Raw genomic sequence first — 143,292 nt, 5'->3', positions numbered from 1 at the left:
TCTATGCTCCGCCTATACCAGCTCCTTCAAATGTATTCTCCCCTTCCTTCGAATCCCAGTATCAGATACTGGCTTGCCAATATCTTCTGTCTGGCTCACACAGTGCTAGACCTCAAAGGGTTTGCAATTCACATTTTTGCCAATATTTTAAAATTGTGAGAGTTCACATTAGAATTTGGCTTTCTGGTTTTTCTTGAAATGTGGAGGCCTGGCTACCATAGATCTCCCGGATCTCATGGCATCCAGCGTCTAGATAAAATGACGATTGTCAGTCTGGATGCTTCCAGCTCTCTCCATTTCACCAGTTCTCCCTCCCCCACCCCTGTCCCTGACTGTCCTCCGTGGCACAAGGTGAGTGTCGGCCGGCTCTTGTCATCTTCTTTCCTGACCCACTTCATTTGGGGATGTTATGTGCACATGCCCTATGGGAAATTGAGTGTATGACCTCTGCCGCATATCCGAATATAGAGCCCAATGGGTCTGTGCCACTCTTGGGTTAGTTAAGTTCAAAGTCCTTCTTTAATAACGTCCTTTGAAATACATACTGCTCTTAACCCCTTCAAGAGACAAGATAACAAGGCTGAGAAAGGTAAGCAGTTTGCCTCAGGTCCCACAGCCAGTGGAAACAGAGCCACAACTCCAGCTGGGCACCTGCTTCCTGGTGAGCGGCTACTAGGGCCACTGCCCTCACACGTGACACTGCAAAGGAACCCTCTGGAACCACGCAGTGCACAGCCTGACAAGTTTTCAACAGATCTCACTCCCAGCCGGGGGCCCAACTCCAAAGCCAACACTTTCCTTTACTTCATGCCAGCCCCTTCTCTCTCCCAGAGAAACCAGGATTTCCAACTTCATGGGTGCTCTTGCCTTCCCCCCGCAGTGCTCCTATATCCCAGGCAGCCTGGAGAACTACCAAGTGGCCCGGGCTGATGTGGAGAAGGTCAGGGCCACATTCCACGAGAAACAGACTTTCTACTGCTTCTCGACCACTCGGGAGAACGAGACCACTGTGCTGTACCAGCGCCGCTATGGGCCCCGGACCCTGCTCTTCTCTCTCTTCTGGCCTACCTTCCTGCTGACTGGAGGTCTCCTCATTATCGCCATGGTGAAGATCAACCAGTCCCTCTCCATCCTGGCGGCTCAGAAGTAGGCCTATCCATGTCCCAGAGCTGCCTCGGCCGCTAGAGACTGGGTGGGCCCCCAGGCTGCTCCCAACTTGGGTACCCCTGCCCCTCCCCTTGCCTTCTCACTACTTCGCTCCATCCCATAGTGACCTCTGCTATCTGGATGGGCTTTGGGAAGTCCCTTTGTCATGTCATTCCTGATTAAGAATGTACACCACTTCTTGGTGCTTTAGAGAGCTCAAGGTCAGCCGGTAACAGCATCCCATCATTACCTGTTCCCGCTCAGTTGACTGAAACCCACTTCCCGCCGCACCACCCACCAGCCCACAGATGCCAATGACGCTCATCTCCATGCCTGTGTTCTTGTGGTTGGCTCAAAGGCCTATCTTCGTCATTCATGGCAGACCTCACTTTCTCCTTTGAATTCCATCATGAAAACCACAGCAGCTCCCATGTATAGAGAACATTTAGAATTGGCTTATAGGATGCTAGGTGCTATGTATGTTTTTATTCCAATATTATTAACAAATATAGGTACGAACTTCCAGTTGTAAAATAATAAGTCCTGGGTGACTGTAGTTCACCATACTGTACTGTATACTTGAACGTAGCTGAGAGAGTAAATCCTAAAAGTTCTCATCCCAAGAAAAAAAAATTTGTCACTGTGTATGGTGACAGATGTTAACTAGACTTACTGTGATGATCATTTTGCAATATATATATAAACATATCAAATTATTATGCTGTACACCTAAAACTAGTGTGATATCTCAATGAAAAAAAAATATATATATCTCACAAGAGGCTATAAGAAAATACACTAAAATATATCAAAATATTAACAGTGGGATTGGGGATTGGGATGGTGGTTAATTTTAATTTTCTTTCTCATTCTTTTTATCTTTGGTACTTTTCTAAATTTTCAGCAGTAGGAAGGTGTGGTTTCATTGTTATTGTTTTTTTAATAAATGTGTTTCTCTTCATTTTTTTGAAGATTTTTTTATTTATTTGAGAGAGAGAGTGAGCACAAACTGGGGTGGGGGTAGAGGCAGAGGGAGAGGGAGAAGCACACACCCTGCTGAGCAGCGAGGCTGACATGGGGCTTGAACCCAGGACCCTGGAATCATGACCTGAGCCAAGGCAGACGCTTAACTGACTGAGCCACCCAGGCGCCCCTCATTGGGTTTGTTTTTAATCATAAAAGCCACGATCGATATTATTTTGGAAGGATTTGGAAAGGTGAGCCTGGGCTGGGGAGGGGTTGGGCTCCAATCAGAGGCAGGCTTTTGAGAACACACAATTTTAAGAACCCTCTGTGGAAGGAAGGGGACCACACAGACGGGGATTTATAGTTTACAGTGCAGGTAAGTATATGATACTGGCTCTGCGAGGGAAGCCTGTCTCACACTTGAAAAGGGCGTAAGTGGAGCTTGCCATCGTCCCTGCCATTACTACTCTAAGAAGTCTTCCTAGAGCAGTGGTTCTCGAAGTATGGTCCCTAGGGCGGCGACATCATCATTCTCTGGAGCCTTGGGAGAAATGCACATTCTCAGGCCCTGACTCCAGCCTTTCTTAGTCAGAAACCCCTGGGGCGTGTGGTGGGGTGGGGTGGCAGATAGAGGAGGGGAACAGCACTCTATTTTAACAATGGCCTCATGGCTTCTGATGTGCCCTCAAGCATGAGAACCACAGGTGTAGAGAACTAGTGCCCTGTCACTGGGCTTTTCAGAACAGATAAATGACTGCTCCACAGGGCAAGTCCTGAGCTAGATGTGAAGTTAGGCTGGTACCTCTGAAGCTCCTTCTGGAGCTGTGATTCCAGCCGCTGCCCCTGGGTACGAATGCTGTCTCTGCCTCTGCTAGATTCCATCTCACTGATTCTCAGTTGTTTCATCTATTTAAAAAAAGTGACTCCTTCGTTTTGGTAGTAGGCAGGACCGAATAAAGGTTTGGCACATGGTAGGTGGCCAGAATGGAAGTAACTGAATACTCAGAAACTTCCAGAAGCAATGATACCAGTGAATGTTAGCCTGCGTTTATTGGTGTTTATGTATTACACACCGGGCACTGTGCTAAGCAGTCTGCCTTGTGAAAATTCAGGGAGGTACCACTGAGTGTACGTCAGAGAGGAGGAGAAGAAACACAGGATAGTGGTTAAGTATGTGAACTTGAATGAGGACGGCCTGGCTTCACATACCTGACCCTGCCATTCCCTAGCTGGGTGACTTGGGGCAAATAACCTCTCTGTGCCTCAATTTCCTCATTTGCAAAATAAGAACTAACAATATCTCCCTTTTAGGGTTGTCGTATTAAATTGGTTATTTTATAAGCTTCCTAGAAGAGTAACTGACACATGGTAAGTGCCATACGATATTATGAAAAACTGAAGCTCTAAGAGGTTATTGGCCAAGGTCATCCATATAGCAGTGAGGAGCTAGGAATCAAGCCCTGGGTTGTGTGATTCCAGAGCCGACTGTCAACCACCATACTTGAGCAGACTCAGCTAGAGGGCTGAGGGCCCTACTCTCCCCAGAACCCCAGGGGCCAGGTAAGGAAACTTGTTGGGTTCCTGGAACCCTATGGTGCCCTCATACAAGTCAGGGATGTGAGGGGAGGATATCTATAATCTGCCTGAACATCTCTTACTTCCAACCAGGGAGCCCTGGTGTATCCCTCTGCCTTCCAGGTTCTTACTTGGGGACATTCCTTCCAAGGGGAGACAGTACCCCATTCCCCAGAGTTTTTCCCAGGGAAGTCTGAAGAGTCTTCCAAGTCTTTTTTTTTTTTTTTAAATTTTCAAAGATTTTATTTATTTATTTGACAGAGAGAGAGAGATCACAAGTAGGCATAGAGGCAGGCAGAGAGAGAGGGGAAGCAGGCTCCCTGCTGAGCAGAAAGCCCGACACAGGGCTGGATCCCAGGACCCTGAGACCATGACCTGAGCTGAAGGCAGAGGCTTAACCCACCTAGCCACCCAGGTGCCCCGAGTCTTCTGAGTCTAAAGGAAACCTCAGTAGTGACATTGTACTAGGGTAATGGTACTAACCATTAGACATCATTACCTTTGGGGGAAATTAAGCAAAAGGTATAATGGGATCTCTCTATATTATTTCTTACAACTCTATGGGAATCTGCAAGTACCTCAAAAATGTAAGTTAATTTAAATAATAATAAGAAAAAAAAGTCCCTACTATGTCTCACTGAAAGGAACTTCTTGCATATGGTTTCCATATACCTACATTTGGGGCTAAAATACACAGAAACTCAGAATATCCAAATAGCCCCTGCTAGGGGAATGGCCATGTGGCTTTAGAAAAATGCCCAGCCCCACTGGCCTATGCATTATTGATGATGAACTTCATTGGTTTGGGACAAATGTCCTCCTCCTGACAATAAGACTGGCCTCTATCTGCCTGCGGCTCACAGAACTCCACGGACAGGATGAGCATGAAATAATGAGCATTTAAGCATGAGAAGTTAGACACCGAGGAAAAATGTTTTTTTAAATAATGGCCGCCCAGGAGCAGAAAGCCCTCGTTAGTTCCTAATAAATCATTGCTAATGAGCATCTCATGTTTCCACCATTTTTGCTTTTCATCTCATGGTGACTCACACCTGGAGAGATGCACCTGGCTTGCTCTCCGGTGTCCCTCCCCTGGAACTCAGCCCACACTGTGGGGCTCGGAGACAGGGGATGGGGTGGTAGAGATGAATCAGACCCAGTTCCTGCCTTCAAGGACCTTTCTGTTCTTGCCACTCTTCCTATCCCCTCCCACACCATTGTCAAGGGGCCTCCTTCTTCACAATGAAGAGCCTAACTTATACAAATTCAGAATGGTGCCATATGAAATATTAATAAAACCTTTTTGTGACTTCTTGAAATGATTTCAGCCTCACCCCATCAACAATTTATCCAAAATTTCTCCTACTAACTTTAAAACTCCTTTCTCAAGGGAGTGGACTGTAAACTGCATTCATTCTATTGCTAATTGACAAGAGAGGCTGGTGCCTAAAAATATCTCCTCTTTCGAATCAGAATTACATTTAGGGAATTTTGAATTATGTGAAATATTGGGGAATATACTGTTTGAACAAAGGGTACCTACCCTGTACCCCATCAGGGGCTGCCTTTTCACATGGCGGTGGGGGGGTGGGAGGGAAAGATGAAAGCAAGATCAGCAGGACAGGGAGAAATCACCCCAGTCTAGCCAAGAGGTTCTCAGAGAGGAAGTTTGCAAGGTCAAAACTGTTCAGAATAATATCAAGATGCTCAGCTTCTTTCTAGATTTCCATAACTCTCTCTTCCCACTCACATAAAGCAGATGATCCTCCGTCAACTTCCTGAATGGTCTGAGAGATGGGGAAGGGCTGGATATAGCTGCAAAGCCTACAACTTCCAGCGGATTGGGGGACAAAATGGGGGAGGTTCATTCAAAGGCTCGAACCTCCTCCCTCAGTTGCAGCGTCTTTAATCTCTCATAATCTCCATCCTCCCACACTGAACTCCCTCTTTTCTGATATCCATAAATTAAATACAACGGCTTCCTAAGTACAGGTAACTTCAAGATGCGCCTTCTCTCCCCACTCCCAGGGAGACGGTCATGAGGGTCTGAGCCCTCGTGTGTCAGTTCCGGAGCCCCTGCTAGTGGACGTCTCTTTGATTCCTCCTATTCCGGTAGGAACTCCTGTTTTCTGAAGGTCAGTGGTTCTTTAAGGTCCTCTCGTGCTGGGTGCTGGGGTGGGGGGGGCGGCGGGGGCGGCGGCGGCGGGGTCGGGGGAGGCTCCCTCAGGGAAGTGCCTGACTCTGGATTTCAGCTCAGGTTGTGATCTGGGGCCCTGGGATGGAGCCCTGTGTTGGGCTCTGTGCTCAGCAGGGAGTCAGTCTGAGGATTCTCTCTGCCTCTGCCTCTCCCCTGCACTCCTGCTCTCTAGGATAAATAAATCTTTTTTTTTTTTTTTTTAAGATCATCTAATGCTTCCCCACTACCCTCCTTGCAACAGTTGTCTTTAGTGACAATCGACATTAACATCCTTTTGATGAATTACTCATTGTACTGGGAGGCAGCCACTTCCTTCAAGGGTATGTGTAGCAAAGGCCTCCCTGTATGAGAACATGTCATCCCTACTAGTGGGAAGAGCTGATACGTGTTGAGCACTTGTCCGCCGGGCTCTGGGCTGCATTTCTATGTGCACAGCTCATTTCACCCTAACAGTACCCTTTAGGTTAATATTGCTGTCTTCACTGCCTAAATGAGGCAACTGAGGCACAGGGGAGGGACTTAAGTTGCCGCAGATCGGAAGTTAGTCAAATGCAGAGCTGGGATTCAGATCTGGACAGCATGGCTTCCGACCTTTCTCTCAAAGTTCTGTGATTCCTGCTCCACAGTCTCTGCTCTGTATCCAAAATGGAAAATGTGGAGCAAAGAGCACAGTCAGGACTGGGAATCTATTGGATGTTTCCAGATACCTTCCCACAGAGACCCCAGGCTTTCTGCTGGCTCCCCAGAACCACATCTCTGAAGAGTGAACAAAGGGAGGTCAAGGTCCAAACATATGTATCCAAGAAAGCCCTGCCAAGATTCACACGTGGGCACTACTATGACAGACAGGGGCCCAGCAGTCAATACAAAACTTGACTCCATCACTGCCCAGCCCCCAGCCCATCAAACACGGGGCAGGAACCAGGCATGCCCGGGTCACAGCAGTCCCTGAATTGGTCACTCTATTAAGAAGCAGAATGGAAGAGAGGCTGGTCTGACATGACTCCTTCTCAAGGACCCCATCCTTCTCCCAGTTATCCCTGTTTTCTTTTCCACTTGTTCCCAAACCATTGGCCTAATAGTCCACTCGACCACTCTAGAATTTATTCAGGAGGTGACAAGCATGCTTATTTATGCATAACTTTACAGTCTTGTCTTACTATCATTATTACTATCATTATGATCATTCATAAAGATCAGGCCATGTGACTCTTCTTGGTATTTAAGTAATTTCTCTGTGACTCTGTTGGCCACTCAAGTAATCATACTCTTAGAAACATCTTGTAGACACGTGTATTTAAAGACTGTTTGATAATGCCCTCCATTGAAATTCCCTGATCCAAAGTCAGAACTTCTTTGAGTTGGAGCAGCCCTGGTCCTCTGAGCTCCTGACCTCATGTGGTTAGCCTTCCTGGGTCATCACTCCCAGTCCTCAGATCCTACTCCTCGTGGGGGGGGCGGGGGGATGGGAACAAACTCAAACAGAAGAGCATGCTGCTTGGCTCTCCATCAGATTATGTGCCCCGAGCAGACTCAGACCTCAGCTAGTTTCACTCTCAGAACATCTTTTTGGGAAGTAAGTTTTCACTTCATGTGACCTTATTCTCATGACTCTGAGTTACATGTTTTATTTGGTTTTGGAGAGGGAACCTGTAGGGAAGAAAGCTCAGAAAAGTGAGATGCTGGAACCTCACTGGCCTGGGACCTCGGGCAGTTTCTTTAATCTCCCCGAGTCTCAGTTTCCTCAATTGGAAAACAAGCCTGACATCATTCGTTTTACAGATTATTTTTGATGGACACATAAAAGATGTCCCAAGGATGCTCACTCTCTCTTTGAGCAAACATGGCTCTTTCCTCTGATTATACAGATTCTTCTCTGTGTAAGCCCTGAGAACTTTCTACTGTTCCCTTTCCCCACTAGCAACTTCCCACTTCTCTTTCTCACGAGTACCGCCGAGGACCACCTTGCTTCTCTGTCCTTCCCAATCCATTTCTAGGTCTACTCCATCTTAAACATTCCAGCCACCAACAGACTCCCTGTCTCTTGAATATACTTGTATAAACCTAGTTCCTGAGGAAAAGCAATGCCTACATACAGAGGCCACATCCCTGGGCGGCCACATCTCTGCCTGGCAGAACCAAACAGGGGCCATGGACCAGTTTCCATGAAAGTCCTCTTCTTGGGAGAACCATCATCATTGACAACAATAGATCTGGCTGGAATAATCCTCCAAATGTGAGGCAGGCAAATCCCTTGCCCCAGAAATCAGGCTTAATTGGAAATTAAATTGCATTTCCATGCCAGTTACAGGATGCCTATATCCACAGCTAATTTATCAAGGTGATGTCTCATCTCCAGGAAGCCCAGGGGAATAGAGCGGCTGCATCAGCAAAATTACAACTCGTATCAGATGAGAAGGACTTTCTTAAAAGTGCAACCTGAGCCCTTCGAGTTCCTCCTCTGGGGTTTTGTGCACTGATTGGCTGCCTCCTTGATGCAGGACGCTGTGCCAAGACTTGAAGGTACAGATGCCAGAGGGAATTGTACTGTGTTCTGGCAGCTCCGGGCCAGAGGCAGGGAAAGAATCACATAAGCAAAAGATTTCCAAGCCCCAGCAGTTAACCAAGGGCCGAATTACCTTGGGAGGTAGAAGGTATCATGGATAAAATCACTGTTCAGAATCTGATTTCTATATTTAACACTAGTACTAAGAGTTCACTTTGCTCAAGGGTGTGCCGGACTCTTCACCAAGCCCTTTGCACACATTTATTTCATTCTCCAGGCAACTGTAGGACAGAAATACACTATGATTTTCATTATCCTCCTTTTACCAACAAAAAACCCTGAGACCTAGAAAGTAAGCAACTTGCTTCAGGTCACTGCTGCCTTATTAGCAGAACTGGGATTTAAACTCAGGTTATTGGGGCGCCTGGGTGGCTCACTCGTTAATCGTCTGCTTTTGGCTCTGGTCGTGATCCTGGGGTCCTGGGATCTAGCCCTGTGTTGGGCTCTCTGCTGGGGGTGGGGGATGGGAAGTCTGTTTCTCCTGCTTGTGTTCCCTCTCTCCCTGTGTCTTTCTCTGTCAAATAAATTAAAAAAAAAATCTTAGAAAAATAAACTTAGCTTATTTCAAGGCAGAGCCTATATCTTTAACATAACATTATATTGCTCCTTTATTTCCCCCCACTTTTAATTTTAAAAGGGTCCAACTATATAAGTGTTTGTTGCAAAATTAGTACAAGGATCATGAACTTGGTTCACAAACTGTTGTCAATATTTTGCTGTATTTGTATTCCTTCTCTTTTTTTCTGTCTGTCTCTCTGTATGTGTGTGTGTGTGTGTGTGTGTGTTTTTCTGAATCACTGGAGAGGCATCTGGGTGGCTCAGTGGGTTAAGCATCTGCTTTCGGCTCAGGTCATGATCCCAGGGTCTTCGATCCCAGGATCGAGTCCCACATCCGGCTCCTTTCTCAGCAGGGAGCCTGCTTCTCCCTGCCTCTGCTCCTCCCCCTTGCTCCTGCTCTCTCCCAAATAAGAAAGTAAATAAATAATCTCTAAAAAAAAATGAATCATTGGAGAGTTAGGTTCAGGGACATAAAACACAAGTCTGGTTTGGAAACCATGTGGGAGCCCGTCTGGCTGGAGGAGAACGTGGAAGGAGGTGGAGAGCCAAGAGAAGCAGCAAGTGGGCTGAGGCCAGGGCCCTGAGAACCAGGCCGAGAAGTCCAGGGCGTGCCCCAGCATGGATAGGAAGGCTACGTGTCAAGGTAGGGAAAGCACGGCTGTCACTGAAGTTCTCGAGAAGTAAAAACCTGCAGATGTATATATAGTACATGATTTCTTTACAGTCTGATTAAATATACATGCTTGTTGGAGACAATGTAGTTGATAGAGATAAGCATCAAGAAGAACTTTAAAACATAGCCTTTAAGTACAACTGAAACCCATGCTAATACTTCAGTTTATTTCTTTTCTATTTCACTTTTCTGTACACATATCTATTTAAAGATTGGACCCTCATTGTACATACAGTTTTGTATCCTGATTTTTTTTAACCTAACATTATGTTAAGAGTATTTCTGCTTATTTTTAAGTAGTCCTCAAAATAATGTTTCAAAGACTTAGTATTGCTTTATCAGATAGATGAGCAGGAATGTTTTTAATCTACTCTTTGGACTAGAGTCTAGCTGGTCTCCGATGGTTCATTATTACAGTGTAATACCCATGATGAGCACCCCTGCCTACCAGTCTCCGTGCACATCTCTGATCACCTGCTTAGAACAGGTTTAGAGATGTCGACTCCCAGGTGGAAGAACTGCATGGACCCTGTCTCTGTCTGTCCGTGGTGTGGAGGGGCAGGAGAGGGCGAAACAGAGGACGTGCAGGCTGCAGGCCTCAGTAGCAAAGCAGCTGGGATACGGTGACGGTCTGGACTTCAGGGACAGTGCTGAGAATGGGAAGACAGTGCCAGGACGAATGCGGGCCAGAAATGATCAATGGTGAGCGAGATAACTTCAGGATGTGAGACTGGGGACATAGAGAAACAGAAAGAAGGTGAGAGAGAGAGGCCTGCTTTGCTTTTATAAGGATGGAGTAGAGGCAGAGGGAGACATTCATATAGAAGGGTTTATGATCTGTCCTCCCTTCCTTCCTTCCTCCTTTCCTTCCTTTTTGTTTTCTTCTTCCATCCTTTGAGACTCTGCTTTGCACCAGGCCTTGTGCTTGGTGCTGGGCATTCTTAAATAACTAAGATATGGTCCCTGTCCTCCATGAGCTCATGGTTCAGCTGGGGACTCTCCTGCAGGCCTGGAATTTAAGAGACAAGCCAGGGCACAGGAGAGAGACTCAGGAGGCTCAGGAGAAGAAGACACAAGGTCAAGAGAAGAAGGCACAGGGTCACAGCCGGAGAGATGTTCTGTCTCAGCCGAAGTCACTGACTATAGGGACTTGAAGAACAAGAGCCGTCTGTGGGCCAGTCACACCTCTGCAGGGCACTGGCTCTCTCCTCACCCCAGTGCCCCCAGCTCCAGCCCCCAGACTCTGCCTCAAGGTACCTACGTCAAGGGTGTTCCTAGCTCTGGCCTCAGTTTCCCCATCCGGACACGGAAGAGTCTCATGCTGGTCACTTGCCTAGTGGCCTTGACTTCCTTTCTCATGCTGGCCACCATCAGGCTCTCAGCAGCTCGTGAGGAGGGTGTCAAGGTCTAAGTTATGATGTGCGGGTGCTGGTTAGCGCTGGGGACCCCCGTGCCTGCCTTCTATGCCACAGTGCCCAGTGTGACAGGCCAGCAGGCCGTGGCAGTTTCTCTATAGTTTCTGGCCTTCAGATCACCAAATATTGCTAAATGTCCCGCCCGAGCCCATGTGCACTGAGGCTTTGAAACTTGGGGCCTAGCTTCCCCCTTCCAGGGTAGAGGCGTTCTTAGGGGAGTCTGACCCAGGCCACAAGAGATGTTGTAACACTCAGGTTTTAGGCTTATAAAGCTACAGTTTCATTTCCATACTTCCTATTTCTCACCAGGCGGAGACTGTTCACTGTGATGGGCCGGGATTGGTGAATGACTGAACTGAATGGATCCTTCCTTCCTTCCTTCCTTCCTTCCTTCCTTCCTATTTTATTAATTTATTTGAGACAGAGAGCATGAGAGAGAGAGAGAGAGAGCACAAGTTGGGGGTAGGGGCAAGGGAGAGGGAGAAGGGGAGAAGCAGACTCCCGGCTGAGCAGAGATGATGATGACCTGAGCTGAAGGCAGATGCTTAACCGACTGAGTCACCGCCGGTGCCCCACGGACTGAATGGGTTTTGAAGGCTCTAGATGCTAAGCCCATTCTCGAGTGGAATGATAACCCTCCTGTCCCATCTGCCTCGAATAAGGCTCTCTGCCACTGACAGTCTGCTTCTAGGCAGGGAGAGGGAAGGTGAAGAGAGTGCTGGAGGAGTCTGGGGTGCTCTTCTGGCCCACATGATGATTTCAGTCAACCAGCCATTTTCTGAGACCCATGAGGTTTGACTGGTATACAGAGTAGAGGAGACATAACCTGAGTTCTTATAAACAGTGTTATAAACATGTGTTATAAATAACACAAAAAAATAAACATTTGTTGAGCTTTTTATATGACATAGCATTGCACGGAACCCTTAAGTGCATTACTTCAATAAACCTGCAAGACTGATATTCTTGTGTCCACATTCCAGCAGAAAGCAAGACTCAAAGAAGGGATGGGACTTCCAAAGGTCAAACAGCTTCCAGAGGGTAATGGTTGGTTTTGGAGTCTAATGAACTCCCAAAATCATGTTCCCAGAGGGTCCTGGATCCCCAAGGGCTGGAGCACGAGCAGGGGAGCCAGCTGTGTCTGCAGCCCCCAGAAGTCTTTGCCCGGGAATGGTCACTTCACACACTCACAGAGAAGCCTCCCAGCTGAATGGAGCAGAGGGCAGAATGGAAAATAATGCCAGTCCTTTCCCCGTGGCAACACTACCCTCTTTCCATGGGAAGAATGGACGGGAAGGGGCAGCTCTCGGGATGGGGGGCTAAGGAGCCAGACAGATGGCTCAGGTCTTCATGTTCCATCACAGGACCACTGGTGGCTTTGCTTAAAGGTAAGTATGGGTGGACAGACAGACATCTGGAGGTGGAGTAGAGAACCAGGACCTTTAACAAGAAGGTAGAGCAGAGACCTTGGGGAAAGGGAAGAGGTTTCGGAGGCCCAGATTCAAGGCCAGTTTAGCAGCCTGCTTGCTGGGTGGGCTTCCCTGGGCCTCGGGCTTCTCACCTGCCTTGTTGTCCTCTCAGCCTCCACTGAGTCCTGCTATGTCCCAGGCCCTACACCGACTACTGGGAAAGTGGCGATGGCCAGAACAGTCCCTGCCCTCACGGAACTGAGCTCTTTGTGGGCGAGCCAGACCGGAAACAGGTGAATCAGTGGGTAACGTCAATGCATAAACGGAAAGTGTTATGGGGAAAACAAGGCAGCATTAATAGAAAGTGCCTGATGTGTGTGAGGGTGTTGGGGCGGGGGGATGAGGAGGTGGGGGCTGCGCAGGAGGGGAGGTGCCTGACAGATCCAGGTGAGCTCTGACACGGTGTCCAGGGGAGGTCCCCGAAACTGTGAGGCTCCAGAGGTGGAGGGCGCTGTGCCAGCAGGAGGAACATTTGGGCCGGGTGGCTGGGGTGCAGTGCAGGGAGGAGACCGGAGGTGAAGGATGTAAATGCAGAGGGCAGATCTAGCAAAGCCTGGAGGCCCCCAGGAAAAGTCTGCATTTCACCCCGGATTGTGAACGAGGGGGTAATGAGATCCTTTTGGTATTCTCAGAATACACGAATGGATAAATAGCAGTGGATGAATGGGTAGAAGAAATGACAGTCTGTGACACAGGGAATATGATTCAGCCTTCAAAAGGAAGGAAATCCTGACACATACATGGTTAAGACTTGAGTGCAAGAAGCCAGACACAAAAGGACACCTACCTCATGAGTCCATGACACAGGGCACCTAGAGCAGACAGATCCGTACAGCTAGAAAGGAGAGTGGTGGTTGCCAGGGCTGGGGGACACAAGAACGGAGGGCTAGCATTTACTGAGGACACCGCTTCAGTTTGCCATGCTGAGAAGTTCTGGAGAGGGACGGAGGGCATGGTTGAGCAGGAGGGCGAATGCGCTTACTGACCCTGAGCTATGCACTTGAAAATAGTAAAAATGGTAAATAGTATGTTGAGAATATTTACTACAATAAACATCATGGAGAAGGATGCTGGGCGGAGAATTGTCTCTGAGGGTGTGTTACTTCCCGAGGGCGGTCATAGCACGATACCACGGACTGGGTGGCTTCCCAGAAACTTATTATTTTGTGGTTCTGGAGGCTGGAGGTCCAAGATCAAAGTGCTGGCATGTTGAGACCTCTCTCCTCTGCTGGCAGAGGACCCCTGGGACCCCACGTGGCCCTTTCCCTGTGAGTGCCTTTCTTCTTTTAAGGACACCAGTTCTATCTGATCACAGCCCCAACCCCGTGAGCTCATTTCACCTTAATTACCTTTTTTAAGGTGCTGTCTCCAAATATAAGCACGTGGGGTGAGGGCTCCAACAAATGAATTGGGGAGGTGGCACTGTTCTGTCCATACCAGGAGGTGACAGTGCCGAGGGATTCGACCGAGACGGTGTTCCTTTAGGACTGCATGGAGACTTGGATCCCCGTTTGGCTCTGTGACCCTGGGAAGTTATTCGCCTCTCCCATCCTCAGGTGGGAATAGTGAGAGTATGGGACTTTCAGGGGAAAGGCTGGACTGAATGCAGGGATCCTCAGAAAGCCCCAGCAAATAAAGAACACTCAAGGGACCATGGCAAATAATCTTCTTTGCACGTGCCTGTTGAGTTTGGAATCACAGGCTGCTGTCTCTGGGCTTGGGAGGCATGGACAGGGTTAACTGGCACAAGGATGCCAGCTCCTTCCCCGTCCAGTGTGCCTCCCATGTCCCAGGCTCTGAGTGACAGCCGCTTCCTAGCTGATGCTCGCAGATAGTGAGCGGCAAGCCCAGGCTTGGCTCTGCCTGCCAACGTGTAGATGGTTTGAAAAATGCCACCCAGACTGGCCCAGGGTTAATCAAAAGATTATAGAAAGAAAATTAGAGTAGGCTAACCCCAGCCTCGCAGACTACAAGCATCAGAATCATATCTCCCCTCCCTATCGCCCGCCCAGTTCTCTGCCTCTGTGTCCAGCCCACCTCCTTCCAGCAAGAAATGAGTCTGGCCAGGCTGCTGTTATGGAGGGAAGGCTGGCACGGTGCTGTTTCCATTCTTTCCTGTCCTTGCAGGCTGGGCTGTCCAGCCGGTTCTCCCTTATTTTCTGTTGTTTGGCTGGAAAAGATGGCCTGTGGTGATGGTTTGTGGTGTGGATGGGGGCCTTGTGTCTCAGGGGCATTCTCCGAATTGGGATGCTTGAGTCAGAACAGAGGGCTTGACACCGTGATTTCTGAAAGAGCCTGCCTCTCCTCTCGGACCAACTGGGGTGGCATTGGTTTTGTCATCTTTGCTTTCCTATCCAGGATCTGAGTTTTATTAGAAATGGAGGGCTTGAAATGTGGGAGCCAAAGCTGGAACATGGAGACAGATAGCCTGACTTCCACTTCTGGCTCTGTCCCCTGCTGGCTGTGTGACTCAGAGCCAGGCCCTTCCCTCTCAGAAGCTCCCAATTTCTCCTCCACACGCAGGGCAACTGGAGCACCGCCACTTCTGGTGCTCCCGCACACGCACCGAGCTTAGAGTGCTGCCGTGAGGGGTGTTGCAATTATGGGTAGTGGATGTTAAAACTCTAAAACTGGGTGGGACCTTCAACCTCAGCACCTCCCTCATTTTAGAGTTGAAGAAACTGAGGCCCAGAGAAGGAAGCTGCCCGCTCAGTGAGCAACTGTGAAGATTTGGATTCGAACTTGGGTTTGGCGCCAAAGTGGCTTCAACCAGAGAGGACCAGGGTTAGCTTTGTGCTCATGACCCTCCTGCCAGGGCCTCACCCCAATAGGAGAAAGGCTTTCTTCTGCCTCCAGACTGGGAATCTGTGAGGAATATAGGGAAGGTGGTCACTGGTGGGGGTAAACACCTTCCCTCATATCTTTTCCTGGGGTCCTCACCTCCTTTCCTTCCTGTTGGCCCCAGGGAGCTCTGCTATCTCATCTTCTGCTTCCTCTCTCCTCCCTAACCCTCTGCCCTTCCGTGGGATCCTCAGAGCCTGGGTCCTTCCTCTTGCCCTCCTGGTTGGGGTACAGATAGACACCGAGGGGACACTGGTCAGCCATGGTGGACAGGCTCTGCAGGCTTGCTGTTGAGGGGCCAATCTTGCAAAGCACTAGAAAACTGGAATGGAAGAGGGGCCAAGTGGCCCCAAAGAAGGACAGCCGTGGCAGGTGGCAGGAGGCTGCAGTGGGACTATGGGAGACCCCAGAGAGCACCTGGCCAGTGAAATGGGTGGGGGAGTGATGTGTATGGCATAGGGAGTCAAGGATGGGAGATAGGTAGGCTGGGATGAGGGCCAGTGGGTGTGGGGTGAGCCGAGGTGAGCTTGGTCCTCACTCCGGCGGGTGCTGGCTTCGACTGGAGAGGCAAGAGTAGACCAGAACCCCCAGTGATTTAACTTTCTACCTACGACAAGGCCAAGCACTCAGAGCTTCCTGGACGCAACCAGGGAGTAGGGCTGTCCTAACATGACCCAGTGCTGGCCTATGCTGCCAGGACAGTGAGCTTGCTGGGACTTGGGGTGGTGGGCAAGTGCACACAAGCGGAGCTGCTCGTGGAACAGGTGACTCCTCCTTTTGGCAGAGGGCTCTGTCACATCTCATAGGCCCCAAGTTTCCTAGGGTCAAGGCTATTGTTTTCCCAGAGAATTCTAGTAAAAAGTCAGTCTCTCAAGGTGTCTGGTGCCTAAAATGTTGTGTATTTCCACACTGACATCATGACTCCTCACATTTGCCCTGTAAGAAGGGAGAGTGGTAGGGAGGGTCCCTTATGGACTTGAAGCCCACTCAATGTCTGGCAGGTGTCCTGGGCCCAGCGTACCTATCTGAGGGGTGGCAGTGATTTTGGAAGAGCGTGTATGTGGTTGTCTTGCTGACCTTGGCCTGCAGAATGTTCTGTTCCCCATAAAGCTCATTCCTTAACTCAGGCCATGCCGCATTAATGAATTTGTCACAACCCTTTGGAAGACCGGTAGCTCCCCTAAAAAACCCCAGCTGGCATAACCGTTCTTGAGAAACCCACCTACAAAATTATGGGAATCTGTTCCATACATTTCCCATAAATTGCATGGGAAGTGGGGCACTCTTTGCCAGGGACAAGGTGGGGAGCAATCCCCTCAGGGGTGTCTTCTCTAGCCCCATGGAGTAGAAGAGAGACAAGTGCCTCGTCCTGGCCCCAGTAGGACTTGGTTCTGATCCCTACTCTGCCACTTATTGCCAGCTGGACCACCTGGTCAGTTTCCTTACCCGGTAAAATGGTAGTTGCAACCCCTCCTCCCAAGGTCAGGACTGGGCCAAGATAGGAGAGGTGCCGAGGGCACAGCTCAGTAGGGAGGAACTCACCACTAGCCCTACTAGCCACAACCTGTCACTCCTGTCATCCTCACTGAGTTATAATACGATGTTTTCACTGGGTTTATTATTACCTCCAATTAAAGGAATGAGCCTCAGCTTGGGGGTGGTGGTGTGTGTGTGTGTACCTCACCCAAGCTTACACAGCTGTTAGATGACAGAGCTGGGACTCAAGCTGGACCTGCCTGAAAGCAGAGCCAAGTTCAAGGTCAGTTCCTCCAGAAGAGAAAGCAAGAGGAATAGCATGTCTGTGACAGGTCTGATGCACACAGAGAAACCATGGGCCAGGGTGGGAGAGGGGAGTTCGGGCTCCAGGGCATTGTCCTTGAGATAAATCTTACAAGGTCAGCCCTTCCACCCTCTTCCACCTTGCAGCTATGTGGGTGGCCTGGACAACTGGAAGCTCTCTGGGATTGAATTCTTCCCTCCTGCTGGCTTTGGCTTTGCCATCTGTATCTGGGGTGACAGATGGGTTCCCAAAGTGCAGAAGGAGATGGGTTGAAACCTCCCCACCCAGAGTGGGGCCTGCACCACTTGGGTTCCCACTCACGGTCCCAGGGTCTCTGGGAAGCGGCTGGGGAGCTGGCTGTGTAAGAAGAGAACCAGGCAGGTTCCCAGACCCTGGGGTTAACCAACCATCTAAGCCAGGAGCTGGGCTGCTAAGTAAGTTAAAGAGCCAGAGAAGGCCTGGCTCTGGGAGTCATGCTCTTTACTCCTAATAAGGGAACTGGGAATGGGAAAGGGCTCAGAGGTCGATCTCAGCACTAGGTGGGACCTTAGGAAAGCAAGTTCTAGAGAGGGGAATAGAATATTCTAGATCGACCACTCTCAGACTCTGTGCCAGCTGGGAAGAAACCGGGGTTAGTGAGGTGGAGTGCCTGCCCTGAGGTACTCGCAGTGCTGGGGATCAGCTGATAACTGCAATCCCATCAGTGAACACTTCCCGGGAATTTAGTATTTCTGGAGCTTTAGAGCCACACTCTTGTTTAATCCTATAAGGAGGGCATTGTGATCCCATTTTCTAGATTGGGTAACTGAGGCCAGAGAGGTGAGGGACCCTGCAGGAGATTTCCTGGCCTGTGTGCAATGAACCCGAGGATGTCCCAGTCTGGCAACTCACTGTCCTTCCCACTGCATAAGTGGTTGACAATTTTGTTTTGTTTTGTTTTGTTTTAAAGTGAGAGAAACTCGTTCTTTAAGTTTTGGAGAAATTCAGGACGTAGAACAAGTCAGAGTCAAGCTGAAGGAGCAGGGAGGGGCGTGCCAGATCTCCCCCACCCCGCCTCCCTCCTTGGGGGATGATTACATGCCCTTCCCGAGACACCGAGAAGGCTCAGGCATGGTTCTGACCCATCTGTCTGGTGGGAGGCTCACTCTCTGGTCAAAGATCGGGCCTTGCAGTGGATGGAGTTCAGAGAGCGTTTACCAAGCACCTCTGGGACACCTTACACGGTGCGTCCTGGAAATCCACACTCTACACATCCTCTCAGGACCCCTGGCGGACGGATGTCTGTGCCCCAAGGGGCTGCTTCAGTAACTTTATGCTATCGGCAAAGCATCCACTCCAGGTCTGGCACTGGCCAGGTGTCTCTGGCCATAGTGACAAGGAAAAGCCCATGTGATCTCTGCCCTTACAGACCTCAAGTCCTGTGGGGAAGATGCCCTTTAGCAAACATTTTTTTAAAGTTTTTATTTTTTATAAACATATAATATATTTTTATCCCCAGGGGTACAGGTCTGTGAATCGTCAGGTTTACACACTTCACAGCACTCACCATAGCACATACCCTCCCCCAATGTCCATAACCCCACCCCCCTCTCCCAACCCCCCTCCCCCCAGCAACCCTTAGTTTGTTTTGTGAGATTAAGAGTCACTTATGGTTTGTCTCCCTCCCAATCCCATCTTGTTTCATTTATTCTTCTCCTACCCCCTTAACCCCCCCATGTTTCATCTCCAATTCCTCATATCAGGGAGATCGTATGATAGTTGTCTTTCTCTGATTGACTTATTTCGCTAAGCATGATACCCTCTAGTTCCATCCACGTCGTCACAAATGGCAAGATTTCATTTCTTTTGATGGCTGCATAGTATTCCATTGTGTATATATACCACATCTTCTTTATCCATTCATCTGTTGATGGACATCTAGGTTCTTTCCATAGTTTGGCTATTGTGGACATTGCTGCTGTAAACATTCGGGTGCACGTGCCCCTTCGGATCACTACGTTTGTATCTTTAGGGTAAATACCTTTTTAAAAGAAACATAGATCACAGATTGTGATCAGAGCTATAGAGGAAAAGCTCAAGGTCAAGGAGTTGTGTGAGCAGGAGCACTTGGTCAGTTCATCTCTGAAAAGGACATCGGTGAGCAAAGTCTGAGCCACCTGTAGCATAGACCAGTGGGAGAGGGGATGGCTACAATAACGGGGACGTGGCTGTGGTCCGGGCATGGAAGGACAGGGAGGGGTGGACTTGGGCTCTCCCGGTCCTCTGGGTATTCCCAAGCCAGGTAAGAAATAGCGAGTTGCCCCCGTAACCAGCAGGAGGTGCCTGGTCCTGTAGAATCTTTATATTCCTCAATTCGGAAAGCGACAAAGAAAAATCCGTTTAACGGTTGGATTATTGCAATTCGAGGCCCCTGTGCAATGAGTAATGAGTAAGTGAAGTCACAATTAAACCCAGTGATCATTAAACTACTGCATTGTGTCGGTGAAGGATATAATCTAGTCACCAGGGCTGGCCTATGCAAAAGAAAGACCTGCTTTGCTCCCCTGCTCCAGTCCTGGCCCTACTCCCATGGTCATTTATTTAACAAATATTTAACAAACACCTGGGTTGGGCAGAATACCAATTCCCCAGCGCGTGCCTGGCACAGAGCCAGGGCTGTGTAAACACTCGGTGCTCCCTGCAGAGTGGAGAGATGCGATCCTGCCCCGGTGCCCACCGTGGGCCTCCTCCCTGAGCCCTGGCTATAGGAAACACAATACGGATGCAGGTCGGAGAAAGGCCAGGTGGCCACTAGGTTCCCAGTGCTGGTCCCTGTGGAGACTTTTCTGTGTCCCATGGGTCCTAGTCTCTGGGATTCTGAGTGGAGGGAGGGGCCATCCTGACCTGCTGTCTGGCTTCTCCATGGAGACTGACACTCCGATGCTGCACCCCCTGCTTCCCCCTGCCCAGGCCTGCCCTCCTCCTTATCTCAGCTGATGCCACTTTCCGACGAGCCTCTGGCTCTGGCCCCCAGGCCTGCCTCCATCTCTGCACTCGGCCTGGTGTCTGGTTTTCAGCCTGTGCCCCACCAAAGTGTGCATGTCCCGCTGGAGGACTTGTGTCATGTTCTCCACGTGCCCAGTGTCCGGCAATTAGCGTGGCGCAGTGTAGGTGCTCAGTAAACAAACCTTCAGCGCATGGTTGTAGGCAAATATGCAATAGACAATATCTTCCTGTTCATTTATGCAAATAGCCACCTAGCCTCTCTCTCTTACACACGCACGCGCACACACGCGCACACACACACACACACCTCTCTGCACGTTCTCTCTCCCCCCTGACTGACTCATTTTCTCATACTTAACTCTGTTGCTGTGGTGTCTCCCCATCTGGAGCTACCTGGAGAGCACAGATCCACCTGCAGCCAGCTACACTGAAGGCCGTTGACCCTGTTCTTGCAGATGGCATGGCCTAGGCCACCCTCTCCAGACCCATGCCCATCTTAGTCCCTGACAGCACCCTCACATCCAGTCACTGAAATGCAGTCCATAGAGGGATCCTGTGTCTCAGCTTCCCTGGATCCTTGCAACCATGCTGGAAGGTAAACAGGGCGCAAGTAATGGACCCATTTTACAGATGAAGAAACTGAGGCTCAGAGAGGCTGAGTCCTGCACAGGGAGCAAAGCCAGAGTTGAGATCTCGGTTTCCCGAGTATGGGCCAAAGCTCTTTCTGCTAATCCTCTGGGAAGCCAAGGCTGAGATGGGGTGCTACCCCTTATCCCTCATCCCCTGAGATCCTGGAATCCGTGACAAGGGGAGAAAATCCTGTTTGGAGGGATTGAATCGCGGGGAGAACTCTGGGGCATCCTCCAGTCCTGGCTCTCAGCTCCTCACCTCTGTCCATCCCATGTGGGCCCCAGGAAACCTGCCCGCAGCCTGACCCTCAGCCTTGGGCTGTTGGTCTCCCTGGGCGTCCTGGAGGCGCAACACCCTATTTGAGAAATGTAGAGGCAGATCCGGGGTGATGATGGGGCTGAGGAAGGAGCTAGGCAGAACTCAGCACCCTTCCCCCTGACATTTGCAGCTCGGTTTGCTCTAGGCCGGATGCCCAGGGCGGGGAACACCTGAGCCGCGTCATCACAGCTGGCCACGCGCAGCCTTTATCTTCCCTCCTTGTCACTTAAAAAAAATGCTAGTCAAGGTTTTGTGGCCCTCCCTTCTTCCCTGAATACTAGGCCTGCTGCTTCCAATGCATCTCCCCCAAAGACTCTTTCCTCCCGAAAGAGGGCATGAATATTTAAAGACTTTTCTTCAGCCAGTGAAACCACATCATGCTGCTGCTCTCTCTTCAAATTTTATCTCCAAAAACTTTGCCAGAGTCTCTCTGAGGGCCTCGCCCTCCCTGGCACAGTGTAATGGGTGGTGGGGTGGGGGAGGTGCAGGGGGGTTGGTTCTGGAGACAGGAACGGCCCCGAGAAGTCAACCTCCCCTCCGCGTCCTAGGGCTGACTTGTGTGCACGCAGTCCTAGGGCTGGTTCGCAACAACCCTTCCTGCTGCCCGGGAAGTTGAACCTACCAGCCCTCTGCTGCCCCAGTTCTTGGAGGAGCGGAGGAGACAGACATAGACACAGACAGGATCCACAGAGGAGCAGGGGTCCCAGGGAGCAGAATGAGGACGAAAGCCCCAGAAATGCAGGACCCTGGAACCTGGCAAGAGAAAGTCCTTGGTGCATTGGCCCCCAGAGCTGACATGAATCCGGCGTTCACCCGTGCATGGCGGACTCCGGCCCCGCCGCCACCTCCTGCTGGCCTCCTCTAGCGGCTCGGTTCTGCAGAATTACTCACAGCCCACCGCATCAAATCTCTCTTTTATCAACAAGACACAACACTCCCTGGATAACTTCTTAAAACTCTGGTCACGCTAAGCAGCCTCCAGTGCTCCGAGAAGGGTTCTGTCCCTCTGCCCGCCTGTAGCCAATCAGCCGCACACCACCAAATCCATTTCCAAAGTTCCAGGCAATTATGGCCAGCTGAGCTCCCTGGCGTGGTGCCCGCCCACCCAGAGCCAGGACCCAGGTTGTCAGCAACCCCAACTCCCAGCCACCCTGGTCCTCCCCTGCTGTCCTCTGAGACCCCGGCACACCAGAACAGCCACAGACGCCACCCCAAGGCGCTTGCCACCGTGGCTAGCCAGACCACATTAAGACAGAAAACGAGGGTCAAGTCCAAGCTCCCTACCTTTGCTGAGGGTCCCGGTGATAAGCTTAAAGACGGTCTGGGCAAATTTCACGAACCCAAGCTTGCATCTTTTGGAGCAGCCACTCATGATGGTGGAGGGAAGGTAGGCTCTGCTGTCAGCGCCCAGAAGGAAAAGTGCCCACCTTGCGTGGCCCTGGAACTTGGAGCCCGCCTAGGCAAACCCTGAGAGGCGGAGGTCCCCCAGAAGCTCCGGGAACAGCACAGCTGCCTCTGCAGTGAGTCCGGCTTCTGCATCCAGAAAGCCTGCAGGGCACGATGTTTGCTCCCTTCCTCCCTCCCTCCCTCCACCCCCTCCTGCTGTCCACTCAAGTCCTCACCACGGAAGGACCTCAGGACGCTGGGGCTGGGACAGGGACGTCCTGCCAGGGCACAGGGCGCTCCGAGGGAACCAAGGAGGAGTGAGGCTGAGCAGAGCAGGGAGGGAGGAGCTGGCGTTCTCCCCGGCTTTGCTGACTGTCTTTCTTACATGGCAGTGGTAATGTAGCAATTAATACTCGAGTCAGAAGGGAGGGACTGCTACGCAAAAACACTCCGCTCAGCAGCCTCCTGCTCGCTCTCCCGCTCTTTCCTTCCTGGTTAATCTAATAGATCAATTCTCCCTGCCCTGATCGGGATGTGGGAGAACTCCCCACAGAGCCAAAAGCTGCCGCTCAGCACTCAGTGGAAAGTTTGCAGGCAGCAGCCCGGCAGCCTGGTTTGCGTCACGAAATCGGGCTGAGTAGGAGCCCCGGGGGAGCTGGCCTGTGCAGCCCCCCCCCCAACCGGGCACCAGCAGTGGGTGGTGACTGGGAAGGCCGGTGCTTCCGACCACCTCCAACTCCAGGCGCTCCGACTCCAAGTTGGCCAAGAGTCTGCGCACTCTCATCGGGCTAGGAGTGCGATTGTCGCTTTCCTTGATGAAAGTATCCTCAAAAATGCCAGAAGAGAATTCAGTCTGATTACAGTACAATACTCCCGGAAGTAAACCTGCAAGGCGGTATGCAAATATGGAACCCAGTATGCAAATATGAAATGCATATGCAAATACAAAGTCTGCTATGCAAATAGGCTTAATTAAAATATCTGGTTGACATTCAGTACCACCGACTGTGCAGGTTGGAAGGGACCTCTGCAGACATCTCATCCCACCCCCTACACAGGGCATGAACTTTCCCCATGACGTCCACACTGTTCCTTGATGATTCAAAAGTTCCTCCGAGGGCCATCAGCATCACCGTGATGCGCTGTGGCCACACAAACAACAGGTATGGAATCCCCCATCAGCTGAACTAAGCCAAACCCTGGGAAAGTCTTTCTCTTCCTCTCTTGTCTCCCTGGTTGCTGCTTCTCTGGGATGTTTGAGAAGAATAGATTGCTTATGAGCCAGAGAATGGGCTACCCGTTGATAAAATGCCAGATAAATGGAATTCATGCTCCACGTCCGGTGTCTTTCCCACCTTCCATGAGTCAAGTGGAAGTGAATATTGAATCTCAGTGATCTCAGTGAATCCCAGCCCTTCGGGGATGGGGGTGGAGGGGTCACCATCAAATTTCAGCTCTAAGACTAGACTTCAGAGACAGCCCACAAGCACAGAGTAGCCTGACTCACCAGCATGACTCACAATGTATACAGAGAGAGGAGTCCTGATGGAAAGTATCCCATTGTGCTTGAATCGCCCCATTTTTCACTCTCTTTTTTTCTTAAGGGATTGAAAGTTCCAGTTAAAAGGCACATGGTGTCTGGTAATGTTAATGGCATTTGGTCTTTGGTTCGTGTATTCGTGTGAATATTGACCAAGCTCCTAAGATGTAGAAAACCCTGGGCCAGGAAAACTAGACACACAAGGTCAGTGCCTTCTCGACCTTACGGTGGAGTACATTCACCATCAGGCACCAAGCCCTGGTCAAGAATCTGTGTGTCCGTGAATTTTGTTCACCTTGCTCCATCTTCATGGGATGGAGACACAGGGTAGTAAATGTGAAGAAAGGGAAGGAAAGTACTTGACCATGGAACATGCCTGATGGGCAAGGAGCAAGGAGCAGCAACACCAGGAGCCAAGGAGAAGGAGAGAGTTGAGAGAAAGACTGAGGGAGGCGGTGCTGGTCACCTGACCATTTGCCATGGAGAGTGCTGCCCTCTGAACGCCACAGGACAGAACTCTCAGCTGGACCCCGCTGCCTCTCTCTTCCATCCTACACGTGGCACGGACCCGGAAGATCAAGAAGCCAGAAGAAACAATAGCTGTGACTTCAGTGGCATTCTCTGGTCCAGAACTTTGCCTTCTGCCTCAAACCTGGCCAGGAAACGGCAGGAGGAGGGGCTCCCAGAAGGCTATGGGCAGCATCTGTTTCAGGATGACAAGGGAAGTCCAGCGGGGGACGTGCATCTGGGCTCTAGCTCCAGAATCTGGAGTCCTGTCATTTGAAGCAGAGGAGAAGGAGACAGAGTACTGTGGTCTGGGGGAGCTGTCAAATCCCAAGAACGAGTGTCCCGTCCCCGCTTCAGGCAAGTCAGGTAATGTTTAAGAGTATGGCCCTTTGCCCCAGGCATTCAACCACCTGCTTGTTTACTCTGTGCATACAAATGTGGAAGACAGACTATCTGGGCCTCTGCTCCAGGCTCTGAGCAGACAGTGGGGAACAAAACAAAGTACCTGGGCTTACTGGGGTCACATTCCTGTGGTGGAAGGACAGATAGACAATGAGTCTACATACAGGACTGTGCTTTGAAGAAAGAGAGAGCTAAGTGGGTGGACAGGGATGGGAGCTCCTATGGTTACAGAGTCACAGAGAAAAACTTCTCCCCATTAAATGACATTTAAGGGAGACCTGAACCAGCCACACAGCTGTCTGGGGGTAAAACCTGTTCCACCTGATGGAACAGCAAGTGCAAAGGTTGAAGACAGGCTTGAGATGCTAAGGTCTGCAATCTAGCAGCTGCTACAGACCCTCAGCTTTTCCTTCTGCAAAATGGGAAGAAGAATCTTTACCTCATCAGGGGCGGCTTCGATGAAATCAGTATACTAAATATAGTGCCTGGCATAGGTCACTCTGTGAATGCAAAGGTCAATATCACTGTCCAATTGCTGCCACTGTTCAGTGTCACCACTCCTGCCCCTGGATCCTAACACCATCGCATAAAAGTCAAGGCTGTGCTGGTAAACCTTTGTGATTATGATCCTGGGGCCAGGCTTCCATTTTTTAATCTCCCTTCGTCGTAACTCAAATACGAAGCATTTCAGACTCTCCTCCGATCCCAGCAAGGATCAAGAACTTGAACTCTCTGTGTTAGAGAAATGACTCAGGCCCGGAGAGGGACAGAAGCCCTCAAAATATCACACAGCAAAACCTCCAGAAATGTGGGCAAGGTGCGTAGTGTGCCAAGAACATTCCCAGGAAGGGAAGGCCGGTTGTACCAGTGTTAAATTCATACCAGAAGAGTACGGGAGAAAAATCATTCTCTGCTCAAGGAACATGCTATTCCGCAAATAAGGACTGGGAAGGGACACACAGAAATGGAGCATTCAGGTGGCACCAGGGAAATTAGCTCATCCACAGGTCTGTCATTAGTCAGCGTCCCTGTCACAGATGTGCCTTAGCCAAAGGAACTTGGGAAGGCTGCGTTATCACTCCGCCTCATACGGTTCATAAGAATCTTCACATGGCACTTCTGGGGGACAGAAGGAGAAGCAGATGGGGGCTCCAGATGTCGTCTATGCCCACAAGAGTATGCTGACTTCTCTGAGAGCAAGGCGAAGACAGGACAGACATGTTGTCCTTTAGAAGGTTGAAAGGCTGGTGACATTGACAGCAACATTTGCTGAGAGCCTTCTATGCTCAGGCAACTGCTCCAAGGACTTCCCTTCACATACGTAATCCTCACAACCCTACGAGGCAAGTATTATTATGCTACCCCTTCTGTAGGTGAGGAAAGAGGCCCAGAGAGGGAAAGTGACTTGTTGATAGGCACACAGCTGAGGCAGAATTGGAGCCTAAGGCCATTTGACATTTGGCTCTAAATTTCATGGATATTTATTTCGTATCTCACCAGGGCTCCAGATGAAAACAACTGGGAGTTTGAGTGAGACATATTTTGCCTTGATTTGAAAGAAACAAACAGCTATTATAATCATAAACCCCCATCCTTGGACGCACCATGGAGTGAGTTGAGACCAACGTCATTGGAAGGAATTTCTTTCGTGGCCATGGCTGTGGGGGTGGGAGTGGAGATGGGGATGGCTAGGCACAGATGCAGGCTTGCTGTGGCCAGGAGACACAGCCACTCTGGCTCTTTCGACAGTAAGAATTTCATATAAAGACTTGTTATATGCATATGGAGGACCAACGAGGAGCAGGGGATGCTGAGGAATCACAGACGTGGTATCTGTGGGAAGCAGAGGCCAGCTCTAGCTCTGGGCAGGGGGCAGACAAGGAGAGGACTGGGATTCTCAGAACCTAGGAGCGTGGAGGAGGGGCTCCCTGAGTCTGAGACCCGGTCCTCTGAGGACAGGGTGCTGGCTGGCTGGTGCTGGTGTCTCTGAAGGAGAATATTCAGGTTGACTCTGGGAGTTTGAAAACTATGCACCAGAAACTAACCAACCACTGCCACCGGAACCCGATGCCCTTGCTAGTTGCACAGGGGATACACGTGGGAGCAGGAAGCTGCTGGGAAGGAAGATGGGTCCCTCCTCCCTGTCCCCCTACTGGCAGAGCTGATCTTGGGGCTGCTGGCAAAGCAGAAATGTGGCTTGCAGAGTCCCAACCCAGCAGCACCAAGCAAGGGCGGAGAAGGGAGCCCTTGAAGCTGGGGGCTGGTAGTTTAATAACCAGCCAGGCCAGGTGTCTTCCCTTCCAAAGCTGTAGAATCCCACCTTGTGCTGGGTATCGGGGATACACCAGTAAATAAGATAGCATGTCTTCCCTAGTGGAAATTGCATTTTAGAAGTGGAGTGGGGTGTGTTCAGACTATAAATAAGCAGACAAGTGTATAAAGTAAAGATCTTCAGAGCACGCAAATACTTGAAGCAAATAGTGACTGGTCAGTGTTTTCTAATCAGCAGAGCTCACGGATCGGCTCACGATAGAATAACCAGGAAGATGAAGAGGGCAGGTTCCATGGGGGTCATGGTCATTATAAAAATAATCATCATGACTTGTAGGTCTGTTATCAGATGCTGTGCTGGGGGTTGTGCTTGGATTACCTGGATCTTATAACAAACGCCTGAAGTCAGTATTACTTTCTACACCCATTTTACAGATGAGAAAGTGGGGGCTCTGTCAGATTTGGTGATTTGGCCTCAATGGAAAGGGTTGAGTCATTGGGGCTGCTGACTGATTGGGGGAAGTCTGGAGAACAGGAGGGGGTCAAAAGCAGTTCTGGAAACAAAACCAGGAAATGTATCTGGTCTGGGGAGGGAGATGGTTACAGATTTCATATGCCTTGGGGAGAACCTCATCCAGCTGGTAGGCACAAACGAAGATGAGGAGCTCAGAAGTGAGGTGGGGACTCTAGAATTCTCATAAATAAATGACTTTTTGTTACTGCTCAGGAAAAAAAATATTAAATGCAGCCTCCCAACAGGCCAAACATATTAGCATTTAAATACAGGCTTACACAGTTGGGTAAAAAGGCAATTTCCTAAGAATTAAATCAGATTTTATTTTTCCTCTAAGTCTCAGGAAAAAATTCCCTTCTGTAGAAGTGGGTCCTTAGAGAGGGATACGCCTTGCTCTGGGGTCCTGGCAGCTCCATGATCTCAGTGGGACCCTGTGTCTTCTCCCTGCTGCAACTGTGGGAAAATGAGGCCTAAGGGCTGATGGAAATTCATCAGCACTGTTGGCTGGAAGTCTTCAGGCTCATTTGCATGGAGGGCAGGGCAGCTCGCCAGTTGGGGTCCGATGTCCTCTGCACTCAACTGCGTGAGTGGGTTTGCAGGGCCTAGCTGTGGGCTGGAGGGACCACAGTTTGGCGCAGGACTGGCGGGAAGCAGGGGTGAGCTGCTGCAGCTTCTCCCAGGCAAGAGATGGGAAGAGACCAAGTTGGTCTTTGAAGCCTCCCCAAGTTGGTCTTTGAAGCCTCCCCTTCTCCGTGTCCCCAACTGCTAACCCATTGTTGCCCATTGACACGTCCTGCCCATTGTTGTCTTCTCCTGCCCTGATAGCACTCTACACTTACAAATGGACTTGGTCCTGGACCACCACGTGGACCCCTTTATTTTGTAATCATGGAAAGAGCAGAACCAGTTGAAGCTGGACCCCAAAGACCACAGCTGTGGGCTCCAGGTGCCCCCTCTGACCACCAGAGAGCCCTCTAATGTGTCAAGGCTGCCTCCCCGTCTGCCTCCCAGGGTCACTGAAAGCAGGACACAGCCCCCCAAAGTGCAGAGATTGGGGCTGGGGTCCCAATTCCTAGATACAATGGGTTCTGGATGTCTCTGTTCACCTGCTTTCTCATCACCGTACACCTGACCTATGTCCCTAGGTCCTGCTCTTTGCAAATAGCCCAGATGGCTTCTCTGACATTCTGTAGCTCAACAAACCACATCATCAGCCTCTAGGACACCCGGGCTGTAAAACTGGGAGTCATTTCCAACTCTCCCCTGTCCTCTCCGCTTGGCGTCAGTTTCCCATGGCCGCTGTAACAAATCACCTGTACTATGGGGCTTAAGACAGCAGGGATCTCATCTCTGGAGGCCAGGAGTCTGAGATCAAGGGTCGGTAGGGTTGGCTCTAGGGAGAAACTACCCATCTGTGGTAATGAGGTGGGAGGTCAATAATAGTAAAGGGGTAATCCATCATGGGAGCCCAGTCCCTTTTTTTGTGACTCTTCCCCTTCTCCCACAAGTCAGGGTCCTGTCTGGCCCGGTCCCCTGCAGAATAAGGGAGCTGATCTTAATGTTCCCAGCTAGGCCAGAATGACTGGTCACCTCCACCTTTAAGGCCCCATACCAAGAAAGAAGGGAGGACGGTCACATGATCATTCACAAGGCAAAACCTCAGGCAGCTCTGGGTCTAAGAACATTCCTTCTAGAATCCATCCAGACACAGCGATGGAGGGAGTTCGGAGAGGAAGCATTTACAGGTTAAATAAAAGTCCCTTTAAATATTCATCCTCTTATTGGTAATTACATCAGTGCCCAGAGGGGCTGGCAGGATCCTGGGTGGCTAATGGGCAGGCAGGATACAGTGGGGTGTTTGCGAAGTGGGGTGCTGAGTATTTCCACACTCTGGTGTGATGCTCACTGCAGAGCTGAGATAACTTGTCACCGTGCCCAGTGCCTCAGATGGCAAAACCAACTCAACTCCTAGAGGAATTCAAGCCAGTGCCAAGCTGTTGTGTTCCGGGAAGGGCAAGAGGCAATAGGCACGCCAGAGGTGACTCTCAGCCTTTTTGGGTGGTTTGGGTCATTTTTCTCCATCGCATTTTTCTCCAAGTGCGTAAGCTTGCTCGTGGTGGGGAAAGCGTCTGTCACTCCTTTTATAGATACCCCCCCACCAACCCATGCCTGTCCTCAGTGATCTCTCTGCTGTGAAGTCAATACCCCTTCCTTCTGCATCACCCTCACGTTCCTAGAGCAAAGGGAAGGCGGACAGACCCTTGTATGTGTGCAAACCTCGGTTTCTTGTTTGTGTTACATTTTTTGAAGAGCTTCCAGGCTGGGTGTTTCTAGATGGGGAGAAACAAAACAATACATGAGAATTTCATTTCTAAATTGCAAATTGTACACAAGCACTACATGGCCCACTGCTCTAGAGACAGTGCCGCATGGTGGTTAAAAGCCCAGCTCCTACACCTGCAGCCGTGTGACTTTAGACAGAGAAAGATGCTGAAGCCTCAGCTTCCTGATCTGTAAAATGAGGGTCATCACAGTACTAGCATCGCAGGATTATCATATCCAGTGAAAGGTGTGGTGGGATCTGGCACGTAATACGTGCTCAAATAACAGCAGCCGTTACCATTTGCAGTTGTTGGTGCTGCTGTTGTTGTAATAACCACAGAGCCCACTACACACATGAAGAAGCTGAGACCCATCACTGGCCCGTCCAGGTGTTCTGAGCCCACATGGAATTATCTGGAATCTGGAATTACTGCGTGTCTTGCCTCCTTACCACTCATAGCTCTTGTCTCTGTCTCTGGCCAGGAGTCTGAGCACAAGGTATCTGTGGGCTTTGAAGTCTCCTGAGCAAGAGCACAAAGGATTAGACATAATGTGAGTTTCCTGGGCCCCCTTCTTTATGTGGTTTCAGCTTAGGTTAGAAAGGGTATGGGTCCTGCCTCCCCCAAAATGTCAGTGGACCACGCCCTCACAGGACACACCTTTACTATGACCCTGCCATGTAGATGGAACAATGCTTGAGTTGACTCCCTGACTTCTACTTGAGGAGCTAAGACCCTGCAAAAGGAACTGTGAGGCAGAATAAGAGGAGGCCTTGGAGGCTCTCTCTGGGGTCTTTCACATGCCCCACCCCCATGGTGGCATCCCGTCAGCCCTCCTTCTCCCCAGCTCCTGGCCCACAGAGATGGGGAGCCCAGAGATAAATAAAAACGCAGTGGACAGGAAGAAGTTATTATCCCAAGAGCTGGCTCCTACATTTCTCTCGGGGAAGGAATTGTCTTGGGATGTGGGTCCTGAAGTTTGCCTTGATAAACAATGGTTGACAGAAGACACAGAAAGAGATATTTAAACATCTCTGTTGTAGAAACCAGCAGGAACTGGGATGGGAGAGAGCTGATGAGGGCTTAGGAAAGAGGAGAGGGAGGCTGACCTCAAGGTACCAGAAGTAGCCAGTGGATGTTTAGGAAGATGCATGTCTGACATTCAACTTTCAGTTTGTCTGTGTGGCTGTGAGGTAACCTCCTTTTGTCTACTATGAAGCTGGCTACCCACAGGGACTTGTCAGATTTTTTTTTAATGAAAATTAAGAGAAGGGCTACAACAAATTTAGATAGATTTGATGTAGAGTAGGACCAGGGCACATAGGAAACCAAGCAGGTCCCTAAAGTAGCATAATTCAGTGGAAGCAGGTGCTCTGAGGTCCATGTGTCTGGGAAAAACCCCATCTTACTCATACGCCCCCATGTACATAATAGGGGAGAGATTGGGAGAGGAAAGGGACCACTGCTTGTTGGAGGTATATTCAGACAAAACCCATTTGAGTCTTAAAAGATAAGACATCTCAGCTGACCTCTCTGTTTCAAACATAATAGAAATACTAATAACAGCTTGTGCATTATACTTCCCAGAGTGCTTTCCCATATTTTGTCCCCTTTAACCTCAGTAATTTGTTTCAATTTTCAGACAAGGAGACTGCAGCCCTGAGAGGTCATGTGACTCCTTCCAAGTCACACTGGCCAGGGTCTGCTCCTCACCGCTGTTGGGACCTCTGCTGACTCAGCAGAGCCTAGGCATCTGGTTGCAATAGTTTGCTAATCATTAGGATGTTAAGTGGCTCCAAAAATACTGTGGGGTGGTTTCCAGGAGGCAAAGCTGAGACTGGAAATGGGCCTCAGGACCAATCTCTAGCCCGATGGGGTGGTGATAAGCAGGCTGGAGTCAGGGGCAAGCCCTACCCAGCAGGCCCAGCAGAAGAAACAGTGTGTGCTCATTGTGGCAAGGAGGATGGTGAGGAGGCCACCTCCAGTGGGAGGCCTGAGAGGGGGCCACCCAGGAATCTGTATGTACACAGCTGGGGGATGTTCAGGTTGAGAGGCAAGTACCTCAAAAGAGTGAGCATTCCAGACAGCTCCAGCTGGAAGTTGTTGCTGTCCTTGATAGCCGCAGGAGGTGCCATTTTGACCACGACTCACTCAACCCCATCATCTGTCATCTTCTTGATGGGACGGAAGTCCTGCAGAGGTGGCTTTGTGCCCAGGACGCAGGTGTTTCTTGCACTGCTTAGCTGCCTCACTAGAGCGAGCCCAAGTTACCACTCCCCACTGTAGCCCACCTGGCCAGGTGTGGCCGCCCTTCTGTCCCAGAGAAGGTGTGGGTCTGGGGTTGTGGGAGAAGCAGTTCTCCCTCCTTGTATCGGAAAGGTCTCAACAGACTTTGGAAAATGTTTTCAAGAATCACAGGAAGCAAAGTCTAGATTGGACTACAAAATGACTGCTGTTTCTCCTCAGTTTGCGAGATCTTAATGATGCCCACCCTGAACCTGGTGGTCTGTTTCCACCTTTCCCCTGTACCCCCATCCCCAGATCAGGGCTCTTCTCAGCTAGTGCCACTAATACAGCATCCTGGGAGCCCAGACACAGGATGGGGGATGGGAGAGGCTCGGCTGTGTGCTTCACCACGACAATAAGACCCATCACCTATCAAGGAGACAGCTCGATGCTCAGACCTGTGGGCTCTGGAGTTAGACGAAATTGTTTCCAAATTTTCCCCACCTAGATGTGATTGCCGAGAGACCAGGATCATTGTCTGTCCCGTGGACCACAAAATCCCCGGTGCCTTGAATAGAGTCTGGCACAAGGAAAGCCGTCAATATTTTATGAATAAACCAGTGGCTCCAGCCTTACTGCTTCTTTAACCTTGCGCCAGTTACCTCCTGCCTCCGAGCCTCAGTTTCCCCTTCTGTAAAACAGGACAAAACCGTAACTTACCAGATGGGTGGTAGTGAGGACTAAGTGAGTATATGTATAGTCTCTAGTAAGCCTCGAGCAATAAACAGCAGCTGCTAGCAGCTCGTATGTGCTGGGCACTCTGAGAGGTACTGGGGATGTGTTTGTGGGCATTCCTCTGTGGACATGTGCTTCTGTGAGTGTGCGTGCATGCACAATCTCATGCTATCCTCTGGGAGGATGGGTCTCTTACTAACTCACTTTAACAGTTGAGGAGACCGAGGCACGGAGAGGTGCTGCATGTAGCCAAGGTTGTTCTAGTAAGTGGTGCCGGAAGCAGATTTTTAAGCCCCATGAATCTGACTCGAGGCTTGGTTCTTATGCTCGGAAATTGCCTGCGTAGGGCCCTTCTGGATCTGAGATTCTGCAAACGATCATGTGCTCTTTGGGGTCATTTTGCACGGAGCACAAGGCAGGTCTCCAGCCATCCTTTTCTGTGTCTGATACTTCTAGAGCCTATGACCTTAGAAACCCTAGAGTTGTTGAATTGAGTTGCCCAGGGACACGATGATCAGTGGTGGTGTGCAGGTCCAGTGTCTAAGTCAGTGCCCACCCCTAGCTGCCAGGGGCTGATTCTGTACCTAGACTCTGGGGCCTGACTCTGGCAAGCTCCTTGGGTATTTCTCAGCAAGTGTTCTTTTTCTTTTGGAAATCTGAAAAGAAAACAACAACATAAAAGATCTATGCAATGGGTATGTACTCAGGAGGGAAGGGATGAGCAGGCCTGCTTTGACTTTTCAAGAAGGAAGGAAATGCCAAAGAGAAGTAAGTCTATGGGTAATTTCCCCCGCACTCCCCTTCCACTGCTGGCCCCTATCCCCCACCCCCACCCCCAGGACCATCCCCACAACCTGCCCTCCAAGTGCTGAGTCGCCTCCAACGGGAAGGGAACATTAAGCCCAGATAAGGGAAGGGTAAGGAATCTGCACTCTATCCTTCGTCCTGCTCCTCTACCTCCCTTTGCTTTCACTGGAAAAAAGAAAATTGCCAAGTAATTGCTCTGTGACAACCCCCGCTGGTCCGCGGTCTTCCTTCTTGCTGAGATTATAATTAGGGAATCAGTAAATTTAAATAGAAAATCCATGAGCAGCACAGAGTCTTCATTTTTCAAGCGCTGTTTCTTATACCTTGTCAGCGGTCTTGCACTGGCTTGTGGGCAGCGGTGGCGGGGTGAGGCCCCACGTTAGGTTCAGGTGGGGGGGCAGGAAGCCAGAGCGCACAGCCCCCCGGGCTCTGCAAAGGCACAGGAGCGGAAGCAGCCACGGCGGGGAGGATTTGCTGGGTGCCAGAGGCCGGGCTGTGTATCTCCCAAGTCTTGTTGCAGCCACCCTTGGAGGTACCACACCCCAAGCTACAGGGGAGGAATCTACGGCTGGGAAGGCTGGTGACCTGTCTTGGTCATGGGGCTAGCAAGGGACAGATCAGAGACTTGAAGCTCCCTGCGTCTGAGCCCTTAGCCTATTCATCTGTCCTGAAATTTGACTGTTTTTCCAACAGATTGAGGCCCAAATCCCAGATTTGAATGAATTACAGACGTGTGGTTCCTCTTTGTCCCCCTCCAAAGTATGGACGTAGCCAGAACCTAGACTGGGCCTGTCTTATCCCTTGGCCCACGGGGTCCAGGGGTCAAAGCCAGGCTCCTAGATGGGCTGAGGCAAAGGAAGGGAATTGTGCCTGTCTGGTGAGCTGTGGTTGCTCCCTGGACTAGTAATACCACCTCCCTACCCTGGGTCCCCGAAACAGCCTGTCTGGGCAGGAGGACGCATCCCATCGTCTCCATCTCCATTTTAGAGATGAGGAGTCTGAGGCCACAGAGGATGAAATGACTTCATTTCATGAATGACTTCGTCCAAGATGACTTAGCCAGCTTTTGGCCCACAAGTTGAGGACTGGGGCCCTCCCCATCCCTGCCAGGGCCGAGCTGCTTCTCCAGGGATCGGCAGCTGTGCAGGGCTGGGCTCTGTTTGCTGGCAATGGGCCTGTCCAAAGAGAAAACCAGAAAGGCGACAGGCAGGATAAAGAGAAGAAGCTCACATTTTTTGGTCACCGATGACGTGTTGGCTGCTAACAGGGAGGGGTTTCGGAGCCCCCTGGTCAACATAGCTCTTGGCTTTGTCTTTCTGGGTGTCATGTAATGAGTGAAGGTGTTTTGTGATCCTTACCTGGCGATGGTGGGAAGAACACCTGGGATCATGAAGGTAAAGCCCAGACTCAGTGCAGTGCTGAATGCATTGTGGTCATGTGCGGAAACCTTGACCTGTTTCCTTGTGAAAAGGACACTAATATCATGAACAGATCTTATAATCATGCGGTGAGATGTTAATATCTCCATTTTCCGGAGGGGAAAACCAAGTTTCTGAGAGATTAGGTGATTTGGTTTAGACTCACAACTCGTAAGTTAGACCCAGATTTCCAAGTGGGGGCTGTATGGTCCTGGGCCTACAGTCTCCCTTTATGACCTCATCTCCAGCTTGGGGACAGCAGTAGGACAGTAGATCCCCAGCAGGGGACAAGGGGACATGAAACCCCCCAGACAGAACAACTCGTGCCCTGGGCCGCTAGGACAAACTTCTGTGTCTGGTATACTGTATTTCTCAGACACCCTGTACCCCTGGATAATGCCTTATACCTATAAGTCATCCTACAGGACAGGACCAAAGGCCCTGGGGATTGGGTTCACCAGTTACCTGCTGTGGGGTTTTTTTGTTTCGTAGTAAATACCGAAAAATCCTTTTTAAACCCTTTCTTCTCTTTTCATATCTTATTAATGATTTTTAAAAATATTTAACAACTGTCTCACTTTTTTTCTTTTCCTTCACCCTTCTGATTTTTGGTCTTTCTGTCTCTATTGTCTTGCTCTGCCTCTCTCTTTCCCTCTTTTCTTCTCTCCTTGTTTCTTGGCTTGGGGACATTGGGGCAGTTAGTTTCTGAAGTCAGAAGGAGCGTCAGACCCCCTCCTTCTGACACTGCCTTCCTGGAGCCCCACAGTCTCATGAGCCCAGTACCAGCTCCGCACCTTGGTGAGGGCAAATCCTTTTATGTATCGCTGTAATTTTCCCTGGCCTCAGAAACTCATAGCTAAGACTCTTTCCTCACATTCCTAAATGTAAATAAACATCATCCCCAGCTGGGGAGGGCAGAGTCATAAATTGGATATGCTTCTGCAAAGTAGGACATTTTAACCAGGAAAAGGCAGACTCTGGTCTTCCAGCCTGGAGGTGGGCAGAGAGTGAGGCCAGAGGACCCAGAGGATGGGAGGAAAAGAGAAAGCACAAGCGAAGGCGGGGGAGAAAGAGAGAGGGCCATGGAGCGGGGGACAGGCTGCAGAAAGGCCCATGATGGTTACCACTGTCTCTCCCACACTGTAAGTAAAGAGTTTAAAATGAGATTTTCTGGGGCGCCTGGGTGGCTCAGTGGGTTAAAGCCTCTGCCTTCAGCTTAGGTCATGATCCCAGGGTCCTGGGATCAAGCCCCACATCGGGCTCTCTGCTCAGCAGGGAGCCTGCTTCCCCCTCTCTCTCTGCCTGCCTCTCTGCCAACTTGTGATCTCTGTCTGTCAAATAAATAAAATTTGAAAAAAAATCTTTAAAATAAAATAAAATACGATTTTCCATTCCACTGACTTGTAAACTGAGGCCGCAGGAACCTCAACACAATGGAAGGAAGAGGCCGAGTTTTCCCCACCATTGATGACAGTGCAACAAAGTTGGGGAGAAAGTGAGTTTCGGAGCTCCTGAAGCCCCAGGAACTGAAAAGCCACATTCTGCATCCTCTTTCTTCCAGCCAACGGAACTGGCCCTGCTGTTCTGCTGATTTAGTTTTGCATGCCAAATGCATCTGGGGCTTCTGCAGTCTTCCAGAGAAACAGCACATTTCCTTGGGAGGGAGCACGGCCACTGGATTCCTATTCTTTTCAGTTCAGGGGTTCACCTGAACTGAACAGCAAAGCAACGCTGTTTTGCTGAAAGGGTGCATTCCTCTTAGCAGGGGGCAGTGACCAGGCAGGATCTCCATGGGGGCGAGGGTGCTGATGGAGGGTTGGGGAGAGGCTTGCACCCTTCTCGCAGTCTCCCCATATAAGGGACCGGGTGTGGGGGGATCCCCAGATGAGAGGCTTCAGCCTCCTGTACGTTCCTGGGCTTCTCACACAATCCACAGCACTGATGCTCAAAGCAGCAGCTTCGGGTCTTCCTAACACTTAGGCCACCTGCAGGCTTAGGAGCTGTTCTGGCTTGGACTTTGCCACCACTGGAGAAAGGCTGCATCTTGGCTAAAGCATTTCGGGTTGCTATGGACTACGTGGGGGCAGCGGCAGGGAGCTGGGAGAAGGGAGCCATGCTGCTCTGCCCTCTGCTGGGGTCAGCACAACCCAGCCTCAGTTAAGCCAAGGCCTGGGCAGTAGGCTCCAGCATTACTTAGGTTTTGGGTTATCTAAGAGGAAGCCCTTGTGAGCCCTGTGCCTTGGGAGTGGAGGAAACTTTGAGGCAGTGCCTGGCTGGCAGAGCCAAGGCCATCTTGTCGTCTTGGCCTTGGGCTGGGAAATCATGGTGACCAGAACTCAAACTCAGAAACGCCCCTGACGCGTCCCCACCCTGGGTTGTAGGCAAGATGTTTTCTTTTCCGATAAACCCTCACTGACGATATCTGTTTGTCACGTTCCCTTTTTTCCTAAAAGGCATGTGTAGGCGTCTGTCCCATCTCTGGGTTCCATGAAGTGTCTTCTGTTTCCTGAATGACTGTCTGGATTTCTCTTCTCCCTGGGATTTGTCGGGCCAGTGCCATTTTGCCCTGACCTCTCGTCGGGGAGGAATGGCTGGGCACCCACTCACCCTGAACCTCTGTGACTGGGTTTGGGTCACCAGAACAGCCCTGTGGCAGCCTCTGCGTAGCCCCGGATGGGAGGGCTGCAGACAGAGCGTGTCCGCAGGGCAGCGCTCACGATCAGAGCTATGGATGCTTTTAGAGTCTGTTGGACTTGCTTGGTTTGTCTCTCTCCTCTCTGTGCCTTTCAAGGATGACAGAGAGCCTGTAGGTCAGTCACAAGAGCCAGGAAGCATCTTTTCACCAGAGCAAGGAAAACAGCAGAAGATGCCTGATCCAAACCTTCCTGAAGACTCCTCTTCTCCATCCTCAAGGAGCTGTAGAAACACCCCTCATAGGTTCCGGGGGTCCTCTCCCCTCAGACCCCTTTCCCCTCTTATCACTGTGATACTCTTTGGAGAGAAGGCCCCGCCCCACTTCTTTGCTTAGTCTGAGCTGAGTTGGGGGCAGAGAAACTGTGGGAGCAACAGACCTCATCACATTCCCTCATGGACTGAGGGTGCGGGAGAGGAGGAGAAGGGGGAGCAGGCCTGATGGGAGCGTGCCACGCGGTTCTCATTGATTGTCTTCCAGGAGGCAGCAGCTCCTGAAGGAAAGTGTGAAAGCACCAGTAACTAGCTGTGGGGCCAGATATGAGTGGCCTTAGTTTTCCTTCCCGTGCCTTCCCGTAGCACATGAATTTGAGTACACGCGTGCACATACTCCCCTTGACACTCACATTGGAGCTCGCTCAGTTTCTAGCAGCCTCCTTTCCCTTGCTCGGCCCACCATCCACACCTCACACCAGAGGCACCAACCCCACCCCTGAGCCTCGTCCCAGGAGCATGAGCCCTCACCAGCAACAACAGCATCCTTGCCCCTTGAGAGAGATGAGCAAAGGGGCCAAGAGCTTTCCAAGCCACTGTACAGATGTGGGAATTTCCCTCTGGGTCAGAACCACCTCTCCTTCTCAGCAGCCCCTTTGACCCCAAGAGAGAGAGGGCGGTGTGATGCCCCCAAACAAAATGGAATCGCCTCTGACTCATACGCGGTCTTGCTGGTTGAGAAACCTACTTCCTGGGGTTGGGGGGCGGGGCAGTGGTGAGGAACTGGGACTGGGGTGTGCGTGCGTGCCTGTGTGTGTGTGTGTGTGTGTGAGTGTGTGTGTGTGTGTGTGTGTTCTCAGTTGGCCTCCTCGGAACAGGTCTGGTGTGGCCCAAAGTCTGTTTGGACATTCTTGCAAGAAGAAAAAAAAGAACGGAATGAGAGCCACGTGAAGCCAAATGACCTGCTCCCACTCCAGGAAGGCAAGGCGCGTCACAAGGCAGCTTCGGGGGGCCCTGGGAGGCGCCATCGGGTGCCGTTCCTGGAGTCCCAGGTCTCGCCTCCTCCTGGGCTGCTAAAGCCTAGAGAGGCCACCCCGCCTTCCTTCCTCTGCCACTTGTGTCGACATGCAGTTCCACTTTGGGGGCGATGGGATGGCCATGCGGGATCTTGAGGGACAGGAAGTGAAGCTGTTTAGGTTTTTGTTTTGCATTTCTTTTTTTACTCCCACACGTGGGAAATATCAGCTTGGATATAAACAATATGGGGAACTGAGACCCAGCCCAGGATTTTGCCATTTTCTCACTCTGGTAGAATACGGGCGAAGCACAAAGGCAATTAAGGTACAACTTAACTTTTATGCAACAAGGCCATGGTTTATTCAAAGTGAGAAAAGGAAAGCGAGCAAATCGTGTTTTTCAAAACCTATTATTGTACCAAAATGTCTTATTTAATCTTTCCCCCAGACCCAGTGACATAGGTACTTATGTCCCCATGTCATAGTGGGGACACTGAAGCTAAGAGGTAAAGTGGCTTGTCCAAGGTCATACATGTAGAGATGCATGCCAGAGAAAGGATTCAAAATCTGGGCCAACTACTGCTGAACTTCTGTGTTTCCCAAGTTCTCATACGACCCCCAGGTGCTGCATGATCCTGTCCCTGTGGACCTCTCCAACCTCCCCTCCCACCCCTCCACCTGCTTGCTCTGCTCTCTTCTGTTCCTCAAACACACAAAGCTCATTCCCTAATCAGGGCTTTCTCCCACTCTTTGTTTGGCTGCTCCTTTATTACCATTTGGGGCTCATTACAAAAGCCACCTGCTTATGAGGTGACCTGATCATCCATTATAAAGCAACACCCTCTGCGATATTACCTTGGTTGATTTACTTTATAGATCTCGCTCACATATTTTGTTTATTTGCTTCTTTTCTTTCCATATTCTGTGCCCCCCCCCATTAGAGTGTAGGGTTAGTGAGAGTAGGACTTCATCTCTCTTGTTGTCCTTTATATCAATGTAGCCTGGAAAAATGGCTGATACATGGAGGATATTCAGAAATATTTATTATATGGATGAGTGGATGGATGGATGGATGGATGGGTGGATGGGTGGACAGTTAGATTGATGGATGGATAGACGGATGGACAGACAGAGAGGTGGACAGATGGATATATGGATAGACAAATAACTGAATTGACAAACTGATGAATGGTTAGGCAAATGGATGGACGGATGGTATCTACGAGTCCCAGGTTCCACTGGGGGTATAGAGATGAATAAAATGCTGTCTCTCTGGTGTGAAGTAAGGGAGACCTTCTCATAGTCAGGTAGATGTGGCTAGATAGAATAGATGATCTGGGAGAAGAAAAGGGCATACCTGAAATAGAAAGGAGAAGGGATCCATTCTTGCTGGTGGATGATAGGGAGGTGACACTTCCAGCCATGAAGAATAAATAGCAATTAGGTGATCAGTGAATTTAAGAGGTTCTCCTACAGCCCAGGAAAAGGCAAAGAGGTTGAATCCGGTCCTCCATAGCCTATAAACTGTAAGCTCTTTGGTTTTGTGAAGCACGGGATATGTAGGATCTTGTACTGTTCACTACTATGATGTCAGTGTTTAGCATCTGGTTACCCTAGTATCGGCACTTGATAATAGTACTCAAGAATAGGTACTCAAGAGTTATTTCTTGAAGAAAGGAACAGAAAGAAAGCATGGTGGAAGTAAGCCTGGCAAGACTGACCAGACTAGAGAATTTAGACCTTACTGGAGGATGGGGGAAGTCACAGAAAGGTTGATTAGATGTGTGATTCTGATAGCCACCCACCCTGCTCTAGCACAGGAAATGTGCTGGGGAAAGTCCGTGCCAAGGCAGGAAGGAGGTAGATAGACTATGGTAGTGGTCCAAGTGAGCAATGAGAGGTGGTCCTGGGGAGATGAGGACCTGAGCCATGAGAAGATGGTCTATGTAAGGAGGTAGAGAGATACACCAGAGGTGTGAGGAAGAGAGATTTTATAAGATTGTATCCTTGGTTCCTAATGGACAAGGAAGGAAAAAGGGAGGGAATGGAAGGAGAGGAAGGCTCCCAGGTTTCCAACTAGACTGACTATGTGCTGGTCACTGAAATACACAATGTATTAGGGGGTTAGGGGGTGTTCATTATGAAGCTAACGAAACTCACATGTCAGGATCCCTCACTTTCATGGGCCACTTTCAAGACCCTGTACCTGATTTCATATTCACTCTTTTATTTTTCTCAAAGAACTTTCTCTGTCCATTTGTGGAAGCCTTTGGCCTCACCAAGCCAGGATCCTCTTCTGGAAATATAATGGAAACAATTTGGGGGAAAAAATTGTAAGTTCCATTTGGACCATGTTGTTGAGTTTGAGATGGATGAAAAATCTCCAGGTGGAGATGTTCTGAAAGGAGCATAGTGTGGTGGTCAGAGCATAGGTCAGCGTTCAGATCCTGACTTCAAACTGTATGAATTTGGATGTTTGGGAATCTGTTTATACTCAGTAAAATGGGACAAAGATATTAGTGGCACCTTCCTAGGGTTGTTGTAAAGGTCAGAGGAGATAATGTATATAAAATGCTTAAACAGTGCCAAGGGCATAGTTGGTCCTCACAACAAGCTACAATGTTGGCTCTTGGTATTTTGTGGGAAATCGCAGATCTGGGGGTCGTCAGAGCAATGGAGGCATTGGAAGGATCATGCAGGAAGAGTGTGTTAGAGCATGATAAGAAGGCCAAAGACAGAGCTCTGATGTTTATCAGGGTGACCAGAGGAAGAGGAACCAGCAAGAGAGGCTGACAAGGATCAGCCAAACAGATGAGGGGAGGAGAGTGGGTCCTGGGAGCCAGAGGAGAAGACACAGTCCAGTCAGCACTCGGTCGTGAGTGTCACCTGCTGCTGAGAGTCAAGGCTCTGGGGTGGGCTTTGGAGGAAGTCATTGGTGAGCTCATCAAGGGCTTCAGAGTGGAGTTGGACACTGAGAAATGAACATATGTGCAGACGGCCAGTGTAGATGGTCCTCCAGAGGAACCTGGCTATGGGAAAAAGAGAACAGAGGCAGAGAGAGAGAGAACGTTGGGTGCTTGGTTTGTTTTGCTTTTGGAGCACATGACTTGTTCGGAGATGAAGCTCACAGGCTTTGGGGGCTGTGAAGAAGAGGGGCAGTGGATTTGAAATTTGGGAGAGCAATGAAATAATTGATGGGAAATGGAAATGTCCTGGAAGGATTAGGAAGGGGAGGAGCAAAGACAAGGTGAGGGGTCAACCCTGAATGGTTGTGGATCTGAATGTGGAAGGAAGAGGTCAAGTGGGGAGGTTATAAAGAAATGTGTATGTAGGAGAACAGGAAGTGGCCTCAGTTGGCCTCTGTTGGCCTCAGTTTTATTCTGTGAAGTGTAGTGACTGGTTGTCTGAGGAAATAAGTAAATACGTATCATCTCTCCAACTATGGGGCATTTAGGAGAAATTGTGATTAAGAAACTTGAAATCTCGAGGGGGAAACCAGAGCTGTGGGAACCAAAGTTGATGATGAAGCTATTAATATGCTTATAAATTATTTTATATCAAGTAGTACAAAACAGTGAACACAGCACACCAAAAGGACAACCTCAGAGACAATCTGCACATTTTTACTGGTACTATGCAGCTCACTGTAATTCACAAGCCTTTGTTTGCTTGTTAGCTGCTGGATGCTTTTCAGGCCCTTCCTACCCTGCAGTTTAAACCAAATGCTTGAAAAATTCATTTTTTAAAATTACAAATAATTTGAAATACACAACAAAGTTGAAAGAATTTTATAATGCATGCCAATGATTCTACCATTAACATTTTGCTAAGCTTGATTGTTTATTTATTTTATTTTATTTTATTTTTTTAAAGGTTTTATTTATTGACAGAGATCACAAGTAGGCAGAGAGGCAGGCAGAGAGAGAGAGAGAGAGAGGAGGAAGCAGGTTCCCTGCTGAGCAGAGAGCCCGATGTGGGACTCGATCCCAGGACCCTGGAATCATGACCTGAGCCGAAGGCAGAGGCTTTAACCCACTGAGCCACCCAGGCGTCCCTGTTTATTTATTTTATTAAAGATTTATTTATTTATTTGAGATAGAGAGAGAGAGAGAAAGAGAGCATGTGCACAAGCAGGAGGGGCAGGGAGAGGGAGAGAACATCTCAAGCAGACTCACACTTAAGTGTGGAGCCTGACACAGGGCTCTATCTCGGGACTCTGAGATCTTGACCTGAGCTGAAACCAAGAGTCGGATGCTTAACCGACTGCACCACTCAGGTGCCCCTAAGTTTGTTTATTTAAAGATATTTTTAATTTTAGAGTAGTTTTGGATTTTCAGAAAATTTGAAGGTTGTGCAGTGTTCCCATGTCCCATGTGTCACTTTCCTGATCATTAACATCATACAATAATATAGTGTGCATTTATAACAATTAATGAACTAATATCGATGTATTATTAACATTATATTTTAAAAGAGAGAGAAAGGGAGAGAGAATATGCATGTGGGGGATGGGTAGGGATAAAGGGGGCAGAAAGCTCCCCAACTATGGGCTCCATCTCATAATCCTGAGATCATGACCTGAGCTGAATTCAAGAATAGGGTGCTTAACTGACTGAGCCACCCAGGTGCCCCACTGATGTATTATTATTAGTGAAATAAAAAATAGGTCTTTCAGATTTTCCTAGTTTTTCAGACTTCCTTAGTTTTCGCCTAACATCCTTTTACTGTTCCAGGATCCCATCCAAGATTCTGCATTACATTCTGTTGTCCTATTTCCTTAGGCTTCTCTCGGCTGTGACATTTCTTAGCCTTCACTTGTTGATGACCTTGACAGTGTGAGAAAGAACGGTCAGGTATTTTGTAGAATGTCCCTCAACTGGGATTTGCCTGATGAATTTCTTTTCTTGTTAAAATAAACTGATACTTTTTTTTCAGCTTTGTTGTGAGATAATTGACGTGAAACACTGTGTAAGTGTAAGGAGCACAGTGTGTTGAGTTGCTACTATGAGCTGATCGCCACAGCAACTTAGTTAACACCTCCAATGCCTCATGTAGTTAGCATTTTTTTTTAATGGTTAGAACACTTATGATCTACTTCCTTAGCAACTTTCAAGTATATAATACAGTATTTTTAATTATTACCACCAAGCTGTGACCAACATGTCCCTGATTTTCCCCATCCCCCGGCTTCTGGCAACCACCATTCTCTGTTTCTCTGAATTCAGTTTTTCTAGATCCCACATTTGAGTGAGATCATACAATATGTGGCTTTCTCTGCCTGGCTTATCTCACTCAGCAGGATGCCCAACGCGTTATCAGAAACGGTGGGAATTCCTTCTTTCTCAGGGCTCCATTGTGTGCATGTGCGTGTGTGTGTGTGTGTGTACACACCACATTTTCTTTATTCATTTGTCTATCGATGGATAGTTTGTTTTCGTACCTCACCTGATATGATGCTTTTCTCATGATTAATTAGCCTGGGAATGTGGGTTTGGGGAAGAAACACCACAGAGGTGAAATGCCATTCACATCACCTCGTATCACGGGTACACACTATTGACATGCTTTCTCATGGCGGATGTAGGTCTTGATCACCTGGTTGAGTTATGGTTTGGCAGATTTCTCTACTGTAAGCTTAGCACCTTTCCCTCTCTTTTCATGTGTCCCCATTGGAAGGAAGTCACTGTGTGCAGTCCACAGGTGAAGACCTGGGAGTTTGCTCCACCTCACTGAGGGCTTAAAAGTCTCTTTCTCACCCACCAGTTAGCCATCCCTCCATCCCGCCATCCATATTCTTTTTCTAAACATATCTCAAAATAAACTTGTAAACTTATTTTATTTTGTTGCCAGTGATGCACATGTCTTGGGCATTATTTCTGTGTCTTGTCTGTTCCCGCTCCCAAGTTTCGATTGTGTTTCCTTCTGGGTTCTGCCTTCTGGCTTCCCCTGGGATCCCTACATCACAAAATACTGTCAATCATGAAAAGGAAATAAGCACGGTCTGTTTAATCCATTTGTTTGCATACCAAGTAGACATTTCTCAAGGCAACTGCCAGTCTCCAAGATTATGGGTCTTGGCTCTCTCATGGTAACATCTTACACAGGACGCATGGGCAGTCCCCGCACCCTGTCTGTCTCTGGCCCATTCTTTCATCCCTTCTAGGGCTTCAATGCAATCAGTAAAGAGAAAGAAATAAAAAGAATAAATAAACCTCTGCTGACCTTCTGGTTCCATTCTCATGTCCTAGTTCCCTCTATTGCTAATTATCCCCATCGAGAAGGACGCTTAATTCACACGTTGAAATTGAAATTCTCCAATTCCCAGTACAGATGCATACATTAGATTTGCATTTCACATAAAGTGAACTTGGAGTTGAAGACAGATATGTTGTGTTTTATAAGGGATATAAAACATAACACAAAAATATTTTCTGCCAATGTGCAAAAAGCCCTGTGGGCACAGCCTCACGGGAAGGGTCATTGAAAGCTGCTAGATTTGATACGAATTTGGCAAATTCTTGCTTACGTGAAAACTACTTCAGAAACTTTTCTTTCAGCCATCAATGTACTTTTTTGGTCAACATTCATCACACTTCATCATGTTTCCTGTATCTTCCATCATCTCTGTCATATCTTGTATCCCACGAGCCCTGGATGTGTGCTAGTGAGAACAACCTAGAATGATTGGCTGGTTGGATGAATGAATGTGATTTCTAGATGTTTTCTAAGAAATGCCTGATCTTTTGCTTGTACTTTCTGCTTGGGTCTTTCTGCTTCAATTCAGAAGTATTAGTCATATTAGCAGACAACCTCCCAAGTATATGGTTACATCAGGATTTAAGAAATTATATGTTTTTAAATGAACACGCAGTAATAATCACTTTTTATGTGTACAGTTGTATGAACCTTAAGACTGAGGTATGTGACAACGACCACAATCATGATACAGAACAGGTTTTAACATCCCAGAAAGTTCCCTTCTGCTACCCCTTTGTATCCTTACCTCCTACCCCCACATCCCTAGAACCTGGCAATTACTGATAACTTCTCTGTCACTGTTACATTTTTTCGACAATGTCATGCATATGGAATCTCATAGTATGTGATCCTTTGAGACCGACTTCTTTCACTCAGAATACCTCTGAGATGTTGCACATGTCAATAATTCGCTTGTTTTCTTGCAGAGTTGTGGCCTGTGGTGTAGACATACTGCCGTTTGTCTACCCACTCACCATTTTGAAAGACATCTAGGTTGTTTCCATTTCTTCACAGTGATGAACTGCTATAAACATTTATGTACAGATATGTGTGAACACAAGTCTTCATTTCCCTAGGGCAAATACCAAAGAATGGGAATGCTAGTTCCCATGGTAAGGGAAAAATGTAACTATCAGAAACCACCAAACTATTTTCCAGCATGGCTGTGCCATTTCACATTCTCACCAACAATGGGAGAGCTCCAGGGGCTTTGCTATCCAGACCCTAATAACAGAGCAGGCCGTGCAGCTGGGACTTCATTTTGCTCCATGCTCAACCAGCAGTGCAGGTCCCTGGATTGAAGCCAGCCCTAGCAGTGTGCCTCCGGGCCTCTGACAGCTTATGGTGTTCTGGCCCTGGCTTCCTTCCCTTGTGGATGCATGTTCTCTTCCAGCACGCTCCCTCTCGCTTCAGGATTTCTTTTGGACTTCTTCGTGCACTTTGAGTTTTGATTTGTATTTGCATTATTTGTATTATTAGACTGCTACTTTTTGGGACCTTCTCTATGGGACCTTCTAAGACAGTGGTGAGCACTGTCTTATTCGTAATTACCATTGTTAAATATTTCGAACACAATAAATGATATAAATCCCAACATATCCTTCACTTTGTATTTTGCCCATTTTGCTTTGGATTCTTTTGTTTTAAAATTTAAAACTTCATTAATACAATGGAATCTCTTTTCCCCAAACCCATTTCTCCTTTGCTTTCTGAAAACAATTGCTTGCCAAAAAGTGGTAGGCAGCCTTCTCCCATGTTTTTATACACTTACTACAAATGCAAATATTCATAAAGAACATATGGTATTGTTTACTTATGCCCTTTTCCTTTTTTATTGTGATAAAAAGCCTAACATGAAATCTTTCCTCTTAACAAATGTTTATGTGTGTCATACAGTAGTGTTAGCTATATGTACCTGCTGCCTGGAGATTCTCTGGGGCTTTTCCGTCTTGCAGGACTGAAACTCTAGACCCATTGAATAGCAACGCCCCACTTCCCCTTCCAGCCCTGGCAACCACCATTCTACTTTCTTCTTTCACTCATTAGGACTTGATGACTCTAGATGCCTCATGTAAGTGGAGTCAGTCATACAATTCATCCTTCCGGGTCCAGCTTACAGCAGTCAGCACAATGTCCTCAAGGGTGATCCTTGTCATAGCAGGTGACAGGTTTTCCATCTTTTTTAAGGAGGAATAAAGAGCACACACATGTTCACTCTGGCATTATTTGCAATAGCGAAAGATGGAAACAACACGAATGTCCCTCAGTGGATGAAGGGATAAAGACAATGTGGTTTAGGCATACAATGGAATACTACCAAGCCTTTTACCTTTTAATATGTTACCTAATTTAACCTCTCTGTGTGTCATCATTCCCATTTTACAGATGAGGAAACAAAGGTCCAGTTAAATTAAATGATTTAGCAGAAAATAAATAGTAATTAGAGGAGACTTATAAAGAGTTGTTTGGAGCCACCTGGGTGGCTCAGTGGGTTAAGCCTCTGCCTTAGGCTTGGGTCATGGTCTCAGGGTCCTGGGATGGAGCCTAGTATGGGGTTCTCTGCTCGGCAGGGAGCCTGCTTCCCCCTCTCTCTGTCTACCTGCCTGTCTGTCTACTTGTGATCTCTCTGTCAAATAAATAAATAAAATCTTTAAAAATTTTTTAAAAAAGAGCTTTTGACTTTTTTAATAAGTTTTCACTTATGTCACTTATTCAGTAATAAGTTTTCACTGAATGTTGGAAGAAAACAACAGGGGGGAAGGTGGCTCAGATTTGAGCTTCCCCAGTGAGAGGAGAACAAGCCTCATCCACGCCCTTGGGTTAACGCTGGGCAGAACGCTTCATTTTCTGATTCATGGGCTTCCCAGATCTCCCCTTTATATAATCAGTAAAACCTCAACTTGCATCTATCATTTTCTCATTACAACCGGATGGAAAAGCCTATCTCTCCAGCCCAGGCTTGGTTTTGGTGGTACTTCTAGATAAAGGACAGAGGGCCAATAGTGAACAGAACCTTAAAGATCCTGAATCCCAAATAAAGAGGAGACACCTGGATTCCCATCCAGGACCAGAGTCCCGCCTGAGACGCTCCCCAGAGGTTCTTCCCATGCTCCTGGAGTCTCGAATTTCAGAACTTCCCGTCTCATCTATGGTTTTTGTTTTCTCTAAGAAGGACCACCATTACTTCTATTGATTTACTATTTTATATAGTATTTATATCAGTTACTTTTTTTAAACTTTTACAAAATCTTTTCCTTTTTCTGAACAACGCCCATGAAATCATGAGTTAGGTGAGCTCAGGGTATTTTCCTTACACATGGTAGGATGTGTGTGAGCACCGTGTGCAATGCTTACATGTGTCACACGGGTGTGTTCCCCTGTGTCCCACGTCACATGTTTCGTGGGCCACACCAGTAGAACTCTAGACAATACCACACCACCTTTGTGGAAGGGACCTGAATTTGGCTGCCCAGAACACACAACTCAGGAAATAAACCAGGATGCAGGCCTCGGTGAGGAAATCGAACCAGAGTCACACTGGTACCTGGTGCTGCGACCCCCCCCACCCCCCAGGGAGTGGGGCCCAGGGAGCACCGGGTATTGCTTGAGACATGAGCTCTTCAGGAGGGGAGTTTTTGCAAAAGAGCTATAATGCAGAGCTCGATTTCCTTTTCTGTAAACTGGGGTCAAAAAACCCCAGACTCTTAAAAACAGAGAATAAATCGGTGGTTGCCAGAGGGGAAGTAGGTGGGGGGTTGGGGAAGATTAAGGGGATTAAGAGTACACTTATGGTGGTGAGCACCGAGGAACGTATAGAATTGTTGAATCACTGTATTACCCACCCGAAATGAATGTAACATAGTGTGTTAATTATATTTCAATCAAAAATAAAAAAAAATTAAATTAAAAAAAAAAAGAGGAAAAGGATCTCGGGAGATCAGATTAGGGTTTTAGATGTAAGCAGCAGAAACAGATTCTGCCTGGAACTATAAATGGCATGCAAACAGGTTGAGAAGTGGGAAGCCGTCAGGGGATTCCAGAGGGCCAGGCAGCTCCCCCACACCGCAGCCACCCCCCTTGGGAGACAGGTCATGCTCGCACGGCACCCCTGATGTTCCAGCTGAACCCATATTGCTCTTCGCACCCCCAGCTCAGAGCTCAAAATCCTGGCACAAAGAGTCTAATGGCCCCATCAGTAAAGGAAAGGGAAAGGGATAGGGAAAACTGGCCCATAATACACACCCCTGCACTCTGACTGCCCTGATGGGAGCTTTCCCCCGAGGGACATGCAAAGCATGCATTGGAAGCAGGGTGGTGACCCTGGACAGCCAGAAGTGACAACCAGCTGCCACTGGCCAGCTCAAATTGCTTTGAGAATTTGAAATAAGTTGTATAAGGTGACCGACGAGTGCCTAGTACCTCAACAACTAGTTCCGTGGCCTGGGCAGATATACAGAAACCTGTAAGGAGAGGAAAAGATAGGAAAAATAACAAATTAAACGAAATGAAGCAAGGTAAAATAAATAAAATAAAATAGCATTTTTCTTCCTGGGAGGCCTTGAAAGAACCTGTACAGAACTGTACTTAAAAACTCCCTTTTGGGGCACCTGGGTGGCTCAGTGGGTTAAAGCCTCTGCCTTTGGCTCAGGTCATAATCTTGGGGTCCTGGGACGGAGTCCCGTATTGGGCTCTCTGCTCAGCAGGGAGCCTGATTCCTCCTCTCTCTCTGCCTGCCTCTCTGCCTGCTTGTGCTCTCTCTCTCTGTGTCAAATAAATAAATAAAAGCTTAAAAAAAAAAAAACCCAAAAAAACAAAAAAACTCCCTCTTTTCCAGATGAAGCCCCTGGTTACGGACACAGTGGTTTCCAACCACAGGGCTTCTGCAGACAGGCCCAGTAGGAGGCAGAACTTATACTGCGGAAGGACGTTTCAGTGGGAAACAGCACACCTCGGGAATGACTATGTTTTTGGGGATGGAGGTGGAACCCTGGGCTATGCTGCCCAGCCAGCATTCTGAACCAGAAGGCACACTTCCCAGGGTCCCTGAGAGATGGGATCAGATAGAAAGAAAAATATAAGGTCACAAGAGAAGGTTTAAAACTGAGAGCTGACCTTTGTTCAAAGACCGAAGACCATGTTCTCTTCTGGATAGAGTAGAAATGACACTTCGGTAAGTGTTTTTCCCAGAATGAAACAAAACAGCCTCCCTCTTTCTACAAGTCTCCAAATATCCAGTTTATTGTCACCTTCCAGCATTTCCAATGCCAGTTTACAGTCTGGGGCCCAGCTAGGTCTAAGAATTATCTGACAGTTTGCTAATGAGACAGACCTCTGGGACTCACCCAGAGCCCTGAGCTGGGGTGCTCACTGAGACCCCAAGATCTTCATTTTCCCAAGGGCACCAGCCAAGGATTCTTTGACCTGATGTCTAAGCCCCAGTTAGCTTTTCCTTTGCCGTGGAAAAGGCTAGCTAGGACAAGCTTTATGAAAATAGGGTCTGTTAAGCCAAATAAAATTTCACAGGGAATGTCAAGAAACACTGAATTACAAAGCAGAATATAGTAAATATTTAAAGAAATTAACTTGTTAGGGGCATTGCTTCCCATGAGAATAGTTGCTACATTAGTTCGAAATCATCCTTAACAGTTTAACAGATCTCTTAAGGGCCTCAACTGAGCACTTTATTATATTGGCTCAAATTATTGTGTCTATTTAATAGTAGTTCCAGCCACTAATGGGCTGAAGGCTCACTTGGTGCTCTGAGCTGTGGGTTTTAAACACCTGATTACATTTAATTCCCAACTAAACACATCAGGATGTGATATTATGATTCCATTTCATTTTTTAAAAGATTTTATTTTTTTATTTTTGTAGAAAGAGAGAGAAAGAGGAAACAAGCAGGGGTGGGGGTGCCAGAGGGAGAAGCAGGCTCTCCACTGAGCAGGGAGCCTGATGCAGGACTCAGTTGCAGGACCCTGGGATCATGACCTGAGCCGAAGGTGGACGCTCCACTGACTGAGCCACCCAGATGCCCTATGAATCCATTTTACAGCTGAGAAAACTGAGGCTCAGCACTGTCTTGCCCAAGTCCAAGTCAAGATTCAAACCCAAGTTTCTGTGGCCCCAGATTCCATTAATGTCTGTGGTGTGTTTGATAGGGCCATCATGGCATTTTTAAAGATATTTATTTAAGAGAAAGAGAGAGATAGGACGAGTGGAAGGGAGGGGCAGAGAGAAAGAGAGAGACTATTAAGCAGTACCACATCCAGCACCCAGAACCCCCCCTCCCATCATGGCATTTTAAAAGTCATTGTTTTGGGCCACCTGGGTGGCACAGTTGGTCAAGTGTCTGACTCTTGGTTTTGGTTCAGGTCATGATCTCAGGGTTGTGAGATCAGCCTCCGTATTCATCATGGAGCCTGCTTAAGGTTCTATCTCCTTCTCCCTCTGCCCCTCCTCCCCATGAACTTTCTCTCTCTCTCAAAAACAAAAACACCAAAACAATAACAAAAAATATAAAATCATTGTTTCAAGTGTGGTGCTGATATTCTCACCAGTCTTCCTTGACATAAACCAGATTATTGATGTTTTGGTGTGTGGTGGGGTGGGGGGTTCCCAGGCAGGTACTGGGGCCAATTGCATGGCCCGCCATCTACCTTCCCAGTGAAAACAGACTGAACACCAAAGGCAACGCTGGCAGAAGGAAATGGCACAAAGCGACAATGCATACCCTTCCGTCCTGCTGTCAGAAGCCAAATTTGAATCTTTCTCAGTGGAGAGCAGTGCGTGAGGTCTAACAAAATTATGAAAGTTTGTATCTTCCACCTAAGTAAGTCTACACCTAGCAATTTATCCTAAAGAGATAATTATGGGGGTGCCTGTGTGGCTTAGCGGGTTGAGCCTCTGCCTTTGGCTCAGGTCATGATCTCAGGGTCCTGGGATCGAGCCCTGCATTGGGCTCTCTGCTCAGCAGGGAGCCTGCTTCCCCCTCTCTCTGCCTCTGCCTGCCTCTCTGCCTACTTGTGATCTCTGACTGTCAAAGAAATAAATAAAATCTTAAAAAAAAAAAAAAGAAAGAAAGAATCATGGCTGTATGGAGCAGTTTAGCTGAAAGAATGTTCACTTCTGAGGTGATTATAGTAGTGAAATTTGGAACCAACCTAAGTATCCAACCATGGGAAATTAGTGAAATAAATTCCAGTACCTGTGTGTGACAGGACCCGCTGCAGCCATTTAAAAAGGTGCTTTGGGATGATATTCAATCGTATGGAAAATTGCTCACAATATGTTGCATCTATTAAAAAAAAACCAAAGAGGTTATAAAGAATTATATGAAGAGTGTGATCCCATTGTCATAGTATGAAATTAATTTTTAAAAAGGAAATAATAAAATTTTAAGTGTTTAATGTCTATTATTCTTGTTTCTTGCTTGTATTTTGTTATCTCCATAATAACTGTTTTACCTCTGTATATAGAAAATAATCATAACTTTGTTCAAACCAAATAAAATATGAGGGTAACAGACCACTTGAAGGGATTTGGATGGTCCATGTGTATAAAGCCGCTGCTTCCCTATTGGCCCGTCTGGCTGGCTCCCAGACCTCTGCCTTCTGACCGGCTCAGCGCCTTAGACGGTGCCAGGATGGTGCCAGGGATCCACGCCATCCCAACAGGGCTGTCTTGCAGCCTTCCTGCAGATGCAAGAATCCCCATAGGCCCTTCGGTTCCAGCGTAGGAAGTCTGGTTTCCCTGCTTGCCATCACAGGGAGCTCTTGACACATGTGCTTCTGGACCTCCAACCCTGGCTGAGCCCAGAGATCCCTTGTTTTTTTTCACTTTTTAGGAGAAACCGGAGAGGAAGCTGAAGAGTCCCCAAATCTAGAGGGATTCGCACACGTCAGACATGAACGTGAAGGCACGCTCTGGTTTGCTAGGTCCCGACAGTAGGCCTGCAGCAGCCTCATACGTGGTGGGCCAGCTGGACCTCCAAAGGCTCATTCAGGTACGTGTGCTGGGCACCCTTCTCACTCCTAGAGACACCATGTTGACCTGTGTTCTCAGAGACCCCCTTCTAGTAGCAGATGTGAGCCGTCAGATGGCCATTCTTGGCTGGTGCTACAGGAGGGTCGGGGCAGCCCCATGTGGAAGCATTTAGGAGGAACTCCTAACCCACATTTGGAGGCTCAGGGAAGTTTTCCAAAGGGGGTGATATTCAGCATTGATAGGGACGAGAATAAGGAATGGGGCCCTTTACACAGTCTCATAGAGGGGACAGGATGAGGCTCTTAATTTGCATTGAGTCATCTGAAGTGTTCTGTAGGCACCTTCCAGAAAAGTGGCTTAGGGGTTCTGAGTCTGGTCATGGGGCCCTAGAGCCCAGGGGACCAGACAAGAGCTGAGAAGAGCCAGGAGGGGTCCATAAATAGGTTGGGAGTGGGGAGAGCAACCCAATTCAAAGCCAGACATTGGGTTCCACCAAGCTTCCACCTGAAGGGGACTGGGCAGAGAGGGAGAGTGGAGGTGTGTGTGGTGGGGACTGAGCATTGTAAGGACAGCAGAGGCTGAGAGGCATGCATCTTAGAGAAAGGCCCCCAGGGGGAGCTCAAGGGAGTTGTTGCTATCCGCTCTCTCCACCTGGACTGTTGCTTTAAGCTCCCTCAGCCTCTGGTGTCAGGAGGAGAAAAACCTGTTAGGGAACCCCACCAGAGGAAAGAGGGACAAGGAGAGAAGAGATGTTTGACGTTAAACCTGACGGGGAGATGGGATATACTACTTAACAAAGAAGGGCTGGTGACGAAAAGCAAAGACACCCTTACATAGTTGGCGGTTAAGGAGACCTGCACGACCTTGTGATTTCCCCAAGGTCAGCCATGCACCTCCCCACCCTCCTGATAGCCTGCCCCAACCCAAGGCCCCTTCCACACCTGGCCCCCACTTTCCGGGGAAGTGGTTTCTCCCCGCTATGTCTGGCATCCACCAGCTTGAGGTAACCTTCCTCAAACACCCAATCAAGAAGTTCTCTGCACTGAGCTCTCTCACACACGGGCTTGTTTCCGCATGTCCACCGCGATCATCCCTCCTGAAATGGGGCTTCTTGCTGCATTGTTTTCTCTCCCATTGTGCTCTGAGGCAGGACCTGTCTGTCTTGTGCATCACCATAATCTAGTCCCTAAAACAGTGCCTGGTACATAGCATGGCATGATAGATGAATGAATGATACATGAATGAATGGTGACTGTGTCCAGGAGAAAGAAATAAGCTCCAGAATCAGGCACGGACGGACATGCCCAGGACTGAGCCCAAGTCCACCACTTATGCATGGAGTAAACTCTGAGCCTGGGGTTCCAATTTGTCAAACGGACTATGCAAGGATTGTGGATTTACAAAGGGCCTAAAATAGAGAAAGGGCTCTAAAAGGTAGCTATTTAATTGTGTTACCATGATAAAGACTGAGGAAGGAGAATTTCACTGTTATACCAGAGATGGGATGGGGAAGAGTCCAGAAGGGCCAGCAGGCAAGCTGCATGGGTCAGGAAGGACAGGAAGGAAGGGGAAGATGGAGTGACCTGCTCTCAGGCCCCCCAGGCCATCACACAGCGGGAAGGAAAGGCTGAGCTGACAGGTCTCTGAGCTCCCAAGAGCAGGCTGAGTGTGGTTTCTCCAGACAATTCCTGGGCAGAAACCACAGCGAACTCGTGACCCACCATCATTGCTCAGAAGCGCGGGTGTTTCTGGGGACAATGCTTAGCCACCTTAGCTGCCCGGTCACAGTCCCTTCTCATGCCCCAGCCATGGGGCCCTCTCTGTGCTCCTTACTGTGCAGACTGCCCCAGTAGAGAAACCGGGTTGGACATCTTGGTGTCCTGTTAACGTTTCTTTCACGCAATGCAGGTGACTAACTAGTAATTGCTGTTGGGCCGGGCCCACAGGAAAAAGGGAAAGTTCAGCCGAATAGAAGAACACAGTCTGGAAAAAAACGAGGAAGTCTGGAAAGACATAGCTGGGTCGGGGAAAATGACAGCTGCCTTGAGAGGAAAACGCTCCTGAAGAGCTCCAAGAGCAAAGGGAAAGCTGTATGGGGTGATGGGGAGCTGGAGAGAGTCCGGGGCCACGGGCAAGAGGCCTGGGGCTCCAATGCGGGCTCTGTCCTGAACTGCCCTATGGGTTTAGGCCAATGGCTTCCCCTCTCTGGGCTTCAGTTTTCTCAATGACCACGGGTTCTCGTTCCTTCCCAGCATTATTCACTCACTGATTCAAAAATGTTTCTCAAACACCTAGTTTGTGCCAGGGACTGCTCTAAGCCCTGGGGATTCAGCAATGAGCCAAGCTGACAAAACTCCCTTGGGGCACCTGGGTGGCTCAGTGGGTTAAACCTCTGCCTTCGGCTCAGGTCATGATCTCAGGGTCCTGGGATCAAGTCCCGCACCGGGTTCTCTGCTCAGCGGGGAGCCTGCTTCCTCTTTTCTCTCTCTGTCTGCCTCTCTGCCTACTTGGGATCTCTGTCTGTCAAATAAATAAATAAATAAAATCTTTAAAAACAAACAAACAAACAAAAAAAACTCCCTAGCCCCACGTTGACTGCCCACTGTAAACCAAACCGGGAAAATATGCTGTATCTTAGTTTGGGATACGTGCTAAGGAGAAAAAACAGTAGGGAAGGGTGACAGGGAGTCTTTTCCAAAAGGGCTATTTTAGGCAAGACTGAGTTAAGACCTAAAGAAGTAAGGGAGTGAACCTGGGTGTCATCTGGGCAAAGGGGGTTCCAGGCAGAGGGGAAGCCAGTGGGCAAAGCTGCCTTGAATATGAAACTTTCTCACCTCCCCTCCTTTCAGTGCTCCCAGCTAGTTTGCTGCCTGTAGCAGTTTCCAAGGGCCTCCCCGTCCCCTACTCCTGCTGCTACAGTCCTCTCTCTACCCATCACTTGGGGGATCTTTAAAAGTCAATCAGTTCCCATCACTTCTCTGCTCAGAACTGGCCCGGTGCCCCTACCACACTCAGAGCAAATGATGGTCCTTCACTATCAGCTGAGCCGGGCTCTCTCCTCTCTCCCTGATTCACACCTTCCTAGCTACTCTGGCCAGTCTCCTGTTTCTGCAGCCTTAAGGGCTTTGCCCATGTCCTCTGCTTCGACAGCCTTCCCTGGTTACCCAAGTCTGGCTTCCTGACTTTATGCCGATACCACCTCCTTCAGAGAACCACCTTCACCAACCTGTCCACACAAGCAACCATCACCCTCTGTCCCCTCACTGTGCTTTATCTGTTTTCACAGCATTCATCACCCCCCTCATCTTTATATTCATGGGAGTAGCTGTCATGGATCAGATGGTCACTATGTGCTGGTCACTGTTCTAAACACCCAAGAATTTATTTATCTTTGCTCATTCTCTCTGAAGATGGTATTATTATTAACTACATGCTCTAGATCAATAACCTGACATACAGAGAGGTTAAGAGATTTGCTCAAGGCTCCCAGCTGGAGAGCATCAGGGAAGATTCAAATCCTGGAGTTTCCATTATGAACCACAACACTCCAGACCAGCGCTCCCCAGAGCCGCTCTGCGATGACAGCAGCCTTCTGTGTCCATAATGGTAGCCGCTGGCCACAAATGCCTGTTGAGTGCGTGAAATGTGTGTGACCAAAGAATTAAGATTTTTTTATTTCATTTTGATTATTTTTAATTTAAATAGCCACATGTGGCTAGTGGCTACTATATTGGACAGTGGAACCCCAGAGCCTCTTCTTTGTCCTTTTTTAATGTCTGTCTCCCACAGAAGGAGGGAACTTCTCTGTGCCTCTCAGCTTTCTTATTTTCATTGTGATATAAGTACTTTGCAGGACTGTTGTGAACATGAGTGTGTGCGTGTGTGTACACACACACACATATATATAATATTACATAATTTTATTATATTGTGTATTTTTTATAATTTTTTAAAGATTTTATTTATTTATGTGACAGACAGAGATCACAAGTAGGCAGAGAGGCAGGCAGAGAGAGAGAGAAGGAGAAGCAGGCTCCCCGTGGAGCAGAGAGCCCAATGTGGGGCTTGATCCCAGGACCCTGAGATCATGACCTGAGCTGAAGGCAGAGGCTTTAACCCATTGAGCCACCCAGGCGCCCCTACATAATATATTTATACAGATCTATGTATTTATGGATATCTATATTTATATACGGTATATAAAGGACTTAGGACGTAGCTTGGCACAAAGTATATACTTAACGCTTGTTAATGATCATTATCATCATGATCATTGTCATTCCTATTATCATTATGAGGCTCCATAAGTCCAAGGACTTTGTTTGTTCACTGATGAATCCCATTAGCTGGAACATTCTTAGCACACAGTAGGTGCTCAGTAAGTATTTTTTGAATGAATAAGTAAACTGAATTGATGTTGGGGCTTGAACAAAAATCAGTTGCCACGTACTCAAACCCTCTGGGGTCCTTGGCAGGGCATGTAAATGAATGAAGGGGAATGGTCTAAGATAGCCGGAGAGGACTGGCGACTGTGACAAACTGAAGAAGACAGACTCCAGGTCAAGGCTTTCAAGATCATCTTCTGGGGGTGGGGCAACAGGGAGCACTGTGGTCCCAACAGAACTCCTACAGCTAAAAGACACCCATGACCTCCACTTTGGGGGACTTTGCTAGTCCATAATTACAAGAGTCTCGTTCTCTTTCCCAAGGGTTCAACTCTAGACATTCCATAGTCTTGATAGCCGTTCTTTCCATGTAAAGCAATCCCAGACCCAGGGCTCAGAAAACCAATGCTGTACATGGTGTTGAATGAAGACATATTTGTTCAGAAATTACATGTGAAGAAAGAAAGAAAGGAAGGAAGGAAGAAAGGAAGGAAGGAAGGAAGGAAGGCAGGGAGGGAGGGAGGGAGGGAGGGAGGGGAGGGAGGGAGAGAGGGAGGGAGAAAATGTGAATGGCTTGCAAAACAGGAACATCAGTCTGGGAAATGGCAGCGGACTTGAGAGCAATAAAGAAAGGATCCAGCGCAACATGCTGTGTCTACAAATAAGTCTTTTTTTGGGGACAGGATTTGAGTTCTGGAAACAGTACCTGTAGTTGGCCTTCTGGAGCTCACTGGGGTGTTTAGTTTTTGTAGTTGAATAGAACTGTTGGCAAAATGGCCTCCACCATCTGAATCGCCAGTTCCTTTTGTCTCCCAGCTGTGTATAGTTATGTGGACGTCAGGCCTAAGTACGCAGGACGCACTTGGACACTGTTCTAGGAATCCGCATCCCTACTGTGAATCACTACTGTGTGATCTCAGGCACTACTCAGACACTGGTTAGGTCATCAGGGACTTTCAGCATAAAAAGTGATACATCATTCAGTGGTTCAGAAAGAAGTGGCTGATAGGGACTCTACAGCCAACACCTGTGTTTAGTTTGGCCCACGTATTTTTTTTTCTTTCTTTCTTTCTTTCTTTCTTTTATTTTTTTTAAGATTTATTCATTCATTTGACAGAGAAAGATAGAGTACGAGCACAAGCAGGGGGAGTGGCAGGCAGTGGGAGAGCGAGAAGAAGGCTCCCACCAGGCAGGGACCCCAATACATCTGGGCTCGACCCCAGGATTCTGGGATCATGACCTGAGCTGAAGCCAGACTGAGCCACCCAGGCATCCTGTCCACATGTTTTTTTTTTTTTTTAAGTTAATCAATATATTAGTTTTCTACTGTTTCTGTGAGAAATTAATCACATTATAGAAATAGAAACTCATTCTTACATTTCTGGAAGTAAAAACTCTAATGCAGGTCTCACTAATCTGAAAACAGGGCTGCGTTCTTTCCCCAAGGGCCTAGAAGAGAATCTCTTTTCCTGCCTTTCTCAACTACCACTTCCATTCCCTGGCTTGTGGCCTCCTTCCTCCGTTTTCCAAACCAGAACATCACATCTCTCTGTGCCTTTCCTCCATAGTCATATTTCCACGGACTTTCTTCTTCTGCCTCCCTCTGCCACGTTTAAGGACCCTTGGGACGACATTGGGCCCATTCAGATATTCCGGGATTCTGAGAATTTGAAGCCAGCTGACTAGCAACCTGAATTTCTCTTTGCCACGTAACTGGACATAGTCACAGATTCCAGGATTAGGACATGGATTGCATTTCCTTTTTTGACATAAAATCTAGTTTTCTAGTTTCCCTTAAGTAAGTATCCGCTGACTGGTAACACGGGGCCCTGATCTTGCACAAGCCGGCCCTCGTTACAATATGGCAACGATTAGCATGACCCCGAGTGGTTCCATTTGCCCTAGACTTCACCCCTCCTGACCATCTTTCTGACTAATGCCTGGAGTAAGTTGCCATTTGCTATTTCACTGGGCTGCTGTTTTTCCTACCAAGCCTTCTTCACTCACTTGCGTGTCCACTTGGTCTTATCAGCCTGTGAAATCGTAGCACAGGTCTTAATGCTTAAATATTTGGGGAGTTCGACTCTGTTGCTTGTGTTATCTGTCTCCATCAGAAATATTACAGAGTAGGGGCGCCTGGGTGGCTCAGTGGGTTAAAGCCTCTGCCTTCGGCTCAGGTCATGATCCCAGAGTCCTGGGATCGAGCCCCGCATCGGGCTCTCTGCTCAGCGGGGAGCCTGCTTCCTCCTCTCTCTGTCTGCTTCTCTGCCTCCTTGTGATTTCCGTCTGTCACATAAATAAATAAAAAATCTTAAAAAAAAAAAAAAAAGAAATCTTACAGAGTAATGTGTGCAGCTGATCCCCACCCACATGTGATAAGGGGAGCCTGGCGTTACACGAAACCTAGGGAGCTCACCACAAGGGAAAACTAACTGCACCTCTGGGCCGGTGCCTGGGAGGCACGAGGGAGGTTGAGGAGTTCCCAGCAGCACACAACACTAGCAAGGATCACCACGTACGTGTACAGTGTGCCAGAGACCGCACTCTGTCCTGCGATTTTCTTTCACTGAATCCTCCCAACCGCTCACTGAGGTGGACATTATAATAAAGCTTTCCCCATCCCCTTATGAAAACTGTGGCACAGAGAAGTTAAGTAAGTTGCACAATGTCACACAGCTGCAGAGGAAGAGTTGGGATTCAGACGTGTTACCCTCATTCTAGAATCTGGGTCTTGACACCTCTAGCTTCTGTCATTAGAGAGAAAATTATATGTGGTTTCAAGCTTTTGAGGGGCTGGACTGAGGAAGACAAGCTGGAGCCCAGGGATCATTCTAGCAGGTCTCCAGGATGGACTTGAGTCTCTCTGAGTTCCAAGGTTCACACAGGAAACCCCTGAAATGGGAGCAAAAGCCCTCTGTCAGAGGAGGCTGCAGTTTAGGGGAATTTTGGCCTTGAAGTTGTTTTGGCGAGTCTTCCTAAATCATAACCCCTGCGGTCTGACGGTACCAGATGCTTGTGAGAAGGCATGAACTCTGTAAGAGATTAACAGGGAACACTGGTAGGGTGGGGGAGGGAAGAGGGAAGTGTGTGGCACTTCTGTTCGCTTTTCACACATTAAACTGAGAGCTGTGAACTTGGTAGTTTCCTGGATTTAAAGAGAGTGACCAGCCCCTCCAGGTCTAGTAAGGGCCCATTAAGGCAGTGCTCTGAGGAGGCCTATCGAACAGCTGGGCAGTAACAGGTGCTGGGCTCATGGCCATATGCTTGAACCTGACTCCCCCTAATTACATTCTGCCTGTGGGAAATGGGATTCTGACTTCTTGATAGATGCAAACAGAGTCACCATTTGCCAGGACAAGGAAGGCATAGGGACTTCTGTTTGAGAAGGGCAGCTGAGACTCACAGAAGACCGGCCAAACCTGGCCAAGGCACTGGGACAGCTGTGAGATGACTGTGAGTTGGGCACCCATTTGCAGGGAGGGGCCCAAATTATGCCTCCTGGCCTGGAATAGTTTTGATAGCATCTCTTCCACTTTCCCGAAGTCCCAGTTTAGCTGATAATAGAAACGATCATCCTTTGATGGTTCTCTGTGAACGCTTTTCAGAATAAATCCCCTGTATCAGGTTATTAATATCCTTTTTCTTTCTGTTTCCGAAGAGAAATGGACAGAAAATTAATCAGCTATTGAGAAATATCATAGAAAGTGAGAGCTGCAAAGAAGCTCTAGAAATTGTCTGGGGAGAGGAAACAAATGTATGGCATCTCTATTACAGGCCAGACATAGTTCAGGCACGTAACACGAGCAACTTCATTTCTCACAAAAGTGTCAAGAGGAATGTTAAGTATTATTAGCCTTTTTTAAAAGATGAGGAACCTGTAAAAAGGACGCAAGGACAGATACCCAATTGAGGGCACTACTGTGATTAGAATTCAAGCCCGGGACCTCCCCACCTTCTTGCCCACGACTCCCATTCTTACCCCAGGCTGCCCCTTTTTTTCTTCCCCTTGACATTTTTTTGGGCCAAATTAAAGAGGAACGGTTCACGTATCCTGGGAGAGTTACGGATTTTGTATTGGGCTATATGGCCTTAATAGTTGTGTTAAATTCCTCTGTTGAAATCCTAATGCTCACTGGGCAGGTATTAGAAGGCAGGGTCTTTGGGAGGTACTTAGGCCCAGAGGGTGAAGCCCTCCTGAATGGGATGAGGGCCCTGGTAGGAGAGACTCCGCAGAGTCCTTTAACCTGTCCTTCCAGCGACAAGGAGCCGGCTACCACCCAGGAAGAGGGCTCCCACATCCCACCCATGCTGGTACCTTGATCTTGGGCTTCTGGCCTCCGGAACTGTGGGAAATAAATTTATGCTGTTTATAAGCTACCCAGTCTGCAAAGGATATTTTGTTACAGCAGCTGGAACCAGACTAGCCACAGAGCCCAACTCTGTGTAACGAGGTAGCTTATTGGGAGACGGGGTATTCATGTAATTATAAGGATGGTTTTAAGAATATGAAGAAGCCAGACAATTCCTGGGGGCCTCCCCAGCAGGGCAATGCAGGCTTCCTCAGGGTCCCAGCTGGAACAAATGTGGGCCGTCCCTCTCTTTCCTTACTTCACCCCTCTCCTGCAGTCCCGCACCTCCCATCCCCCATTCAGCCTGACCCAGCTGAGCTGTGGCCCCACCTGCATGTCAACCTACTTGTAGGGTATATTTGAGGGGCTCTGTGAGCCTGTGCCACTCACCTGGTGTGAGAATCGCCAAGCTTGTATCTTTTTTATTAGAGAAAAATAGATGCAAACCAAGATCCATTATATAGAATAATCTTTCTTTCGTAGCCTAATAAATACGGTTGGTATGACCTGTTCTGGGTAAATACTAATCATTCATCTAGTAAAACTTCCATGCTTGGAAACTGCATCTTTCAGTGGAAAGAGTCTTAGCGTCAGACTGGTCTAGTTTCAAATCCCAGATTTCATGTCTTTTACCTGGGAGGCTCTGGACTGGCATCTGTTCTCTGCAAGCCTTTCTCTGCAATCTGTACAATGGGTATGTATCCTCTACCTCCCTTTCCCAAAGAGCACTCACAAGGACCACATGCTATAATACATATAAGATTCTAGCTTTCCTTTCCCCCAAACCTTTGCTGTCTCATGGAAAGGTTGGATAGACACAGCATGTGTTTTCAAGACCTTCTTCTCCCCAAGCCCCTAACCCACTCCTCCTAAAGGATCCACCGTCTGTTCCAGGAATGTGCTCACAGGAAGGCTCTGACATTCATGTGCAGTAAGATGGGAAGAACTGATAAGTCTTACTGAGGTGACTCATCTAGGACCGTGTATTGGGAGATGCACTCTGTCTGGATCAAAAACCTGGAAGGTCAGATAGAAACTGGTGGTTAGGGCACTGATATTTTCAAGGCAGGCAATGCAGCCCACATCAGGAGCTCCAGAAATAGTGAGGGGGCCACAAGCACCAAGGCCACAGATGAGACCGGAAAATCCAGACTAACAGTCAACAGCTAAGTGACTTCCCGAGACTGAAGGGACAAGTTGTACAGCAGGACAACAGATGGAAATCCACCCAGGCCTGGGCTTGCATTCCTGGTCTGCGTTTACTAGCTATGAGAATGTAGGCAAGAGAATTTTGGTCTCTCAGCATCTGTAAAAGGGAGCATTGCCATCTAATCAGAGGCCTTTTGTGCAGATCCAAAGGGCCAAGAGCTATAAGGAATTTGATACATGTTGTGCTACTGGGTTTGCTTGTTGCAAATCTTTGCTTCCTCCTAGGGCATGTATGTGTTTCCTGGGCCACCGCTGCTCCTTGGGAAGAAACAGCTGGAGGAGGCCATAACTACCCTTTCTGGGCTGTGGATAAGACTGCTTTTGCTTTTCTCACACTTATCCCACCTCTGCCTCTCTACAGCTTGCCCGAAGAGGGGGGGCAGTGCCTTTTCTCTTTTATGGAGATGAGAAGCCTGCCTTCCTCTCTTCTGCCCTTGCCCACATCCCACCCACCCTTGCGGCCACTTGGGGAGTTTCCCTTGGTGGCAGAGCTATCTGGGGATAGGCTGCCTAAGTCAAAAATAGGGCAGGCGAGGAAGGGAGGCTTGACAGGAAGTCCAAATAAGCACTTCCTCCCACCCACTTTCAAACTTCTGAGGTACCTCAGTGAAAAAAGCAGAGAAACAGAGAAGATGAAAAAGACATTTTTTTTTTTTTTTGAAAAGAATGAACTTGTCAGCTTTGAGGAAGTGGAAAATATTGCTCCTCGTTGTCTCGCATGTAACAGCTGATTCCTGCTCTCCTCATGTGTATCCCAGGATGGGGGAGGTGAGGACTGTGTCCAGTCTGGGGTGTCAGGCACATATTGGGGGCTGTTGGGGCAGACTAGAGCATGGCCTGAGGAATGGCGGCTGTGGGTGGGCACCAGCATCTCCCCACGTTTCCCACCCTGCAGTCTCCAGGAGCTCTGGTGAGCATGGCCCTTGCACCTCCCCGGGGTGATTGCATGGCAAGCCTGTCTCCCCAGCTCACCCATTCTGAGGTAGGGTCACCACGTTGTGTCTTAGTGTATGGCCACTGGGTGTGTGGAAGCACCCTGCTCAGAGAAGTGGTCAGGGCCCCTTCTGGGCTTTCCTGTGCTACCCTCTCGTGTGGGTGTGGGCCTTTGCCATCAAGAAGGATTGCACACAGATGGCGCTTCCACTACCAGCCTCTGAAGATGGAGGGGAAAACTGTCCCTTCCTTGTGATGGTGACATCTGCGGTTCTTGTTCCCTCTATAGGCAAACCCGCCCAGGCCCTAAGGAAAGTTCAAGAGCAATTCACTTCAGCAGTGCCTCACTTCGAGTGGCCCAAGCAGCCATAAGATGTTGGTGGAGGTGAGGCTGGGTTCCACCCGTACGAGGCCATCTGTCTCCACCACCCACAAGGCCCCATGTCGTCACCCTCTCCGTGCCTCACGCCCCCACTTTGGCCTCTCTCCCCAGCCAAGACCCTTGGTACAAGTCAAATCCGAGTAAGTGTGTCCTCTCACCCACCATCTAAGGCCTTAGCAGCCTCTCCTAGGAAGCCAACACTCTCCCCTCCAAAGGCCTGCCTTCCGTTCTCTCCTGGTGGCTGAGGGCCAGTCCCCAGACCCTGCCCCACGCCACGTGCAGAAACTGCAGCTACCAAGTCTTTTCTAATGCATCACTTATCTTTCTCACCCCTCAAATTAGTGGTGAAGAAGACAGTCATCTCCCCCCATGATTCTGCTGTGGGTTAGCATGAAAAGAGAGGGCTTCAAGTCCAGGTGGAGTGGGGTGAGGCAGGGGAAACAGGGGAGGTCCCTGACTCTCGCAGTATGCAATTCCTACATCTGCTTTTAGTCCCTAAGATCTAAAAATCTGACACCTCACTCCCTAGAGGTATCACTCTCTTGTCCACAAGCTCATTGATTGCACTTTTCAAATTCCTGTCCCGTGAGTCCCTGTTCCCTATACTGGCATGGCGTTCTTAGTGTGAGCTGTTTGTCCCTTCCAAATCTGGACAAAATATCCCAAAGTCTGAGAAGGCCTCTGCTAACCTTTCCATTTGCTCCTTCCCGAGTCCTGGCTTTCTCCACCAGCTCAGAGAGAGGGAGAGAAGGGAGAGGGCATTCCCACCCAGGCTACAGCTTTTCATCACTATGCCTTACCTGTCCCTCTCTCTGCTCTGCTTCATGCTTGAAGCCAAGACCGATGCCTGCTAGAGGATTGGTGTGAGCTGGCCCGGCCTTCACTGCTGCAGCGTCCCTTCTGTGCTGGGCTGTACCGAGGGGCTGCCATTAGGACTCTCCTCAGGCAAGGAGTGGGCCAAGCAAGCTGACCTGCACAGAATCACTGTGGTGCTTCTGGCATCCTGAACCTCTCCTGGGGACAAACTGGCCCTGCCCCCAGAGCTTCGGGAGCCCTCAGCCAGAGACAGGAGATGTGAAATTTGTGAGTGTTGGGAAATCACCGAGGTCTGAGGAAGAAGAAAGACTCCAGGCCTGAGGCAACCCACTTCCCCTCAACTCACTTGTTCTTGCCTATTTGGTGGCTCTTCTGAGGAATCGGCCTCCAGCTGTATGGGGAGGGGGCACCAGAGGCCTCATAGAAGGTGCTGGATCCTCTTTATAACTTGTCCAGAATGACAAGCTCCCTTGCTCTTCATGGAAAGGAGGCTGATAGAGTAGGACGGAGCACAGACTCTGGAGACAGAGCTGGGTTTGCATCCCTTCTCCACCAGAGTGATTTATGCAACATCTCAGAGCCTTGAGGTGACAGAAAAGGAAGGACAGAGACTCTGGACCCAGAGAGGGCACCAGAGAGACCTGGCTGCACAACCCACTTGCTGGGTGCAAGGCAGCAAGTACCTTTACCTCTCTGAGCCTCAGCTTTCCCTTCTGTAAAATAGGGGAGGTGATAGCGCGAATAATTAACAAGATTCTAGCCTACTCCCCGCACACGGGAAGAACTCTAGGTGTTTCACTCGTGATGAGTCTTATCTCCATCATCACTGTCGTCCGCATTTCTTACCTGCCATGTCTCTCTTCTAAATGGGCTCCAAGGACTGTCCATCTTGGCCACACTTACTGGAACGTTCTCTTGAGGGAGCCTGATACTTAGCTATACCTTAATTCAAGCTCTATGTTTCTGTAGATATTTATTCTCCTGACGGGGAGTGAACATCATTTAAAAAAATGCTTCTACCTGTAAGAATGATTTTAAATATTCCTTTCCATAGGTTTTTTTTTTTTTTTTTTTTGCTCGCTAAGTACCCACCAACACACAGTCCCCCACAGGTCTAGAATGTTCTCCCTCTGCTCCATCTTCCAAAGCCCTGCTTCAATTCCAGCTAATTCCACAGCTTTTTTTTTTTTCCTTAAGATTTCATTATTTATTTTAGAGAGAGATTGAGCGAGCGATCAGGGGCATGAGCATGGCATCGGGGCAGAGGGAGGGGGAAAAGCAGACTCCGCACTGAGCCCGTTATGACGTGGGGTTCGATCCCAGACAGACACTCAACCCACTCACCCACCCGGGCACCCCCAGAACATCTTCTTAGACTACCCTACGCAGAAGTGATTTCTCTCTTTCCTTCTCTTTTGAAATAGCTTTCTGTCATCGACCACTGTTTGGTGATTTGAAACACCAGATAACCTCTCCCCGCAATGGCGGAGCTTTTGAACAGCAGGGCTGTGCCCTGTCGAGCACAGTGAGTTCCTGAGAGCTCTTAGGTCCCCGACCCTGTGCAGAGCACTTGCCTGGGTGGCCTTGATCAATGACTCGTGCCTCCAGCACTCCTTGGGCTGTGTCCCAGGTGCTGGGCCTGGAATGAAATGCAGTTCTCCTAGTAGCTCAGAAAAACCAGGAGAGGCTAGAGCAGGGACAGTGGGGCTCCTTTGTGCCTAAGATGGGAACTCTGCATGGCCAAAGCTGCCCTCAGAAGGGCTTCAAGAATGGAGGTCCTTGGGGACCAAGGTAGTGTCACTCAGTAAGTGCAACAGAGCCTGATGCTTTCCTCAAGCACCAGAACGGAGAGCTGTGCGTGAATGTGGGGGCCCGGAGCATTAGCTCAAGCGGAGAACCCGTGTTTAGACACTGCGACGTTTCACAAATGTATTTGCTTTTATGCACTGGATTTGCCCTCTGCTGATGAGGGGCACATCCTCTGAGAAGTACGAGGGTCTGAGAGCAGCTCAGAGAGCGGCGGGTGCCTGTGTCCCGCTGTAGTGCCACTCCAGAGAGTGTACTCTTCGGGTAGAGGATATGGGGGAATCGATGGTGCCTAGAATCTATGGGGAAAACCACAGCAGATAGAGCCCGTGGCATCATCAACAGCGGTCGCTATTTGTGTGCTTTTGATTTTATTTTATTTTTTTTAGTTTATCCTGTTAACTGCATCTTAAGTTTATGTATATATGAGACAATTCCTGTTTTCCTATTTTATGGATATGGAAACCGAGACTCCCCGATTTTAAGCCCTTGTGTGGGGTTGCACAGTGTGGAAACAATCCGATCAGAAGTGAAACCTGGGTATGCCCAGTGCAGCCCCTTTCTCAGCCCTGGGTGCCCAGCTCCCTCCCCGAGAATCGTCTCCTAACTCCAGGGAAGCTGAAGGAATGTCATCCTTATCCTTTCGGGAGAGACTGAGGGATGGTTGGAAAGCGTTACAGAGCCATGCTCCCTACCCCTGCAGTTTGCTGATGGGGGAGCTTATGTATATTTGAGGTCAACTGTCAAAATCGGTTTTCATCTGCAAAGACCCAGCCAAGAAGGACGGCGGTATGACTATCTGGGTGCCAGGACTTTTAATGGAAATGCGCTTGGGCTCACACCGGAGTCTAAGATCCCCTCACTGCCCCGCCCATGGGGTGGGGGTGGCCAGGAGGCCAGGACCAGGGCAAGATTACCACCCTGGTGCTCTAGCTACCTCTCCAGCCCCTAGAGCTGGGCTTCCTTGTTTACTTATTTAGAGCCGAGCAGAGGAAGTGGTAAAGGAAACTTGCTGAGTCGTTTTCTGAGAAGAGACCATATTTGTTCGCAGAGGAAGCCGTTGCTTTCTGGGATCTGGTTAGAGCCGAAAAGACGTGTGCTCCAACAAGGGGGTTCCAGAAGGTAACTGGGAGTTGGAAGAGCCAAGGACATCTCCGTGCTCTGGATTCGGGGTGCTCTGTCCATGGGTGCAGCACCTACGCTCCGCCTGTGAGTTCTATCCCAGGAGCGCAGCCATGGCATTGAAGAACGTGCCCTTTCGCTCAGACGTCCTGTCCTGGGACCCCGACAGCCTTGCAGACTATTTCAGGAAGGTGAGCCTTACTCTTTGGTCGGTGTTGAGGCTGGTGGCCCTCGGTGGGCTGGACGGAGGCTTGGAGGAGGAGTCTGGGCAGAACACGGGAGGTGCAAAACAGAGCGGGGACCGTCCAAGCCCACGGCAGCCTTACCAGCTAAGCGAGCCGGGTGTAGATGAACGTACATGCTGAGTGCACCTGGCAATGAGTTCCGGGGAGAAGGGGGGCCTCAGACGGACGTGCACCCATTAAGTGCCAGGCCTCTGGTTTGTGCTCCCTAGGCACTGTCCCGTTTAACGCTCCTTGGGATCGCCGTCCTCTTGGCTCAGCTGCAAAGCAGGCTCAGGGAGGTTACAATGGCCCAAAGCCCCAGGGACTACATGTGACACACCTTTCTGGCTTCAAAGTCCATGCATGCTCAGAGACTCAGAACTGCTGTAACCACTAATGAGATCGAGGCTGCTTACTAGAAAGGGGTGAATGGAGCCCTGGGCGTGGGAGAAAGCAAAGGCAGGGCAGGAGGGCTGGAGAAGGCTAGGACGGACAATGCCAGAATTGGCGTCTGGGCAGTTATTGCTCCTGACCTGAAAGAGGGCTCCTTAAGCCCTTAGGGAGAATGGAGTTTTGCTGGAGCTCTCGGAAGGTGTTATGAAGCAGGCAAGAGAACTGCTACGAGCTCCAGGTTGTGATCAGTTGAGATAGCTGGGGAAACTGAGGTACCTAAGAGGAAGAATTTCGCCAGCAGGGTCAGAGGCCAGGCTTGTGGCCAACCCGAGACGGGAGTAATACTGTTCTGTGTTCTGGCCCTGGAGGGGCTGCTCAAGGACTCCTGTGCTTGGTCATCTGCTGGGGGCACCACAGGCCACACATCTGCTTGGGGGAGATCCCAAGCCACATGACTCAGGGACTCTCCAACTCTGTTCAAGGGATATCCCTCAGAAGGGACATCTGAGCTTCTAACAGCCCTGTCCCTGGAGGCTTCGATGGAAATCAGTTGACACTCCAGATGGTTGTAAAGATGTGATTTTAAGGTCAAGACTTTCAAGGTCATTTGAGTCAACTTTCTGTTTTTCCTGGGAGTGGAATGGGGCTCTCTGGGACACAGAGACACCTGGGGTCTTTATAGTGCCTCTCTGCTCCCCCTCCACCTACAGGAGAGACATGTGCGGATGTAGAAGCGGGTGTGGCATGAAAGAAGCACAGCCCCAGGCCCTGTTATTTGCTGCTTTGTGTACATCTCATTTTTGTTCTTCTTTCCTCCAAAAGGTCACAGTAAGCTTAGGTTTCAGCACTGTGGGTGCAAAGGTGGTTGGGACAACTGACTTTTGAAGTGTTTTTCTTAAATGTAGACCAAATAGGTTAGGACAGGAAGGTAACATTTGTCAAGATGCTATAAAGTTGCATGTTACGTCCATTAAAGAAAAGAGAAAATGCTGAGAGTGGATGAGAGGATCCTGGGATCGGACTGGAAGGCCCAGACAGGCCCCATTGTCAGTGTGAGAAGAACTGTACAACAACGATGCCACAGCAGAATGCATGGGCAAATCTCTCCCCTGTGTGGGGAGACGGATGATAGGTCAGGGGTGACTCAGGACAATGGCCATCTGCCTGGGCTTGGGGAAGAGAGAACCTCCTTCTTGGAGACTCCAGACCCTGGGACACATCTGCAGCACTGGAACAGGTTCCTTCTCCTGACATAGAAAGGAAGAAAGAAGAAAGGAAGGAAAGAAGGAAGGAAGGAAGGAAGGAAGGAAGGAAGGAAGAAATGAAGGGGAAAGGAAGGGAAGGGAAGGAAGAAAAACGACGGTAGGATGAGATTAAAGAGAATCTGTAATCCGGAAGTTCCCATCCCCCAAAGACTCAGAGGATGTCCTTCAAATCCTGGGCACTTAATTCCCCCAGAGAGAACACAGCAAATGAACTGGCCATGAAGTCATTTGGGGATGGATCTTAGTCATCAATGATCCTGTTCAAAGAATCCATGACCAGGTACAATTACTACCGAAGCGGAGAGGTTGGTTTCCCCCTCCGAGACTCCTCCCAGGCAGCTCTAGAGTCAGACACTTTGCTCGGAATCCTGGCTCTACCACCTGCCAGCTGGTGATCTTCCCTTCTTTACTTCACCTCTCTGAGCCTCAGCTTCCTCATCAACAAACTAGAGATGCTCACAGCTACTACCCTCATGGCGTTGTTGAAAGGATGAAAGGAGATATGGTGTGTGCAACACTCAACAGATTACGGGGGGCCAATTTATGTTTGATAGTCCCTTTTCCTGCTGTTCACCGGACCCTAACTGGGGATGCCCAGGCAGATTGGCAGGCCTTTGTGTCTTACCTAGACATGTGGATCTCATCCTCTGTCTGGAATGCAAGTCCCTGAGGACAGAGGTCATGTTTTGGATTTCTTTAACCCCTCCAATTAATTTCTTTCTTTCTTTCTTTCTTTCTACCTTTCTTTTTTTTTTTTTTTTTTTTAAGATTTTCCTTATTATTTGAGAGAGAGAGAGAAAGAGAGAGCAGGGTGAGAGGCAGAGGGAGAAGCCGACTCTCCACTGAGCAGGGAGCCTGATGTGGGGCTCGATCCCAGGGCCTTAGGATCATGACCTGAGCTGAAGGCAGATGCTTAACTGACGGAGCCATCTAGGTGCCCCTAACCCCTCCAATTTCTTTTGACTTGGCAAGAGAGCATCCCCGGGCCATGCGTGGTAAGGCACTGGGTCAGAGCCATTTCTAATCCCAGCTATGCTCCCAAACCACTGTGTGACCTTAGGCCAATCACTTCCCCTCTCTGGGCCTCAGTTGTCCCACCTACAACACCAGGTTCCTGCTCTAGACCACTGCTTTCAAAAGCTGGGTCCTCATAGAATCCTCTATGTGCTTGCTAAAAAACACAGTTTCTAGCCCCCAGGCCCAGGTATTAATGAATCAGAATCAAACTTCTGGGGAAGCCCCAGTCCACAGGGCTATCTGTCTATGTAGAGTCCAAGTCAGCAATCTGCAAAGTCAGAACCTTATCTGACAATGATGACAGTGAATGGTGAATTAAAGGCAGTTGAATATTCCAAGGACTTCTACCCCACTGCATGGAAATAGAAGGGATGCTCATGGTGTCTCAGATGTTGTTCATGTTCCACACTGACCTCAAAATCAGCTTTTCCTGAGCTTTCTAACGTTTATTCCACCCTTTCAAGCCAAGAGACTACAACAATTATTTTCACTTTTTAGATTGATTGACCATTAAAAAAAAAAAGACCATAATTTGCCCCCAAAAGAAGCCTGCCACAAACTGTGAGCCTCACCCTTGTGAGAAGAACCAAAGATTCTCCAGGACAGACTTTTCACCTTAAATACTGCAGCCCAAAGTATCACATTTGGAGATTTTTCAAATGCAAACTCTTAGGCTGTTGAAAAAAGGTGAAACAGAAAACTGATAAGATTATCAACTGCTGTTACTCTTTGGGAAAGCAACCAAGTTCATTCCTGTTGATCTTGTGACCTATTCTGAGAATCCAGCTTAATTTATCTTAAATAGAGCAAAAAAAAAAAAAAAAAAAAAAAGGAAAAGAAAAAGAAAACAAAAAACTGCGTGCAGAAGGATATCCATGATGTTCTTTCTATATTTTGATCTCGATGGTGTATCGGGTACACTTAAGTATGTTTGCTCTACTTACTGTAAGTTATCCTGTTACTAACAAAAAGGAGAACATTCATGGCAGAGACTTTAAAACCTTGTCCTGAGGCCCGATTGTCACCTCTGTAACCTGCTACCCATGGACCTCGTGCAAGTTATTTAACAGTCTGTACCTTTGACCCTGTCTGGAAGAAGTGAGAATTAATGACTTAAGATTGGTTAAAATACACAGAAGAGTGCCTACCAGATAGCAAGCACTCAATAATTATCAGCTGTTTCTATTACCATAATTGGAACAGCAGTTTGGTAAAAACAAAACAAAACAAAACAAAACAAAAAAAAAACCTAAATGATCAGCAAATGAAGGAGTAATTAAAGAAAATAATATTTAGAATAGGTTGGTGATAACATGAGGCAATGCCTCTATCATCATTTTAAGGTAATTTAAGAGAAAAAGTTAGGATAATAAAATTAAATAATTAAGTGATAACCTTTATGTTTAGAGATATGCTCAGAATAAAGCACTATAGGAAATTCACTGAATATTCTTCAAGGTTGTCTTTTGGTGGTGACGCCATGATTGCTATTTATTTTCTTTTTCTCACCTCTTTGTGTGCCTGAGGAGCATGTGGCTAGACTTCATAGGCTTGAAGGTACATTCTTTTGGTAGAAGTTGGCCCCAAAATCTTCAACGGAGGCAATGTCTCCATTTCAGAGAGTCCCAAGGGGCAAGTGAAAGCTGAGCTGAGGTAGGGATGGGCCCATCTGTTAAATAGTGGGGGGAAGGAGGGCAGGGGTCTGGCTAGCCACAAGTACCACAAATTGCTAAGCTTCTGGGGCAGATCAGTAAGGGGAACTAACAGCATGCACCTGCCCACCACTGACACCCCCTTCCTCTCCTCTTTGCAGCTGAACTACAGGGACTGTGAGAAGGCAGTGAAAAAGCATCACATCGATGGGCAGCGGTTTTTGGTAAGTGCTGGTCAGTTTGACACATTGAGACCAAAGCTGTTCCACATGTTAACCAATCGTGGTGGAGCCAACTGGTCTACTCTGTTCTTGGGGATGCTCAGGGTCAAGGCTGGTCTTCAGAATCTCCACACAACCCTTTGCCATCTTCTGAGGTTTCGTATGGCCCTTGCTGACATCATCTCTCAGGATCTGATTATCTAGGATACCTCCCGGGTCTTTCACCGATACCAAGGTGCATTCTAAAGTCAAAGTATAAGGAGGAATCCAAGTACGGTTCACACACACACTCACACAAGCACACACACACCCTTGAAAATCTTTTCAAATGCCATCCATACTTTAAGAAATCTAAGGGGGAGAAAGACCATTTGGGAGAACAGAAGATTCTTTTTTCCCATCTCTCATTCTGGAGTACATACTCACTGAATGGGATAAAGTGTGAAATAACTCTCATCATTCATTACATCCCTCGTTCTCTCTACCAAATTCACATAGTTTTTGCCAATTAAACACACATGTGATAGGACTCTGTCTACTCCCTTATATTGCAAAGAGCTTTAATTCAATACTAAGATACGGTTGTACATGAAGGACTAAGCCCTCGATTGGAAAAAGATGCAACTCTGAGAAGTGGGAAGTGGTTGGAAGATGGTCTGAGCATTTCCCCTGAAATGCTACCTTTGCCTGTGGGAAAGACAAACCCCAGCTGTACCAATCTACCCCCTTCCCATCTCATGCTTCCTTGCCCTTCAAAAAGAAGTCAGAGCAAGACTTCGAAAGTCTCATGGATAGACGCTCCAAATCCTAATTTGGATTAGGAATGAGGAGGGCAAGGTAAATTGTGCTTCCTTGCAAGGCATGGCTAGCAGCAGCGAGGCCTATTGCCATGAGATCTCAGCCTTAGAAGGGCCCAGAGACGTTACAAGCTCTAGCTTTCTGCTCAGCTCTCCAATCCATTTCCTATATTGCATTTCTGCCATTAACGACTGCCTGAATTCTTTTAGGGATGGTGTGCTCACTACCACACATAGTCATCTCCCCTTTCTAGGCAGCTCTTAAGTTTCATGCTGAACTGGACCCTACTGGTCTGAGTTTTGCTTTCATGTGCCATGTAAGACACGTGTATTCTGTTTCACCTACATCATGCTGGAATTGACCCATCCATTCACTTCACAAGCATTTTTCTGGGCTCCCTTTACATACTGGACCATGCCACATCCTGGGAATATAGAAATGACTAAGGTGTGGTTTCCGCCTTCCAGAAGCTTGTTTTATGGCAATAAGGTATCTTTGGGAAGGCTCCAACCACCCTATTTGCAACTGAGGAAAAGTGTAGAGAGGCGTGATGTGAATTTTCTAAGTTCCATACCTAGTTATTGTACTAAAGCACACACTTAATTTACTTTAACACTGTATGAGTTTTTTAACAATGTTATTTCCTCATACTGAGCCTTGAGCCTGGGGAAAACCTGGAGTTTTGTTGTTGTTGATCTTGGCACCTTAGTACTAAATGTAAATATTTCCTTTTGGTGCCTTTACCACTTGGAACTGAGATCCGAGACTCATCAGTGCTGAGAGGACCTCTTTGTGGGTGGTCCTGCTTGTAGCCCTGATGCTCTGGGGTCACCTTAGGCAAACACTTGCCTTCTCTGAGCTTCTGTCTTCTCCTCCTGAGCAGAAGCACATTGGACCAGGTCACAGTGGGTGACAGTCCCTTCCAGTCCCCACAACACTTCCTGTGTGAAGCTTGGGCCTGCTAAGACAGGGCTGTTTCCATGGCTAAGAGATGCTCTCAGAGCAGCTGTCTCGTCTGCTCCCGTATCCAGGACCTGTCAGCCCCTGGACACTGCGGCGTATTCTGCTTACCATGTGACCAGGAGCAAGTGGAAAGCAGGGCACTAGGAACCAGAAGAACGGGGAGCAGAGCCTGGTGTCCAGCCCCACAACTGGGGTATTTGAAGACAGCTTCTGCTGAAACCCCACTCCACCCCAGGTGCTCTGGGTACAGCGTGAGCTCTGAGGGGAGCTCTAATCTCTCATCCATCACTCCTGGTGTTGTAATATCTGGGACCATTCTGCTCCTGAAGACAGCAGAGGAAGTCCACATTCTCTGTTTCTTTTTTTTTTTTTTTAAGATTTTATTTATTTATTTGACACAGAGAGAGAGAGGTTACAAGTAGGCAGAGAGGCAGGCAGAGAGAGAGAGGGGGAAGCAGGCTCCCTGCTGAGCAGAGAGCCCGATGCGGGGCTCGACCCCAGGAGGCAGAGGCTTTAACCCACTGAGCCACCCAGGCGCCCCGCATTCTCTGTTTCTCTTTGTTGCTGGGGCTAGTAGGTCGCTGGCATCGGTGTTGCTGCTGTTTTGGTTTCCTAGTGAGAAGAGAAGAACCTTGCCTGGTGGGAAAGGGGATGCCGTACTTCCAGAAAGTTGAAAGAGAGGAAGAAAAGTGTTTGGAACTGTGTCAGTTAGGAAGGCATGTGGCTGTCTTTAACAGAAACCTGACCACAGTGGCTTAACCAAACAGGGGTTTTTCTTTCTCAAGCGATAAGGAATCTAGAGCAGGCTCTAGGGGCTGGTGAGCGGCTGAACACAGTCACTGGGAATCCGGCCCTGCCACGCCCCCCCAACTAGTCTATGGAAGACACTGTGGCTTCTGCCCAAGGGGCTGCAGGTTGGCTGTGACATGTCAGGACCTCACATCCACATTCCAGGCAGGAAGATGCAGGGCATGGCCAAGAGTAAAAGGCACAAAAATGTGTGGGGAATGCGTCCCCTCCTTTTCAGGAAAGCAGTAACTTTTCCAGACGTTCCATCCCGTAGACCTCAGGTTATAGCTCACGGGCCGCACCTGAGTCCCATGACCTCTACTGTAGCGGGGAGGTGTAGGGAGCTCAGTATTTTGGACATGGCATGTTTACTGCTCTGAATGAAATCTGGGTCCAGGCAGCAAGGGAACACAAGAGAGTGGACAGTGGGCGGGCACACAGCAGCACCCGCAGTCTCCTCCCCAGCCAGGGCCCCGCTTGAGGACACACTCAGCTCCTAGTCGCCCTCCTGCAAAGGCACCAGTGATCACACAGGTAACCCAGAGTGGCCGGAGGTTTTAGGAGGAGGTAGGGGAGCACAACTCTCTAAAAATCCTTTTAAACATCTCTCCTCTTTCCTCCCCATCCCTGTCCCTATTCTAAAGGCCTGTCTCCTCCCTAACTTCCTGTTCCTCCATGTCTCCAGCCACACTCAAGACCACCTTCTCCTTCACAATTTTGCTCAGATTCCCTCAGCCTATGTCCCCAACTCGGCCAAACAGAAGGCAAGGGCCAGGCCCCCCAACCCGTATGCGGCCACAGCCCCCGGCAGCTCCCAGGAAGCCTGCACTCTCCAAGCCACTCTGAATGTGAGTCTTGGCATGTCCCTGAGAGGGGCTGGTGCTGGAGGAAGGAGAAGGTGTTGTTTAAGGATGTTAAAAACAATAAAAGAGAGGGGCACCTGGGTGGCATGGTCTGACTCTTGGTTTTGACTCAGGTCATGATATCAGGGTCTTGAGCCCCATGTCAGGCTCTGCACTCAGCATGGAGTCTACTTAAAACTGTCTGCTGGGGGCCTGGGTGGCTCAGTTCATTAAGTGTCTGACTTTGACTTCGGTCATGATCTCGGGATCCTGGGATCCATCTCCATGCCAGGTTCCTCACTCAGCAGGGAGTCTGCTTCTCCGTCTCCCTCTGCCCCTTCCCTCCTAAAATAAATAAATCTTTTAAAAAATTAAAATGAAAAAAGAGAGAAGTTAAGAAGCTTGATCAAAAGCCTGATTGTCTCATGATTCTGGGCAGACTCCAGCCCAAACCCTGCTGCCAGGGCCTGGGTCAGACACCGCACCAAAGAGGGGGAGCCCCTGAGCCCAATGGACTCATCACTAAGACACCCCAGCTCCTGCACCACTGAGCTGGAAGGGAGCACGCCCAGCTCTTTCCCATAGGCAGCCAACAACTTGCCAGGCAGCTCCCAGCCCAGGAGAGGAGCAGAAAAAACTAACCTCTGAGAGCTAGCCAGACCCCAGTTTATTATTATTTACTATTTATTTTCTTTCTTTCTTTCTTTTTTAAGATTTTATTTATTTATTTGACAGAGAGAGAGATCACAAGTAGGCAGAGGCAGGCAGAGAGAGAGAGGGAAGCAGGGTCCCCATTGAGCAGAGACCCCGATGTGGGGCTCCATCCCAGGACCCTGAGATCATGACCTGGGCCAAAAGCAGAGGCTTAACCCACTGAGCCACCCAGGTGCCCCATTTGTTATTTATTTGCACACAGATTATTCACATAAGGTATATTATTCCCAGAGGAGGGTGTGTCAAGCATGGACCCAAGTTCATGACACACATGATCTCTTCAGGGCTCATAATCCCCGAAAGGTGGCCCTTAGTAGTATTATGACTCCTATTTTATAGATAAGGAAACTGAGGCTCAGAGAGTTTAAAAGTATTCCCCAAATCAGACTGCTATTCAGTGGATGAACCAAGATCCCAACCTAGCCTGTCTGACTACAGAGATAACAGCCCAACCACCCGTTTTCCAGCCTCAGTTAAAACATCAGTGGATCCCTTTCTATGGCTCAACATTAGCTCCATGGAAAGTGTGCTCATGTTTCTGCTATTGGCATCCTTCCCCTCCTGCTCTGGGGCACCTTCTTGTCTTATCCTTCCCACCCTCTTCCCCTCTAGCATGGTCACCATGTCCCTCAAAGGGATCAGACGTGGGAAGAGCAAAGTCTGGAGGAAGAAAATTGACCACGGATGCCACAGAGCAGGGCTCCAGCCCAACTCCATCACCTACAAGCTAAAATTCCCTTAATATCCTAGAGCCTCAGCTTTCTAACCTATAAAATGGGAACACTCATGGTTCCTAAATCACAGGTTTGATGTGAGGGTTAATCAGGGTGCAAGTAAGGCAGAGCCCAAGCATCAGTTCTTCACAAATATGAGTTTCTTTCTCCTTTCCCCTCTCTTTCCCCTCAGGAAAACCTCTCTATTGCATCCCCACATCTAGAGAATGCTACTAATAACCCTGATGGGAGAGATTTGGGGGTGTGTTGGTATAAGGGCCCAGACCTCTTCTTCAGGCTTCTCTATATGGAAACTGAGGGGTAAGAGCCTAGGGGAGAGGTCACAGAGTGACCAAATTCAGTTCACAAAGCAGGTTGTTTGGTTCCACAATTTAACACTCATCATGTTCGTTTGCTCAACTTAAAATTATTGGTCGATATTTCGAACTCAGGAAATTCCACCTAAAATCCAGATTTGGGGATTCCCTTTGAAAAAGTAGATCTGGCCACACCAGGCCCACAGATATTTTATGCAACGTCTGGAAGCTGCCACTTTAGGTAGGTGGGGGGAGGTGGACTCTTGGGTTTGCCGCAGTCCCCACTGCTCCTTTTCACACCTCACCCCACTTACCCAGCCCAGGGCCCTTCCTGTGTGGGTGGTAACCTGCCCGCATGTCTTTGTTTCAGAATCTGACAGAAAATGACATCCAGAAGTTCCCTAAGCTCCGGGTGCCGTAAGTACTCCCCCCGAATTCCTCGTGTGTTGGGAAAGAGGCTGGAACGGGAAGTCTCCAGGGAGTGCCAAGACAGTTAATCTATGACTGTTGGTTTGAACTAGGAGAGAGAGCAGGAAGGGGAGAGGCAAGGGCAGTGTTCAGGAAAGAGAAGTTTCATGACAGGTTGAGAAAAAGCAGCAACAGATTCAGCCCAGCTGGTGTGTTGCCCGCTCTTGCCAAAGAAAAGCCCGACTGGGGACCATGTTTTCATTTCCTCTCTCCCAGTGGGGTGGCTTGGGCGCCAGAGTCACGAGATCAGCTTCATGACAGCGTCACAACAAATCAGTGATTGCTCAAGCTTTCTGGACCTCAGTTTCCAGCTTAGGAAAATAACAGAGCTGGACTAGATGGAGAATGGCCATAGACATCATTCTGGCTGTCAATACTCATTGCTTGAATGGCTTCCAGGGGCACCGTCCTCAGAAGAATCCCAAACAAAGGGGGTGTGACGCATTACCGAGGTCCCACTTGGGTTCTGAAGTGAGATGCCTTGTGCACCTCATGCCCTGTGTTTTCCTCCCTCTAGTAAAGGTCTCACACGCTCAAATGCTTACTGGAGCCAGGTGGGTGATACAAGTGTATAAAATGGGCCAGGTTGAAAAATACAAAGTCCTCTCAACTTCTTTTTCATTTTACCACCTTTGGATAGACTATGGGTATGAAGAAACATTTCTCCACTATAAGAAAAATAATAGGACAAGAAAAATAATGATGAGGAAAGAGGTCATCAATACAAAGCCTCACTGTTGGTGAAAAAGTAGGGAGTGGTGGAGACTGCGGCAAATCAGATAATATTTTCCATCCTGAGAGAGCCGCAACTATTGGCTCCAGTCCATTTGGACCCAATGATGCTTAATCTTCAAAGTTAACAATAATCCCCAGAAATATCGATTTTATGTAATGTATCCTTAATATACATCATCAGAGTGTAATAAAATATATCTGTGTAATATATATGTGCCTGGTCTTGGGTGCACTTGGGTTTGTATCTCCTGACCCCCATACAATACTAATACTTCCTTCATTTAATGGACTGCTCCCAGATGCAGAGATAATGTGTCAGGCCTTTGTTAATTATTCAGGCTACAGATATAAGGGACAGAATCCCCACTCAGGACGCTCACATTCTAGTGGGAGGGTCAGATATACAAAGCACTCCTACCACGATTATAACTGTGTTGTGGTACATGCAGGTACACGTTCTGTGGGGACATAGGAAGGCATGAGTCACTTTCCCTGTGACATTCAGGGAAGACTTTGAGGAGGCAGAGAAGATAAGTTGGATGCTGACATACACCAGGAAGGGTCAGATTAAAAAAAAAAAAGGTTGACATTCTAGGAATGGGCAATGCAAGGGCATGGGCACCAGGGAGTTGAATGGAACAGCCAGTGGTCAGGGCAGGTCAGGGAAGCTGGGGCGCACACCAAGCAAAGAGTCAGTAACTGGTCACACAGGAGAAGGGTCCCGTGAGCTGTCCTGAGGAACCTAAGAGGCTTGGGGAGGTGAGGGCCACAGGGACAACAGGGAGATAAAGCTGGTGTCTTGGCTTTCTCCGGGCAGTGTAAAAGATGTCAGGGGAGGGCCCAGCCTCAGGCAGGGAAGCCAGCAAGGGGGTGAGGGGCATGAACTCACTCATGGCGTAGGAGCCTCGGCAAGGACAGTGGCTCTGAACAATCAGGGCGAGGGGATTGAATCAGAGCAGTGGAAGGAGAAAGATAAGGAAGGCACTTTCAGCTTGGAAGATCCTTCTTTACCTTAAGACTGAGCTCACTTGGTGTCTGGAGCTATGCTGGAGTGTCTGGAGGAGGGGGCGTGTGAGACGTGGTTGCTAGTTATTGTAGAAGGAGGATTGTAAACACTTGTATTGGGGTGCAGGGAGGATGGGGCGTTTCTTTAGCCACTTGAAAATGGAAACAAAATGTCCCTCCAATGTGTGCTTGTGTGCCCCAGACAGCTAGGAAGCTGCCCACGGAGCATGAAGGGGAACGGGGAGTAGTGGAGAAGGCATCTAGGGAAGGTCCGGGCTGCCCTGACTCTCGAAGAGTCACCGACCTTGGTGGATGTGGATAACAAGGGGCAATCCCAGTTCTGCGTACAAGGGCTCTGCTCCAGAGATGAGTCCTCGTCCATTCTCAGTATCCCAGTCTGTAAAACAAAGGAATGTGAGAGGGGAGGCTCGCTCTTCTGAAGGTTATAGTTTTAGGTGTGAACAGGCAGACAAGAGAGCTTAGTGAGGGGAAGGGCAGGCTGCGAGGTCAGAGTGCTTGAGACCCAGGGCTTCCACTCACTAGCTGTGAGTCTGCGAGCAAGTTATCTGGGTTCCTTGAGCCTCAGCTTCCTCATCTGTAAAATGGGGTTAACAGCAGAACCTACCTCAGAGAGTCAGCCGGAAGGTGAGAGGAAATAATGGGGAGATAATAGTACACACCGAACAAGTGTTAACGGTTCCTGTTATTTTATGCAAAATCCCAATGTTCTCAGATCTTAGTTTTTCCTAGTCATGCTATCCTGAAGGGGGAGGATTGAGGACTAGAAAGGCATGGGTTTTGCAGCAAGAGAGAGCCAACTTCTAAAGAGGGCCCTGCCTCCCACCAACTGTGGGACCTTGGGATGTGGGACCCATCAACACTCGGAGCCTGCGTCCTCATCCGTAGAAGGGAAGAGAACTCACTCTGGGGGAATGCTGGATTTTAAAGGAGGTGCTGTCCTTGGTGCAAATAGAGATTCAATACTGATTTGTTTTCTTCCCTTGTACATAGGTTCATTGGCCATAATCATTACCCTAAAGGGCTATGGGAAATAAATTGTGTTTATGTACAAAACAAGATTACACTCCTCTGAATATCAGGATTTTCTTCCCACATGCTTTAAAAAAAAAAAAAACTCTATTAAATAGATTTGTAAGTAGGCAGATACTGGTGGGGAAGTCTTTGTCTGCAGATACAGCTACTCTCTTGGACAGTTCCTCCCAGAAACACCCCAACTACTGTAATGGAGGAGAGTTTTTATTATTTTTTAAAATTTTTATTAATCTGACAGACAGAGATCACAAGTAGGCAGAGAGGCAGGCAGAGAGAGGAGGAAGCAGGCTCCCCGCTGAGCAGAGAGCCCAATGAGGGGCTTAATCCTAGGACCCTGGGATCATGACCTGAGCAGAAGGCAGAGGCTTTAACCCACTGAGCCACCCAGGCACCCCTGAAGGAGAGTTTTTAAATAAAACAACAGAGCCTCCTTTATAGGGACCGGCCTAAAGCCCACGGTACAGCTGAGCCTCATTTGGTTCAATCAGTAGAATACATGTCCAAGTTGTTGATACCTATTTGGGGTTTATTTTTTTTAAAAATGCGATAAGTTTTATATTTAAATCCATCATGTAACTTCAAAAAAATAAGGAGAAGGGAGTGTGGGGTAGTGGTGTAGACGACAGATAGATGTCGGAGGAGTCTATAGTGTGAGTTCCCACTGTACCCATTCCCGATGGTGGCATTAGGCTAGGAAAAGTGAAGATCCCATCAGAGAGGAGGTGCAGGGATATCTGGTTATCTGTCCATCCTCTTGCCGAAGCTGCAGGCCTCCTACTGGCAGAGGCAGCCCACCTGGGAAACAGCAGGGAAGGAAGGAGGGAGTGAGGACCGAGGCAGGGACCCAGAGGTAAGCAGGCTGTTCCTGGGCCCCTTAAAGAATGTGACCCAGCCTCCCCAGAGAAGGGCTACAGTGACAGGTCTGTCTCCCACATGTTCCTCTCCTCTCACAGTCACAGGCTAATCCCTGTCCTGGTAGCCAGTCTTCCCCACAGGAGAACGGGCTCCTCTCAACTGATGGTCACTCCTTCTCTCCCAGAGCAAGTCCGGAAAACCTGACCTCCTCGTCCAGCCCCACGTTACACCTGCTCACGTGGCCCTTGGCAGATCCCTCTCTCAGTGCCTCGCTTCCCTGGTGGTAAACACAAGAGTGATCTGCGTACCACAAAAGATTGTGGAGCACAAGGAAAATACTACATGTAAAATCATAGGGGGTCCAAGGCTGAGAAGCAGGGAACCGCTAGGCCCTCCTACACGTGGTTCTCCCCTGAGGCCTGAGATGACAGTGAGAGGCACATCCGTGATTTCCAGGACCCACACCTGGCTCCTCAGGTGACAAGGACAGAACTTCTGGGGGTCTGGCTCTTGGTTCAAGGAGGCTGAACCTTAGGGGTGGAATCCTGTGTTCTTTTAAAGAAGGATGAAATCCATTCGCAGCAACATGGATGGAACTGGAGGGTATTACGCTAAGTGAAATGAGTCAGTCAGAGAAGGACAATGACCACGTACTTTCACTCACAGGTGGAATTTAAGAAACAAAAGAGTTGAATCTAGGGGAAGGGAAGGAAAAATAAAATAAGGTGAAAAGAGAGGGAGAGACGCCATAAGAGACTCTTAACTCTAGGGAACAAAGTGAGGGCTGCTGGAGGGGAAGGGGCCGGGGCATGGGGTTACGGGGTGACGGGCATTAAGGAGGGCACATGAAGTAATGAGCACTGGGTGTTACATGCAACCAATGTAACACTGAATTCTACCCCTGACACTAGTAATGCAGTAAATGTGGACTAACTTGAATTTCAATAAAATCTAAAAAAAGTAAAAAATAAAAAAATAAGATAAATAAAATAAAATAAAGGAAGAAATGCAGAGCCAGAGCCAGAGCCAGAGTGAGGATGTGTGCTGGGTGCCCGGGGAGTGGCTGGGATGGGGACGGGACAGGCGGGCAGTGAGCCAGGTGGAGAGGCACAGGGCTGAGCAAACAGAATTTACCCCTTCTGGGCCTGGGAGCCTATTGTCCTGGGAGGGAGCAGTGTATCCCCCTGTGCAGGAGTGCCTGGAAGAGGGGGAGAAGGAAAGTTCCCCCAAACCTCTTACCATGAGAGCTATGGGGAGACATGTGTTTACACCGTAAGCCTGGGAACATGACAGGAACACCGGTAACAATGCAGGCAGCAGAGATACAGCTTCTGGGGTAACCTACTCTTCCTGTGCTCTGTGGGTTCTGGGACTTCCTCTCCTCTTCTGTTTCCTTCTGCCCTGGCCTTCTCCCTCCTCCCTCCCTGCCCTCCTTTTTACCTGCCTTTCTTTTTATACTTTCCTTCTTGCTTCTCTGTGACCAGCAAAGTTGATTTCGAAATGCAGGGAGAACCTCCACTTGCCCTTGGTAAATGAAGCACAGGGAACCGCTGAAAAGGAGGCCATCTCCTCCTCCCCCACTTCCTCCCCCACCTCTCCCTCCTCCTCCCCCACCTCCTTCCCCATCTCCTCCCCCTCCTCCCCATCTCCTCCTCCCCTATCTTCTCCCACCCCTTATCATCTCCTCCTCCCTTCCCCATCTCCTCCCCCTCTTCCCCTTCTCCTCTTTGTTTTCCTCCTCCTCCTTGCCTCCTTATCTTTCTCCTTTCTCCTCTGTAAAATTAAAAAAAAAAAAAAAAAGTCCAGGGATACTAAGAACAACAAAATCGATTTCACCACCTTTTCAGACTATAAGAATCACCAGGAAGCTGGTTGGTGTTACTGCCCCATAGGTTCTGATGGGTAAAGTCCACCGTGAGCCTGGTGGTCTGTGTAATTCAGCGGTTAGACTGGTCCGGGATTCCCTCACCAAGGCCAATGCTCTTACCTTGCTGGTGAGGAACTGGGGCCTAGGGAGGGCCGACGCCTTGCTGGAGGTCATACAGTAGGCCGGCTTAGGGGGCAGGATGTCACAGCCAGACTCGGGACAAGGACCCACACTGCATCTTCCAGCAGCACCAGGAAGGGCCTGGGACTGAGCCGTCAGAGACACGTCCCACAGCACATTACGGCTGGGACTGCATGGGACCCACCTTGCTGCATGGCTCGCCTTCCTGTCAGAGGCTTCAGCCCCAGCTTGGGGCCCATTTATCCCTAAAACAAGGCAAAGCACAGTTATGTCTACCTGCTGTCCAGGGCTGGTGTTAAGTGAGGCCTGAGGTTTGTGGGGAGGAGGAGGAATGAGTCACCTCCGGCCACTCACTGTCACTTGGTTCTCTCTGTGGGTGTGAGAGTGGGGGCCGGCTCTGAAGGTTTGCTTCCACCCCCGTGCTCCGTCCACCAGCAGCGCTCCCAGACGGCCTGGCAGGCTTTCTCTGCGGCCTGCCCGAACAGGAGGGTGCCAGCAGCCCCTGTTTTGCCACATGCTGGCCTCGGGGGGCCCTGCTCCGCATTCTGTCACCTCTCTACTCCTTCTCTGTAGGGCCTGCGGTTTGACATTTCCTTCCTTAGCCAGTTCGAGCCCCGGAAGCCTCCAGCCTGGCTGCTAAAGATACTGGTGAGAAGGCCGCCGCAGAGTGGAGGAGGTCTTCCCAGGATCAAAGCAGCTTTGCGAGCTGGTCAGAGCCCACTGAGCTCTTTTGGAAGGGCCTCTGAGGGGCGGCCCCGCCCCCTTCCCCTGGGTCACAGCTGAAATGTCATCTGGGAGCTGAGGCCCCAGGCCCATTGCGCTGCTTTTCCATTGCAACCTTGCCCTACCCACAGGTTCCAGCCCCCCTGCCCGGCCCCCACCTCCATCGCCTGTATATGGGCACAACCCTCAGCTAGAATTTCACTTCCTGCAATGTTCATTGTTTGTCTCTTTCCACTCGCATGAAAGCTCCCTGAGCTCGGGGGCCTCTGCGTGGTTCACAGAGGCACTCGGAGCCCTGGGCAGAGTTCCGGGCACCTTGAAGGCCCTCAGGGCACCCCGTGGAGGGAAGGCCTTTCTGTGTGGGAGGGACTTCTTCAGTCACCAGGGCCTGACCCTGGCTCGGCCAAGCAGTGTTGTGATCAGAAGGCCAATGCCAAGTCCCCTCTCCTGCTTTACAGCCACTGCCCAGTCTGGGCCGTGTGAAATCCCCACGGCCACAGCACAGGGAGGACTAAACCTTCCCCTCTTTCTTTCTCCATCCCCGTAAGTCCCCGGTGTGTCTATAGAACGTACTCTGTCGTTCTAGTGAGGGAGCAGGGCTCCGAGCAGCCATCAGCCACTTCCTGGGACCAGGGAGAAGTGGGGGGCTGGGAGCCTAGGGGAGTGATGAGGGAAGCAGGGACTAGTGGATGCTCAGGACTCCATTTGCTAACTTAGCAAGTTTGTTTTAGGCCAAACTTGTTACCTCGTGATGGTCACTTCCCTGAAGGAAGGTAGGTCTTGATTCATTCTCAGACGGGCCATAGGCTCACTGGCCTCAGCTCGTGGGGAGCTCGTAGCAGAGAGGAAACTGACACGAGGCCGCGGTGTGTTGAAAATAGGCTACCCTGGTAATGAGGGAGCCTGGCTTCGGCGGAGGGGGGCTTTATCACTAGCCCACCCTGTGAGTCTCTGTGGCCTCATCTATAAAATGATATTGGTTTCGATCACCTTTGAGGCTCCTCCCAGCTGCCTTCAAATCTCTAGGAAGTACTGAGTCCGTGTTCCCTTGGTCTGAGGGTTCCCTTGGTCTCATCAGTGGGCACTAAGGAGGGCTAGAGTCTCCTGTTCAGGGTTCCTGGAAGCCTGACATCCCCACAGGGACGTTAAACCAAGAGTCAGGGGACCTCAGCTCCAGGAGCAGTAAGACAATAAAATACACCAGTGGTCATATCCAGGTTGTAGGACTCCAGAATTTCAGAGAAGGGGAGCCGGGGGAGAGCTGACAGGTCTGACCCGTCACAGAGGGTCTTTGAACTTCACTGAGGAGGCTGAGCGAGCACAGAGGGCCTGCTGGGCAGGAGTGGGGACTGGTGAGGGGATGAAGGTGGGAGGACGTGAGGAGCAGAGACCCCGTGGAGGCTGGTCAGTGTTGGCCCAGTGCTCAAGGTTACGCAGATGAGGGAACGCCAGGGCTAATGAGAAGGTTGGACTGGGGGAGAGATGATGGTTTTGTCACCTTGGCTGTCTTTTACCTTGTAGGATTCTCAGTAAATTAAGTCAAGAAATCAACAAGAATGAAGAGAGAAGGAGCATCTTCACACGCAAGTGAGTTGGGGAGCCAATATTCCAGTAACGCTGTAATGAAACCCAAAGAATTTTCAAACCCAAGTTGAACCTTCAAAGGGAAGCACAAGATAGTTTCACCCCAGTTTTTGACCTGCAGCCCTCCTCTAGCCCCAGGGTCTTGAAGCTGGTGCCAAGGAGGGGAGAGGGAGTTCCTTTTCTCTGCCCTGCATCCTCTTCATGGGTCTGTGGGTTCAGGGGGACTTCCCTTAGAGAGTCAGGCAATCATGAGCTCCCAGCTATGCCACCGATGTGACTTTGATAGTTTCCAGAATTTTCGGGCAGCCTGGCCCAGGTTGCTGAACAACAAGGACACCAGTCCTCGATGGTGAGATATACCCCCCTACTGGGGTCTCCTCGTGCAGGGCAGGATGGAAGAAAGAGGGAGAGGCCCCTCAGCCAGTAGCAACATTAATGCAACACTGTTTGCCTTTGCAGACCCCAAGTCCAGCGGTTTCCTGAAGAGACAGGTAAAGGTGTCAGGAGTGGGAGTGATTGCTTTTGGCGGCGACAGGTACTTTGGCTCTTCTGTCTGCCAGTTCCTGGGGCTCCTGAGGTGTTGTGCAGGTGACCTTACTCATTTGCCTGTCAAGCAGTTCTTTCCCAGAGAGAGGTTTGGCTCCAGACTGAGAGCAAAAGAGGTGTTACTATGCAGGGTGCCTGGTTTACGGCCCCAGCTTCATTGGGAGCCTCTATAGATCTGAAATGAAGAACTCTGGGGGGAAACATGGGAGGACCCAGGCTTAGACTGAGCACCTGAGCAAAGCCAGTGTCCCTCCATCTGGGTCTTTAAAACTTTAAAGAAATTGTAGGGATAGGTCCCCTGTGTCTGTGTATTTTAAAGCCCTCTTGGGGGACTGTTCTGTGGTGAAAGGTTGGGAATCACCACTGCCTTCTGGTAACATGAGCTGCTCAGGTGGAAATTCTAGAGCTGATGCTAAACCAGGCCCCAGGTATGAGAAAGCTTGGATGAAGGCCTGGGATGGACAGTGGTGTGGGGGCACAGCAGATGGGGTGCTACTTTGACTTTCCTTCTAGAGACTCATTTTGACACTGACAATGGTGTTATCTTCTTCTGCAGAAAGCCATGAAGAGGACAATGGGGGCTGGTCATCCTTTGTGAGTATGGCATGGGCTCTCCTACCCTTATAGCGCTTTGCATAGCACCTTTGTAATAAGGAACTAGCATAATGCCAAATGGAGCTAGTCTTCTAGCAAGATGCCAGTATTACCCTCCCCTGGGTGTCATAAGAAGTGTTCTGTAAAGGCCAGATAGTAAATATTTCCAGCTTTGCCATCCACACGGCCTCTAGTTCATCTGCTCACCTCTGCTCCTATAGCACAAATGTAGCCATGGATGGCAGCTGAACAATTGTGCTTGGCTGTGTGCCAATAAACCTTTATTTACAAAAACAGATGGTGGGCCGGGTTTGGCCCATGGGCTAGAGTTTTCAGATCGCATCATTATTCACTATTATCACCCCCATAGCAGGACCTTTCCAAACTCCCTCCTCTAGATGGGATACACTAAAATAGCTTAAAATAGCTTTTTCCATAGACTTAAGACCTCACTGGTGACACAGAAGCAAAGAGATTTCAGAATCAACTATTAGCCCTGAAAAGACCTCGGGGAAAGCCCAGTCCAATTGGGTTTTATGTTGGAGGGGTCACAATGACCCCTTTGAGAATCTGATGAACTCTGGGTATCCTCTCCCCAGAAGACTGCTTCTGCGGTCATTATGCTGGACTCTGGCTAAGAAACTTGATTATGGCTAGGAGCCCAGTGTGCTCATTTTACAGATGAAGCAGCTGAGCCCAGTGGAGAATGGGACTGACACAGAGACACACAGCTAGTTAGATGCCAGCCTGGGGCCCAGGTGGCCCGATCCTCAGCCTAGTGGTCTTTCTGGTAAGCAGTTGCCTCAGTGCCTTTAGGAAGCTGGTAAAACATGCCTTGTGTTCTTGGGATTCTGACAAAAGGAAGCATTACGTTCGAAAAATGCTCACCAAGTCTCTACTTTCTCTAAGAAGACAAAGGAATTGACAAGATTTATTTTGGCATCTTTGCCACTGCAAAGGGCCATGTGGTCCCTCCTTGCAGGAGCCCAGCCTGAGGCTAATGTCCTTCACGGTCTCCAGGGACACGGCTTTCCATTAGCCACTGCCTCTAGCACTCGTGGGTTCTGGTGTATGTCCAGCCCTGCACAGAGCTCTAGGTGGGCAGGGATGGAGACAAGCCCCCCAACCCTTTGAGCCTTTTATAGTATGGATAACACTTACACAGGGCAGAATATGACTAAGAGCAAATACATGCATGCAAATTTAGGAGTCAAATCACTGGGGAAATGCACTGTTTGAGAAGTGGAGAGGAAAAGTCTCTTATTGAGAAAGGCTTCCAGGGTAAAAGGCTGGTGGAAGGTGGAACAGTGGGGCCTGGGTATGTAGGTTGAGACAATCTAGGGATTCCTTTGTCAGTCAAGGGCAGTCACTGGGGCTACTAGGGAGAGAGGTGGAGACTACTATTCCCAAGGCCTCTGATTCAGGGGTTCCATCCCCTGCTCTCAAGTTATAGGACCACAGAAGAAAAGACCGTCTTTTTTTTTTTTTTAATAAGATTATCATTCTTCTTCTTCTTCTTCTTCTTCTTTTTTCAAAAATTTCATTTATTTATTTGACAGAGAAAGAGAGAGAGAGAGAGATCACGAGTAGGCAGAGCAGCAGGCAAAGGGAGAGGGAGAAGCTGGCTCCCCACTGAGCAGAGAGCCTGATGTGGGACTCAATCCCAGGACCCTGGGATCATGACCTGAGCTGAAGGCAGATGCTTAACTGACCGAGTCACTCAGTCACCCATGAAGTCTTTCTCAGAGTTCAGGAAGACACTCAACCTTACTTTGCCTTCGGTATTTTAAAAAATATACCTCAAATCAAACCTGAACACAGGAATCTTTCAACTGAACAACTTAGGCGGTCTTTCTTAAGTCACCTAGCCGAGCTGTGAGGATTGTAGGCTACTGGTACACACCTTTCCTTGTCAAGATACAACCTCCCACAGCTTCTTTCCATACTGCCCTTGACTTTAGAGAACTGCCCTGGGCTCCCCTATTACCCACTGAACTTCGGCACGAGAGAGCTCAGGCGCTCGTCCCCTGCTGCGGCTGATGGTGCCACTCTGCCTGGGAAACCATTACTATGACTGTCCACTTTCACGAGCAGCCTCAAAGGCATTTGCTCAGTCCCCAGGGCTCGCTTTCCCCGAGACCTACAAAGGAGCACACACAAAACACAACACAATGTTTAAAATTTAGAAAGAGAGTCTCTTCTCAAAAAAGCAGCTTTAAACTCAGTGTCAGACGTCGTGAATAATAAGCTGCTGTTTCTCCACACTCCGCTCTCAGCAAAAAGAATCGCACAGCCTTGACTCTCCCCTCTCAGACACAATTTAATCTGCCTTCTAATGAGCAGGCTTTGGTTATCTGGTTTCCCCATTAGCATGGCCTTCCACACTCACTGGGTTGTAATGAGAAGAAGGTTTCGAGCACCGGCACGCCAAGAAGAGAACAATTAACTAGCAGGATCGCAAATGCTTCAGGCGTTTAGCCTCCCTCTTGGCGATGCCCGGAATAAGAAACATGTTTCCTTGACACAGAGCTGGCTCTCCCACCCCACTGTTCCCATGCCCTCCTCATCTCTTCCACTATTCTCTCTTGTGCCTAAAAAGTGTAGAGGAAAATGTACTGGCCTCTTGGCCTAAAGGCCTTGATGGAGGTTCCAAGTCCACCACTCACGGGCTCTGGGATCTTGCACTCCCCAACCTCAGTGTCCTCATCTGTGAAATGGGAGTGACCCTCTGACTGCTGCTGCCTCCCACGCCAGGACGGTCACGAGGCTTGGCAGAGAGAGAATCGCTGAGGGCAGGCACCTGGGTGCCACGGGGCCTCCACAAACCAGTCTGTCCCCGTCACTGTGTTGGCAGGAAGAAGATGACTATGAGAGCCCCACGGACGACCAGAATGAGGATGACAACGACGACTACGAGTCCCCCAACGAGGAGGAAGAGGCGCCCGCGGAAGATGACGCGGATTACGAGCCGCCGCCCTCCAACGACGAGGAGGCCCTGCAGAACTCTATCCTGCCTGCCAAGCCTTTCCCCAGCTCTAACTCCACCTACATCGGTAAGGCCCCGGCTGCCCGCGCCCGCCGAGCAGACCCGCATGAGGCCCGCGCCCACGCGGTGCAAAGGGGTCCGCGGACACTGGCTCAGCTGCCTCCTGGCTCTGTGGCTTTGGGCAGGTGACTCCCCCTCTCTGGGCCTCAGTTTCCTCATCTGTAAAATAGGATAATAAAACATAGCCCACAGAGGTTTGCTGGGAGGATGAGAACCGTTGCTGACAAATCACGGCCTGTGGTCGCTGATACCGACGCTGAGCTGCCATTTCCGGGTATTTTCCGGCAAGAACTCACTTTGTGCAGGGCTTAGGGACTCGAGAGTAGCTTCCTATTCCTCCCAGTCTTTCGGCCAACTTGTAGTAGTTCCATGGCATTTCCACTCACAAACGACTATGGCTACAGTCAATGTAACAGTGCGAAGGGGCTTTGACCATCCCTTAAGAAAATGGAAACAGTATTTAAGCTTTTTATTGTCAGTCTGTTCCTACCAGGCTGTTTTCCCCTTCTTCATTTATCCATTCAGCAACGATGACTGGCCTCCTCTTGCGAGCCAGGCAGCTTCCTAAATGGCGAAATGTGAAATTATTAGGAAGGAAGACATGGGCCTTGCCTCGTGGGTCTTACAGGCTAGGACTGGTGATGGCAGAAAGGGGGCTTCTGCACACTTGCCCAGCAGAGTGTCACAGAAAGTTGATGATCTAGACTCTGAACCGATGGATACCCCTCTTCCCTTCTGCTGTACGACGCTTTTGCCATGTAAAAGCTGTTTCACAAACACTGTGTCAGCATTTCGTTCTGTGTTTTTAAGCACACTGTGACACAGGGAAGAAGAATCAAGCCTGTTTCATACACATTCTCTGGATGCCCAGAGAAGACATGGATAGTTAAGTCATTGAGTGCCTCGTATGTGCCAGTTATGGAGACACAGAATAGAGACAGTCCTCACCGCAAAGATTTCACAGTCTAGTGGGTGGGGTAACATCAGATGCAATCAACACAAATGATTTAAACCATGATCTATAGAAGACAAGTGCGGGTGATAAAGCTGAGACATACGCCTGATCTGGCCTTGCTTCCCTTAAGACATGAGATTTAAGTTTCAACTTCACAGATGGCTGGGAGTTGGCTATGGAGTGGGGGTGGAGATATGGGAAGTGAGGGTGGCTATTTTCCACAGTACGAATGGCCATGCAAAGGCTCTGAGGCTCGAACGAGCATAGCATGTCAGGCAAGCTGAGAACTGGCCTGTGTGGGTGGAGTAGCATCAGATTAGACCGGGCTTGCCCAAGTTCTGAGCCCCACTTGCTGTGGAAGAGCAATCCCTCTTCAAGGCTGGGACTAGGGTGAGGCAACAGAGGCATCTGGGGCACAGAATGTAAAGACGTCTTCAGTGACAGTCCTGGCCTGCCTTTCTCCCCGTCACAGGGATGGGACATTGCTAGCTTATCAACTTGGCCTGGGGAATCCTTCAGTGGGATCAGAACACTGTGAGTCCCTGTCCAAAGCAAGTCCAAGAAACCAGTTAAGATCTGTGAATCCGAGCCTCCTGGCTGGCTCAGTCAGCAGAGCCTGTGATTCTTGATCCCGGGGTTATAAATTTGAGCCCCAGGGTAGGGGTACAGATTACTTAAAAATAAAGTCTTACCAAAAAAAAAAAAAAATTGAAAAAAATCTGTGATTCGGCAGCAGGAGTTGGTTACCAGCCCTCCCGCTTAAGGGAAGAGACAACAGAAAGAGGAAGTGGGAAGGAGAGGTCAGCCCAGAGCATTTGTGAGGGGAAAGAAGGGGACCCATGACCTGAGCCATGAAGGCCTAGTTAACCCGGGCCCGTGTGTGTGTGTGTGTGTGTGTGTGTGTGTGTGTGAGAGAGAGAGAGAGAGAGAGAGAGTCTGTGAGACCCAGTCTGGCCTTGGCTCTGGTGAGGGTTTGTGGGATGGGATGCCCCCTCCCCCAGCGCACTGATGCTTAGAACCCGGTAGGGGTCTGCCCGTCCTGGACAACACACCCTGCTTTGGTGTGGGATTTCTGCTTTCATTTCACTACCCTGCTGCTCTTGCCCTTCCGCAGACCGACCCCCCTCCAGCAAAGCCTCGCAGCAGCCGCCCGTGCCCCCGCAGAGACCAATGGCTGGGCTCCCTCCTCCGCCCGCAGGCCGGAGTCACCCGGTAGGCCTCCTTGCTTTCTTCCTTGGTGCTATGTCCACTTTGATCCCTCCTTTGCCAGAGAGAAGACTCTACATATATTTATCTAATGCTGACTAGTAAGAAAAGATTGTATATAGGCTGGAAACATGCAAGCCCAGGCACTTGCAGTGGTAGGGGGTGGGGTTTGGGGGTGACATGCTAGTGATTTTTACTTAGGTCGTAGGGCCTATCACCGGCATTTTCTTTTTACCCAAAGCAATGTAAACTACTTCAATAATGAAGTATTGCTATTATTTCCCAGCTTTGAAATTAATAAAAACTGTGAAATAAACTCAAGGGACCAAGGTCAGTAAGTCGCCCCCATCCCTGTCGCGTGGGTCCCTAGCACCTTCTCTAGCCTGTAAGACGTGCGCCACCTGCGGGCCAGAAGCGGAAATCCCGCGAGCGGTGGCTTGCGCCCCGGAGGCTTACAATGCGGGGAACCCAGCGGGAGAGAGACAGGCAGCAAACTGCCTCTCCTCTTTCTTCAAGCTTACAGCTTCAGGTCCTGTGAGTCCAGTTAAGTGCCCAGAGAGACCCCGAGAAATTCAGGCTAATATGTTAATAGCTGGAAATGTGTTTTCTTCGTAAGGGATCCTAGCACTTTAACAGCGGTGGCAATTGCCAAAATGTCAGGGCTGGAAGGAACGTTGCTTTCCCCCAAATCTCAAAATGCAGACCACACCACAGTTAGGACCTTTCATCTAAGCATATATGGCTTTTTCCTGCTTGTGCAGTTTTCTTGCAAAGGGGCTCAGGGAGCCGAATTGATCTACAAAGCATTTTGCTTTGAAAACTGAAGGCCTCCACCTCCATTACTGGGATGCAGAATTCACTCATTCCGTCAACAGATTGCTATTAGCCACTACTGTGTGCCAAGCAGTGTTCTAGCTGCTGGGACTAGAGCACGGACAAGACAAATAAGATCCCTGCTTTTATAACACTTCAATTTTGGTCAGGGGGAGACAGATACTAAACAAGTAAGTAGATGTATGCAAAAGACAATTTGAGCAGTTATGTGTGGTTAGGGAGACAGAAAACCCAGTAACACGATAATGGGTGGGAAGGTGACATTGAGCTGAACAGAATGGGCCAGTTGTGACAGGAGCTGGGGAAGGAACATTCTAGGCAGAGGGAAACACAATCACTGAGATGAGAAGTAGGGCATGAGCTTGAGATCTTGCAGGAACTGTAAGAAAACATTTGGAGTGGGAGCCCAGTAGGCACTGGAGAGAGGAGTCTAAGAAGTTGGAACGGTGGACACATGACGAGTTTTGACTGTGTTCCTATGTGGTAGAGGCCACTCGAGGGCTTGGCAGGGGACTGACATGCTCATTTCCCTGCCATGCAGATAATACCCTGGATGGAAGGGTGTGGGATGGGGGAACTCAGGTAAGAGGTTATTGTCCAGGAGAGAAATGACAGGAAAGTGAACAGAGTCAGACAGATTGGGGGCATTAAAGCCATAGGACTTGTGGATGTATCCTAATGAGATGCTGCCTAACGTGGATCTTTTTTGAACAGCCACTCCCCCCACCCCAACCACACCACGAAGAGCCTAGCAGAAGTAGAAACCATAAGACAGCAAAACGTAAGTATGGGGACTGCCCTCCCTTGCCCTCCAGCACACCTGTCCCCTCAGCCCCAGCCAATGCTTTATTCTTGAAATTGACTTCCGTCTTTTTCCCTTCCAGTTCCTGCTCCTTCCATAGACAGAAGCACAAAACCTCCCCTGGATCGTTCATTAGCCCCATTTGACAGGGAGCCCTTCACACTCGGTTGGTATCTATTTGATGCATAGTGACAGCGGCCAACATTTATAGAGTGCTTACCGCATGAATGTCACATGTACCACCACAATGTAGGACTATTGGCATCATCCTCATTTCAGAGACGAGGCAACTGAGGCCCAAAGAGATAACTTTCCCAGATGACTCAGCTACCCAGTGATGGGGGTAGAGACTCAACCTGAGATCAGATGGACTGCAGAACTCCAGCTGTCAGCCCTGTGCTGGGGCTGCCTCTTCATGGGGGCCGGGTGTACCCACATCTCATTGTCCTCCGGGAGGCTGGGCGGAGACCAGAGGTCTGGGAGAGCTGTTGTCAGCCGTCGTGGCTGCTACTGACCGGCTTACTGACCGCAGGGACCGCATGTGTTCAGAGTCGTTTCCTTATTTGTAAGGCAGCAGTTCTGTAGGGAGAAGATGCCTGATAAAACTCCAAGGTGCTATTCAAATGTCAGGGTTGTTTATTGTTGTCATGAGCAGTTGATCAAACTGTGGGTATCCTATAGTCTCTTCCCCCCAGAATCAGCCCAGAGTGTTCTTAGAGTGTGGCCACCTGTCTATAGAGCTATTTCCAATTCAATTCTAAAACTTAGCAACCGTTTATTGAGCACCTTACCTCAATAAAAATAAAATAAATAAAAATAAAATAAAAATAAAAAATAAAATAAAAAAAAAAAATAAAATAAATAATAAAAAGTACTCAATTGAGTACTTTACCTACCAAAAATAATTTACCTACATTATCCTCACAACGATCCAATGAAGGGAGTGAATTATTCCTCCCGTTTTGCAGACCATGAAGCTGAAGTTGACAGAAGTTGAAGAACTCTCCCACATTTGCATAACTCACTGTTGGATTTGAACCCAGGTCTTTCTGACTTCAAAGTGGGTGTTCTTTTTCCAGTGACATCGTGTTATAGTCGGAGACCCTGGATCTTCCTTGCTCTGGGGTAGGAAGTTCTGGGGAGGGGGCTAGGAGCCTTGTAGGAGAAGGGGCCCCGAATCTCGGCCACACCTAGCCTTCCTGACCGGCACTCTGAGCAAGGCAGTAGTCTCGGGTGGCCTCAGGTTCCTCTCTGTGTGCAAATGAACCTCAGTTCTTTTGCTTGCTGTGGTTTCCCCAACTGGACCACAGCTCTGATGACTCAGGCAAAGCTCTGTCAGCTGTTTTTGAATTCAGAATGGTCTGCTGCAGAAGGCTGTTCAAATTATGTGACAATGGAGACAGGGAGATTCGAGTTCAGATCCCAGACCCGCTTACTATCAGAAGCAGACATCAAATCCTTCAGAGTCACTTCTTGAACAAGTTTCCTCTTAAAAGATTCTTTTTTTTATAAAAAATGATTTGTTTGTTTTTTTAATTTTTTAAAGATTTTATTTATTTACTGAGACAGAGAGAGAGAGAGAGAGAGTGAGAGAGGGAGAAAGAGCAGGGGGAGGGGCAGAGGGAGAAGCAGACTCCCCACAGAGGAGGGAGCCCAATGATGCGATGCGGGGCTCCATCCCAGGACCCCGGGATCATGACCTGAGACACCAAGGCTCCCCAAAGAACTGTTTTTAAAGAGACCCTTTCTTGACAATACATACTCTTGATTGCTTCCTTGTCCATGATGTTTTGAGAGTGGCTCTTAACAGGGCTCCTAACAGAGACCGTGCCAAGAGAATATGCATACATCAGAAGATTAAAAAAAAAAGAAGAAAGAAAATCGACTTAAGCCTAAGAATATAAATCTAAATTTTCTGTGTAACCCAATAAAGTAGGGTTTCCATCCTAAGCCAGAGTGTTATGAATAATAAACATTTCTTAGACCAACAAAACTGTCTCCCACTGGGCAGTGAGCTCTTCACAGTAGGACGGATTCTTAGGACCTGCCAGGAGCCTGGGCTGTACATCCTACTGTGAAAATCCCATCATTCACCTTGGGGTATTAACCGCACAGAAGTATGGGAGAGAGGGAGGGAAAGAGGAAGTATCTAGCAGTTGTCAGCACCCGTGGATCGTGTGCCTGACCCTGCATATAAATTGTCACCAAATCCTTACAGCAAACCTATGCCTTTTTAGGCTCTAATCCTCATTTTACAGGTAAGCAAATTGAGACTCAAAGACCTTAAATGACTTGCTCGAAGAGCTGGTTAAATGCAGTTAAGTGGTACTTTTTATTGTACTGGAAACAGGGCATATCTATGCGAAGGGACTTTGGACAGAATAAAAAATAAATTGCTTTGGGGCGCCTGGGTGGCTCAGGGGGTTGGGCCTCTGCCTTCGGCTCAGGTCGTGATCTTGGGGTCCTGGGATGGAGCCCCGCATCGGGCTCTCTGCTCGGCGGGAAGCCTGCTTCCCCTCTCTCTCTGATTGCCTCTCTGCCTACTTGTGATCTCTCTCTCTCTCTGTCAAATAAATAAATATCTTTTTAAAAAATGGCTTTGACCAATTTGGCAATGCAGAGTTCTCAGGTACACCTAGCATTTCTTTAGGGAGCCTGCATGTCGTCTGTTCCAAGAAAAAAGTAAAAGCATGCAAGAAACCAAACCCAACCAAAATTAAGACAAAATGGCTTGTCTTTGGGAGGAGGATCTCCCAAAATGCTCTTCCCAAATTAAAAGTTTTTCCAGAAAGTAAGTGTAATACTTTATGTAATGTCCAATGTACCACGGGATTGGGGTAAAATTAACCCCTCCGGGGCAAATGGGTTTATTTCAGATAGAGGAAGAAACTTAGGTTATACAAAGGACTTCTTAGTCGATGAAAGAGGCACAAAATCCCAAGGAGACATTCATCCTTCTTATCATCAGTTGCATGAAATCAAAGGTTGAAAAGAAGCCCAGAATCCAGAACATTGTATGTACACAATTCTGTGTGGCCTTGGGCTAGTCACTTAATTTCTCTGAACCTGTAAAATTAGGGGCTCTATGCGGGCCTCTCCCAGGTCTGAAGTCTATGATTCTCCAGTGCTCACACCCTCAGCCCCCTCAGGCCTGGGACTTAAGGGCTCGTCAAACTAGGCTTTAATACCTCCTGCTTATCCAATCAAGTATTCAAGGCCTGCCTGATGTTTGTCCTTTACAGGAAAGAAGCCGCCATTTCCTGACAAGGTAAGTGCTTCCCTGGTTTGTTTTGGTTGTTTTTATTTTTGTTTTATTGTGGGTCTTGTCTTTATTCTTTGAAAAGTGTTGAGGACACTCACATCTCTTCCCTCCTGTCTTACAGCCCTCAGCCCCCGCCGGAAGGTAAGGTGCCCTGTTGCCTTTGTGTGAGGGAACATGGTACATGCCCCAGAGACACAGTAACGTTTCTCACCCCTCCTTTCTCTCAACTCTGCAGGCCTCTCGGGGAGCATTTACCCAAAATGCAGAAGCCTCCTTTACCGCCAGCCACCGAAAGGCATGACAGGGGTAGCCCCCTGCCAGGGAAGAAGCCACCTGTGCCCAGGTAACTGTCTTCTGTTGCCTGAGTTCCTCATTTAGAGCGGTCACGCCAACAATCTGCCCAGCAGCAGCCTACAAGGAACCGAAAATTGTGGGTGGTTTCCCCCCTGGGGGTTGAGGAATTCTGGTTTCTCAGGTTGGATGTCAAGTCCTGGGTCCTTTTGAAGGGGATAGTGATCTAGCAAAGGAAGGAGTGGAGTGATGCTTCCTCAGGAGGATGGGAATGGCTGCTGTCTGTGGAGAACGTCTCCTCAGCCCATCGAACCCATGCTCGTGTTTTTCCTTTCATCTCAGTACATAGGAACAGTAACTGGCATGTCATTTTTCAAGACATGTAGCAGAGAGGACATAATTGGGAGAGGTTTTTAGGTCACTGTAAGCATCTTCCTCAATGTTCAGTCACATTTTATAATGGGAGAATACTGAAGACTGCTCTAATTTTTTATATTTACTGTGAAGTCTTTTGGGTTCCGTGTACCAAAAACATACATGTATTGGGGGTCAGGCTCCACTGTACTCCTTACTCACTAAGAGCATAACCAAGGCTCCTGTTTTTTTCTCGTCAGTGTAATCAGGCTTCATAGCTCTGGCTTCTGGATTAAACGAGGGCCATGGCTAGAAGGCACCGGAAAAAAACCCTCAGTAATCAAGTTAATATTTGAATGGATTTTTTTAATGGAATCTTCTTAATAACCAAAATGAATGTAAAAAATACATAATGAACAAAATATCTCTATCTTAAATAAACACATGATAGGAGGATGGCAGGTGAAGCATCTAACAGATGTCCCCCTGTCCAAGGAGAACCTGACATGGGCCCAGACACACAGCTGCCTGCCAGAGCTCAAAGGCAGCTGTCACCAAATCTGTCTGACTAGATTGTGCAGCTGGGAAAAGTCCCAGAGCAGTGGCATTTTCCAGCTTCTTTCCCTTCACCCGAAGGGTGAGCCCCAAGATGGCTGTTTTAAGACATCAGCAAAGGAGAATATTACCTAAAATGTTTTCATTTGCTTGGAGAAACATCTACTCAGTGAAATTTAATAGCTACTAAAGACTTAGTTTGCTGACTAAACCTTTTTTATATATATGTAATTATTTGCTGCAGTAGCTAAAAGAATAAGGGCTTGCCTAGCTCAGCTCTCAATGGTGACAGAACACTGAGTCACCAAACCCTCCCTCCATTCCTGCTCCCTGGCTTTTCTGCTGGGATGTTTTTTGTTTTTTGTTTTTTTTTTCCTCCCCCATTTTGACACAGCTCAGTGGGTTTGATTTCTCATTATTAGAGTAAGTGAAACTATCTGCATTCGGAGGCTGGCTCGTTCGAACTCTTCATGTTCAAGTCTTTTTCTTTGCCCTAATTCATTTCAGGCATGGATGGGGACAAGACAGAAGAGAGAACGTAAGTACAAAATGCCATCTGGTAAAAGCTTGGCACAGGGAAATTTAGTGCAGGCTCTGCGGAGCTTGGGGCCATGCCTTTCTCAGACTTCACTGAAGACCAGTGTACAGACCAAGGAAGACACAGAGTAGGCTTCTAAATACTGGAACCTGTTGGGGCCTCCATCTTTCCTCCTGTCCACAGTGAGGCATTGCTTAGCTCTGGTCCCTCTGAGAGCTCCCAGGGTGGCTGGATGAGTCCCAGCCCCATCGCCAGTTGGTAATTCACAGGGTAAAGTAACCATAGCTGGAGGGAAGGATAAAAGGAGGGAGGGATGCCCAAGTGTCTAGGCCTGGAAACAAAATTTACAAGGCCTCTGTTTTCCCTTTTAATAACTTCATGACCTGAATAAGAGGGGGAATAGCAGTTATTGAATGCCTACTGTGTGCATGTCGGTGAGCTAGTGGCTTTTGGATGATGAGCTGTTTGCCTGGGGAGCAGCAATGAAAGTTTTAGGTCAGTTTTAGCAATGAAAATCTTATGTCCCAGAATCCCCATCAGTTTCAGGCAAACTGGGACTGCGGTAGTTGGTCACCCCAGCTTTACACGTTTTGCATTTAATGACCCTATGAAGAGTCATTGTTTTTCTTTTACTAAGAGGAAATCAAAGCTCAAAAGGGGTAAGAGACTCATCACAAGTTGCAAAGCTAGTCATTAGCCAGATAGGAATTCAGGTCTGGTTTCCTTTACACTATAAGCCCTCTGAAGGTGATCACACCCCTACCACTGTATAAGGTCTTAGCCCACAAGTGCCTGCTGTCTTGTAGCTCTGTGGTAGATGCTGTGATGGTTCAAATACAGTGCTAGGATATGAAAGACAGGCAGACCCACACCCAACATTGTAAACAGCAAATGATCATGAAATGAGCTCTAGAGGTGGAGGCAAGAAAGTAATTGATGGGGCTTGAGGGGTCGGGGTTGACTTCTTAGAGGTGAGGTTTATGAAGTCATTGAATGATGGGGAGGGCACAGAATAGAGTAATCCTAAAAAAAAAATCCCGGGCGCATTCCTGCCTCAGGAATGTACACAGCAAAGGTAGGTGGGTGACAATTCCTGTTCACCCTATGGGGACAGCAGGGATAGCATTTTGGCTGCAGAGTCACAGGGACAAAGAGGAGACAAGGTGGAAAGTGAGGGAAACATTATACTCTTGAGGTTCCTAGTTTATGGAAGGATTGAAGCTCATGTCATGAGAATCCGAGAGCTGTAGAAAGAAACATAACATGGTTGCTATGCGGTTGAAGAGGGATTTCACTGTGGGCTTCAGTGAGCCCATGTGCATTTATCTACGCAGCACTTTGCTGGGACTCCCAATTGGCCAACTGGGATGAATGATTCTGGCTATGACTCTTCTTATCTCAATGGTAGGACTAATGACAACTGACTTTCACTGAGCACTCCCCATATACCAGGCACTTGTAATAACCAACACAGTCCTTGCAACAATATTTTGAATAAGGTGATCTTTCTTTGCTAGTGTGTTGGCCTATCAAAACATGTCCAAGTTGGCAGTTTTGGCCTGCTGGTCAGTGGCAAAATCATTTTCCTCTTGGAACATCATTTCTCACCTAAGGAGTACAGCAAATAGCTCCTCCCTTGCCTATTTCACAGGTTGCTGGAGATAAATGCTAAGCAGTGTAGACACCTCGTAAACCACGTGGTCCATAAGGAAGGTGGAGTTGCTTTTAAGGGGCATGGCAGAAAGGAGCTGAGCCTTGGGCCAGACAAATTAGGGGCCTAATCCATTTCTGTAACCCTTGGCAAGTTAGAACTCCTTCCTGAGCACCACGTTTCCGTTTGTAAAACGAGGATGTTAAATTTTTAAAGGGTTGCTAGGAGAATGGGATAAGACATTGTGTATAAATCTTTGGGGCACATAGTAGATACTGCCACTGTTATTGTGTCTTTTGGTCCTTTTGGGCACCTCAGAATCTTTTCTGAGAGTCTCAGATTGGAGTGTCCTTAAATGATTGTTTGTATTAAGAAATTGTGAACCTCTTAACAAGCTCTACTGTTCTCCACATTTGTATTTATTATGGAGACACACAACTGTTAAAGAGAGACATTTCTATGATTAAGAAATGCAATTCTTTTAGGAATTATGTTTTGATGATAGGCTAATAACTTTTTTTCTTTTCTTTTCTTTCCCTTACCAGGATGAAGATGATGGTATGTTCAGAAAAAGCTTTCTTACAACTTATAACTCATTCCTTCATTTTTCTGCTCGGGCTTTCACATAGAATTATTTAGTACGGAAACCCCTGGGGTGCCTGGGTGGCTTAGTTTGTTGAGCATCTGCCTTCTGCTCAGGTCATGATCGTGGAGTCCTGGGATCAGGCACAGAGCTTCTCCCTCTCCCTCTGCCCCTGATCTTGCTCTCCATCTCAAATAAATAAATAAAATCTTAAAAAAAAAAGAATCAATTATAGTTGTTAAATCAGTATTAAGTAGAAATATATCAGTTCATATACTGCATTATTTATCTGGGTTACCAAAGAGAACTGTTATGTTCATAACTAATGGTGCAAATAACAGTACAGCAAAATTAAAAATTGCATACGTGGTTTGATAGAAAAATTTCTAGTATTTATGCCTTCTAATACAGGAAAGGATCACTAACTGTAGATAAATGAGACAGCATAAAATTTGGCTTACATAAAACAAAACTTGTGAATCATTTCTGAAATTCATATGGTTTCCAACTGACAATTTTCTGCCAAGAAAGCATTTCAAAAATAAAAAGATAAGATAAATGTATATTATAGAGAATGATATGGAATGGCCACGCTAAGGTGGCAAACCATCTAGAAAAACCCTGGGGGTGGGGTTCCAGCCTACCACTTCATAATTACATTTGATCTTTTGACCAGCTGTTTTTAACTTATGGGGGAGCAGTTCTGGAAGGTTCCTGTGACACTTGGATCCTGACAATCTGTTTTATTTTTCCTTTCCCCCCACAGTGCATCAAAGACCTTTACCTCAGCCCACAATGCCTTCTATGAGCTCCAATACTTTCCCTTCCAGATCCACCAAGCCGTCACCCAAGCACGCCCTCCCGTCACCTCACATGCCTGGAGCTTTCTCTGAAAGGTCTGTGGTAACGTTATCTTTCAGTGCTAACTTAACATCACACCCAGGTCCATTGATAAGAACCCATGTTGGGTGGCTTGGGGAAGAAAGAAATGAGCCAGTGGTAGCCAGGTCAGAACATTTTGGGTCTTCAGAAACAAAATCAGGCTGGGCATAAACAACCACACGTGTTAATCTGCTGCTGCTCTTCGAGTCCCTGTGCTTGGGATTGGAAGGGTACAGAATTGACTACTCCATGGTACCCCAGACAGAATGGATCCTGGAGCAGTAATGGAGAATGCCTTCACTTTGTGAATTACACTCAAGAAACCCAATTAATTTAAGTACTTGGAGTTCATCCAGATCGAGGATGGGAGGACCTAGCAGATGCTGCAAATACACTGCATAGGTTCCGTCCCTAGTAAGCCCGCTTTCTCAACAGCAACAGCGTTTCTCAGCGCCCACAGAGAGGCTGTCTGGAGGCAGAGGCAGAACAGGAGAAACACACAGGCCATTTCTTCCTAAATAAGCCCTGGAGCTGCCCCTCATGTCCTCAGAGCCCCCAGGCCTTTATGTTCATTCTCTACTATGCAAAGGGAGATACCCAACCTTGGGTATGGGAGAAAACCACTAGCACGACCTTGCTACTCCAGCCGGATATCTAGGAGTCTCAAAGTTTTTCATTGTCCCTGTGTGCCTCTTGCTTTGATTTTCTGCTGTTTCTTCTCACTCTTCTCACTGTTTTTCTTCTGCCATTTTCTTATTCTACTGCATCCCTCCCTGGGCTCCAACCCTGTCCTTCCTCGGTGCTGAAGACCACTCAGTGCCATTGCGGAGCAGAGCAGACTGACAGGGTTGTGACAAAGTTTTAGAATGTAAGTGAGGTTCGGTGGGGTGCGGTCTGGAGCTGATGACCAAGAAAGAATTCTTGAGACATCTTTGGTGCAGAATGATGGTTTATTAAAGCATGGGGACAGGACCCAGGGGCAGAAAGAGCTGCTGTGGGGGGAGGATGTGAGGAACGGTCCATTATATACTTGTAAGTTGGGAGGGGGTTAGGGATGGCGTAAGTCTCTAAGGAATTTTGGAAGCAAGGTTTCCAGCTATTGTTGGGAAAAACGTTATTTATTATCGATAATAAAACCTTTGTGTGAGACCCTTTAGATGTGTATCAGTGGGCCATATGCTTGGGAGTGATTATCAACACATATCTTGGAGGGTTTAGAGATGAAGTTTCCAAAGGAATTGTTAAAGTAGACTTATAGCATCCTGGTTGGGGGTAGGGGTCGGTCAGGCTAGGATTGCCCTTTGCCCTTAATAAAGCCTTGCAGTGGGGGTAATTTCCTAGAGGAATGTCATTCTGCCTGTTTCAAGGGCTTGTCAGTGGGTAAGGAAATTTAATAATTTTTCTTCTGCCTCTGTTTCCCACATCAGTTGGGCTAGTGGGTGGGGGAATGGCTGCTCAGCGCGGAGCAAGCAACGCCTCCTCCCACCCGCATCCCTGAAGATACTGTTTTTGTCTGTCCGGGCCACCTGGCCCTCTCTGGGTTTTTCATCCAGCCACCTCCCCCTCTGTGGACCATCAGGCCCCAAGATTCCCTGTTCCCAAACGACATGCCGCTTCACATGTGCTCTTAACCGAAAGAAATGTCCTCTCCCCAGAGAACGTCGGCTATTCCCCAAACAAAAAGGCCTTAAATTGCAGCCAGCTCTTAAAAATAATCTTCCAATGCCTTTTATAGATTTTTATTGTTTCGGCTATCAGAGTCTATTAGCATTGGGGCTGACTAGCATCCTACTGACTAGCATCCCACTGACCTTGGGCAGGAGTGGGATGGGCCCTGTCAGCCCCTCCTCTTTGCTCAGCGCCAAGGCTTCAGGGAGGGGTGGTAGTAGTCACAAACGAAACAGTATTTTCAGTGGGTTTCCCTAGCCCAGCTTCCCCATCGGCCTCTTCAGCCCAACCCAGCGTAAATCTGTTCTTTTTCTGTCTCCGCAGTAATAGTGGTTTCCCGCAGAGTGCCTCCCTGCCACCATACTTCTCTCAAGGTTTGTACTCTGGGCTCTAATGACCACTCCAGGCAATATGCCTCGATGACTGGATTCCTAACCATCCCAAAGCCTTTTGGCAAAGGTCTGGTTATTTCCTAAAAGCCAAAAGATATGTTTTCTCATTCAGTTATTTAATGCAGTTTTTGCCATGTGGTAGGGCTGTTGGAATGCTACGATGCTACTACATAAAACACACACACACACACACACACACACACACACGGCCTCAGAAAGGTGGCCTTGGCCTTAATCTGCGCACAGAGAGCTCTTCCTCCCTGCTCTTTGTATTTGGAGCTCAGGATAGTGCCTGGCGTTCTCTGTAATGTTAGGTTTCTATAATGAACCTATTCTTGAGTTGTGAGTTGAGGAACATGTTTAAAATACAAATTAGGAGAACCCAACCCTCCAAGATTCTGATTCAGTAAGTCTGGATGAGGACCTGCATTTTTAATTCCTTTTCTGGGTGTCCATGACAAGTATTTGCTGAGAGTGTTCTCAAACTTTATTATAAATACAGAATGTGTTAAAATTCTAATTCAGTGGGTCTGGGGTAGGATGTGAGAGTCTGCATTTCTAGCAAATTCTCGTGTGACGCTGTTGACTAACCTAACTATGTAGTTAGGTTTCTTTCATTCAATAAACAGTATAAAGTACCTGCCATGTTGGACTGCAAAGGTAGGGATAGGGAAAATCTGTTTAGGCCTTAGGAGCCTTAAGAAGGCATCTGAGCAGGTCAGGGTAGTCTGTTCTGCTTATCACCAGGGAACACCATGGTGAAGAACCCTGCTAGCTTGGCCCAGGAGACCTCAGTCCTTCCCAGGTAACTCTGGCTATGTGGCCTGGGGCGGCAGTTGGCCCCTTGGGGCATATTGTTGAGGGAGGAACAACCCAGCTATGGAAACCACCTGGAGTGCTTGTTAAATGCAGATTGGGTGATTCAAACCCCCCTCCCCCAGGGATTCTTACTTATGCAGAATAATGTTTGGGAATCACAGGTTCAAGTCCTGACCCAGCCACTAAGAGCACATGATTTGTTCAGGCTCTAGGAGCCTCTGTTCCCTCATTCTCCAAAGAAAATAATACACATCTTGCGGTGTTGCTGTGAGGATTAAAGGTAGGGTACAGGGGTGCCTCACTTAAGGCCTGGGCAGAGTAGTGCCGAATAAATGTGTTGAACAATGAGTGAATGACACATGAATAATTCAGAGACCGTTCAGCTCACAGAATTTTTCAGTTCTTAACAGCCATTCTGGCATATAGAAAACAGCCTTGGCGATTACAAATCAACACAATCAATCCTTTGCTGAGATTGGGAAACATATTTTCAGACTCAGAAAATTTCAGGGAACTGTAAACAAGACAATAAGACGTTAGGGAAGGTGAGGCACAAACGCTGGGTAATTTATAGCTAACTCACAGACTTCCTGATGGATTAGGTTGTTGGGAGGGTCTTCTGTGAGAGTTGAACACTTCTACCCCTTTAGAAAATTCAATCAGGGATAGTAGGTCACAAACCCTAGTTCTAGAAGCTAACAATATCCTCAAGGTAATTTCACCTTGTCTTGGATAATTTACAATTCTTCTTATGTAAACAAATGAGGACCTAATTCTCTTTATTACTGCATTGTCACCATATCAGTGGTTGGGAATCCATTTTGGTTGTGCTGGAGCCTATGAAAAATCGGTCTCTTGAATATTCTTTTTGAGAATCACATTTAAACGACTGCGACTTTTTCATTAATGGACTAGTTATTTTATATTATGTGCCATACACATTTAAGAAATCACTCAAATTTGTGGAATTGTCCTCAAACTTTCACAGACATGGCTACAGAATGATGCCTGAACAGTCAACAACCCTTGTAGTATTGAGCATGTGAACATTAATTTTGAAGCTATGGCTTCTAGAAATGTTAATTGCTGGGAACAACTGTAAGGACATTTAAGGGGGGAAATGTGTGATAAGAGAAATGAAAAATAGCTTATAACAAGTTAACTTTCAAAATGCTATACTTTTGAAGGCCTTAACCACAGACCACCTCCTAGAGTCGAAGGAAGAAACTTCTCCTTGCCAGTTCCAAACAAACCTCGATCACTGGCTCCTGGCGAAGAAGAGGTAATTAAGCATATGTTTTTATTTTCTTTTTTTCCTAGCAAATAACCAGAACCTCCCATTTGATACTCCTTTGTATTTTATTATTATTTTAAATTACCCTTAATTTTTTAAAGTGAATTAAAGGGAAGGGATCCAGGTGAAAAATATGTTCTTTTTTCTTAGTGTTTTTCAGACTCTTCTAATAGCACATGTGTGCTTTGCATTTAACAACGAGAAAAAAAACAACAACCTATTTTTCATTTGTTTTCTAGCTTATGACCTTGAATAAGTCACTTAACTGCTCATTAACCCAGATTTTTCATTAAGTATATTATACTAAACTGAGGAAATTATTACGTCTATCTTTCCTGATTAAAGCTTCCATTATATACAGAATGCTTATTCTCAACTACCTTTGCAAACAAAGTCATGATAAAGAGCGGTTCATGCAAAGTATCTTCTATTTAGCCCCACATAAGTGATTCCATATTCAAATTAAGAAAACAAATGTTTCAATGCTCATGGAATTGAGTTGGTGATTTATGAAAATGATTACTTGGAGGCTTTTCTTTTCACTTACATATGTAACTGCAAAATTTATTCAGTTTTAAAAAATTTACATTTTCAGAATTCATTAAATGAAGAGTGGTATGTTTCTTACATTACCCGACCAGAGGCAGAAGCTGCTCTTAGAAAGATAAACCAGGTACTGTGCTAAAGTTTATTTTTAAGTAGTTATAAATATTAATGGAAGGAGAAAAGGGGAACTGGCTTTTATTGAGGACCAATTACAGGCTAGGAATTCTGCTAGGTGATATTCATGCTGTTATACCAAGGGGACCCATTAATGACAACTTTAGACCTACCAGCATCCATAGCAATGAGTCCTAGAATCTGGGAAAAATCTAAATTAAGGCAATCATTCGACTGGCAGAATCTGAGGAAATTTTTATTAACGATAAAGGTCTGTCTTGTCATAGGAAACATACCTTATCAAAAGGAGATCCTTTCTTCCAAACTTCTAACATCTTACTGGTTTCATCTTCATTCTTTAATACACAATTGCCATCCACACTGATGTGAAGACATCCATATGGAGAAAGGCAGCAGCAACTTTTTGCCCTTTACCCTAGAAATTTCTAGGTTAACCAGGTCTCCTATGGTCTGGTGATAAACCTTAACCTTAAATCTATACATGAGAGAAAGAAAAGCAAAGATTCTCCATCTCTCACATTTTGAGTCTACAAGAATAATCCTCAATCTTAGCTGCACATTTAAATCACCTGGGGAGCTTTAAAAATTCTGATTCTTGGGTTTCATCTAGAGAGATATCTGATTTCATTGGTTGGGTGTTCTATGTGGGTTCTGGGAGTTTTCAAAACTCTAAATTCTAAATTCTAGTCTGTGAGTCACTGGTCCACAGGTATATTTGTTGAATAGAAGAGATTCTGAATGGAATTTACTCAATCGAAATAAAAAGAACATACAAAAGCCACTTTTGTAGATTGATAGCTCTTTAAAGCCATCATGATTGAACATACAAACGAGGCAGTAGTTTAAAGCTGCCTTACTAATTAATCCTATTTTAATATTAGATCTTTACAGTATAAATATTATGTAGCAATAATTTATGGAGTGACATTTGAAAGTACAGGACAAATCACAACACTATTTTAATATATAGAAGAAAAAAGTGGTAAGAACACAGGATGGTCCACATTTGTTTATGGTCAGATGTTTAATGATGAAGATGATGTGATCATGAGGTTTTAAAATGGGTGAATTTCAGAGGCATTTGTGTCTTTTCTCACTTTGGCTATGGAAAGAAAAGGTTAGTGAATTAGCACCCTGTAGTAGGAAGACAGATTTTTAGTTAAAACAAAAGAGTCCTTATTTTGTCTGGCCGTTTATCCACTCAACCACTTAGTATTTTCTTTTATTACAAATAAAGGGATTTCTTTTTCATCAAAAGACTTCAAAGATGTTCTTTTTGAAATTTGGAAATTTTTCTGGTACAATCTTTGCTGCTTCTTGACAACCAAGAAATCCATGACACCTAGGACTGTAACCGTTCAGGGAACTAAATGTTCACTGATTTGTCAACTGGTTAAGTTTCCAGATCTCTAGAGGCTTGTCCACTGCTCCTATAGGCAATACAAGTATAGGCTTTACTGGGGTACCTGGGTAGCTAAGTCAGTTAAATGTCTGGTTCTTGATTTCGGCTCAGGTCAGAGTCCTGGGATCAAGCCCTAAGTTGGGCTCCCCGCTCAGCAGAGAGTCGGCTTGAGGGTTCTTTCTGCCTCTCTCTGCCCCTCTCCCTACTCATGCCCTCGTGCTCTCTCTTTAAAATAAATAGTTAAAAAAAAAAAAAAAAAGAAGTATGGACATTTACTGCTCACATAATAACAGGAATTTATTCTTTTAGGATGGCACTTTCCTGGTTAGAGACAGCTCTAAAAAAACAATAACCAATCCATATGTCCTCATGGTATTGTACAAAGATAAAGTTTACAACATCCAGATCCGCTATCAAGAGGAAAGCCAAGTTTACTTGTTGGGAACTGGACTCCGCGGGAAAGAGGTAAGGAATTCCCAGTTGCAAAACTTCCCCAAATCCTCTGTTTATTTATGCCTTTCTGAACACCTGCCAATGTGGAACCCTACTGTGACATTCTTTGGGAGTCCATACTATATGGCAATGTTAGAGTAAGATCACATTAGTGAAGCCTGTGGCAGGAAATAAACTAACAGTAGCTATCTGTGCCATAGAGTCTTTCTCTATGGCTTTCTCTATATCTTTAATTCCAAATAGTCTAAGAACACATGTATAACTTTTAACTTTTAAAATTAAAAAATTAACATTTAAATTAAATATATAGTTAGATGGTGTCAAAGGGAAGTCCCTTCTTTCATTCACCTCTCTAACATAATTTTAACGCAAGATTGCAGTGTACTTATAAGGCTATCTTTTAAAATTGACATCCAGAAAGGGGTAAAAAGTAAAATTCTTGTTGTGGTGACTATTTAAATACTTGGGTCATTTCTCACTTAAAATGGAGGTTTGGCCAATGAAGGTGGTCAAACTGACAGAGAAATTTTCCTCTGTTTCGCCAGTGTTTACGTTAATTATTTTTTGGATGGTAATTAAAAAAAAAACCCTGCTTTTGCAAAGGAAGCTAACAGCTAAACTTAAGCCCCAAACATGTTCTATAAGTTCAAAGTTCCAGGAGGAGGCTCTGCTGAATCAAACATTTCCAGAATGAAAAACAATTAAGCCTTAGCTTCTACTTTACTCTAAGTATTTTTAATTCATGATCATGTAAACGAGTAGGAAAAAGCACATGCTTCTGATCAAATGTTTTGATCACTGGTTCAGTGTGGCTAGAGCTGCATAGGTGCTGCAGGGGCAGAGAAGTCTGCCCTCCAGAATTTCTGTTCGTCTGGTGTGGGAAAACCCAAGTACAAACCACACCTTGCGGCTGTCCTGGAAGGAGGCATCCAGCAGGGTAGTCTCACATGAAGTGCGTAATGTTGTCTGGGGTGCCTGTGTGATTCTGACCCTTGTCTAGAAGGATGGATGGTTTTTTTTTCCCAGTCTGGCCGTCAGGGATAAGGTGATGAAGGCAATGGGTACAAAGATTTGGCTGCAGAGCCTTTGCTAGCGTGAGGTGGCAGTGAGGACACAGGAGGGAGATCATGAAGGAATCATTCCTTCTGCAATGCTATGGATGTCGGCTCCAGACACGGGGACACTGTCTGACCTCCTGATTCCTTATACCTCCTCACACTATTAGTGACTAAGAGTGAAGTAGGGATACAGAAACCAAAATCAAAGACACAAACAGAGCAACCCTAAGGCAAAGGTATCATAATTAGACCTCTTATGACCCCCATAAAGTTAAAAAAAAAAAAAATAAATAAATATATATATATATGTATACACATATATATATATAACATAAATATAAATATAGACTTTTATCCCTAATTTGTTGGTGTTGAGGAATTATTTTTTTCAAAGTACTATAGTAGAAATCATTAAAATATTTCCCAAGTATTACACATTTTTTCTCACCATCCTCATGACTTGAAGAGGTAGGAAATTATGCAGATTAAAAAAAAAAACAACTGAGGGTGAAATTCATGCTACTCATTCCAATGTTGATGTATCTCCTTATTTTGAAATTTTCAGGACTTCTTGTCTGTGTCAGATATTATTGACTACTTCAGGAAAATGCCACTTCTGCTCATTGATGGGAAAAACCGAGGCTCCAGATACCAGTGCACGTTAACGCATTCTGCCGGTTATCCCTAGCAAGTTAGCCAAACAGACAAACCTTCCTCCTGCCTCTGTTGCCAGCATGGGAAGATCAGTCAATGGTGGTGAATGGAGAAACACTTGGGACTGAATCAAACCCCTCAACATGAGCACAAGGTTTTGACCTTTCACATAAAAAAGTGTTTGAAATGAAGACTGTCAAATATCTTATAATTTATTTATTCTTCTTCAATGTTTGTAAAGTGCATGAGTAATACTGTTCACACTTGAAGTCTAGTAGTGCACTATAATCATTCATTTAAAAATGTGTATTTTGAAATACCCATTTCAAAGTACAGAAGTTTACATAGCTACAGAAATAATTTGAGGCCAGTTTAAAAAAACTGAAACAGTAATAGTTTTTGGTATCACATAAAACTTTTTTTTAAATAGCCAAACCTTTGTTAGTCAGAGGCAATCCTTAGTTTTATACATAATTTGACAATTTTTAAAATTCACTTTCTCAGCAGCAATAATTTAAGAGACTTCAAACCATTTCATCCTTTCTTATTTGGTATTTTTCACTGGGGGGATTTTTGTGTACTTTTTTTATGAAAAGATAAACGCATGAGGGGATAACTTCCTAGGATTAAAATTAATTTGTCTTTTGCTTTACTTTTGTGTTCCTAAAACTACTGACTTTGTTTAGTCCATAATATTGTATATTTAAAGCAAATTTAAGCTACAAATACCGAAAGTAATCATTTTAAATTTAGAGATGAGGCTTTGGAATCAAATATAGCTGGATATAAGTTCATCAGATCCCGACTCCCACATCCCACCTCCTCTGCAACTCCCACAACTCCAAAAGCATTTTCAAGTGATGTGGATTTTACCAGAGTCTTCCAGCAAAGATGAAAGAGCCATGTATATACACAGAAAAATGTGATCAGACTTTCCTATTAGGTGCCTTTCTTCTCTCTTTTATCCCCTGACAACTCTACCATAAAGCCCTTCTCATCACCATTCCTAAAAAGGCTTTATAGATCCTTTGAAGCAACACAGCTCTTCCCTTCAGCTTACATACCTCACTTAACAGATGGTAGTAGGTGTTCAGCACAACAAAAACCAGGCGACCGTTGTTCTTCAAGTTCTCCCCTTTGGGGCCTTTGTTATTAATCTATGACTTTTATTAACAACAAAAATTTTTGGCTTCTCTATTTAATCTGCAAGTTTTCTGAGTGGCAAAAAATATCTTGCATCTTATTTTCGTAAGTTAATTAATAGAACATCAGAGGGGAGCTTAGAAGTTACCTGGTTAAAACTGATAATTTGCTAAGATAACAAATATGTGCACACGTTTAGCCAGTGATGATGATAACGTTTCATCAAGCTTCATCCTTACAAACCGGAAGTTCTCAATTTAGGGTCCAGAGCTAGGGAGTTCTAAAGCTGAAAAATTTGCAATCCTTTAAATGTTTATTCAAAAGGACTTCAACAAGCATTTATTCAGTGCCTATTCTGTGTTAAACACTGAGCTGGGTGGTGAGGGTAGCAGACACTGTGAGCTGACCTTGTGTCTTGCTTTTGGGTATACTGTTCTTTATGTTGAAAATCTCTAAAATGAAGGAGGTCATAGATTTTAAAGCAACTATTTGGTAGTAAATCCTGTCAGCTGCCACGTCTCTACCCTCTTCTACCTGCCATATGTAGGACACCAGTCTATAACAGAAGAGGATAAAGATGACACAAAAATAGAACCAGGTTAGAGACATTATAAATTAGTAGGGTCCCTGACATCTATTTTAACTACTTCCAAGTCACATGAACCAATAAACCCTTAAGCTAGCTTGAGTTGTTTTTGGCATTTGTTACTAGGAGAGATTGGATTAATACAAATTTATACCAAGCACTTCCAATTTGGTTAACTCTCTTTCAATCTGAGCCAAAATTCAAGCAAAGTAAAGGATAAGCAACGCCCGATGGCCAATTTCCTATATCCTATTCTTGCCACTAGTGAAATGAATTAGCCATTCTTTGAAACATTAAAACAGTAAGACAGCTTTTAAGAATATTAAATGATTATTTACAACTCATATTTTTAGTTTGTTTTTTATAATATTAAATATCTTAGTAAACTCAGTTCTCCCAGACACATGGTAATTCCACAATAAATACAGTTACAAATTCACAACAAACCAAAAGAAATCATATAGAAAAGCTCTTAGAAGCAAAGGTTACATCTGATAGTTTAGACTCTTCAAAGAGGGGGATTTTCTCTTCTGGTTCCTGTAAGTCATCTGTCTTCACAGGATGACTAAAATGTAGAGTAAGGTCACAAAGCAGCAACTGGGAGAGCTCTGTGTAAAACAAAATAATAGAAGATACTATCTTGGAGCACATATGTCATAGACAATCATTATTCTTTTTTTTTTTTTTTTTTTGAAAGATTTTATTTTTGGGGGTTCCCTGGGTGGCTCTTCATTGAGTGTCTTCCTGATTTCAGCTCAGGTCAAGATCTCAGGATCCTGAGATGGAGCCCTGTGTCAGGCTCTGTGTTCAACTCAGAGTCTGCTTGAGATTCTCACTTCCTCTTCCCCTTGCCACATCGGCATTCTAACTCTCTCTAAAATAAATACAATCTTTGGGGGAAAAGCTTTATTTTTATGTAATCTCTACATCCAATGTGGGCTCGAACCCACAACCCTGAATTCAAGAGCTGTATGTTCCACCAAATGAGCCAGCCAGGTATCCCTATTATTACTTTCTGCAGCTCTTTCTAATTCTTAGTATTCTCTGAAGTGATTGAGACCACAATTAAGTGTGCCCCTTTTAACTTAAAGTCAAGTTTTTGTACTATAAAATAAGCATGACATAAAAATTAACTAGAAGTCTCTACTTGTGCACTATCTTACTAAACTGCAACTTGATTTATAGAAATGTGATTTATGCTTTTTGTAAACTTCTTATTATTTTTGTGTCATATGTTATGTGTAGAGAATCGAATAGCATGTTACAAAATTTAGCAGTTCCTATCTCCAAGAGGCAACCACTTTTAATTTTTTTTCCCTGCTTAGATTGTTTTTGTTGCTTTTGTTGTTTTGTATGTGTCTGTGTTTGGTGTCTTTTGGTTTTGTTTGGGGGGCAGGTTGGTATTTACCTCCATATCTCTAAATGACACAAATATTTATTTTTTTAACCACAGGAATTATCTATCTGCTTTTGACTACAGAAGACTATGATAGAGCTCTTTTCACTCAGCCCCCAGAGCCCCAGTGTACTTAAGAATACAATTTTTGTTAGCTCCGTATTTAAAGGTTAACATTTTTTGATTATATAAATATTCTCCACAGCTGAGCCTTTCCTTTCCTTCCGGTGCCACCCAATCAGTTAATAATCTTCTTATTTTCACTGTTTAATTATCATAAATATATCCCAAATCTTCCTTAGTTGGGCAGATCTCCTTTTGGTATATAGTCAGATGCCTTAGCTCTCTGCCTTGTCGAAAGTCTCTCCTCTCCTAGAGCCTTCTGATCTACTCTAGTCTGGACTGGTGGTTCTCTAGGACTGCAGTGCAGCACGCATCTGAGAACTCCTTTCCCCATTATCCTATGGACTCCTTTCCCCCCATCCCTTGTGTGGAGTATCCTTTTTCTAAAACCTCATTTCTTTCTCTTCTGGTCTGCTACCTTGTTTGGTGGAATATGACCTCAGGAATCAGTAACTTTCTGAAGGAGGAAAAGTTTTGTATCTGAAAATTTCTCTCCCTATACTAATGCTGAATAGATTGACTGACTGTACAAATATAGGTTAGAAATCACGTTTCTTCAGAGTTCTGAGGACTTGCTGCACTTTCTTCTAGCTTCTAGTGGAGCTGTGAGAATTTTCATGATTCTAGTTCTTTTTTTATTTTTTTTAAGATTTTATTTATTTATTTGACAGAGAGAGATATCACAAGTAGGCAGAGAGAGGAGGGAAGCAGGCTCCCGGCTGAGCAGAGAGCGGGATGTGGGGCTGGATCCCAGGACCCTGAGATCATGACCTGAGCCAAAGGTAGAGGTTTAACCCACTGAGCCACCCAGGCGCCCTCATGATTCTAGTTCTTAATTGTTATTTCTCTTTAGAAACTTTAAGGACTTTTTGTTCTTCCAGAACAAAATTTCACAGTATTGTACCTTGGGGGTCTACTTTCAACCACTGTGTTGGGCTCTTACATTATAGAAACTCTTCTCCTTCAGCTCTTTAAATTTTTCTCAGATTAGTTCTTTAATGAATTCCCTCCCCGTGTATTGTCTGTGTTCTTTCTTTATAACACTGCTAGTTACTGAATGTTGAACTTCCTTCACTGATCTTGTAATTTTTTCTCCCTAAAACTTTTCACCTCTCTTTTTTTTTGCCCTCTATGGGATTGTCTTCTTTTTTATCTTTAAACCCTTCTACAGAGGCTATTTCTATTTTCCCACTTAATTTCCAAGAATCCCTTCTCTAAACTTTTTTTAAAAAAGATTTTATTTATCTATTTGAGAGAGAGAGTGTGTGAGAGAGCATGAGATGGAGGAGGGTCAGAGGGAGAAGCAGACTCCCTGAGCTGGGAGCCCCGATGTGGGACTTGATTCTGGAACTCCAGGGTCATGACCTGAGCCAAAGGCAGATGCTTAATGGACTGAGTCAGCCAGGCATCCCTCTAAACTTGTTTTATAGGCTCATGTTCCTGTTCCATGGACATAGCATTTTCTCTTGGGTCTCTTCAGCTATTGATAGTTTCTTGGGAGTTTTCATCTCACTTCATGATTTCTGTTTCTTTTTCATTGAGGGAATCCATGTATTGACTTTGTCTCTGCTTTTCAAAGTAGATGCTTTCATCAAATATCTACTGCACCAGAGCTGTATCTGCTCGTATTTAAGACCACAGCACTAAAGACAACTGGAAACTCTGTGCCTATGGTAGCCTGTATTGGGGGGCAAGCTGGCTGGGTATTCTATTGGGGGCAACCTCTGCTCTCGGTGTCTTTAGAATTTTTCCCTTAGGCTAGTCAGATTCCTGAAAGAAAAATCTGCTTGAGGGTGTAAATCTGGTTAGCAATGTTTTGTAGCCAAGCGGGAAAAGAAAACTGGGAGTCTTGTAATCCAGTATGTAAACTTTGTCTTAATGTCTTTGTTTTCAGCACAGTACTCTTTGCCTCAATTTATGGCTAATGGCTCCAGGCCAGAGATCCTCTCAGGGAATAAAATTCAACTTTTCTGTCATAGAAAAGGACGGGTTGCTTCGTTCAGAGAGGGGAAGAGAACTTAGGGGTCTACAACTTCTTCTTGTTCTTGTTCTTCTTTTAGAGAGAGAGAGGTTGGGGTGGCGGAGAGGGAGAAGGGGAGAGAGAGAGAGAGTCTCAAGCAGGCTGCATGCCTGCATGGAGCCCGATGCAGGGCTCCATCTCACAATCGAAATCATGACCTGAGCTGAAATCAAGAATCAGATGCTTAACTGAGTGAGTGACCCAGGTGCCCCTTTTTAATATTTATATTTATTTATTTATTCAACAACTTCTTAAACATTTAACTAGCCTTCTTGTTCTTAGCCCCACCTTTACCCCCACTTCCAGAGGATTATGGCGCCACCGTATATTGAGTCCTCATTGCCCCTACCCAGCCAGTTCATGGTTCAGATTTTTGTACGTTAAGGTTCAGACTTTCCTGTTTGCTTTCATTTGCTTTCCGTTTCACTATGAACTGTTTTTGAGAGCTCTTTATCTTGTGCATTTTTGTCTCTTTAAAATTACTTTAAATTTAAACCTCAGGTTTACCAGTGACTAGTTCTATGACCTTGGAAGAGTTAGCCCACCTGTCTATGTCTGTTTCTCTATCTATAAATGCCAATGGTAATATTTTCTACCTCATAAGGTTGTGAGGACAACTGGGTGCATTTGTATAGCGTTCTTGGAAGAACATCTGGATTATGGTAAATGCTATGTGTCAGCTATTGACATTCTTATTGAGAGAAGGAAGTGTGCCTAAAAGGAGTGTTGTTTGTTTAAGCTTCTAAGTTTACCAGAAGTCTGCCCTCTGATTATAGCTCTATGAGCCCCTATAGCTTAACTGCCTGACTTCCCCCACAGCTTCTGAAGAACACATTCATCACATACACTGGTTCTATTTTACTTCATGAAAGAATAATCCCCAAATTAGAACAGTTACATATTAAGTTTCAGATAAACCTAAAGCTTTTCTGTTTTAAACGAAGACAAGCAATGAGACACCAATTATTCATTTAGTAAACACTTACAAGAAGTTATTATATCAAGGTACTAAGTTAAGTGCTAGGAAGACCCTTTAGGAGCTTACAGTTGAGCAGGGAGAGGAAAAGAAAGTCAACATGTAATTACAACACAGTGTGAGAGAGGACAGGAAAAGGTAGAAGAGATAACATGCTTGTTCAAAAAAATTTTGCCAGTGTAAGTAATTGATTAATAAGTAGCAGTTAACCTGGCCGGGTGGAGGTGGGGGTGCAGCGGTGGGGATTTCAGAAGATGCATGTGTTAAGGTACAGATGTGGATAAAGAGCAAATACGTAGATTTGCAAGTGGTTCAGTACGGCTGAAGCACAGAATGTGCAGGGAGAAAAGAATGATAAGATACTGGAGAGACAGCCTGGGGCCTGATCTCAAGAGGTCTTATAGGCCATTCTAGGAGGCGCGTTGGACTTTATTCTGGAGCAATAGTGAACTAATGAGAGTTTTTAGGAGATTCACATTTTAGAAAGAAAATCCTTGCCGTATTGTTGAGTTTGGTTTTGAGAGATGATGAATTAAGCAGGGATAACCAGATTTCTTTACAACAGATTCCCCGGAGCCTTTGTCAATATGTATTGTGAATTTTTGAGAGAAATACACAGCATAAAACACTTCCCAAATTTATTTGACCACAATAAGGTGGACTCTGTTCTTACTGCACACCACTTACTAAAACCTCTGGAGACAGCAGGGTTAGCAAATCAAAGTCTGGGAAATATGGCACTCACTATTTGGTGCCTAACTAACAAGCACTCCCCTCTTCTTCTTGGGGCAACACTGGATTCCGTCAGAGGTGATCCGTTCCCCAGCTCCAGCAGTAAGTCCTGACTGGCCCAGACTGGTCTTGGCAGTTCCATTCCCCTTGACAGCAGATGGTGTAGGCATATGCATTTGATGCAATCTGGTCATGAAAGGGAAGGGAAAATGTGCCGGAGGGACCTGGGGAAAGGCTTTTATAGAGACACAGGCAGATACAGTGTCTGTAGATGGCCACACCTGCAGGTAATGACTATGAGGGATAAACAGTGAATGGAACACAGCAGAAAAATGTAAAGAACCTGTATGGTCAGAAGCCTTTAAAACTCTGAATTAATTCTGGGTCTGCCCTACTTTTGATCTCTTATTTCCTTATTGTGTAAGCCACATTAAGTCGATATTTTGTTACTTTTATAGCTGAATTCCTTATAAGTGACAGAGAAGCTATCCTCAAATATCCAAGAGCTGTCATAGGAAGAATAACTACATACTCAGTGTAGTTTCAGATTAGAAATAGGACCAGTGTGAAAGAAGACGGGAATAGATTTCAGCTAGTCCATAAGGAGGAACCATCTAAAAAGGAAGAGGCTGCCTGGTGAGATAGTGAGTTCTCCAACAGAGGAAATATTTGGTCAGGGATAAACTGTCCCTAGAAATACTCAGTCATGGAATTTTACATGTCTGGGGTAAAATAATAGAATGTCTGTGAGGTGAATATCTAAACATCATGAACTATAAGGTCTAATTCTACTCTATGAATCTGTTTAAAATGATGAAACCTTAACTCATAGAATCAAACAAACTTATAATTTTAATTTGGAAGGAACCTTAGGGGCTTGGTAAAGATTAACGGATAGAGACACTGAATTTTGCAGAATGTGACATCATCTGCATTTATTGAAGGGAAGGAGGAAAGTATATTTAAAGAGCTTAGTTAGACAACATCATAAGCTTGTTAGTGTCAGGGATAGGAATTCAAGTCTGCTAACTCCCAGGAAAATTCTCAAACATAATTCATCTTTAGAGTTCGAGTTCATATTACAGTATCAACAATTCTTAAGAAATAGAGAAATTCTAATTAGTTGGCAAATTCAGTTATATCCCAGCAGAAGCACAATTTGGCTCTATTGTTTATTTTATAACTATGGCACGCAAACATTTTAATTTAGTGATTCCATACTTACCTTTCATCTTCTTCAACTCCAAAGAAATTGTGTTAATGTTTTTAATTATGGCTTCCACATTTAGCTTACGGTCAGTAACATTATTCTTAAACATCTGATTTTAAAAGAGAAACAAAATGTATAATCAGAAGCATTTATGTGCACTTTGAAAATACTTCAGTCTTCCCTAGTTCTAAAAGGAAAATCTATTATTTCAGAACTGAAATAATTATGAAATAATAGTCAATATAATGGCTAGAATTCTAGCATAGTAAGACATCAACTTTTTCATTTTCCAAGTGACTACACCTCCAACTAGAATTCTTCTTTAATGAAACCAGATAACAAGATGGAACCCTTACAATGGAAATGCAGAGGTCTCTTTTTCAGAAAGCCTCAGCACTTATAGACTACCTTATAATTGAGTAGTCATACAAAACTTTCTCTAATTTTGTTTATGTAAGACAGTGTATTCTTCTAACTTATTCTTGAATAACAGGGTCCACAGAAAAACTCTAAGTACATAGTAAAACTCAAAGTGAGATTCAATTATAATTCAGAAACTAAGAAGATGGCAAAAGGGCCACTTTTATTTTAGCTTTAGGAATTAGGGCAATACACTTTTTTAAATATTCTGGTTAACTAAAATGTATAAATCAACAGGTTACCATGTTCTATGTACACTATATATTTTTTTTAACCAATTTTGTCAGGTACAAATACATAAACAGGTGGTTCACTAGAAACTAATCTTAGCCATTCAAATCTCTCCAAATGATTTGACAAAATAAACCACAATTAGCACACACAGCTCTGGCAGTGTGAAAGTTAGTTATGGGTCAGGCTGCTTGTCCAAAATAATGAAAATAAACTAACCGTTAAGTCAATTTCTTGACTCTGCTTTCTCCTGAGTCGAGGAATTTATCCTACTTCACTCACTTTAGAGTCACTAAAAAGGTATAAAAATTTCATTTTCCAGTGAATAAAATATATTTTGCATCCACCTACAATACCCTAGAAGCCAAAACGGGAATGGTAGCTATCTTACTTGGTTGGATATAGCAAATCAAAAGATTTGTGTTTGGGGCGGGTGTTGGGGTTTTGGGTGGGGGGAGAAAAGCTGCTAAAAAAGAGGGTGAAGAAAGTGTAATTAAAGAACTTTAAAAATGAGGAATGGTTGTTTAAAAAAAAAAAAAAAAAGAAATTTAAAAAAACCAAGAGGGAAGTAGAAACTACGTGGATAGAGAAATACCCAAGAAAGTTGACCCTCCCACCGCACGTCTAGTTATCCGGCGCCCTTGAGTGTGCCCTTGGATGGGGGATGGCGGTGGGGGCGGGGCGGGGGGGGGATGCGGGTGGAGGGCTGTTGGAAGGCAGAGCTGAGGCTGGACCTCACGTAACTGGAGAGAGGTCAGAGGTGCGTCAAGCCTTCCATGGAGATCTGGGTTAGGCCATCGCTCAGAGAAAAGGGAGAGGCCAGTCAAAGGGCATTCCCCAGAGGTGAGAAGGCTCTGGGGATGGAAGGAATAGTGGAACCAGAGGCCAAGATACCGCAGACTGAAGGCAGTGATGCAACCGAGGCACTGACCTCCAGCCGGGAGGCCGGGAGGCACAGCTCAGGTCCTCATCCTGAGGAGCGAGGATCATCCTCGCAGCTTCTGTTCTAAAGGCCACCCCTTCCTTCTCAGCCCAGTCCACACCAGTGAGGAGCCCCAGGGTGCCGCTAGCCGGCCCAACCACCCCTTGGTGACTGAAGATAGCCTCGAAGTTTCCACTGCCCTCGGCTCCCAAACCGGATGAGGACCATACAAAACACATTCCGCATGACCCTGGCCTTGGGACCACCACCGGACCCTTCTGGAACCCATGGATGCCCGTGAGGAGCCCCAGGCCCTTGGGGGCCCGCCCATTTGGAAGCTGACAATGGAGCCTGAGGCAACCTGGAAATTTCCACAGCCTTGTCTTGCCCCCAAACCAGATTAGGATTACTTTAAAACCAGTACCTTTGGCTGGTCCACAAACCAACACTGTAAAGACCCACGTGGCCCAACGGTCACCACAGCTCTGACGAAAGTGGGGGCGGAGCCGACTGTGAAAAGCAGGACTGTGCATCCTGATTGGCCAGCTTCTCTTCCTCCTGCATCCTGGGAGTTGTAGTCCGAGGCAAAGCTCCTGCGGAGAAGGTGCTGGGCGCTAAGCTGGAAGGGATTCATAGGGACCTGCAGCCTGAGAGGGAGATTGAAGAAGGCGCTGACATTTTTGCTTTCTGTGTGGCAGGCACTGCGCTAGGCGCTTCCCAACCTTTATCTGCATTTAATTTTCACAGTATAAGGAGTGTGATTAAGGCCAGACTCCGTCTAGACTGAAACTGCTCCGGTGTGAATCGTACTCCAGCATTTGTTTAGCTAGAGAGGTGCTGGTAAACAGTTTAATCATTTAGAGTTCGAGCGTCCTCATCTATCATGTGAAGATAATAATAACTGCCTGCTGGTGTTCTTTTGAAGTTTAAGTGAGATAATGCATCAAAGGGAGTTGGCAGAGGATAGGCCCCATAAATGTTAGCTACTACCATTCCTATAAATTTTTATAGATGCGTGAAGAGTACAGACGATACTGGAGTGTATACTGGAGAGATATACACTGGTCTCTTGCCAGTGGGGAAGCTGGGATCCAAGCCATCTTCACTAGATTCCGAAAGGAATCTCTGGTAAGGCAGCCTCTGGGGCTGACTCAGACACGTTCCCTCTGACTTGCTAAGTAAGTCTTTGCCTTTTCTAAATCTTCCCTATAATATCCAGCAGTCTCTGTCATTTCCTGACAACCCAAAGCACATTATCTCTTGTTTAAGTGCGGTCGCTTGCAGTATGACACTGTGGAGTCTGTTGTCCGATACAGACGTAGATGAGGAAGGGAGCAGGAGGAGCAACTTCAGTCCTAAGGAGAACTACCGATGTAATCTCGGAACACAGGAGCTGCCTTTCTCCCTACCTTGGTTTCCTCATGTGTTTCCTTATGAGAGGGATGGGCTAGACCGGTGTTTCCTAAGTTGCACTCACTGTAAGGCTACTGTTAGGACTATTTGCCCTGAACTGTGTACCACCTGTTTTATTCCCTTAGTACTTTAAATTTACTTCCCTTTAAAATTTAAATCTAGGGGCGCCTGGGTGGCTCAGTGGGTTAAGCCTCTGCCTTTGGCTCAGGTCATGATCCCAGGGTCCTGGGATGGAGACCCGCATCGGGCTCTCTGCTCCTCAGGGAGCCTGCTTCCTCCTCTCTCTCTCTGCCTGCCTCTCCGCCTACTTGTCATCTCTATCTGTCAAATAAATAAATAAACCTTTAAAAAAAATTTAAATCTACTTTTAAAGTTTTTTCGTATCACCAATGTAAACAGAAGCTAATAGGAAAAATAAAGACAATGGGAATAAGACAACGTTTGTAATCATCTAGACATTTCTTGCCTGCTGATGGCGGTGTTCCTGTAGCTGGGTCTCCTTTGTTAATATGGGTTTTAAATGTTAGCGAAGTGTTAAAGATAGTGTAGCCCAAACTCAGACTTTCTTTTTGAGGTAATCAGAAGAATTGAAAGAGTTGGAAGGGGAAATAACTCTCACTTATAATTACGCGTTAATGCCTCTGTACCATATAAAACCACCTCTCATATCCTTGGTGGGATAAGTCCCACACTTTCTTCAAACTAGATTTAGGTGCTGTCCAATATACTGTCCCATTCTAAAACTCCTTCCTTCTCGACATGCTATAGGTACCTTTCAAAACTCACCTCAATCCTGGAAAGAGTCTTCTTGAATGAACCCTACCAAAATCTACAGTTTCATCCCAGTTCCTCTGCCAAGGCTTCCTTTACTCATTTAGACTGTGTACACTTCCTGTTATCAGAGTCTCGCATTTTCTGATTTCTGATACATGCGCTGAGCATTTCTCATCTAATTCTTTGAGTAAAGGAGACACAGAAGGTCAGGCAACAAATATTCTTTTAGCACTCACCTATTAGGAATTATGTTAGAAGCTTTCATCTTCTGACAACTCTTTGAGGTGGCTGTTATCACCCTAGTTGTGTAGAAAACAAAGCTCGAGTCCAGAGTTTAACACTTGCTCAGGGCACAAGAACCAGATTCACATCCTGTCTGTGCAACTCCAGAAACTTCTGTTCTTTTCTCTGCACTAAGGTATCTCCCAACCAGGACACCATCTCCTGAAACAGTAAACAAGGACATCATGGCTCCATGGAGTGTGTGTTTCAGATCACTGATCTTGAACACACATGTACTAACGCACATCCAAGCATACATGTGACCAGCCTGGGGTGAGGAACATTTATTTTTGAAATTAAGGACATTATCAAAGCAAAAATAACTGTCATCACTGTTTTTATAAAAGCAGAGATAATCTGACATCCAAAAAGAAAGGAAGAAAGAAAAAAGAAGAAAGGTTATAGTAATTTCAGGTAAGACCAGCTTCATAAAAAATTTACTGGATGTCTTTTTTCTTCACCCCCTTGTATTGATTCAGACTAGTGAAAACTAGTCTCAGACCTGCACCCAGATGTGTGTTCAGAAACTCCACATAGATTATAGCAGGAGATGATAAGGTGTATAAGAGAAGCAGGGTGAAAAACATAGGTGAGTGGAGATAGATTTTAGGACTGAGAATCCTGAAAATCCAGTGATGATGGGGGCTGGGTCTTGGTAGGATGAGGAGTCTGTGGGGCCGCATCATCCCAAACCCACTGACCCCATTCACAAGATTCAGGAAGTGTTTGTGGGTCCTGCTTCAGCTCAGATACCTGTGGGTTAGGATTCTGCTTACGGGACTTCTGATAGAATACAAAGACCTTCCACCCATCCCAAATGCTGATTACTTCTTCTGAGTGGATTCAAATGCTGTGATTTGGGAAATATCATCATGAAGCCTTTACAAAAAGAGGAATAAGAAGAATCAATTTTGTGTTTCTTTTAAAATAAGTGGTATAAGAAGAAAAAAGAGATGTGGACTCAGAAAAAGATAGATTGTAATAATGTATTTTTCTTCACAAAAATGTCTTAACGTAATGATGACCACTTATTGTAGTGTTTTTCCTCCCTAAGTAACTATAGATTCTTATTTATTTTCCTGAGAAAATAAAACTTTCAAAGCCTGATCTGCTACTTAAAGCTTGAGACTGTTATAGATGAGCCCCTTAAAAAAAATCTATCTTCTTTAATAAGTTTGCAACGCTTTACTGGAACTCTGTCCACGTTGCAGTTGCTGATTCTAATGTTAATCAAATAAAGAAGATTAAAAAGCTGGCAAATTCTCCCATAAAGAGAAAAGTTGTTACAGAAAAACAAGGTGATTAAGCGTTTTATGGAGTCGGGTGTGAGTGTCTCAGTTAGTTTTATTACGAATTCTTGACATAAAGTCTTCGTTTCCAGGAAAACAAATTGAATAAATTATCTCATTTCTTGCCCTTGCTCTCGGAGTTCCCATTCCCACTGTTTCCCTGCTCATCATCAATTACAAGTGCAGGGCTCTGCTTGGGGAAACTTCCATCTGAATATGGCTTTGTACAACCCTCTTGCATATAAATTAGGAGGTCACAGTTGCCTTCTTAGATCATTACATGTGCAGCATGACCAAAATCTGATAGATCAAAATAATCTCCCCATAGCCAATCACGGAAAGAAAGAGAGAAGGCACGTGACTTTGGCCACTGTGGTCTGAGGTGAAAGGTGGGCTCCTTGCCCCATTGTCTTCATCAAGCAGCTGCTGTTCCACTGGGAAATATCATTTTCTTTTTCTCTAGAAGAAACACACTTCTGCACTATAGAAAGGTGTTACTAACAAAAATCCACATTGCTCACTGTAACTAAAGTATTTTCACTTCTAATTAAGAAATTACACGAAAGAAGGATATCCTGCCATTTGTGAAATGAGGTGGACCCTGAGGCCATTATGTTAAATGAAATATGTCAGACAGAGACTTATACATGGAATCTAAAAACATTGAACTTCTAGAAACAGATAGTAGAATGGCAATTGCCAGAGGTTAGGGGGTGGGGGAAACGTGAAGATGTTGGGGAAAGGGGACAGATTTTTCTGTTACAAGATGAATGAATTCCAAGGATCCAAAATGGTGCCTGCTGTTAACAATACTCTACTGTATACTGGAAAGCTGCTATGAAAGAGGGGATTTTAATGTTTTCACCATAAAAACAACAACAATAAAATGCTTATTATGTGAAGTCAAGGATAACCTTGCTATGGTAAATATTTCACAATAGTTATGCATATAAAATCATCCCATCGTACACCTTAAACTTAATGCTATATGTCAATTATACCTCGATTAAGTGGAGAAAAAAAAATAGTCTGTACCAACATTTTCCTCTGAAATAGGAAGCTATCCAAATATATAGTTGCCAGATAAAATATAGGACACCCAGTTAAATTTGAATTTTAAATAAACAACAAATAATTTCTTTACTGTGAGTATTTCTTGAGTATTGTGAGGTACATACTTATATTTAAAATGTATTTCAAAGTCAAATTTAACTGGGAATCCTGTACTCGTACTGGCAAATTTTGGCAACTCTATACCCCAAACACTTAAGCCCCTAAAAAGAAAAGCAAACAAACAAACAAAAAGAAAAGAAAAGCAAACAGTTCTGAAGACTTGTAGATTTAATAGGTATAGAAGCCAAGAGAGAATATTGAAGTTTTCCAACTTGATGCCCAAAGTAATAAAATACATACACTTACTGTGCCAGAATTTGGCCTTCTTATTCCTTCAACTGAAGTTCCTGTAATGCAAGAATGAAGCGAGGTCTTCGAGAAAACAAATAGACAAAAGCTGACAGTATTCAGCAAGGTGCTATTTTTGACAGCTGCTGGCTATGCCTGTTTGTCCAAAAACTCTTTGTGCGTGGCTTTTTAGAAAATGCCTTTATCCAGCAAGACATATTCATGATACAAGTTGTGCTTATTTCCAGAGATCCACCAATCAGAGGAAACCTTTTCTGTCCCCAAATAAAATATGTTTCCAATTCCATCACGTCTGCCTTGCATCCCCCAACAGTACTTCCCCTGTTTATTAAAGACATAGATCCTGATCAGATTTTCTTCCCCTAGGCAATACCCTCACCTCCCCACCCCTACACCTCACCCTCATCAGCCAGCCATGCAATGAAAAATGAGCATCTTTATGAAAAAATTATATTATGTTCATGGAGTCAATTATAAGAGAATATAAGCGTATACTCACCTTTCGTAAATGAAAATATGTACATATGCATAAAAGCAAGTTTGGAAGAATAGACATCCACATGTTACCAAGGATCTCTGGGTAGTGAGATTTATGGGTGATTTCATTTCTCTGTGTTTATTTATGCAGCCCAGCTGTGACTTTAGTCCCAGTCCTCTTCTTCGTATTTTAAACTCCCCAGGCCATCTCACAATGTGGTACAACATCAATCACTGTAAAGCAGAGTTTCTCAAGCTTTACGACGCACAGTTACTTAGGAAGCCCGTGATAATGCAGATTGCCGGGCTTGCCCTGAAGACTTTGACTTATACATCTAAGGTCAGGGTCCCTAAATCTGCACTCCTAATCCTTCCTCCTTCTATCTGAACCTAGTTTGACTGCAGACCATACAGTGAGGAATAGTGAATGACTTATGGGCTTCACCAGGCATCTTCTACAAATTCCGTGTGCATGACCATGGTTGAAACTTATTTTGGCCACTGATGCCAGAATTCAGTCATATTATATATATATATATATATATATATATAATATCTATATCTATATGTACATATAGATATAGATATTATATATATACACACACACATACATATACATACACATATATACACACACATATATAATTTATATACATATATGGTATATATTCGATATATATTTATGATATATATGATATATACATATATAATTTAATATACATTATATAGAAATATATTTTATGTACATATTGTATATAAAAATATAATTTTCAAGTATAAGTCAGTCCATTTAATTTCCCTTGAGAGAGGCAAGTGTTTCAGGTGGAAGGCCCCCTCAACACAGCAGCATGGAGATACACCACATCCTCTTGATTCTCAGGGCGGAGGTAGGGGGGCTCTGGGGGTGGGGGGGTGGGGGTTGGGGAGGAGGTAGGGGGGAAGGGATGGACATTCCATTCCAGGTTCTTCCTAATTTAGGTCTGTGTTTCTTTTGTTTCCTTGGCTTTTTGTTTTTTTGCTTCCAGTTTCCCTTGCTGTTGTGATGGAAAGTCTAGTGTTATGTAATTTTTTTTTTCAAACATTCAACATTTTTGTATGTAATTTTTGGCAATAAACCTCCACCTACCTCCAGATCTGCTACCCTCACCCTGCTGTGGGAAACCACCACACCCCACCTGTGCTGCTTGCAATGGTATCTTCTTTGGTTTTGCCACTGCTTCTCTTGCCCTCCATGATCTATGATGATTGGCTCGCTCCACACACTACAATTGGAGGAGCTTTTTAAGATGCAAATTACAGGGGCCCCTGGGTGGCTCAGTTGTTAAGCATCTGCCTTCAGTTACAAGTTCACATCCCAGGACCTGGGATGGAGCCCCCTGCTCAGTGGGAAGTCTGCTTCTCCATCTCCCACTCCCCCTGCTTGTGTTCCCTCTCTTGCTGTCTCTCTCTCTGTCAAATAAATAAATAAAATCTTTAAAAAGAAAAAAAAAAAAGATGTAAGTTAGATCATGTCATTCTCTAGCTTAAAACCCTCCGATGTCTCTCTCCCCCTCACTCCTCAAACACTCAGCCCAGGCCAATGACGGTTTTGTAACTGTTTCCTTCTGACCCTCCCATACTGGCTCCTTTCCATGCTTTCGGGTTGAGAGGGGCCATCCTCTAATATTACCCCATTCTCTAGCCCTGCTTCTTATTTCCATAGAATACTCAATATCATTTGGAATTCTAAAATTTCTGTTTACTTTTTTTGGGTTGGTGTGGGTCTGCCTCACTCATGCATACCTCTTGGAAGGGCAGGAACCTGTTGTTCCTCATCCCCCCTCATTGTTTATCACAATACCCTGTGCTTAGCCCAACTCCTGGCATATAGCAGGTGCTCAATAAATCTTTGTTCAGTTCAGTCCAGCCTGGGGAAATGAATTGGCCTGCTGCTATAGCCGCATCTTTGAGGGTCAGAGAAACCAGGTCGTGCATTGGCCACTGCCACTCTGTGGGACTCCAGCAACACTCTGACAGCAGAAGTCCTCCCTCATGGCCTCAGAGCCCTCTGCAAGAGGGACAGCCCCCGTGGGAGCGAAGCCAAAAGAGGATGAACCACACACTGTAAACATTAAGCTTTCCCCCTTAGCTCTGTCTGCTCTCTCACGCTGGCGCACAGACCACGGGTCCGACAGAGCCACGAAAAGCAGACTCATGGCTGTTCTAGAAAACAAACAGGCCTGAAGACTTCCAAGCAGCTTTGTGTGGGAAGGATCACTCCATTCTGGTCCCTGATGAAGGAACCGTCAGGGCTGTGGATCCTCACTTGAATAAAAATCAAATGACTTAGGATCTGTCCAAAATGAAGGATGTTTTAATACTTTATGTGTAAAAACACTGATATTTTGCTTCTTTTTTATTAAACAGATCTTATTATTTTTCAGAATCTTGTCAGCATAATCGTTTTATGGGTGGATGAAATATTCAGCCCCGCCGCTACAGGAGTTCTTTTCCAGCAATTACCTTGTGGCACTTTCACTGTAATTAGGTTTTTGCCGAGGATTTTTCCCCGGGTCTGTGTAATAAATGAAATATGACCAGAATTTAAATTTGTCAATTACAAGCAAGCATAGTGCATAAACACACAACAGAGCCATGAATTCCAAACCACAGTCTGTTGCTGGGGGCCAGACGCTCTGAAAATTAAAATGGAAATAAAACTACTGATGGCAAGCGAAAAGTAGCCCCCAAAGAAAGCAAATCTCCCCAAACACTCGTGCATGATTCTACCCAACGGTGTGAGCTCTTGATTACAAATTCTTCAGCGTGAAAACTGACAGATTAAGGAGCAAGCAGTGGATCTGGGTTAAAATAATCTACACGGGACTCTGATCTCCGACCCTATGAATTCCTAGGTTTCCTGAGGCCAGATCCAAAGGATTTTGGATATGGCAGGCCAGATCCCCACTGCTGTATGCCCTCTGGTGGTGGTGGTTGTCTCCCTGAGTGGCTCAGGGATGGACAGATTCGGGGACTGAATCTGCTGTCTCCCAGCAGCTATTTCTTTCACTGACCTGACTTCAATAATTGCTCCTCTGGGGCCCTCTGCCGACCATCTGTTGTACAGGGGGGGAAATTCTAGGAGTCTGCACTGACAGACTCAGAAAAATCATTTAGTTCATTAAAACAACCACAAAACACAAGCAGATTTTTAAAACTTGCACGTATAAGGAGCCATAGGCAAGGAAAAAGGGACTCCCATTTTTATAAACTTACCGAATCCCATGCATCAATGCATCAACGAAACTTTCTGGAATATTTTTTTTTGGTGTCTGTGTCAGATGGCAAGTTTTAGACATTTAGTGGTGAGCCCAAAACAACAGGTCTCCTGCTGGACTTGGAGCCAGACATGAACAGCTCGTGGTCTGGAGGAAGAGACAAACTGGGATCTACAAATGGCATAAAAACATATTAAGTGATCATTTAATTAGGTACTGTTCAGGAAGAAGACATGTTGTGATGGGGACAGCTTTCAGGGAGGATGTCCCTGAGGTAGGAACATTCAGATTGAGATCAGAAAGGGAGAAGAGCAGTCTAGGCAGAGGAAACAACATATTCATGGACCCTGTGTCAGAGGACAGCCTAGTAGGTGTGACGGCTTGGAAGCATGTCTGGCGGGGCTGAGGTGCTGGGGGCAAGGGGATGCTTAGGACAAAAAGAGACCACCGAAGGACAGAAGCCAGACCCTGCCAGGACCATGGAGGTTATGTGGAAGATTATGGTCTCTCCTGAGACCTGTGGGAACCCAGTAAGTGTTCTTAAACAGTTGGAAGATAGAAATGGTGGTGGTCAATACACTTATATTTGTGGTTTGGAAAGATGACTCTAGCTTCATGATGGAGAACAGAATAGGCTCAGGAAGCCCAGTAGGAGTCTAGTGTAGTCCATGTGAAAGATGGCAGTGCCTTATTCAAAATGGCGGCAGAAGAAATGGAAATGAGATTAGGGAGCATTTAGGAGATAGAATCAGCAAGGACTTAGTGATGAGTGATACATGGGGATGGAAGAAAATTGATGTTAAAAATGGCCTATGTTATATCATTTAATTTTTCTGGGCTTGCAAAATATAATTATCCCCATTTTATACATGAGGGAATCGAGACTCAGAGAGTTTGGGGCCTAGAGATCACTCAGCTGGGAAGTGGCAGGGCCATACACCTACCCCTCTCCTGTAGCATCTCTGACAGCACATGAGGTATTCACTTAGCAACTCATCTCCCCCACAGTCTTCTCAATGTATTCCCTATATTTTGAAGAATACTCCAAAACACTCACTGTATTTGTTTCCTTGTCTTTCTTTTCTGCTAGACTATGAGCTTGTGGGGGCCTGGGCTTTGTTTGCCCCTGTATTATCAATACTTAGTCCAGTGGCTGGCTCCAAGTAGGAGCTGGGGAGTGTTTGTTGAGTGAATAAAAACCCTGCACCCATCTCCTAGAGAAGGGAGCTAGTTGGAGGGCAATGCGTGTTTTGAACAACATTCTTACTGGCCTAATTCTCTTTTGTCTCAGGATCACAGCTTGGGAATTTTTGCTGGAATGCTCAAAAAGGACTTTCAAGAAGGATGTAGAAGCTTCTGGTAGCCTAGTGTGGCTAAAAGAACACAGGTTTGGAATCATGTGTCTCTGGTTTTACAACCCAGTTCCACAGTTTATAAATTGTGCATCGTAGAATTACTTATCTTTTCTGCATATTCAGTGTCCTTATATGTAAAGTGAGGATAATTTTAGTACTTACTTAGTAGGGCTATTGTGAAGATGCATTTGGTGATCTGTTTGGCACATTAACATATACATTCTCTATTTTTGTAAGAAAAAAGGTCAGGATCTCATGGCTAACCAAGAACATGGATGGGGCTGGCAATTTCTCAACACTTGGTCTCAAAGTTCCTGTTACTTACAGACTCCTCTTCCTGTGGTTTATTCTGGGATGAGGAAAGAGGAAGTTGGCTCTCTGGGGGTCCCTGACAAGCTGACAGATGTCCCCTAAGGCAGCTTGCAACAGAGAGTTCTTTATTATTATTATTATTCTTTGTGATTTACGGTGTGTGCCTACAAGCCTCTGGGCATGACCATGGAGTAGGAATGAATTAATAAACTGGATCTGGTTCTTGCTTAATTCATGGCTCTGACAAAATTAAAAATGGAGACAGGTAGGAGAGCCTAAGCAAACAAAGTGTCCCTAAGCCTGGATTCCGAGACACTTGGGGCTGTAAGAGAACACTACACAGGCAGAACTGTGGCTGAAGCCAGGCAGACATCCAGATGGAGCAGAGAAGCCTGAGAACACTCTAGAAAGCAACAAATCCTTTCAATCCAAACCTGTTGGACATAAGGAGCCTCAGAACCTGGGCTCATATATGCATGGGTTCAAATTCGGACCACACTGCTTATTTCTGTAAGCTGAACAAATCGTTCAAGGTCACTCAGCTGGTTATTTGCAGAACTGGATTTGGATGCAAACCTGAACCCAAGCCTGTGGTTTTTAAGTCATTGTCAGAGAGAAAAAAAATGATTTCCCCTCTATCCTTCTAAGCTCTTGGTTGAGACTGCCTGTAATAAAAGACAGATTAACAGCAGAAAAACAAATAGATATTTGTTAACATTGTTAAAAAACAAAAACTCAACTGAAGAAATTTTAAAGATCTTACTGACCTCGTTCAGTTGTTCAAGAATCTGGCAGCATCCCATCCACCTGTAAGAGAGGAGCTCCGAGGAGCTACACAAAATCAAAAACGTATAGGCAGAGGGCAGCAGGAACAAGGAAGTTGTATTAGGCAAAAAAGCAGGTTGGTTAATGCAAGGTTTTTTCCTTTAGGGATGGCAAGTGTCTATCAGGCAGATTTCCTAACTACTGCTGGTCAGATGATTCGTGATGGACTTGTTTAAGATTCCATTTCTGTGAGAGCCAAAACTATAATTTAATTAGGTTTACGTTTGTTGATGTGGGGCTTAACATAAGTGACTCACTCCTCTTTGGGCCTGTGCTCTTGTTTTTACCAATATCTCATGTATACATTGGAGATACCCAGAGGAACAAAATAACTCCAAGAGAGCCCAAGCCACCAGCTTAAACACCATCACCCCCTAAAGACAAAAGAAAAATGTTGGGAAAGGGAGGAGAGAGAGGCCAGTTTGGAAGGTTACCAGGAAAAACACACTAAACAAGGGTTAGGTTTGCTATACAACTTGAAGTCCGAGCCTTCTCCACTGATAAGAGTTTCTTGTGATTTAGAGTCATTCTTCTTGGTACAGAGAGGGACACACTTACAAATAGAGACTTTCTTTATAAATGCAAATGGACCTTACAAAAGAGTAATTTCTATTCTGTTTTATAGTTTCTCCTGTGTCTGCAGGTTCTCAAAAATAATCAGCTCCAATAATCCTTATGTGCAAGAGGCTATTTTAGGGTGGCATATTCTGCTACCTTTCACCATTATATTGTTTATGAACATAGGGTGGCATTTTATCATTGCTTAAATATTTACTGCATAACTATGAATTTCTTTAAACGAATGCCTACTATACAGGAGGGGTTCAATAAATGCATGTTGTAACTTTTTCTGTCTTAGATTTTTTCCTCCCCTGAAATTTCCCACCCCTTCACTAGCCCCACTCTTGCTACACAAACAATTATAGTGATCACTGGAAAAAGCATCTTCAAGAGATACATCTTAAGACCTTCACAAAATACCTAATTCATAATATAAAAATAGTATCCACACAGCATGGGGCTGTCTTTCAAACATCATTCCCCTCCTAAGTCATGAGATCTCTGGGTTAACCCTCATATCACACATTAACCACTGACTTTTTCCCCCATCGCCCGTGACCACTTTTCACCAAGAAACATAGTTTTGATCTTAGGAGAATTGCTGTGTATGTGCTCAGGATCAAGTGATGGAATGGGGGCAGAGGGCAGTGGTGGGGCTCTCTTCCTCCAGCTCAAGGTCAGCAGAGTTCACCCTGCTGGTGACCTCAAGGTCAGCAGGGTTCACCCCTCAGCAATGATGTCAACCAGCCGTGTGTCACTCAGTAACCTTTAGGGTTACCATCAAACCCAGTCAACACCAGGCCAGCGCCAGCAGTGTGGCTAAGCCGCTGTGGACCATTCCTTTCCCAAGGCCAGGCCGCATCTTCTGGGCCACGAACACCCTTTCCTATTTTGATCCTGGGCTTTCTAACGTTTCCAAGTTTACATCTTAACCATAGTTGATGTATAGCTTTTCATCTAATTTTTTTTCCTAGCTACAAAACTAAAACCATCACTTATATATACACCTGTGTTTGTAAGTATGTATATGTATTTTTTATTCATTCATCAGGCTATGGATATTTAGGTTCTTTCCAAAATATGGTTATTGCTGATAATATTGTTATAAATATCAGTGTGCCTGCATCCCTTCAAAAAAAAAAAAAAAAAAAAAAAACTAAAACCATCACAGAAGATCCAGAAAAACACCCCAAAAGAAAAACAAAACAAAACAAAAATCATGTAATCTCTCCATGTAGGGAATGTACCTGCTAACATTTGGGGGCAAAGCCATCCAGTCTACCCCCCACCCCTGCCCTCCACTGTACAACTTTCAAAAAGGGTTATTCCTTCAAATGTTCTCATGTTTAAGAAAAGGGGAGAAAAAAGTCCTTATGTTTTCCCTTCCAAAGAGAATGCAAGTAATCCCTATTATGTAAACTCTTTCAAAGAAACAGTCTGTTCGAAACTGTTGCAAAGTCATTTGTTGCTATAGCAACGCTTGGCCCAGGAGAGTAATAAACAACCATCCAGACTCCAGCCCTGGAACAGAAGCTGCCATTATCTCCCTCAGAGCTCTTCAGGGGGGGCTCATTTTTGCCAAAGTTATTCATTTAAATTAGCAGCTCCCTTCTTAGTCACTTGAATTTCTTCTGCTTCATATGAAGTCACACCAGGGGGCTGAGAAAGCAGTTAGGGCAATAAATTGAGATGCCGAGGATTGGGGGCCACACTCCTTTGGTTGGTGGTCTTCTGAGGGTCTCAGATAAACACGGGTTATTTTCTTCTGGTACATGCTGTCTTTGCTGGGCATGCCGTGTACCATTTTGGATGCATGTCATCCAGGGCAAAGTAAGGTGAAGTGTTGGCCTTCCAGGGACAATCCCATTATAGTGAAAATTCTGACAACACTGTATTTAAACAACCCTAGGTAACTTTTTTGAGCTAAAAGTGCTGAGAAAATCTCAAAGAGAATATTCTGGAAAGCTTTTTGCAATTTATGTACAGTCACGGAATATTACAGTGGAAGGGATGAGGGTTAGCGGTGGGGGAAGATGTTCAAAGTGCTTGATACGCATTAGTTTCTTTGGTTCTGACAACATGCTCCTACAGAGGCAGGTGGCCTTTCTTTTTTCCTTTCCTGTTTTACAGATAGGGAAGCAGAGGCTTGGAGAGATTAAGTGACTTGCCCAAGACCCCTCACCAGAAAATGGTAGAACTGGTTTCAAACTCTTTTTTTTTTTTTTTTTAAGATTTCATTTATTTATTTGACATAGATCACAAGTAGGCAGAGAGGCAGGCAGAGAGAGAGAGGAGGAAGCAGGCTCCCCACTGAGCAGAGAGCCTGATGCAGAGCTCGATCCCAGGACCCTGGGACCATGACCCGAGGCGAAGGCAGAGGCTTTAACCCACTGAGCCACCCAAGCGCCCCTGGTTTCAAACTTTTGCTGTCTACTGTGATTGACCTTCCATTATATTGGACTGGGGCAGACATGTGTGGAGCTCCTACTCTATGCACAGAATACTAGAGATTTTACATACATTGTTTAAATGTCATGATTGGCCTGAGTAGATGTTATCATTCCCATTTGTCAGGTAGGGAAGCTGAGACTCAGAGATGTTTTACACCCAAACCCGTCTAGCTAGTTGTAGTATGGAGGGATTTGAACTCATAGCTGGCTGGCTTCAAAGCCTGTGCTTCTTTCTCTGCACAGCATTGTCTGGTACTTAGAAATCATGAAGCCTGATGCCCTCTTTTTACAAACGAGGAAACTGAGTCCTGGGACTACTGAGTGGTTTGCCCAATGTCATCCTTCATGGTCTAGAGACTGCTTCCCTCCAGCCTGACCAGGCAGATGGAAGACAGTTCATTTGTTCTAAGCTGACCTGGTGTGCATTAGGTTAAGTCCCAGGGGTGTCTGTTCGCAAAGCTACTGTACTTGAAGAGTGTGTATTCAGTGTGAGATCACACTCGAGTGTTGAATCATTTCTGCTCTGTTCCTGGTCATCTCTTCTCCCTAACTTGACTTTTGTCAAGCCTTATGTCTGGGAGAATTTATCTTAGAAGTGAAGCATCAAAGGCCTTCCTCTAAATGACATTTCTGATGGTAAGCCTTCTTTATTAGTCTTTTCCCCTCCCTGCTGTGTCGCTGAGGCTGGTGGTATGGCATCCAAAGGTTACAGATCTTGTCAATCAGGCTCTCAGATGATCTCCTATTCCAGGTTCTGGTCACTGTTCCCTCCCCTTCCCCTTCATGCTAGGGGTAGAAATGGTGTCTAGCTGATTTTAGCCACAGGGAACTGCCCCATAACCTTCTGTTCTATCTGATCTTGCCCACACTTTTGTAAACTGTCTCTTTAGTAATTGTCCAGTTGGAGTATTTCCTGCTGGGGCTCTGACAGATTCACTCCCCCAGTTATTCTCTGACTCATCACTCAATTTATTTCCTGCCTAATACTTACCACGCTCACTAATTGTTCCACTTATTATGTATTTGCTTTCCTAATGTCTTTCTCCCCTCTAGAATGCGAGCTTCGGGAGGAGCAGAACTTTACTGATTTATTATCAAATATGTCTCCTTAAGTCAGGATGGCCACCTTCATAGCCCAGCTGTCGGTGGTGCAGGAAGTTTCTAAGAATGATTGGTTGCAATTGGACGTAATGTCAGTGGTTGTCTCAGTTGAAAGACTCCTTCCAAGACTCTTCTTCAGGGTGCAAACAAAGGTTACATTTCAGATTTACACCTGGCCCTGATTGCTATTTGCTTCTCTGGATTCATCCTGGGTGATTCTCACTGTGGTGATGCTGTCAGTATCATAATTATCATCACACCGTGGTCAAATTCATCTCAGCCAACAAGCCATGTCGACCAAGTCTGTGCACTGAGTAGTGCTGTGGCTGTGTCCAGGAGAAAGGGAAACCCACCTGCATGGAATATGACATGTCTTGGGCTGCTGTTCCCTGGTGGGTGGTCATTAGCAGGTTGAACACTCTTGGAGGAATCCCATGGAACATACACTTGAGAACAGCAATGGAAACCCTACCCGTGGGTCCACCCGGATGACTTATCAAAGGACATTCAGGAGGAACTACCCATTTGGAGCCAGAAGGAAGACTGACATTTCAGACACACAGAGGCCAGCGCTTCCAACATCATGGGTCCCAGGGAAGCCCCTGCTGCCTTTTGAGGATGGTCTCAACTTCACCTCACTGGCCAAAGCTTCTAACCTTGCATTAGTCGCAGGGATGGAGAGCCCTGAGCCTGAGATTTCAGGCTCTGCAGTCTTCTAACTTGGTTCAAATTCTGGCTTTCCCACTTAAGAACTCCAAGGCTCTGAGCCACTCACTTAACTTTCCGGGACCTCAGTTTTTCATATGTAAAGTGGGAATGCCCACACCCCCTCCCTAGAGTTACGAACATCAGGCTGAATGAGATCCTGTAGGAAAGGCACTGAGCACGTGCTCAATGAAGGGTAAGTGGCAATTTAAGGGAGATGTCGGATTTCTCATCTGCCAGTTCTGCTGGGTAATTTTTACTTATTTATTTATTTAAAGATCACATTTATTTATCTGAGAGAAAGAGAATAGGAGCGGGGCAGGGGAGTGGGAGGAGCACTGGGAGAGGGAGAAGCAGACTCCCTGCTCAGCAGGCAGCAGGGACATGGGGCTCCATCCCAGGACCCTGAGATCACAACCTGAACCGAAGGCAGATGCTTAAGCTGCTGAACCATCCAGGCATTCCTCTACTGGATAATTTTTATACAACCCAGTTTCCCAGCGACTTACCCTTGAACCCCCTCTGTGTCATCTTTCCTTTGAGTTTCAGTGCTTTCCTAAAACAGTCATTTAGATTGTTTTTTATTTCTACTCCCACCAAAAGTTTAAAAAGCTTCCTTGCCATTGCTCTCGAGGCCCCTGGTGGTGTGGGAAGATGCCTTAGTGACTGGAAGTATTTCCCGGTAGCCCTCCCAGTCCTGCCCTGGAGCCCTTTATGCACGCACCTCACCCGCTGGTTCATTTGTCATGCAGGTGGGCAGCGCCCTAGGGCTCTGGGCTGGCCAGGTGGTCGGGACTGGAGTCCTGCATCTGCCACCTACTCAGATTTGTGAATCTGTGTGCCCTGCATAATGGCCCTACCCTCAGTTTCCTCATTTGTAAATATCATGTGAGGAACATTTAGGGCCCAGGGCTCAGAAATACAAGTGATTTCTGTTATAGAGAATTTTATTCTCTATGCTGGAGTTGCTGCTAATACACTTGAGATGATAAAATGAGTACTTCTAAAATGTCCATGTTGAGTCAAATAGTTACCACTGATTAAAGTTCCTGAGCGATTGCATTTCCGAGCTTTCTAATCACATTATAGATGGTTGCCAGCGACTTCAGTATTGATCTGATCAAAGGCTAATTTCTTTCTTTCTTTTTTTTTTTTTTTTTCCCTTTTCGGAGGGAAGATGCTGAAGCCAGTGATCAGATGCTCCAAGCAGGACAATTCCTGCAAGTGGAACTCCCCCTAGCTTCTCTACAGCCCTCAAAAGAGAGCAACGACCCTGGCAGGTGCTTCTGTGGTGTGGGGCCTGCCCAGCACCCAATTCTGGATTCATCGCAGCTGAGAGCGCTGCCCGCTGGCCTTGCTGCTCCCTCTCCAGCCCAACCCAAAGCTCTGCTATGCCCCAAGCACTCTGAGTTGCCAGGCATGGTTTTGCTTATGCCCCTACCCCCTTCCCCAACCCCTCCTCTCTTCTTTTCTCGTGTCTGCTATTTCTTCCACGTGCAGATACCTTGGCTTGCCACAGCTCAAAAACACTGGGCTTTGACAGGGGCCAATTTGCAACCTGGTGCTGGTCTGCAAGGAGGAAAGTCTGAAAACAGCAATAGAACAGAGCTATTTTATGTCTGTTGACTCTAGTAGTCATTAAGTGTGTGCTACTAGTTTGCAGATCTCTGCTTTCTTAATTTGTTTCTCTTGTTTTCTTACAGAGGTATTGGTGTGTTAGGAAACAGAGAGACATAAACAGAATTTGTGCTTCCCACAGCTGGTCTGAGAAGCCCTGTTCCAAGCTAACATTCCCAGCATTGGCTGTATGGCCCATGAACCCTCCCCAACCCCACCCTCCTCTCCACATGTCCTTTCCACGGCATTCCTGCTCTCACGGGCTTCTGGCCTTAAACTTCCAGGTGTGTTCTTCCTCCTGCCTGGAGGCTTTCCTGTCCTCTCTCCATTTAGCTTCTGCTCTCCAGCCATCTAGGCAGCTCAAATGTGACCTCAGTCAGACCTCCCCAACACCCCCTCGGTCTCAGGGCTCTCTTTTTAACATCTGCTATTCCTCTTTCTTCCCAGTGACTGATCCCAGCAGGAGAGTTTACTGGGAGTGCCACTCTTTCACGATAGACCCACCTTATCCCCCCAGCTCTAAGCCCCATGAAGGCAGGCATCGCCATGCTATCCTGTCTGTCACCATCTCCTGGTTTCCAGCAAGATGCCTGGCACATATGAGCTGCCCAGGAAACACTGTCATTTTTGGCTCATTGGATGATTGAGGAAATAAATGATCAACAGAATTCAAAGATCACTAACCATTTTAGTGAGTTCTTTGCCTGCCTCTGGGAAGAGTTTCTCATTCCATCTTCTTGACCCCCCTCTTAAGCTGTAATAAGCCTTTTTTTTTTTAATAGTTGCATCTCTTCTGATATATACTCTGCAAAAGCAAGGCCTTGGCATCAGGGAGCACTGCGTTTAAAATTTATATGGAACCAGAAAAGACCTCGACTAGCCAAAGGAATATTGAAAAAGAAAGCTAAAGTTGGTGGCATCACAATTTCGGACTTCAAGCTCTATTACAAAGCTGTCTTCATCAAGACAGCATGGTACTGGCACAAAAACAGACACATAGATTAATGGAACAGAATAGAGAGCCCAGAAATAGACTCTCAACTCTATGGTCAACTAATCTTCGACAAAGTAGGAAAGAATGTCCAATGGAAAAAAGACAGTCTCTTCAACAAATGGTTTTGGGAAAATTGGACAGCCACATGCAGAAAAATGAAATTGGATCATTTCCTTACACCACACACGAAAATAGACTCAAAATGGATGAAGGACCTCAATGTGAGAAAGGAATCCATCCAAATCCTTGAGGAGAACACAGGCAGCAACCTCTTCGACCTCAGCCGCAGCAACATCTTCCTAGGAACATTGCCAAAGACAAGGGAAGCAAGGGCAAAAATGAACTATTGGGATTTTTATCAAGATCAAAAGCTTTTGCACAGCAAAGGAAACAGTTAACAAAACCAAAAGACAACTGACAGAATGGGAGAAGATATTTGCAAACGACATATCAGATAAAGGGCTAGTGTCCAAAATCTATAAAGAACTTAGCAAACTCAACACCCAAAGAACAAATAATCCAATCAAGAAATGGGCAGAAGACATGAACAGACATTTCTGCAAAGAAGACATCCAGGTGGCCAACAGACACATGAAAAAGTGCTCCATATTACTCGGCATCAGGGAAATACAAATCAAAACCACAATGAGATATCACCTCACACCAGTCAGAATGGCTAAAATTAACAAGTCAGGAAATGACAGATGCTGGCGAGGATGCGGAGAAAGGGGAACCCTCCTACACTGTTGGTGGGAATGCAAGCTGGTGCAACCACTCTGGAAAACAGCATGGAGGTTCCTCAAAATGTTGAAAATAGAACTACCCTATGACCCAGCAATTTCACTACTGGGTATTTACCCTAAAGATACAAACGTAGTGATCCGAAGGGGCACGTGCACCCGAATGTTTACAGCAGCAATGTCTACAATAGCCAAACTATGGAAAGAACCTAGATGTCCACCAACAGATGAACGGATAAAGAAGATGTGGTATATATACACAATGGAATACTATGCAGCCATCAAAAGAAATTAAATCTTGCCATTTGCGAGGACATGGATGGAATTAGAGGGTATCATGCTTAGTGAAATAAGTCAATCGGAGAAAGACAACTATCATATGATCTCCCTGATATGAGGGAGAGGAGAAGCAACATGGGGGGTTAAGAGGGTAGGAGAAGAGTAAATGAAACAAGATGGGATTGGGAGGGAGACAAACCATAAGTGACTCTTAATCTCACAAAACAAACTGAGGGTTGCTGGGGGGGAGGGGGGTTGGGAGTGGGGGGTGGGGTTATGGACATTGGGGAGGGGATGTGCTATGGTGAGTGCTGTGAAGTGTGTAAACCTGGCGATTCACAGACCTGTACCCCTGGGGATAAAAATATATTATATGTTTATAAAAAATAAAAAATAAATAAAATAAAATAAAATAAATTAAATCCCAGTTCCTCCACTGACCAGCTGTACAACGTTAGGCAAGTAATTTGAACTCTGTGCGACTCAGTTTTTCTCATTTGTAAAATGGACGTAGAAATGCCTACCTCACAGGATGGTTGGAGGATCAGATGCGATGGTATCATTAAAAACACTGAGGAGAGTGGCCCAGAGTAGCTGTTCAATCAGTATTATCTCTTTTCTGCTTTCATTCCCTCCATACTCTGTTAGGACTTCACAAAGGCAAAGGCACTGCCTTAGTCACCGCTGCACCTGTGGGTCTGTCGTACAGCAGGTGTTAAATGCAAGAGGGTTGAGCGAAGGAATCAAGAAATAATTATTAAATTATTATTAAATTGTTAAATAAAAAGTAACTATGTCAAATAATCCATATTTTCAGTTTCTCAATACACAAAAGAGGGATAATAAGCTTTATTGCTAAGAGAATTAAAATGATGCATTTAAAGGCTTAATACAAGTGTTCGATAATTGGTAATTATTATCATTATAGTTCATAATAACAATAAATCATTAGATGGTATCTCCAAGTCCTCAGCACCAAGTTTGTTTGAAATAAAGCAAACAAGCAGAAAAAGGCAGTGAACCGCGTGGTCTGGCTGGACTCCAGAAGTGAGGGGGTGTACCTAAGGTCCTCAGCACAAAAATGGATCTGGCTATGGTCTGGGGAGACAGCAGGCGGTGCTGTTTCCTTACTAAAGAGACAGCCGACTTTGAACAGTGCGGCTTTGATGCAGAGTTTGAGAACTGAGCAGCAGTGCCCATAATAGCCAAATTGGAAGGAGCCGAAATGTCCTTCAGCAGATGAATGGATAAAGAAGATATATCCTATCATACATATAATGGGATATTACTCAGCCATCGGAAAAGAGGAATATCTACCATTTACATCGAAATGGATGGAGCTGGAGGGTATTATGCTACCTGAAATAAGTCAGTCAGAGAAAGACAGTTATGGTTTCCCTCATACGTGAAACATAAGGAATAGTGCAGAGGAGAATAGGGGATGGGAGGGAAAACTGAAGGGAAAGAAATCAGAGAGGGAGACAAACCATATGAGACTCTAGACTCCAGGAAACAAACTGAGGGTTGTGGAAAGGGAGGTGGGTGAGGAGACGGGGAAACTCAGCGACGGGCAATAAGGAGGGCATGTGATGCGATGAGCACTGGGTGTTATACGCAACTAATGAATCATTGAACATCATATCAAAGATTAACAATGTCCTATGTGTTGGCTCATTGGATTTAAATTAAAAGAGAGAGAGAGAGAGAACTGAGTCGAGCTGGAGTTTTGAGGAGCAGTGAGTTCCTATGTTGGGAATCCTGTAGGTTCTGAACAGAAATCCCTTGACTCTTATGTCTGCGACCGTGAATATCAGCCTGTGTTTGTCTTTGGCCGCCTTTGGGACTATAGGCTAGTCACACAGCCTCTCTTGTGTCCCCAACCTGAAAGGTGGTATCATTGGGTGTGGATGGAAGAGGGAGAGAAGCAGAGAACAGGACCCTAGCGCCTCAAGGCACATAGCTGGTATTCACCAGGGTATGAATACATAGAAATACTTACAAATTAAAAAAAAAAAAAAAGGATGTTTTAAATTTATTCCAAAATCATGTTGACAAGGAAGTCGGGGACAATAGAAATGAAATAAGGTTGGTCGTGAGTTGAGAATTATTGATACATGTGAGTTCACTGTACTTCTACTTTTGAATGCATTTGAAATTTTTCCATAATACATTTTTTAACAATGGGATACATAGTTCTTTACCTAAGATTTTGCTTGGCAATATTAGGAATCTTTCCACTGAAGACAGGAGGAGGCAGGTTACAGAACAGCACTGGTAGGTGATGTTTCTCTTCTAAAAAGCCAGCAAATATCAGTGCTGGAGTAAAGGAAGATAGCAGGTAAGCATGTTTAAGCAATTTTTCCAGAAGAGGAAGGAAGGTAACATTTGATTGGGCCTGGAACGATGAGCGCA

At 46.6% G+C, this 143,292-nt stretch overlaps 4 protein-coding genes across 4 annotated transcripts in view; 2 read left to right on the top strand and 2 right to left on the bottom strand.

Moving 5' to 3' along the window:
* Positions 1-1,386, top strand: part of KCNMB1 (potassium calcium-activated channel subfamily M regulatory beta subunit 1) — a 9,117-nt gene extending 7,731 nt beyond the window's left edge. The window contains exon 4 of the mRNA XM_032851787.1: positions 881-1,386. Within this exon, the coding sequence (XP_032707678.1) occupies positions 881-1,150 (270 nt within the window). The 3' untranslated portion in view covers positions 1,151-1,386. The remainder of the gene's footprint in view (positions 1-880) is intronic.
* Positions 1-22,895, bottom strand: part of KCNIP1 (potassium voltage-gated channel interacting protein 1) — a 334,288-nt gene extending 311,393 nt beyond the window's left edge. Inside the window, exon 1 of the mRNA XM_032851784.1 lies at positions 22,404-22,895. Within this exon, the coding sequence (XP_032707675.1) occupies positions 22,404-22,491 (88 nt within the window). The 5' untranslated portion in view covers positions 22,492-22,895. The remainder of the gene's footprint in view (positions 1-22,403) is intronic.
* A 45,401-nt stretch (positions 22,896-68,296) lies between these two features.
* On the top strand, positions 68,297-111,920 carry LCP2 (lymphocyte cytosolic protein 2). Its single transcript, XM_032851779.1, has 21 exons — positions 68,297-68,600; positions 73,122-73,184; positions 78,688-78,734; positions 86,686-86,751; positions 87,208-87,239; positions 87,851-87,888; positions 90,743-90,941; positions 93,004-93,101; positions 94,644-94,710; positions 94,814-94,897; positions 97,974-97,999; positions 98,115-98,134; positions 98,229-98,336; positions 99,701-99,731; positions 101,928-101,940; positions 102,732-102,861; positions 104,840-104,889; positions 106,914-107,008; positions 107,616-107,693; positions 109,413-109,568; positions 111,180-111,920. Exons 1-21 carry the CDS (start codon positions 68,523-68,525, stop codon positions 111,300-111,302), a joined length of 1,602 nt encoding a protein of 533 aa, XP_032707670.1. The 5' UTR covers positions 68,297-68,522; the 3' UTR covers positions 111,303-111,920.
* Positions 111,921-113,241: 1,321 nt separating this feature from the next.
* Positions 113,242-121,560, bottom strand: CUNH5orf58 (chromosome unknown C5orf58 homolog). Its single transcript, XM_032851781.1, is given in 4 exon segments — positions 113,242-113,605; positions 119,470-119,563; positions 121,452-121,526; positions 121,528-121,560. Coding segments are annotated over 4 exon segments (354 nt in total). The 3' UTR covers positions 113,242-113,453.
* Positions 121,561-143,292: the final 21,732 nt, after the last annotated feature.

The sequence above is a fragment of the Lontra canadensis genome, unplaced genomic scaffold (genome assembly GCF_010015895.1).
Source record: "Lontra canadensis isolate GAN:19392208 unplaced genomic scaffold, GSC_riverotter_1.0 scaffold5, whole genome shotgun sequence".
NCBI classification, from domain to species: Eukaryota; Metazoa; Chordata; class Mammalia; order Carnivora; family Mustelidae; genus Lontra; species Lontra canadensis.
This window is presented reverse-complemented; position numbering and strand designations above follow the sequence as displayed.

What these genes read in the sequence shown, in the direction of transcription:
- LCP2 (XM_032851779.1), top strand. Translation starts at nt 68,523, where the DNA reads ATGGCATTGAAGAACGTGCCCTTTCGCTCAGACGTCCTGTCCTGGGAC. An exon ending in ATGGGGGCTGGTCATCCTTT is followed by an intron (nt 87,889 to 90,742) that starts GTGAGTATGGCA and finishes CTGTGTTGGCAG; the next exon opens with GAAGAAGATGACTATGAGAG. An exon ending in CCGCAGGCCGGAGTCACCCG is followed by an intron (nt 93,102 to 94,643) that starts GTAGGCCTCCTT and finishes TTTTTTGAACAG; the next exon opens with CCACTCCCCCCACCCCAACC.